Below are 116,562 nucleotides of genomic sequence, written 5' to 3' on the forward strand. Positions count from 1 at the left end.
AGGAGCCTGGTAAAGAGGAGAACAGTGTTGGCAGGAGCCTGGTAAAGAGGAGAACAGTTGACAGGAGCATGTTAATGAGGAGAACAGTGTTGGCAGGAGCCTGGTAAAGAGGAGAACAGTGTTGACCGGACCCTGGTAAGGAGGAGAACAGTGTTTTGGCAGGAGCCTGGTAAAGAGGAGAACAGTGTTGACAGGACCCTGGTAAGGAGGTGAACAGTGTTGGCAGGACCCTGGTAAAGAGGAGAACAGTGTTGGCAGGACCCTGGTAAGGAGGAGAACAGTGTTGGCAGGAGCCTGGTAAGGAGGAGAACAGTGTTGACAGGAGCATATTAATGAGGAGAACAGTGTTGGCAGGAGCCTGGTAAAGAGAAGAACAGTGTTGACCGGACCCTGGTAAAGAGGAGAACAGTCCTGACAGGACCCTGGTAAGGAGGAGAACAGTGTTGACAGGACCCTGGTAAAGAGGAGAACAGTCCTGACAGGACCCTGGTAAGGAGGAGAACAGTGTTGACAGGACCCTGGTAAAGAGGAGAACAGTGTTGGCAGGAGCCTGGTAAAGAGGAGAACAGTGTTGACCGGACCCTGGTAAGGAGGAGAACAGTGTTGGCAGGAGCCTGGTAAGGAGGAGAACAGTGTTTTGGCAGGAGCCTGGTAAAGAGGAGAACAGTGTTGACAGGAGCCTGGTAAGGAGGAGAACAGTGTTGGCATGACCCTGGTAAGGAGGAGAACAGTGTTGGCAGGACCCTGGTAAAGAGGAGAACAGTGTTGGCAGGAGCCTGGTAAAGAGGAGAACAGTGTTGACCGGACCCTGGTAAGGAGGAGAACAGTGTTGGCAGGAGCCTGGTAAAGAGGAGAACAGTGTTGACCGGACCCTGGTAAGGAGGAGAACAGTGTTTTGGCAGGAGCCTGGTAAAGAGGAGAACAGTGTTGACAGGACCCTGGTAAGGAGGTGAACAGTTTTGGCAGGACCCTGGTAAAGAGGAGAACAGTGTTGGCAGGACCCTGGTAAGGAGGAGAACAGTGTTGGCAGGAGCCTGGTAAGGAGGAGAACAGTGTTGACAGGAGCATGTTAATGAGGAGAACAGTGTTGGCAGGAGCCTGGTAAAGAGAAGAACAGTGTTGACCAGACCCTGGTAAAGAGGAGAACAGTCCTGACAGGACCCTGGTAAGGAGGAGAACAGTGTTGACAGGACCCTGGTAAAGAGGAGAACAGTCCTGACAGGACCCTGGTAAGGAGGAGAACAGTGTTGACAGGACCCTGGTAAAGAGGAGAACAGTGTTGGAAGGAGAACAGTGTTAGTAAGGAGGAGAACAGTGTTGGAAGGAGCCTGGTAGGAGGAGAACAGTGTTTTGCCAGGAGCCTTGTAAGGAGGAGAACAGTGTTGGCAGGACCCTGGTAAAGAGGAGAACAGTCCTGACAGGACCCTGGTAAGGAGGAGAACAGTGTTGACAGGACCCTGGTAAAGAGGAGAACAGTGTTGGCAGGAGAACAGTGTTAGTAAGGAGGAGAACAGTGTTGGCAGGAGCCTGGTAAAGAGGAGAACAGTGTTGACAGGAGCCTGGTAAAGAGGAGAACAGTGTTGACAGGAGCATGTTAATGAGGAGAACAGTGTTGGCAGGAGCCTAGTAAGGAGGAGAACAGTGTTGGCAGGACCCTGGTAAAGAGGAGAACAGTGTTGGCAGGACCCTGGTAAGGAGGAGAACAGTGTTGGCAGGAGCCTGGTAAGGAGGAGAACAGTGTTGGCAGGACCCTGGTAAAGAGGAGAACAGTGTTGGCAGGACCCTGGTAAAGAGTAGAACAGTGTTGGCAGGAGAACAGTATTAGTAAGGAGGAGAACAGTGTTGGCAGGAGCCTGTTAAAGAGGAGAACAGTGTTGGCAGGACCCTGGTAAAGAGGAGAACAGTGTTGGCAGGAGCCTGGTAAAGAGGAGAACAGTGTTGGCAGGAGAACAGTGTTAGTAAGGAGGAGAACAGTGTTGGCAGGAGCCTGGTAAAGAGGAGAACAGTGTTGGCAGGAGCCTGGTAAAGAGGAGAACATTGTTGGCAGGAGAACAGTGTTGGCAGGAGCCTGGTAAAGAGGAGAACAGTGTTGGCAGGACCCTGGTAAAGAGGAGAACAGTGTTGGCAGGAGCCTGGTAAAGAGGAGAACAGTGTTGGCAGGACCCTGGTAAAGAGGAGAACAGTGTTGGCAGGAGAACAGTGTTAGTAAGGAGGAGAACAGTGTTGGCAGGAGCCTGGTAAAGAGGAGAACAGTGTTGGCAGGAGCCTGGTAAAGAGGAGAACAGTGTTGGCAGGAGAACAGTGTTAGTAAGGAGGAGAACAGTGTTGGCAGGACCCTGGTAAAGAGGAGAACAGTGTTGGCAGGACTCTGGTAAAGAGGAGAACAGTGTTGGCAGGAGAACAGTGTTAGTAAGGAGGAGAACGGTGTTGCCAGGAGCCTGGTAAAGAGGAGAACAGTGTTGGCAGGAGCCTGGTAAAGAGGAGAACAGTGTTGGCAGGACCCTGGTAAAGAGGAGAACAGTGTTGGCAGGAGAACAGTGTTAGTAAGGAGGAGAACAGTGTTGGCAGGAGCCTGGTAAAGAGGAGAACAGTGTTGGCAGGAGCCTGGTAAAGAGGAGAACAGTGTTGGCAGGAGAACAGTGTTAGTAAGGAGGAGAACAGTGTTGGCAGGACCCTGGTAAAGAGGAGAACAGTGTTGGCAGGACTCTGGTAAAGAGGAGAACAGTGTTGGCAGGAGAACAGTGTTAGTAAGGAGGAGAACGGTGTTGCCAGGAGCCTGGTAAAGAGGAGAACAGTTTTGGCAGGACCCTGGTAAAGAGGAGAACAGTGTTGGCAGGACCCTGGTAAAGAGGAGAACAGTGTTGGCAGGAGAACAGTGTTAGTAAGGAGGAGAACAGTGTTGGCAGGAGCCTGGTAAAGAGGAGAACAGTGTTGGCAGGACCCTGGTAAAGAGGAGAACAGTGTTGGCAGGAGCCTGGTAAAGAGGAGAACAGTGTTGGCAGGAGAACAGTGTTAGTAAGGAGGAGAACAGTGTTGGCAGGAGCCTGGTAAAGAGGAGAACAGTGTTGGCAGGACCCTGGTAAAGAGGAGAACAGTGTTGGCAGGAGCCTGGTAAAGAGGAGAACATTGTTGGCAGGAGCCTGGTAAAGAGGAGAACAGTGTTGGCAGGACCGTGGTAAAGAGGAGAACAGTGTTGGCTGGAGAACAGTGTTAGTAAGGAGGAGAACAGTGTTGGCAGGAGCCTGGTAAAGAGGAGAACAGTGTTGGCAGGAGAACAGTGTTAGTAAAGAGGAGAACAGTGTTGGCAGGTAAGCCTGGTAAGGCGGACAGTGTATCTAAGCGTGTAGTAGTTAACCGTAAGTCGCTGTGGATAAGACCATTTGCCAAATGCCACAGTATGTAGTATTGATTTCCTCCACTAGAGGGCAGCGGTGTGCTTTCAGCGCCCCAGCCGTACCCAGCTCTCCTCTTCCGGGTGCGTCTGAAGGCAGTTTTTTGTCCGCTGAACTGAAGTGCAGTGAAGTGTGGGGGGCGAAGCGGCGCTGGATGACGCGGAGCAACAATTTCACTGAACTGACCTTTAAATGACCACCGCAGAGCGACCACATTACCCGGAGGATATCTAGGCCCCCTTTTCTCGCAGGTAAGGACGGCGGCGTTAGCCGGAGCGCTGCGGACGCTCATCTGTTGCTCGGCGGGCTAAAGCAGCAGCAGCAGCAGCAGCGCGATAATGGCTTCGGCTTCAGCGCAGCCCTGCAGCTCATCTGTGTGTCTGACGATCGAACAGCGTCGGGAAAGTTTAGAAAGTAACTCTGGACAGCTCAGACGACCCTGTGGTGCGAGGAGTTTGAAGCAGGACCGTTGTAAACACTAAACACGACGCTGGTGTCAGCTTCTTATTTCAGTCTTTCCGTTCCACCTTAAATGGTGCAGCATTTAAGGTGGAACGGAATAAATCGATGTAAGGCTGGCGAATAGGAAGCCTCGTAGCTATACTTGGTGTAAAACTTTAGCTAGGAGGTGAAGGAGCTGCTGGACTCTGAGGTGGAGTGTTTTTGCAGTTTGAAAACGGATAAACAGACTAGCTAACAAGTGCTTGCGGATAACCGAGCACTAAGTGGGCTTTCGAGCCGTTGGGTGGGTAAGAACCGCCCAAGCTCACTTCAACGCGTTGGCTGTCGTTTGTTTTCATTGTCTTTGCTGGATGTTAATATGAATTATAGCGCTTTGGTCACTGCCCTCTTCTGTCTCATCGCTGTGTAAACACCGTAGCGCTTGTAATGTCCGATATAGGTAGTAAACCGATAAAGGAAGAGGGGGAAACTTGACAGTCGTGTCCGTGTTTCGTGGCATTTAACACACGTTTCCTTATTTCTTCTTAAAGGAGCCGCTCTCGCAGAACTCTATAGCGTTCACTTTTTTTAAAGGGGAACGCCACCGTTTTCGGAAAGGTTCTCCTCAAATCCGTGATAGGAACCAGACGTCCACCTCTAAAATCTCCCTCACAGAATATATTCAGGTTTTACACGAAATGGTTAGATATATGCAATGCAGCATGTATGCACTTTTTTTTTATCAGAGATGGCACAACACCACCTTTTCCTTTCTAAGACTAGTATTAAAAGTGTTTTAAACACTGTCCACTCACTGTCCTTCATCAGTGGTCACAGGACGCTGCCCACAGGACTCTGTTGGTTGGATATTCTTGGTTCTCAGTCCAGCAGTTACACTGAGGTGTTTTAAAAACTCCACCAGCTCTGCTGTGTCTGATCCACTCACACCAGCACAACACACTAACATGCCATCACCACGTCAGTGTCGGTGCAATGCTGAGAATGATCCATCTCAGAAATATTACTTGCTCTGTGTTGGTCCTGTCTCTGCGGGGGTCCTGACCGTTAAAGAACAGGGTGAAAGGGGGTAACAAAGCATGCAGAGAAACAGATGGACTACAGTCTGTAATTGTAGAAGTACAGAGTGCTCCTATATGGTCAGTGGGGCTGAATAAATGGCCAATGAGTGTGATTACATCTGCTAGCTAGCTTTATTGATATAGCACTGACCACGCTTATTGTCGGACTATTTTCTCTGTTATAGGAATAGCAGAGTTGGTCTTACTGTCTCAAAACGTGCTGTCACCTTCAAGATGCATCATCACTAGAGCGGATTCCCAGTCTGTAAACCAGGAAGTCTGCTCTCACTTTCCGTCCCATAGGAAGAAACAGACAGCTAACACTATCATGTATACATACACATATACATCAGCCGGTGTGAGTATGTGCCGTTTCAGGCTAGATTTGTTACAGGACCGAACTGGGTTTCTTTCTACCTCCTCCCATTTTCAATTCAGCCTTTTCTGATATCAGCCAAATACAAACACCCAACAATACCAGTGTGCCATCTCTAATATTAACTATAATGTGATGCTGTGTGGGTCACTGCTAAGACATGAGGGCCTCAGTTTGTGTTCCATTATGTTTCATTGTTTAAATTAAAACAGAGGGGTATTGTTATCATCTGAAAACGTTCCTGCTGTCCACCAAACATACGACACAACCTGCTGTTTTGCACAATGTGACGGTTTTTAAACATATGCCTTTTGAAAGAACTGAAGCACAGTTTCCTTCCCGTAACTGGAGCATATGTCTAATTGCATCCGATTTCTTCTTATGATTAGAGGTTCAGGATTTCTTTGGTTTTCCTTCTTCTTCCATGACTCCAGGAAAATAGGGCTGCAGAATATATCGTATGGTAATTGTATTGGGACAGTGGTCAGTATCGTGAAGTTGCCAAATCTCAGAGGTTCTCATGTTTCTGCTTCTTTTTATTTATAAAAGAAAAAAAAACAGTATTCATTTGGTCAAATGTGTCTCGTGAAGTGTTTGTTGTTAAATACATTAAATGTATCTACCTTTTCCCAGTAAAACGAGGTACCAAGACAGTGTGGTATGTTGTGCAGCCCTCCTGGTTAGTTGTTAGCAGGCTGTTGAAACGTCTTGTTGCTTGCAGTAACAATGAAATTTGCTGCTCTTCTAGGTCCACCTGTCCGACAAGTTCTACTTGATATGTTGGGTAATGGGCTTTTATACTCGTCTGTGGAGATTCAACCTGTCATATAGTGATCAATTAGCCTATGTAGTCATAATGAGAGTATATATCAGCACTTATGCTAGTGTAGCAAATTTGCTTAGTATAGTTCTCTGTCATTGAGGTACATTTTTGAGTAGTAAGCTTTTGGTGGCACAAATTCTTTTGTATTACAGTTAGCTCATGTTTGCTGTTCTTGGGTAACATGATGTCCCAGTTCGTGAAAACTGGCTGGAATAATAACTTCATTTTTCCCCCCAGAATGCAGTGTTCAGTGTGTGCTACATAATGCAAAAAGGGAGCACTCTATATGGCTTTGTGTTAAACACTGCCTCTGGATTGGATGATGTAATAACACCCTTGAAAAAGCTTGCTCTCTTTTCTCATTGGACATGTGAAAGCATTGGGTTTGCCAAGCTATTCATCCTTAATCCTTGGAGAAGACTTGCTCTCGGAAACTGTCCTATTAGCCAAGGCCGTAGTGGCATAATCAACCCTAACCGTAAAAGGTGAAACAACTTGACCAGTCCCACATCAGAAAAAGAAAAAGAAGTAGAATTACAGCTTTGCTTACTGTGTCTGCATTTGCTTGCAGGAATGTCAGAGGCTAGTTTTGAGTCGCAGGAGAAGCGGTCCGACCCCGAGGAGGACGCTCCAGATAATGGCACCCAGTCTCAGGGCCAATCAGAGGACACCCCAGGCAGCTTCTCTGATGACACACACATGACAGAGATTGATATAAACGACAGTAGTGAAAGTAGAACCTTTGACCGTAGCCTTAATGATGAGGATGCTGAAGATGGTGCTGCTGGGCAGTCCAAGAGCAACAATAACGGAGTTCATAAGGACCCTGAGAAGACCAATACTGCTAGTACCGATGCCGTGCCTTCCCAGAGTGCTGCAAAGGTGACGTTAACGGCCGCCGCGGCTTATAGTCCGGTCCATTTCTGCAGTCTCTGCTCTGTCATGCTGCTGCACTCTTAAAAGTAAGGGTTCATGAATGGTTCCCGTCTAAGAGAAACCTTTGTATTTTCAAAAATGAGTGTTTCTGAGCCTTTTTTTAAGAGTGTATGTTTTCAGGCAGGAAGCTTTTCCAACTTCTTGTTAAACGATTCCAGCACTGCCTGAACTCGGAGCAGCATTTTGCCTGGCCATGCGCTGTAACAGTGTGCTCAATCAAGCAAGGCTGTCCTAGGGCTGTGCAATTAATTGTTAACAATCAAAACCCTTATTTTGGTCCCTGCTGTTAATGAATTGTGAAGGGCTTTGGTTAATGGAATTCATTTAGCAGTGTGTCTGCCATCACCACAATGGCACTTCTCACCAAACGAATGCTCCAGTGTATCTCGGACGTATGATGTGTGCTGAGAGTGCATTCACCAGTTAAAATCTCAAGTGTTCACACACTTCATACTTAAAGATTTCAAATCAAGTGCAATGTAGGGCTGAACGATTTGGGGTAAATATCAAAACTATTGATATTTTATCTCTATAATCTGATCTGTATTTTTGACAAGAAGACTTTTTCTGACATTCTGGAGTTTCTGGGCTGGGCTGTGCCAAGTTAGGGATGTGCTTAGTGACTCTGTTTAATCATTCAAGTATCCAAATACTGAAATTGATGCTGGTCAGTACATATCACATATATCAGTAGTACTTGTGGAACACTGGCCATGTTTCATTATGAAGAGAGCAAAATTAACTGGATTTAATGTAGAACAGCATGCAAAGTATTTAATAAAAATCATCGTATTCTCCTTTTTTTGTTAGTATGTGATAGCATCTGATCTGCTGGATTTTTTTTTCTGCGTTCCAACTGATCTGTCTTAAAAAATAGATGTTGTGACGTACCGTGCAGAGGAAAGTCTCAGTACTGTATTAACTGAAATCAATATTTAAGTGTTTAAGTTTCATCACAGGAAGAGTAAATACAGGCCAGCAGTTCAGTGAAATGCGATTTTTACAAGTAAGCGTGTTCTGTTACTCCGAAACTGCCTCAACATGTCCATGTTGTTAAGGTCATGATTGAAAAAACAGGGATGAGCTCTGTCTCACTAACAGGGCTAACTACTTTAGCTGGTCTTGGCCAAGTCCAGAAACAATAGACATATTATTCTCTAGCAAATAACATAATAATCGTCCACTGGGGAGAAAATACCTTGTGTAGAAGAAAAACGAGTGCTCATCAACATCCAGAGTGACAGTGGTTAGCCCTGTTCGCTCATTAGCCAAAGTACTTTTTATTGTTTTTGTAGTTTTTCCTTCCCTGTGCTTAACTGGACATCCATTAATGAACTCTTATAGGTGCCAGAATATCAAAATTAGTCAGAATGCACATACCTAATTGCGTTATTTATGCCTCATGTGGGTGTTTGGATGCTTCTGATTGGTCTAGTTCAGTTCACATGCTCTGTTATTGAGGCTACAATAAAAAAACAATACTTGAAATTGCAGCTCCGATATAAAACCAATGAATCGTTCAGCCCTAGAATAATCACCATGCTGCTCCAATGATTGCTGTTCAAATCGCACAGCTCTATTCTCTCTGCCTCTGGTATTTTTTTCTTTGCCTTCTTGTGGGTACTTTCGGGTTTGCTTGCGGTTTGGGCTGTGGTGGTAGTTGGGTGTTAGACGTTGGTGTGATGTGACTATTATTCAGTCGTTATTTACTTATTCTCTTTCATTGGTACTGTAATTTGTAAATTACTAAAATATTCTTTCCATCGGTTCATGGGTTCAGGGCACTTCTTGGGACCAGGTTTGTGTTTTTATGTTAGATTCTCTCCCCCATGTGTTCTTATCGAATGGTTTAACAATGATGTCCACGGATGTATGAGTGCTTGTGTGTGCGTATGAGCCTGTATTTGTGTGTCTTGCCAAATGCCTCCCCTAGTTATTCTCATCATTATCCAGGCCTTGCACTTCAGTTGCAATGTACACCATTGCAGGGTCTCTCTTGACAATAGCTACCACGCCCGTGTCCTCACGCATAGAGAACAGCCTCACATGTTTCCTGGTCTGCAGGATGCTCTTACACCATTGGCTGGCACAAAGCATTGTAAACACATTTATGGTGATGTTTCAGGTTCGTCAAAGTTCTGGTAACCTTTAAGATAAGACTTATAACTGGAAGTAGCTTTTAGTGGGTCACATGAAGGCTATGACAAACTGTTAGTCCAATCACTAGTTTTGTGACTAGATTTGCTCAAGCGGAAGGATTTTGCAAGAGTTAATTGCTTTAAATCTTTCCCTTAGTCACGGCAAGCAAAGAGTGCTTCGGTTTCGCAACCGTGGATGTTCTGTGAAGCAGTGTCTCAGTGCAGAAGCAGTGTGATGTAATGCATTTTAAAGGAAGACTATTTTCAATCTGCCCATTGACTTCTTTTATAAGTGCCTTTTAAATCAACAGGTCTTTCATTCTTATACTAAGTGCTGGGAAGCACATCAGAATTTTTGTCAATAGTAATTCACCATGTGAGGCTGAAAAACTCTGTACTGAGCATTTTTGCAATTACACTTTTCAATGTATAGAAAGTTCACCGTCTTGCCCATTGCCTCAGTGTCAGTCTTAGCTAATAACTGAGCACATAATCAGTCTAATAGGCCTGTTTTTATATTGCAATTTTATCATGTTACATCAAGTTTTCATTGATTTCTTAGTATTTTGATCATCGTGTAATGTAAGTACTTGAACTCTTTGGCTTGGCAGTTGAGAGAGAAGACAATGGGCTCCTCTTCAGCCTGGCTGATCGGATTGCCTTCATGTCTCTTCCCTCTCCCTTCTTTCATGCGTATCCAAGCAACTGAACTCCAGGGGTTTCTTGGAGTTGTGCTACAGTATTCACATATCCAGTACTGCTCACAAACTTCTTCGCCTATTGGTCACCACCACTGTGGGCGTTCAGTATGGCTGCTTTTTGGGTCAGTAGTTCTAAAAGTCTGTAAAAGGATACTTAAAAAAATGGGAGACATGTCTGGAGCGGTCAGTTAGGTCCTGAATCTCTTTTATAAAACACCAGCAAGGATGTTTATGATTGATTCATCTCTCCGAACAATTAGTGAGACTGACCTCCTGCCATAAAGGCATTAGGTGGCTTTAAAAGATTCATATACTGCGTCACTGGATACTGTGCGCTGCTTTCACCTGCCAGACACACGAGCAGCTCAGGAGATTCAAATCTCAGACCCATTTAAATGAACACAAACTGTACAGTTGCGTTCTTTGCATAGAATGTTGCAATAGCTGCCTGTGGGGATTTTGATTATGATGTCAGAATGATATTAAACTTGATATAAAGACTTCATTTTATACGTGAAGTCCAAGCATAAATACGGCCACTCGTAGTATTTGATTACGTCATTAAGTAACCCTCCACCATTTTGCTAGGCAAGCTGTATGTCTCACAATGCGATGATGAAGCTCATCTGGTCACCACTGCTGCGGCTAAAACCCTGCAACAGACAAAAACAGACCAGAATGACCATAAAAATGATGGAAAGATATGTGGACACTTTCATTGCAGTCACCAGAAAACGTTATGATGAGAAGATTGGTGGACTGAATCTGCATAACCTGCGAAGAGAGTATATAAAAAACAGATGATGATGGCTGCCCAAGCTGCCAAAGCTCCAAAACATTACACTATTAAGCTATAGATGGCATCTGATTGCTAGCTTCTTATTTAAAATTTTCCGTTCCACCTTAAGTGGTGCAGCAGTTGCCAGCTTTTTTAACATACAGCTTGGAATGCAGCAGAAGTATCTGTATCTCTACAGCAACACAAAAATCAAGACAATACACTCAAATACGTGGGTTAATACACTTTAAAAATAGGTATAGTTTCACTGCCTTTACTGCCTGTATCAGTTACAGCTTTATCTCATAAGCAGCCACTGCGCTGCTGAATGACCTTGTAGTTGCCTTACCAAGATAATAGTAAACATAAAAACCTTTTGATTGTTTTCAGGTTTCACCTGTAGTGAAGTCCCAAGCTTGAATTTGACTGCAGAAAACACAAAAGCCTTGTGAGCTCCATATTATTTCCTGGCTTTTTTCTAGCTGTTTTGAAGCGAGCTGAACTTCTTTTTTTGTCTTTTCCGATTACTCGTCAAGTGACAGTTATAAGCTGTAGAAGCAACTGTCCAGTGACAGATCCGCTGTCTGTGTGCGTGTACATGAGGTTGCTTGTTCAAACTGTCGGCCTGCGTTTGCATGGAGGTAGAGATGGTAGTTAAATTTAGACCCTGGCCGGCTAGTGCCCGCCTTTGGGCTGTGTCTAGTGACGTGCTGTCTGAGCTGTTGCCAAGTTCTTTATTCTTCAGCTTCAACTCCAAGCCGTTTGGTTCTCAGGAAACTCCTTACTGCGCTATTTGTGGTCCTCTTAGCCTTTTGGGACACCTTCTGGATGGAACGTCACGGTCGTGCTGCTTGATCTCGTTACTGTAGCCAGTATCGCTGTCTTTATCCTGTTTGACTGCTTCTCTACACGAACATTTACGTTAGCTGTTCTGTTGTCTTGGTTCAGGTGAGGTAGTGGGTCATTACTCCTCAGCGGCATCTGGTTTGACTTTGAAGCTGAAAAGAATTCAACGTGGCTGAAGGTGACTGAGGTAGCAGGTGTTGGGCCTACACTGCCTTGCAGATATCCTCGTCTCATATCAGTCTAGTGCTGTTTATCAGACTGGTGTTGTTGGGACAAAAGGATAGTTTGTATGTAGGACTACAGGGGTAGATTTTACATTTTGATTGGGCATTGAAAGCAAATATCCAAGACAACAGTTCAATATCAAATGCCATTAGAACATTGAACTGTGAGACTAGCGTTAGTCTCAAAGTGTCCAACAGTGTGGTCATAATTCCAGAGTTTGGATTTTGATAGCAATACCAAGTGTAGTATTGCAATGCTTGATAAACACTCATCAGTGTCTGAATACCAGATGTTTATATAACACAATTGTTTAAATTACAGAATATTTATTATCAGTCTTTTTATTAGTACAAAACTTTTCCAGCATAGCCCAGGGCTGAATGATTTGGGGAATAGGTTTAATTTCTGGAATGTAAATGCAGCAGTTTTCTATAAATTAATTTCCAGGCCTGTTTTTTGGCCAAGAAGAGCCAAGTATGCACTTTTTCTGGCAGTGAACGCTGAATGCGTCAAACCAATTAGTTGTGTTGGTTGTGATGTCACATGTATAGGACTTGGGTGTTTTGTGGCTTCTGTTTGGTGCAGCTCATCTATAGGCAGTTCACAGTCTCTGTGATATTAGTTTAATTTTTCTCCATTCAAACTTTTGAAGACAACATTGTTGAAAGTGCATTATACAATAAAACATTGCAGGTCTTGTGATTTGAAAATTGCACTGTTAGATTGCAATTTCGATATAAAACCAATTCATCTTTCAGCCCTAGCATAGACCAAATTCTGTGTCAGCCATGTCCGAGCTCCGACACTAGAGGATGGAATTGTTACCGTATTAAAAACTTTTGATAAATTGTGTGAGTTTAATATACAACACTAATATTGTGTCAGTAATTTGCTTTCTTTTACAGATTGTGTAAAAACAACTTATTTAGTCATAATCCCACAGTTTGCACATTCATAGGTCTGTCACAATCCTGTAATTTTGGATTATAGTCATAAAAATTGGGAGAATTTAATTGTCTTTTCCAATAAAGACAGGCATCTTGTTCCATTAACTTCTATTCAAAATAATGTTTTCCCTTCTTCTGTAACTTTACTGTTTTGTGACGGCAGCAGTGATATATTTGTATGCAAGCTCACAGCAAGTATTCACCGTATCGGATAAAAATGAATTTAGAAAAATGCCAGTTTTCTTATCTAAATGAACAAATGTACAGTTAAAATAAAAAAGAAGCCAAAAATTAACTGGATTTCACCATGACAACAAGCCTCTTTGCATACAGCCTCATTCAGAGCCTTACGAGTGAAGCTTTGGCCCCAGCTAGAAAACGGCTGCTAAGTTAGCCTAGTTAATTGTGGTATTTTGCACAGAACGCTGTCATGAACGATTCAGTACACTGTATTGACCTTGACACGGATGTTTTCCAGCTGGTAGCTTCATTGAGCATTAGCCTGTGATTGAAGAGCACGGTTGCTGCATAGAACCACATTAATGGGTATGTGTGTGAACTCTCAAGTTACAGTGATCTTATTTGGATTACTGTGCTATAGTACTTTTTTGTATTAGTTTGAATGTTTCTATAAAAAAATCTCAGATTACATTATCATCTTTTCTAGGTCACGTTGCCCATTTCAACCTCCGGGTGTTAAAGATTAAGCAAGACTTCAGTATGGGGCTTTATGGAGTCAAAGGGTAATAGCTCAGAGGTAGACTTCTAATGTCAGGGTGTCATAAGGATCTTGCAATGTGCAAACATGAGGTGGACTTCCTTGTCATTATCATTCACGACCAGTTGTAAACTTATCTACATGAGACTACTTGCAAGCAGTGTAATATAAAATACTGTACATAGTCCTGTCAGTGATACTGTACGTTCAGAAATATTTAGTCACTCCTTCTAATTACTGAAGTGATTACAACATTCCAGTGCAGACAAACAGTTTGTATTATCTCCAATGAAGAGCATCAAGCAATAGAATGCGACACTCTGGAGCAGCCATGAGCCTAAGATCACTGTGCCCAATGTCAAGTGTCCGCTAGAGGGGTATAAAGCCCCTCTGGGGTGATGGAGCTCCATCCAGTACCTTTGGGATAAGTTGGTCATCCAACAACAGATCTCACTAATGCTATTGCGGCTGAATGCAACTATGATCCAGCATCTGGTATAAAGCCTTCCCTGAAGAGCAGAGGCCGATAATGCAGCAAAGTGGGACAAACTCCCCATCGGTACCCTTGATTCCAGAAGAAATGTTGGATAAGCAGGTGTCCACAAAAAAAAAGAAAATGAATGGTTTTAACTAAGAAAAGAGCGAGTTTGGACTTTAAAGGGGCACAAGCATTTTTATTGTAGTCACAGTCAGTTAGTGAGCTCTGGAAAGTTGTGAAACAGCATCTTGTTAGCTGAAGGAATTGAAACATAGGTTGCAGAAAACATTGCACAAAAGACTGCAGCAGTTTCCATTTTTAGGTCCTTCAGGCAGGTCCATTATTAATGTGCAAACTGAATGTGTCGTTGGTATCTGGGATGCGAGACAGAAGTGCAACTTTATTGCAGTGGAATTTCTTTCTAAGAAATCTTATTAATGTTTCTCTTAAATATTAAGAAGACTTTTGAGTTTAGGAGTGTCGCATCATTTTCGTCACGTGTTGAACATTTTGTTCCTGGTTTTGCTAAAGTACGTCATCTACGTGATCTGAAAACAGATTCTACTCACTGTTCAAAATGAGGAAATAAACATGAAGGTCGTTAGAAAGTAGGCATCAGGTAAGAGCACTTCCTCTCAGTGTGTCAGAGAGTTGAGTCATATGTTGAAGTCAACTCTCAGCGGGAACTTGAAAAAGCTGCTGAAGAACAGGCAGGTGACGGGATGAAATGATCAGTGAACTGTACCGCACGTTTATTCAATGTAAATTTAACACTTGACCAAAAAAAGAGTCTGATCCAGGTCTATAACAAAGCTAGAATTTATTTATTTATTTATTTACTTCCTTCCATACATTATTGACCATAATTGATCCCTGAAAACTGTTGGAAATGCCAGGGGTAAATGGCTGAACTTGTTAGTACCTGGAACTTAGGCCACGCCCACAGTTATCCAGATATTTTTCTCTTTTTTTAGGTTTCCTGTCCACAATAACAAGCTGTTTTTGGTCAAAATGGAGCTTATTGAAAGTGGCCTCTAGGTTCAGTATTTTTGTGTAGATGGGCAACAGGCCGCTTTTGGTATTGCTGCAGGTAACTTGCCGTGGCTGTTCATGTGGAATTTGGTGATTAACGTGTTTCCAAGTGAATTTCGCTTTATGTTTTATTAGACTGTAATGCAGTGGTGTAGGAATCTATGAACAGATCTTTTACAGGGGTGTTAACTTGATCACCAATATTACATTTTGATTTTTAAGACAACATTTTAGCAACTTTTTTTAGAGCCATTTTTTTCTGGCAAGAAGATAATCTAACTTTGTTTCTTGGTGGAATGTTGAATTGTAATGATGCTTATGATATTGTGCAAGTCAAACAAACTTATTGTGTTTGTAACACACCACAGACGTTTTTCTAGAGCTTCACACTCTATATTCTACTTAATATGTTTGCTCACAATGGGCCTCATTCACCAAAATTTAGGCCACATAAATCTCTCAAGTTTTTACCTTAAATTTCTTCCTGGAAAAGGTCCTAAGAAAAAGTCTAAAACCACAGAATGTTTCACAACTTTGTGCTCTTGAGTAGATTTTGTTCTTACCTAAAACATACCAAAAACAGAAAAATATCTCACAAAGAAGTTTCTTCTTAAGAATGGTTGGTGCATGAGGCCCATGTTTGTGAGGCATTGGAGCCCAATCCCATTTCTTATTCTCACTCCTACCCCTTGTTTTCTAGTGTCACCTTGCCACCTTGGAACTGAGTTACAATGATTAGTGTAATTTTCTAACGAGAAAAAATCCTTAGATTTGTGGGTTTCTTTGGTCATTTGTGCAGCCATCTTGCTGTTTTTTCTTTTTTTCTATTAACGCTTCAAAAAAAAAAAAAAAGCTCTGTTTGGAGGGTCGTGTAGCCCTGACACTTTGTCCTACCCCTCCATCACAACTAAAATTAGGACACCCCAGGACACCCCCTGGAGGGGTAAGGACTGAATGGAGTGAAATTGGTCCTTGATGTAAAAACTTCAGGTAATGTTGCCACCCCATAGGTTGTCATGCTCATTTAAGTGTTTTTAAAATGTTTTTGTGTTCATGTGTAGAAAGAGAGATTTTTGCAAGCGATTTTTTTAAAGAAGCATGTGTTTTCAGAGGATCCGGTTAGATGTGAATGTGGCCTTTGATGCCTCATTTGAAAGTAGCTAATTTAAAGGTTTAGTAGTATTTGAAAGGAAACAATATTCGTATCGGTCAGTGCTGAATGTTTCAGGGTAGTGATAAGTGTCTTTGGGGTGCCAAATTTTGATCAGTAAGACCGTAGAGAAACAGAGGAGTCTGACAGGAGAGGCAATGCCTTTCGCCGAAGGCATTGCCATGGAAACAAGTGATCGCTTGTAGTGTTTCCATGGTTTGATTACATGGTTTATTTTTATCCAGTTAAGAGAGTAACAGGTCATTAGTTTTTCTGATGCTAATTTTTTTTCCTTTTATTCATGGGCATGATTTGAATATGAGCCTAGCCTGTTAGTGCCATCAGATACACAAAGTGCATGTGTGTATGTGTGTTCAATGATGGGTAAAGCAGCAATGAAGATGAAATCACTGTTCTCTGCAGCATCTATCGGTTGTAGAAACTGAGTCTAATACTCTGAACCCACATTTATGTAATGTTCTTGAATGTGTAGGTCAGAAGGTAAATTTGCTTGAATGCCAGGCTGCCCGAAAGCCATATTTGTGTGACCTCTCAGTACAAGTGTGTCCATGTGTAGGTGGCTATGGCAGAGGAGGCCCACAGAAGCCCAGCTGCTGAACTCTCAGTCACCAGCAACGGAGACGCAGACACGGGTCACGAAGAAGTGTTTCAGCGGGTAAGAAACGGATCGCTAGATGCTGTGCTATCATGCGCACTCTTTAGGTTTGCATTCAGTGGAATCAAAAGCAGATGCTCCATGTCACAGACTTGAAAAAATGTAAACACGGATCTGTTACCACTAAACCTCAAACCAGTCCTCAGTTTCGCCACTTACTCGCAACACAAGGGATAGAATAAAAACGTAGGCCATCTGCATGTCAAGTTTGGTGCTAGATATGAATTTATCTTTGACACTAATCTTTAATGTAATAGCCACTTTGTGAAGAAGTTTACTGATTACATAAGGAAACACTTATGGCAGATTTAAGATATCATAGCAAATCTTGTATTGTTGTTGACTTGCTATAAAATGGCGTTAACACTAAGCTTACACCAGTGCATTGTTCTGTAGTAATTCTGTGCATAAGGCTACATTTTTATCCATTTATAATGCACTGAAGTGTTTAAATGCTTGTGCATTTAACCTGATTACATTGAAACAGAGTGGCATTTTGAAACACAGTGTCGAATGGTCAGAATTACTTTACTAGGAACAAATAGTTGACAGTTAAATGATCAAGGCTGGAGGGTGACAGCTTTGCCGTGATAATTAGGCTCTATTTTAAGGCTCCTTATCTGTCAGACAGGATGCATGCTGTAGCTATTGACCCCCTACTGTGCGGCCTTCTGCCTCTCATCCGATGAGCCAGACATTGGCCTTTTTGTTTAGCAGTTTTGTTACACACTGAAAGCTCAAGGCCAAACCTAAGTCCCCAGTCTTAAGGTGGATCACAGATCAGTTTAGGAATGCATAAATCATTACGTCAGCCTGATTGGAGGGCATCCTGGGTTGATCTCCAGAGTGCTTGGGTAGTACGCATTTGTCGGAGTTCACTCTGCTTTAGTTAGTTCATTCACTGTTCCCATGCCAGATTGTCGGCGACAATGGACCGGCACGACCTAAAGCTGGGGGATTATGAGGACAGAGAAAGCAGAAAAAAGTGTTTCTATAATCCACATTTATTCACACTGACAGATGGTCAATGGGATTTCTCACACTATCTGTTATTACACTGTGAAACTGTGACATTGCTAGAACTTGGTAGGCATGAGCTTCCATGCTCTGTATCGAGGCAACATCGCCCTCTAGGTTTGTGGAGGCCCACATAAAAGTGAAGTGCTGTGGTCAGCAGGTTGTATATTTTACCTTGGACTGCAGTTTGTACACTTTGTCTTGAGATCATAATGTTGTATGCAAAGATTTCACCCCCCTCTGTAAACTTAAATGTTTTTGATTTTCCAAGTGAGAATAAGTTAACACTTCCTCTGCAGAGTACACATTTAAATATGCAGTTTTTACAGATTTTAGTGCACAGTTTCTGTTTATTTGCTGAAATTGGAAAAAATAAAACCTATAATGATGTTTGCATGGGCTAAATTTTAGGTTGTAATTTTTTTCAATGTGCTGAATTCAGCAAATAAACAGTAATTGCATTAAAATGTAGAGTGTGTTCACTTATTTACACTTACAAAAACAGCAAAATGTAATTGGTGCCAAAACGTGGCTGTAACTCAGACTATAAATGTTGAAGTTTGGAGAATGTAAAATCCTTTAAGACTCTGGTTTTATACTGTCATATCTACTGCTTGTGACTGCAATATCTTGGCATAGTGTTATAAAGTGTTCCTATTTTGTCACTTAAAAAAAAAAAGTATTATTATTTAACTAAAAAAAACCTCTGTGATTAAAAACCATGAAGATGTGTCCAAAGCAAGCAATAGACCTTAATTTAAAGTGATAAAGAGATAAACAGTAGTATTACTGTAATACTAGAGGCGCTCAAGTACAGTAGTACTGTAAAAACATTTTTACTGTAAAAACTTTTTTAAATGATGGGTAACAAACCAAGCATATGATGGAAAATGTAAGGACTGACCATGAGAGTGGGTTGCATTGTCTTTTTAATCCTGGTTTTGTTGTTTTTGAAGGACTTGTCACATGGCGTCTCCTCCGGACCAATCACGTCGCACACCCACAATGCACCAGACAGCTATGGAATGATGACGGAGGGTGTTGTTGAAGTGGGACCATACACAGGTGTGTGATCGGATTCCTCAGTACATTTATTTCAGAACATGCAACATGCGTTCCTGAAACATGTTACCAAATCTGCTTTATTTGCTGTGTCAATGGAGGGATGTGACTCCTTGAGGTGACTGTGAATCAGTTTCACTGTTCATTGGTTTTTGTTTTTTTTTGTGAAAGAGCAGTTTGCTTAACGACACTGTGCAGTGATTAATAGCGAGTTGTGAGACAATTTGTGGGGAGTTGGGGGGGGGGGTGCGAAGGCATTTATAAGGGGGAGCTTATATTTTACATAAAATATTTCAGTATTTTGTGTTTCCTGTAGGAGGAAAAAAATATATTAACATGGGTGTCATGATACCCCTAGTTTCCTTCATTCATGTTTGTGGTTAGCTTGTGAACTTTGCCTCAGAAGAACGTCTCACGTATTTATTTAAAACAAGTTTGTTTTTTGAATAAATCACTATATTTAATTGGTAGCATTTACAAATAGTTTTTTGACATACATGCCGTTCTGTGTTATTTTTCCCTTTTACAATCAATGCAGTTGCTCAAATACTGAGAAATTAATAAATCATTGTTTATGTTCACTGTTCAGTGGAGTGCGACAGTATGCAAATTTTACAATATGTATCGTCATTTTTGCATCACGATACATTTTCGACACAGAATTAGACAAGAAATGGCAACATAACTTAGTATGTATTTTTAGATTTTTCTGCGACTGAATATAGTGGTGGGGCAGCACAGTGGTGCGGTGGGTATTGCTGTCGCCTCACAGCGAGAAGGGCCTGGGTTCGATTCCCCGGCCGGGTGACCAGGGCCCTTTCTGTGTGGAGTTTTCATGTTCTCCCCGTGTCTCTGTGGTTTTCCTCTGGGTACTCAGATTTCTCCCCACAGTCCAAAGATATGCAGTCAGGCCAGTTGGACATGCAACATTGCTCCTAGGTGTGAGTGTGTGTGTGTGTGTGTGTGTGTGTGTGTGTGTGTGATTGTGTATGTCAGTCTGTCTGCCCTGCAATGGACTGGCAACCTGTCCAGGGTTTCCTGCCTTCCGCCCGATGACCACTGGGATAGGCTCCAGTAGCCCCCCCCCCAATGCGATCCTGAGGGAGAGGCGGCTTAGAAAGTGTGTGTGTGTGTGTGTGTGCGCGCGCGACTGAATAGAGGTGCAAATTGGTAGTTATAAACATCCCTGCAGAGAGAGTTATTCATTTTGCCCATTTAAAATCGGTACTTAGCAGCTGCTTGACCCTTAAGGCTTCCAGTTCACCAGTTTCTTAATAGAATTTTTCCCTTCAAGCTTAAATGAGGCAAAAGTTACATGTGACTATGTTAAGTGTCAATACCTCAAATATATGTGTGTGTATTCTGTCATTAAGGACACAACAGTACACGGTGTGTTGTCGAACCATTCGCTACACCCCTGTGGCTCAATATGTACCTGTAAACTGTGGTATTATGATATGCCTGTTATTTTCCTGTAATTTCCAGAACTTTGAAGACCACACACGTTGTACATCAGATCCACAGGACATCTCTAGAGCCTGTGAGAATTTCCCTGCAACCTATCAGCACTTTGTTTGCGAGTACAAGCTGGAAAACTAAAGACAGATAATCCCTCAGCTCCAGTGCATCAACGATGAGCTTTAGCGAGACATAGAGAAGTTAAGGCCACTGTACACCAGCCACATCAATTCGCTTTGCGCAGTGTCCAAAAATTCGAAACCTTTATTTTTACTGAAGGTCCACACTTCGCCACTGGCCTCCGGCAGTGCTCATGACATCAGCAGCCGCACTTTAGATAAACAGACAAATGCTATTGGTAAGTTATCTCAGCTAACCGTACTATTCTAGCCTTTCTCAGCTCTTATCTTTCACCTCCAAAACAGGCTGTGAAAAGGCCACTGACACCAAGGGTGATAAGTAATGCTGAAAGCTTTATTTCATTAGTTTATATGAGTAGAGTGTGAAAATTAACATTAACCCTTTTATTAGCTCTCCCTGAGTTCTATAGCAGCGCTCTGCTACATGACGCTGCACTACGTGACATGCAATTGTGCGGTGGCCTTTATGATGTCCGCTCCTTCCCACATTTCAGTAGCAAACTCTATGAAACATCATGGGAAGAAATTAAAAACTAATTGCCAGGCACCCTAACTAGCTCTCTTTAATTCTTTAGAATAGAGAAGGCAAATGACCTTCAGGTTGTCAAAGCTAATAGCAGTTGTACTTTTAATGTTCTGTTGCATCTTTACCCTTTTTCATTGTTCTCAACTGAGAAGCCTCACCATGTCAGACAAGTTGGCTAGTCAGCATTCCCAGGTAGACTAACCAAACTATTTTTTTGCTGTTTGTATTGTTTTGCTGTGGTGGCTGCGCAGGGTTTTTTTTCTTGTAGTTAGGAATATAGTTTTAATTAGAACTATTACTCTTCTCAGTATCTCACATAGCATGAAATCTCACTCTATTCGATTCACTGTGCAGATTGTCTTTTGACACCAATATAGAGGAAAAAAATGTATTAACATGCGTGTCATGATACCCCTAGTTTCCTTCATTCATGTTTGTGGTTAGCTTGTGAACACTGCCTCGGAAGAATATCTCGCATATTCATGTAATGTTGCCTTTATTTTCTTAATAAATCACTATTTAATTGGTAGCGTTTACAAATAGTTTTTCGACAGGTGCTTGCAGTTCTGTGTTATTTTTTCCTTTTGCAATTAATGTGAAAATGAGTAAGTGAAAATGAATAAGTAATTGTGTTTATTTTCACTGTTTCAATGATGTGGCTAGTGAATTAATGCAGCTATTAGTTTACCACTGAACAGAAAAGTCATTTAAGTGCAATAAAAGTAGATTAATTTGCTTTTCTTTTTGACTAGCCTAAGAGCCTGGAGGTGGTTTCAGTATCCTCTTCCCGAGGGTCCATTCAGTGTGAATCTAGAACAACTTCATTTGTATGGCTCCACGTCATGCATCTGCACGAGCAAGCTGCAGAAAGAGGAGGGAATTTGAATTTGAAAAGCAAGATGTCCTCGTGCCTCTAATGAGTTGTGTGTGATCTTTATTCATGCGCCGTCCCCTTTCATTAGCGTCCCCTTGTACCGAGTGTGTGAATAAATTAGCTGGCCCCAACCTTGGCAACCTGTCCACTCTTGTGCATAATGGCTGACCACCCACTCTTTTGTCACTTGTCGTTCTCGCCACATGTAGGTTGAGATTATAGGAAAACACTGATGTGGTCCACGTGTACATTTTTATTAATACTGACAATTACAGTGATTTTATTTTGTGTTTGACATTCAATTATTTCTAACATCAGTGGCACAGAGAGATCTGACTGTTTTTATTTGTAGGAGGATTGGAACACATGAAATATTTCTGCTGATACCAACCCAGTGCTGAACCCAGTGTTAGATCAGTGCCATCTGTTTGTTTGTTTGTTTATTTATTTATTTGCAGTGTTAAGATAAGATAATCCTTTATTAGTCCCACAGCGGGGAAATTCACAAATTTTTACCTGTTAACAACCATCCCTGCTTGTTCCAGAAGGAGGATACAAGCTGAGGCCCAGATGTTTTTGAGCATTCCATTTTTCTTACATTTCTGTATCATTTAGTGAGTGATGTCACGGGACAGAAACCATTTTTTAAACAGAATTTGCTTTGCGTTAGTGGTCCCCAACTAAAGATTAATAGTTGACTAGAAATACTGTGTTTAAAAACACCGGACTATAGAGCTTAAATCTAGTTTTCACCTTAAACATCAGCTTTCATGCTTGCTGTCTAAGTCATTGAGAATAGTTTTTAGAGCCGCTTTGTAGCATTTGGTTTCTTATACTCACTCGGTCACTCACACATGTAGCAGTATGATGGTTCTCCACAAGTGGGCACTATTAACACTAGTAAGACAGATTCTTAAACTCGTTCACTACATGACCCAAACTTTTTTGTTTTACAGTAATATCTTCAGTGTAAGCTGTGATTTACAAACAAATAAGTAAAGAAACCAATAAACAGTTCTGTCAGAACTGCCAGAAAGCCTCAACTGTAGTTGAGATCAAGAACTCTGTCTAATAAATGGTCGACCCACAATAGCCCTACATTGCATGCTAAAAAGTGCTCACAGGCTCATCTAAATACACCTTCTAGTCTATTTCAAAACCAGGAAACTGTTATTTTCTTGTCTTCCAGAAAATTTGTTGTCCTCCCGCATATCAATGACTGACAGTCAAAACCAGTTAAGAAATTAATTTCGGGTGCAGTCCTCCATTAACCATGCTTGCCTTGACTCTCCACTACTGACCATTTCCAGGGTCGAAGAGCCAGCCCACCTCACCCACCATAGCACCCAGTCCTGTGGCAGCTAGCCGGCTAGCTCGCACGGCCAGCGATAGTCAGGTGGAGACAGAAAAAGGTACCACAGCTATAACGCAGCAGCAGCAGCCTTCCTGCTGTGATGCCTCTTCTACACTAACCAGGCATTCGCTATTCTGCTTCCTGCTTTGCCATCATAAGGCCTTACAGTTCACACAAAAAATCGCAGTGGCATCTGTTTTAAAAACCATTATATTCTTTTGTTTTGACCCATAACACAAGGAATCGGGCGAATTAACTAAATTCGTAGCATAGTAATATTAGTGTAGGGGCTGCTCTGTTTCCTATCACAGTAAGGCTTCTACCCTAGCTAGCATAGTAATGTTATCTAGTTATCTTTCAGAAAATCTGGCCTGTACAAAGTGCTCTCTGTAAACTCTGTAAATAAATACAATTTGTACATTAAAGTGTTAGAACAGTGTTATTTAAGAATGAGTTAATTTTTTGTTCAATTAGTTGGAACATTTATATAGGACTTTATAGGAAGGCCATCATTAATGGAGAGATTGAACTATGATAAAGTCCTTATTAGCATATTTGTTACATTTGACTGACCGCCTCAGTGAGCCCTATAATTTAGCTAGATAATTTTAAGCATAACTTTGTTTTGTTACACACAGATCTATAAATAGAGTATATAGACTGGAACTTTGTGTTAAAGTATCTTCAGCCAAGGTGTATAGATAGCAAAATATCAAATCTGAACCATTTTTTTTTAAAGAATCTTCAGTGGCAAATTAGAATTTTCAAGCCTATGAATTATTCGTCCCGGATTCTTTGAAGGTTGTGACAGATGTTTTATTGCACTAATGATTGTTTCATTGCTTTATGGTGCTCTAACTCCGCTTTTTGTGCCTGAGATATGGATCTCAGTTTTGTCTCGAGCCAAACGCTCTTTGGCACTTTTGGATTCTGCTTTGTCAGCTTTTAGTTTCTCTCTCCCCTCTGAATTTGAAGAAGCATCATCTCTTAAAACAGCTAACCTCCTGCGGAAAGCATGTCAAATCACCTTGCTTCTGTCTCTCTCCCAGGACTGATTTAATACTGTGCACTGCTTTGGTTGGCTGCCATTATCTTGGGGTTTCTAAAGTGCCTTCTTTCTTGGGTGCCAAACTTCTCAGAACTAGTCTGACTGTTTACAGCTAGGGGAAATATTTGTCAAAAAGCTTTGCTCAGTATAAACACTTTGTACATGTTGCATGTCTGTCAGTCATTCAGTCACATCACTGACCCAGAATGCATCAACTAACTATGGAGTTCCTCAGACATGTGTTACTTGTACTGTAACATCAATCATCACTTCAAAATTTGTTTGGTGTGAAATGACTTGCTTTAACATGTAGACGTATGTTTGTTTATATGTTTCACATATAAACCTGTAAGCATATTTTAAAGGGATTCCATTATTTATTCGTAGCGGTAGTGATGGGAACCAGACAACCAAAGCATGTAGTGTTTGCAAAAGCTACATCACAGGACGTTATTACATGAAATGATTAAGATTAATGTCTGATGCATTGTTTTATGATGCATTTGAAGCCAAAAGCTTCTCAAAATTAATTTTTAAGATGTTTCATAAAATGACTATTATTGTTGTAGACCTCGTGACCCCTGGTTCCGGTCACTACCACTGTGAAGAAAGTCCGAGTCAGCATGTCTCTCTACAGTGAACCATGTCATATCAAACCACTTCAAATGAAGCATCTCACTACATAAATCATGCAGTTATTTTGCCAAAGATTTGTGAAATTCACCTTCAGGTTTTATGCTTGAAACATTGAGCAGCCGTCCTTCAAAGGGTATATTTTTATAGGTTATAGGTTATTTTATTTATGTGCTGATATGTGATTTAAAGAAAATCTGCAGAAGTGTAATTATCTGAATGTGAAATTTTGTCATTTGATACCTTTTCAAGTACAACCATGACACCAGCTATCAAAGTTGATGCATATTGTCCGGCTTTCCTTTTGTGTAATGCATAGCCACCCCTTAAGAGTCAGTGGATAACTTCCAACCAGAGCTGGAAGCATGGCAGCGCAGAGGGCTCTCAGGCTAAAGCAATTATCAGATTAAAGTGATGTCTGTTATGACAGAGGAAGAGTAAAAATCCTGGAAGAATTGACATAGATTGTCTAATCAAGGGTGTGCCCAGGCCTGCTCTTTGGAGAGCTGCCACCCTGCATAGTTGTGTTTGCACCCAGTCCAGCTAATCAAGAGGCATCCAGATGTGCCAGGTATGTTAGATTAGAGTTGTAGATTCCCATAAGCATGCTGGGACATTACTCGTCAGAATGAGTTTTCAATTCTTCACTCACTCATCTTTCACTACATATCGCTGTTGTTGAAAAAAGAAAAACCTTGTATGCCCAAAATGATAACTTTACAGGAAAATGAAAAAAAGCTACTTTACATTTAATATCAATGGAAGTCATTGGAACCAGATTTTCTTTCCAAGTTGTTTTGGGTTATTTCTTTTGGTCCATTTTGGACCATGTAAAGGGCAACAGGCATTTTCAAATTTTGATTAAGAACATAAAAACAGCAAAAATGGAGATGAAGTTTTCTTGTGAGAGCAGCGATATGCCAGTTCAAAGGTATAGTAAGGTATCAGCATTGTCATTTGAGTAGTTTAATATAAATACTATTGTTGGGGCTGTTAGAAAACTTTGGAATGCCAAGTTCCTCTTAATTTTGTGTTTTTACACAATTTGGAAAAAAAATATTTCAACTGGAGATTTCATCTAGTAGGATATTTTGTAAATAGATATGAAGTTAAAAAGCTACCCCAAGTGACACAACCACAGTTCTCTCTGTGTGTGTTGGATGGCTCAGAATTGACAGTTAGCGCTGTCCATTGATCATGTTTTTCAGTAGCTTTGAAAAGTGCATGCTAGCCTTCATCCTCCCAGCTCGGTAGCATCGAGTCTGGGAAGGACTTAACTTGGAGGAACTGGTTATGACCAAACTGGAGAGAAAATTGTGTGAAGAATTCCTCTACAAGGTTTTTGTAGAACAGAAACAGGATAACATTTTCATAGTAAACTGTTTACACTTTTGCCTACTTGGTGTAGCAAGGTGTTAATCTTTAAAAAGGGGGAGGAACAGTAACTGTTCTACATTCTCTCATGTAGAAACTCATTTTGTTTATAAATGGATGTTGTTTTGAGCAGGCAGCATGAGAGGGCAGCAGCAGAGTGGGTCGGTGGTCCTGGCAGATGATTTGAAAAACCCTGCCATGGAAAAACTGGAGCTGGTCAGGAAGTGGAGCATTAACACTTACAAAGTGAGTAGCATGCAGCCGATTACCACACGCAGGTTTTTTTATTTATTTATTTATTTTGCTTTTTCCTGTATATAGAAAAGATTAGAAACCCAGTTGACTTGAAATTTACTTATAATACAAACTTGGGCAGTTGCTGAATTCCATGAATAAATTGCTGTAATATTTGACTGTATAATGTGAATTTACAGTATGCAGTGAGAGTCTTGGGCTTAGTCGTCAAGAGACGAGAGAATGCTAAATAAAATGTTTTGTTTTTCACTTGCTGTAAGCTGAACACCCAGTCATATGCAAAGGTTTTAGTATTACTGGTCATTATTAAATTAAATGAAATAATTTATTATCATTAAATTATTGTGATTAATTAATGGTCAAAATCCCAGTTTGATGCATTTTAAGGTCCCAAAAAGAAGACGTACTGGAAAAAGATGACATGTTGTCAACTTACCAAAATGTAACTAAATGCTACTGGTCATACCTCTAATTACAGATTTTGTTGATTTCCTAAGTGAAAATAAGTTAACACTTTCTCTACAGAGAGCGCACAATTAGTTTTTAATTGCTGAGTTTAGCATATTGGAGAGGAAAAACATGAACTAGAGCCTGTACAAAAGTTATGGCACATTTTAAAAATTTTGCCTAATGTTAATCTCAGCAAATAACTAGAAACTGTGCCATATGTAGAAAAATGTCATGTTGCCAAGCTTGTTTCCTGAAAAAGGAAATCAACAAAACATGTAAATTGACTGGACATGTTGAAACATTTGCATGCGACTGTTTTTACAAGGCGCGGTTCTGTTGTCTTCTGCTGAAACTGTCCCATGTTTACACACTGCTGACATTTTCACATCAGTGTTCACAACAGCAAAAATCGGGTGGCAAGTAATTTTCTGTTAGTCAGCGAATAACATGTTGATGTTACATACACTCACCGGCCACTTTATTAGGTACACTTCACTTGCTTGTTAACACAAATAGCTAATCAGCCAATCACATGGCGGCAGCTCAGTGCATTTAGGCATGTAGAGGTGGTTGAAACAACTCACTGAAGTGCAGACTGAGCATCAGAACGGGGAAGAAAGGGGATTTAAGTGACTTTGAACGTGCCGTGGTTGTTGGTGCCAGACGGGCTGGTCTGAGTATTTCAGAAACTGCTGATCTGCTGGTATTTTCACGCACAACCATCTCTAGGGTTTACAGAGAACGGTCAGAAAAAGAGAAAATATCCAGTCAGCGGCAGTTGTGTGGACGAAAACGCCTTGTTGATGTGAGAGGTCAGAGGAGAATGGGCAGACTAGTTTGAGATGATAGAAAGGCAACAGTATCTCAAATAACCAACCAAAATCTCTGAGGAACGTTGAAAGTATGCCATTAAGAATTAAGGCAGTTCTGAGGGCAACCTTTTACTAGCAAGGTGTACCTAATAAAGTGGCTGGTGAGTGTAACTTTGTGTTTGCCTCATCATACATAAAAGCAGACTCAGTGCTGTTTTAAGAAAGAAAGTGTGAAAACTGCTTTGATGCAGAAGTGCCAGAAACTGTGATGTTTTTTACAAATGTATATTTTTATGTTTATTTTCCTATGAGTAAATTCATTAATTCTAAATTAATTGCATTACAGTAATTCTAAATTAAAGTTAGGTAAAGCTAAACTACTCAGACCTAATGTACCTGAACACACTCTGCACATCATCTCTTAGTGTTTACAAACGTAGTCTATGACTGTATCTAAAGTCTGAAAATACATTAAGTTTGGTGAATATCTGTTCATTGTAATTGTGATGTTATTTTCTGAGGTGATCAGTTAGATCAGTTAGGGCGATTTTATCATTATCGTGATCATTCTTGTTATTGTGAAAACACTTATTTTTTTAATTCAGAATCACGTTTTTTAAAATATATCAGTGTCTTGCTATCAGGTGCTATTTAATTTAGCATTAATAAAGGCGTTGAACCCATGCTTCCTGAGTACTGCTACCCAGTGTAAAAAAAAAAAAAAAAGATATCACACTATAGTAGAACAGACAATATTTCACCCAGCTTTAGTTCTAGGCCATTTCCACCACTGATATTGGCCTTTGACTTTTCTGTTTACTTGTCGGAGCTGTTCCCTGTCCTTTCAGTGTGTCCACTCCTTCCCTTTCTTTGTGTTTAAGTTGAACTATGTTTCCCATAGTGCACTAAACAGATCCTATCAGAGAAGCTGGGCCGTGGCTCGCGTACTGTGGATTTGGAACTGGAGGCGCAGATCGAGGTCCTCCGCGACAACAAGCGCAAGTACGAGCATGTGGTCAAACTAGCGCAGACACTGGCTAATCAGCTGGCACAGATGATGCAGACGCAGCGGCAGCTGGGCGACGCCTTCGCCGACCTCAGCCTCAAATCGCCCGAGCTTCATGTGAGTATGAGCAGTGATCTGATGTTGCTGAATCAGCGTTAAAGCCTGTATTGTGGTCACATTATTAAACCGGGGGTGTCTCATATCAGGCTTTCAAGTTGTACAATCCTCAGCAGTCATCAGTCACTGCAGCACTAACAAAAAGCTGAGCGATTTGGAAAAAAAATACCTTATAGTGATTTTTCGGGCTGTTATTGCGACTGTCATTTAAATTGCAGTTTTATTTGTTTTTTAAAGTTAAGAGTGTTTTGCTGCACATGATAGCCAGGCTACCAATTAGTTGTGTTGCCACGTTTTTTTGCTTCGCTTTGGTCTAAATCTGGGGTGTCCAGTCTTATCTGCAAAGGGCCAGTGTGGCTGCAGGTTTTCACTCCAAACAGGCTGAAGCACACCTGGTTCAGTCAGTTGGTCTTCGTCTTCAAACATGTCATTAGGTGATCTCCTGCTTTGTTGCAGTGAAAACCTGCAGCCACACCAGCCCTTTGTGGATGAGTTTGGACACCCATGGTCTAAATAATCTACACCGAGTTCAGAAGTGTTATTGAGTTAAATTTTATTCCTTTGAAACTTTCTGCAGGCTATAAATAAAATCCCAGCTCTTGCTGTTTGAAAATTGTACTTTTCAAAAATAAATAAAAATGGTGAATCTGAGGGATTCCCAAGTGGCGCAACCGTCTAAGCATTGGCCCTATCGTCAGGAGACTGCGAGTTCCATCCCTGGTGATGCTACAGCCATCTGTGGCCAAGAGTCCTAGAGAACACAGTTTGCCTCGCTCTCTCTGGGTGGGTAGGATGGGCCCCCTCCTTCTCCCCATCACTCAGTGCTATGCTAGTCAGCACAGGCGTCTGTTAGCTGACGTATCAGATCTGGCAGTTGGCACTTTCCTCAGAACGCGTTCAGCTGTCAGTGAGCAGCAGTTCGAAAAGATGCGGCGGTACTTCACAGGTCTCGGAGGAAGCCTGTGGTAGTCTTCACCGTCCTAGCGTTGATAGCATCATGTGATTGTGGGAGTCCTAACTAGCAGGTGGAACTGGAGACGACTAAATTGGGGAGATAATTGGGTAAAAATTGGTGAATCTTGAATGATGAATAAATTTTTTAATATTCCATCTGAGATTACAGCTCATGGTTTACTAAACTAACAGTAGCCTGTCTAAGTGTATAATTATACAAAACAAACTCTAGCCTGTGGGCAAAGCCACAAGTAATTCAGCATCTTTCCATGTTGTTAGTGCTCTCTTTGAAATTTTGACAAAGGATAACAAACAAATAAACAACATTAATGCATAATAATGTGTTCAATTGTCCAAATGTGTCCAGTTTTATCTGCAAAGGGCTCATATAGGTGTAGGTTGTTATTACAATAAAGCAGATGCCCAAATAATCAATTGTTTGAAGACTGAGACAGACTGATTTAACAAGTGGAATCAGGTGAGCTCATGCTTGCTGCAGCCACACCGGCTCTTTGAAGATGAGATTGAATACCCCTGCTGTAGACCCAGGGTGTCAAACTCAGAGCCTTGCTCTGTACCACGTTTCCAACACTGCTCTCAGCGTATTCCTGCTCTAACCAACTTGATACTTGTAATCAGCTAATTGGCAAGAGTCGAAGTGGAAAATGTTCATTTGTGCTGGGAAGTGGTTTTCCAGGACTAACGTTGAGAAGCACTGATCTGTACTTTTATGTTCAGTTCATGCCACTAAGTCTAATGAAATCAAGTGTCTGATACCCATGCTTGAAGCCCTGTTTTGTGGGTCTTGAAGTTGAAGTTAGGTTTTAGACTTAATACAGTAGGCACTGTTTACTCCCAAGTCTTTTCTTTTATGGCCTCTGTCAGGCCTTTTTAATTTAACGGGTTTGGGAAGGCCTTGCAAATTAATGGTATTAAAGATGATCTGTTCTTCACTGTCTCTGTACAGGTACATTTTTTTGCTTCCCAGACTTTAATAAACAATAAGAAAGGAGAAGTCAGAGTTTATAAGCGTAATTCATCTCCCATCAGAATTTGCACAGGGAAGAATGTCTAATCCTTTTCAAGAACAAAGGAATAATGACCGATGTTTATGATTATAGTTGTAAAATCTGGATGGAAACATATACAAAGTCATGAGGAATTCATCCATGCAAGTTTTAATCAAGAACGCTCTGGTCCGCTTCATTATTGATACAGGAGGCAGCGATTGTGGCAATCACCTTTTTATTTATGCATGGTTTATGGACCATTGCATTATTGATGAATACAGAACAGCAGCAAATATTGAATACTTTATGCTTTGTTTTCCATGGTAGGGCACCTTGAGTGGTGAGTGTGTGAAGATGAAACAGTTTTTAGTATCTTCTCTGTTAAGGCTGTTGTTGCTGGTTTTGGTTTTAAGAGGCTAAAAAATAGACTTCCAATGTTGGCTGTTGGTCACATAACATCTGACCAAATTTATGTGGTAAAAAAAAAATCAGTTAAACTCGAGTAAACAGCAAAGTCCTTCTTTGCGAAAGTTTGTTACTTGAAAAAAAATCTAATAAAGAAAACTGTTTATATAGGCAGCATGCATTAATTTTGCTCAGAGAAATACTAATATTAGAATAAAGACAAACACAGTAAGTGGGGATTCTACATATGTCAAAGTGTTTGTTTTAACTATGTTTAAAAAAAAAAAAGTTTAAGTGTAGCAAAACTTGCCACATCCATTATTATATGCAGATATCTCATAGATTTCGTTTGTTACTCACATCGCCTACATTTAGCAGACTGAAGATTTTCCACAAAGGGGTGCTATTAGCACTCCTGTAGCTTTTAGCAGTTCATAAGAGCTGTACCTTTGCTTTGTAACTTTCTTAGACCTTGGAGAGATTCTGGTCTGGCCTTGTTGTTTATTGTCTTGAATGTGTATACAAATACAGTCTAAATTTAAATGCAATTGCTTAACAATTAACAAACTAAATGTCAGATGCTTTTTGGTCTCTTGGCAAATGTATTAAATGAACCAAACACAATGCTTTAGGTAAGAAGAGTAACTGGGCTAATGAATGCGATTTATTTTTTTTCCCCTCTTTATTAGGAGGAGTTTGGCTACAATGCTGAGACCCAAAAACTCCTGTCCAAAAACGGGGAGACCCTTTTAGGCGCCATCCAATTCTTCATCGCCAGCGTGAACACACTGGTGGACAAAACCATTGAGGACACCATGATCAACATCAAACAGTACGAGGCAGCAAGGTATGATTTTTTTTTTTTTTTTTTTTTTTTTTTTTTTTTGGGGGGGGGGGAAATCCTTTAATTAGGTGTGTTGCATAAAAATAATAATGATGAGTTGCTTCATAATTGTTTCATATCTATCATAATGGCCATTGGAAAATAACATGGTGTTTTGATTAACCTAATCTTATTATTAAGCAGATTGTCATGGTAAGCTTCAGCCTAATCACTGTGTTCTGATGAGAGCTGACAAAAGGCAAACAAAACCGTTCTGGCTTACTTAAAAATCCTGTAAGTAAAATGCACCAAAGAGTGATCCTCATTTCAAAATCTTCTGTAGGATCGAATACGATGCGTATCGTACAGATCTAGAGGAGCTGAACTTGGGCCCACGTGATGCCACCACCCTACCCAAAATCGAGCAGTCTCAGATGCACTTCCAAATCCACCGTGAGAAATATGAGAAGATGCGCAATGATGTCTCTGTCAAACTTAAATTTCTGGAGGAGAATAAGGTAATTTTTGGGTGTGACTTGTATGTAGTGAAGCTGTCTCTAACTCAGAACTTTCCTTGTTGACCAAGAGGCTGAGTTTTGAGCTAAAAACAGTCGACTTTTACATTTTTTTTCACTACAATTTAGCATGTTATTATTCAACAAAGTCTAATCTGTAGTGCATTTGCTAAACTATCTACAGTTTTTCTCTATAATATCTTGTGAACATGTTACAAATAATTAAGTAAATGAATAAATAAATGGACTTGAAGAATTTTTGGCAACAATGTTAGGATTAGCCCCAGCAGGGGCTATAGTGAATTATAGTGAATATTCTATAATGAATCACACTGTAAGGGTTTTATGAGATTTTATATGACACTAATAAAGGAAAAGCCTATATAAAGGGTCACCATGAGCTCCACAAACAGCTTTAATCAGTGACTTTACTTGAAAGGTCCAAATGGAGTTAACCATGCCTATAAATGCCCCCCACAGCATAGCGGAGTCATCAGATCTCCTCACTGTAGGGGTCAAGCATTTAGGGCTGTACCATTTTCTTACTTTTTTCCTGTGCAGTGAAGCACATGCTATCACCCACTTGCAGAGAGTATGAATATTGACTCATTTTTACCACATTGCTGTTTTCTATGCCTGGTTTAATGCACTTTTTGTTTCCATGCATCATTTTCAGGTTTTCTTTATATAATATCACATTTTAATTATTTTGTTCAAATCAATCAGCTGCCAGTTAATGTATTCATAATAATATTGTGTTAGCACATTCATGCTTAATTTCTTTTTTTGTGCTCAGGTGAAAGTTTTGCACAATCAGCTGATCCTTTTCCACAACGCCATTGCTGCCTACTTCGCTGGCAACCAGCAGCATCTGGAGCAGACGCTCAAACAGTTCCACATCAAACTGAAAATGCCTGGGGGGGACATCCCGTCCTGGCTAGAGGAGCACTGATCCATTTAAACCCCTCTATAATCAAGGCAGGTGGTATGATCCAGGAAGGAGAGGGAGGCGTTCAAGCACTCCTTAGATACAAAAACTGAAAAAGTAAAAAAAAAAAAAAACCTAAACAAACAAGAAAACGAGCCTCTCTTCTTGCCCTGTCTCTTTTTTCACTTCAGGACACTAAACCTGTCAGGAAATGTAAAGAAAGTTGAGTATGGGGGTAGGAGGAAAAGTTAGAAATAAGCCTAACACAGAAATATTTATCTTTCTCCGTATACTTCTCTTTGAACTTCCTTGGTTTTTAAACGGATGCTTCTCTCCTTTTGTCTGGGAGAAGGGATTTTTTTACTCTGGTTGGGGGTGAAGAGTGGTCTGGAGATATTCTTTTTAAATCAAGAGACATGCACTTTGTGGTATATGACAAATCTAATAGCAAATTATCTAAAAAATAAAAAACTCCTTGAATGTAATCCAGTGTCTAAGGAGAAAAAAAAATCCATGACCACCTCTTGGAGGTCCTCAATGCCCATCTCCATCTCATTGCTGTTCTACTTTACTTTATCTACCAAAATGGGTGAAAGTGATAGACCTGCCCATGTGCCACCCACAAATATATATTTTTTTTGTAGTGACTGTTGCAAGGTTGGAAAAGAGTTAAAGTACAAAAATCTCATTCAGCTTGATGAGGTTCCAGTTTCAATATGCTAGGCTATTGAAACTTGGCAGTTTGGAAAAAACAATAAATTTGTCACCATGTTAATGTTAACTTTTCACATGCCAACAAAACAAGTATCATTTGGATTTAATAACTCCATCAGTGCATTTTGACATAACATAAAAGTGAGAGTTGTTGGGTTGAATGGGATTTTTGCTAACATTCTCAGAAGCTACAGAAGAACATATTGGTGGGTTTAGCTTTTGGACAAGTCAATTGCTGTGTTACTTTCATCACTGTCGTTAATCTGGGAGCCCAAAGTCATGTCCCACACCAAACTTGGCTGAGATTCTGGGAGCAAACCACTACTAACTCCACCCCCTTCACCTCCTCTGAAAATCCGCCCTTTCTGTTAAGTGTGGTACAGGTATCCATGATATTCCCAGACTTCAGGAAACTCTCTACATTTTTGGAAATGTCTTTTTTGGGGCTCTGAAATGGACACGTGTTACAGTGAGGAAGCCAAGGTGTTCATATTGGAATATTAGAAACATGGATGGGATAAACAGCGAGGAGGACAAGTCTTTCATCATTGGCTTTAAAACTTTCCACATTCGATACTAATTATTCAAGTGAACTTTTGTAGTTTTTCTGGGTGAGGGAGAAGAAACTGGGCCTTATCTTCGTAACTTTAACGTGCCTTTCTCTGTCAATCATGCTTGGTTTTGTCAGATCTTGCACAAGAACGAGGCTTGCACTGCCGTGGACCAACACACGTTAACATGTATATGCATATAGTATATCTGTACACATATATTTCATAGCAAAAGACCAGCAGCTTGTTCACTCCTCTGTTGACTTGACTTTACACATTTTCCACTAAGCCACTCGTCCTCAATTTGCATTCCAGTCAGTAGACAGTTGCTAAACCAGGAAAAGGTTTTTGTATGAGATGTAAACCAAATGAACTTGACATGGAATACTGTGTTTGCACAAATGGAAGTCCAGGTCCCTTCTGTTTGAAATGAGCTTTTTTGTTGTTGTTGTCGTGCTTCTTTTATTTGATGTGCTGAACAGTAGATGTTTTTCAAACTATTTTCTGCATTGATTATATCAGTAACATTTCCTTCTGCTTGACCCAGTGCACCAATTCTATATTCACCTTTTCTTCCAAATTTGTCTTAAAATAACTTTAATAACCCTGAAAAACAAAGACACGGCTGTCATTATATTGTTTTTTTTGTTTGTTTTTTTTTAACTGTAAACTGCATACAGTACAGTCAGAGACAGTCATTCATTTCTAGTCAAAATGTCTGTTAAATGAAAGTTCTTCATTTTTCATGGGGAGAAACTCCCCAACAAATTCTAAAATAAAATTCAGTCTTTAGTGTATCCACACTTAATTTTTTGGGAGGCTCACTTTCAAAGTTCAGTCTTAGGAGTTGGTTTTGAGTTGTCAGATTATAATTCAGATAATCCCAAACACATTTAGTGATGTTGAGGTCTGGACTTCTCTGGACTGTCGGTGGCCAGTCCATTAAACTGAGAACACCAGCAGCTTCATTTGATTTGCAAAACTTTGTTCACAGCTACACATCCTTTCAGACCCATATTTGAGCTGTTCTCTCAAAGTGGAAGGATGGACCAGAAACACCTGTGGATTTTCTCCTCTCTCACGAAGATGAGAGCTTTATGTGCTGTTTATCTGATGGGGACAGTTTTGGTGGTCTACCAGGTCTTGCAGGTGGTTGTTAGGAGTCTCATTTTCTCTGTATCTTTTAATCACTACCTTGTGTTTTAATGGCTGTTTTGACTGGAAATGAAACTAAATGAGGCTGGTCTCTGATTGTCAATACTAGGTTAAATATGTAGGCTGTCCTGTGCTTAAAGACCCATCACCAAGACCCATCTGCAGTGCTTGGGCCCCTGCCGCAGTGGGTCCTTCATAGGGCCTTATAAAATGGGTCCACTTCCTCAGTTAAATTGCTCCTAGTTATGTTATAACCTCATTTGTATTTTACCTAACTTCAGTTCTCTATTCTCAACATGGAGGCACCCTTGTAGAGTGACCCTATGTGAACTGACACAAATGTGGCCACATAGGCATATAATAATCTATATTTGTAATTTCCTATATTTTACTTTGGATATAAAAGAAATTGTGCTGTGGGCATTTTTTCCAATGGTGGTAATTATCAGGTATTTGCGTGCAAAACAAAGAAAGTTTCCGAATGTTGTGTAAGATTTTGGGAGGAAAATAAAGTTTTTTTTCCTTCATAATTCTTGTTTGTCTTGAATTTTGTGTCATGATATTTTTTCCCTTTGTATTAAGTCATAAGCAAAAGTTGGTTAAATTTCTATGTGAAAATAAGCTGGTTCTAGACTTAAATGTCTGATTTTATGCTGATTTTAGTGGCTATATTAGGGGAAAAAATAAAACATGCCAAAACTTTTGCACAGCCAACATTTTATGTTGTTGTTCTCCTCTCAAAAGAAAATTGCATGCATAATTTGACCGTCCAGACTTTTGCTTACAACTGTATGGCTAAATCTGATGCAACACCAATTATGCACAGTGTTCCTACAGAGGGCGCTCTGCCTCCACATTACTCAGTGGTTATGTTCTCCTGTATTGTGAACATAAATAAACAGTAACTACAGCGTTTCATTCTTTTGTCAGGTCAACATGCGCATTTGGTCTTTTAGCACAATAGCAGGCTGTGCTGTTGAGGGAGTGTTCAGTGTGGTGGAGGATTAAGTGCGTTTCCTCATAATTTAAACATGGATTTGAGGTGGAGAGGGAAGCTCATGGACTCCTTAACAAAACAGGTTTGAGTCTCACTGTTGGTAATTTAATAAGCATCTAAAGGACAAAGTTCCACTGCCATTCAGTTTCAGTCTGATAGAACATACTGTCTCGTACTTTTACTGCGCTTTCTTTAACCAGCTTGGTAGTTTTCTCTGTGCTTCAATGCAAACTGCATTCAAATCATTCCAGTCCAGAGTTTCTGACATAAGATTAATCAGCCACTTTTGATCTCATTCACAACTATATCTGCACTCTGCTTTGCCCCACAGACCAAACCCACCTATGTTATACATGTCAGAGCAGCTATAATGCCACCAAGACTTGCATATCGCTGTTGTTGGAGCAAACCCTCATATCTCCAAAAGAGTAGCTTTAGGAAGGAAGGGAAAAAACATTGACTTTTAAAGCTAGTCAACAGAGCCAGGCTTTTTAAATTATTGTCTGCAGACAGTTGAGAAAGGTAACTGTGAAGCTGTCATAGCAATGAAGTCACCTCCTTGAAAAGACCAGTACTACTGATTTTTCTACATAATTAAACTGTTTAGATGAAAACATTGAGAACATTGCGCTGTGACAAGCTCTATTCTGGAGAAACTTACAGAATGGGTCAGAGTAGTGGTGATAGGAACCAAACGTCCAAAGTGGCATGCCTTTAAAAGCTCCCTCACCGAAGGTTATCACTCAAAATGTTATTAAATGTATCTGAATTTGTTCTGTGAGTCTTTCACCAGGGGTGTTGCCAGATTCCAGGGGCGTTGTTTGATGGTTCTGGCCTAAATCTGCCCTTTTTTCTAATATGTAATTTTAAACCCATTGGGGTGAACAGGTACATACAGGGTGTATGCAAAATTGTCATTTTATGCTACCTTTAAACAACATAAAAGAAAACTCCTACATAATTCAATAGTTGAGATGTAAACAGTCATTCAGAATAGTTTAAAGTGAAGTGGTTAATTGTAGAGAACTCAAACATCTTTGCAGTGGTAGTGAATGGAACCAGGGGTGACAGTGTCTACAACACACTTAAGATGCAAATATAAACCTTGTTACCAACTGAAAAACAAAACGTTTTAAAAATTGTCCACTTTTCCTACAATGACCTGAAAGGTTTAACAGAGATCCAGGTCAAGACGAGCACTGTTGTAATGTAGCGGATGTTTAGTAGGGGAGAACAGGCATGTTATTTTGTTATCTCGTAGCAACATCATTTGCAATTGTTTGTGTTTTCATAACATAAAAGTTTTTTAACTCATAAGCACTTTTTGATCGCAGAGTTTGTGTGTCTTAGTCTCAGAACTAACACTAATATTTTTATCGTTCATCACTGTGTGCACGTGTGTAATATAATATCACTTTATCTCGTTATCACATTAAAGTGCAGCCTCCCCATCGCAGGGTTAGTTTTAACATAGAGGGTTTTTTGGTAGGTTTTTATACACAGTTTCAGCAGAACGTACAATAAATGTCATGTAATAAAAGGTTTTGTTTTTGTTATGCTAAAAATGACCTATCATCGGTTGTGTCACTCGCTTCAGAAGTCCAAACTGTGACTATGCTTAGGGTCTTCTATGAGTCTGTGGTGTCGAGTGCTATCCTCTATGCTGTTGCATGCTGGGGAAGCAGGCTGGGGGTGGCAGATGCCAACAGACTCAACAAACTGATCACCAAGGCCGGTGACGTTGTGGGTGTGGAGCTGGACTCGCTGACGGCTGTGTCAGAGAGGCGGATGCTGTCTAAGCTGCAGGCCATTAGGGACAATGGCTCCCACCCACTCTACGACACAGTGATTAGACACAGGAGCTCATTCAGTGCAAGACTCATTCTACCAAAATGACCACAGAGCGCCACAGGATGTCATTGCACTATGTGCAATGCCAAGCATCAGCTGGAGTGGTGTAAAGCCCGCCACCATTGGACTCTGGAGCAGTGGAAATGTGTTCTCTGGTGTGGAGAACACTTTCGCGTCCAACATCAGTGTCGGACCGCCCAAATGCTCTTTTGACTGACCGGGCACAAATTCCCACAGACACACTCTAGGGGGGGTGCAACTCCATATTAATGCGCATGGCTTGGTCCAACATGTTCATACAGGTAGACCAGTGTCCACATACTTTTGGCCATATAGTGTATATTGATATAGATTTCATATACGGAGCCCTTATTTTGACTATGACAGACGAGGTCAAAGTACAATATGAATCTGGATATGATTGAAGTTGTCAGTATTTTGTTATAAATACCATCTGTAATCTTCCGACTCTAATGTGATGTAGTTGTTTTTTATCATGTAACCTGCATTTTGTTTGTATTACCAATTGCCTTTAGTGCTAAGAAATGAATTACATAAATTACATAAATCTTAAAACATCCTCCAGGACAGGAGTAGATGTAGAGCTGCTGTTCATGCTTTTAACCACTAGGTGTCATTCATTTGCCCTGATTTTAAAAGCTATGGTGACATGGTGAGATAGACTGTATATGTATTTACACTATATTACCAAAAGTATTCACTCGCCCATCCAATTAATTGAATTCAGGTGTTCCAATCACTTCCATGGCCACAGGTGTATAAAACGAAGCCCCTAGGCCTGCAGACTGCTTCTACAAACCTTAGTGAAAGAATGGGTCGCTCTCAGGAGCTCAGTGAATTCCAGCACGGTACCGTGATAGGGTGTAACCTGTGCAACAAGTCCAGTCATGAAATTTCCTCACTACTAAATATTTCACAGTCAACTGTCTGTGGGATTATAACAAAGTGGAAGCGATTGGGAACGACAGCAACTCAGCCATGAAGTGGTCAGCCACATAAAATGACAGTGTGGGGTCAGCGGATGCTGAGGCGCATAGTTCACATAGGTCGCCAACTTTCTGCAGAGTCAATCACTACAGACCTCCAAACTTCATGTGGCCTTCAGATCAGCTCAAGAACAGCGTAGAGAGCTTCATGGAATGGGTTTCCATGGCCGGGTAGCTGCATCCAAGCCTTACATCACCAAGCACAATGCAAACTGTTGAATGCAGTGGTGTAAAGCGCTGCCTCTGGACTCTAGAGCAGTGGAGACATTTTCTCTGGAGTGACAAATCATGCTTCTCCATCTGGCAATCCGATGAACAAGTCTAGGTTTACCGGTTGCCCCGAAAACGGTACTTGTCTGACTGCATTGTGCCAAGTGTAAAGTTTGGTGGAGGGGGGATTATAGAGTGTGGTTGTTTTTCAGGAGTTGGGTTCCGCCTCTTAGTTCCAGTGAAAGGAACTCTTAATGCTTCAGCACCAAGAGATTTTGGGCAAATTCATGCTCCCAACTTTGTGGGAACAGTTTGGGGACGGCCCCTTCCTGTTCCAACATGACTGCGCACCAGTGCATAAAGCTCGGTCCCTAAAGACATGGTTGAGCAAGTTTGGTGTGGAAGAACATGACTGGCCTGCACAGAATCCTGACCTCAACCTAACAGAACACCTTTGGGATTAATTAGATCGGAGACTGCGAGCCAGGCCTTCTCGTCCAACATCAGTGTCTGACCCCACAAATGCGCTTCTGGAAGAACGATCAAAGATTCCCATAAACACAATCCTAACCCTTGTGGAAAGCCTTCCCAGAAGAGTTAAAGCTGTTATAGCTGCAAAGGGTGGACCGATATATTAAACTGTATGGATTAAGAATGGGATGCCACCCAAGTTCATATGCGTGTGAAGGCAGATGGGCAAATACTTTTGGAAATATAATATATATACGTGTGTGTGTGTGTGTGTGTGTATTTCTAAACACATACATATGTATGAGAAACGTAATCAAGAGTTTTCAAACTCTTCTTATAAAAAAAAATGTAAGAAAAAAGCAAAGAGAAAACGTGGCTTTATTAAGTGGGAGTATAAATCTTTAATACATCATTTAGAAAATAAACTACCACTGATGACACGACAGTAAGTCTCACAGCTTTTCTCAGACGCGCCCATCGTGGAAAACGTCCACGCTGTCTTTGCGCATGCGCCGGCGCTTCTTATGGGCGGCGATGTTCACCTGAGCCACACTGCAGAAGGCGCATGCGCAGAGCGTGCAGCCTGTTCTCACAGGGCGACGAGCACCAAGACGCGCTCGCGCACTCACACACCTCCGGGTGGACGCGCGCCGTACGGAGCGCCGAGCCCGTGTGAAGAGAAGGGATTATGCTGGAATCCACATTTGCCTCCGTTTAGACTCAGTAAGTCCTGCGTCGCCTTCTCCGGCGCTTCTTGTGTTTTTATTTCTTACTGCCTGTGACTGTGTTCACGTGTTTTCTGTCAATGTCACTCACAACGCTGCTGTGATGAAAAGAGAGACGCTCTCCGGTTCATTTCCACGAGTGTCACAGGAGTGTCATTTATCCGAGCTGCAGTCTCCCAGAGTACAGCTGGTTTCAGGTCTGTATTTATTTAGGGTTTATGAGGCTCGCACCTTGTTCGAATTTTCCCGTTCCACCTTAAATGGTGCTGCGGTTACGTTCTGGCGCTTTGGGCACCAGAATGTAACTGCTGCACATTTTAAGGTGGAACGGGAAAATTTGAAACGAAGCATCGCTGTGGGAAACGTTGTGTTCTTAGCTTTTGCTGTTTTGGCTTATATTTCGCCTTTATTCTGTCGTTCTGCTCTTATAATGCAGTTAAGCCGATGTTTAACCGTTGTAATGGGGGTCTGTCCTTGTGCTCCAGCGGTTGTTGGTCAATGCAGGTGTTGCATTGAGCGCATCACATCAGTCAGAGCTAACTCCTCATTTAAATCAGACGGGAGAGAGAGAGAGAGAGAGGGAGAGAGGGAGATGGAGAGAGACAGGGAGGGAGAGATGGAGAGAGAGAGGGAGGGAGAGATAGGGAGGGAGAGATGGAGAGAGAGAGGGAGATGGAGAGAGGGAGGGAGAGGTTGAGGTTATTAAGGAAGTGGCTCTGAAGATGGTCAGTGACTGTAGTGTCCATGTGAATGTATGTGTGGTGATCTGCGTCAAAGCGGTGGCCTCACGGGACGCGTCCAGAAGATAAGGCAGGGCTGTACTCTGGCACAGTTTTAAACCTATTCTAGAGCATCACTGAAAGGCCTAGATAGTCATTATGCTCTGCATTGTCTGAATTCAGTCACTGATGGTGGTTCTGCATGCTTGTATTTCTAGTGCAGTCCGTAAGTCTTTGGACTGTTTTCACTGTTTCGGGTCCGAAGCTCCTCCAGCACACTGGAGCCTTATTTTCAAGGGAGTTACATCACCTTTACATCTGGCCACATCTGTGGTTCTTTGTGGGTTCGTCAGTAAAGGCAATGGACATATTTGTGAATACTCGGACCATGAAGTGCTTTGCATGGTTAAATGTTCTTCTCTATGATATAAAACCCACTGTATATGGTTGTTTAAAGAACCTTATTTGGTATAAAAAGATGGTTCTTCAAGGGTTCTTTTTTTTAAGTAAAGGCAGCAGTTCTATTTAGAACCAGGAGTTAAATGGTTAAATGGTTCTTTGCATGGTGAAATGGTTGTTCAGATTGATTGAGAATGTGTTGTATATTTTTTCTGTAAAGGACTTATTTGAAAATTGTTCTATATAATGCCAAAAAGGGATCTTCTATTGTTACAAGTGTCATAACAATCATAGCGTCATAACAACTGCAGAACCCTTTTTTGGTACTATGTAGAGCCATTTTCAAAAAGGCTCTATATAGAACGATATACAACAGTATATCCTATATATATATATATATATATATATATATATATATATATATATATATATATATATATATATATATAGGCAGTCTGAAGAACTGTTGCACCATGCAGAGAAGCATTTAAGCATGGTGTGGTTCTAAATGGAACTCAACTAGGTTCCATATAGACCCATCGCTTTTATTAATACCCCTTGAAGAACCGTCATTTTAAGAGTGTACTGTATACATGACTTTTTAAGAGTTTGAACCATGGAATTATAGGATCTGCTGTATATGATCTTTAAAACGTCTTTCAAAAAATGGTTCTGTCTAACACCAGAAACAGATCCACAACTGATACAAGGCATAGAACCTTTTAACTTGAGTATTCTGCCTTTAAAAAGTGTTTCTTTGAAGTTTAGTTAAGGCAATGGTTGTAGAACTGTGAACCATGGTTCTTTGCACAATTGATTAGTTCCAATCTGTGATGGAAAACATGTATATGGTTCTTCAAAGAACCTTTGAAAATGGTTCCATGGCTCAATATAGAACACTTTTTGCTAGGATTGTTCATCCCCAAACCCCCGCTAGCGACAATGAGGGAGAAGCGGCTTAGAAAATGTGTGTGTGTGTGTGTTCACCCCTAAAAAGCGGTTCTTCAGAGGTTTTTTAGGAAAGACAACAGTTAAAGAACCATAAACACTCAGAGAACCATTAATGGATCTTTGCATGGTTGAATGGTTCTTCTAATGGTTGAAAGCCTGCTGTTTAAAGTTAATGGTTCTGTATAGCACCCAAAGGGGCTCCACTATTGCTAAAGGTCATAGAACCCTATATAGAACCCTTTTTGCCAAACCATGCAGGAATCACACACCCTTTTAGTCTCCCAGGATGTAAGAACACACACTTTCAGTTTTCATACACGTTTTGAATCTGAGGTCAAGATTTGGTTTGATTTTTGATATTTATGTCATTCAACACAAGACCACAAAATAGCATGGGCTGCACAACAGTGGTCTCAATGAGCTATAAAAGAACTATAAACAACACAATGCCTCATATAAAACCTTACATAGCTACATTATATTATTAGTTTACTACATATCCCAGAACAGGCTAGCGAACTGTACACACTGACTTTTCAAGTTGGCAAAAAATGTCCAATTACTTTCAGATTCAACTGTATATCCCCTTATTTATACCCTGTCTGTTTGGAAGGCTGCTAACCTCTAACTACACTAATGCGCTTGGGTGTTCCTTTTGACCTCCAGGGCTTTTGTAGGGCTTAACTGCAGGCTCTATTGTTTCTCTGGGTCACAGCTTGTATTGGTTTTGATTGTAATCCCCCCCAAAGGCAGCCCCCTCGACAGCCCAGGCCATTTTTCATGCTGGGAAGAAACGGAGACAATCTTATTCAAGAGTTCCGGAACAAAGCCCGGGAAAAAGTTTCTCCAGGTCAGGTCAAAAAGGGGGTGTAGGGTGATGGTCCTGTTGCTACGTCACCATGGTAACTTGGACTTTATTGAACTGAGCCTGTTGGTGAACACTGGTCTCAGAGCTTTGGGTCCACCAGCTGATATGTGTTTTTGAGCTTCAAAGGTCTAATTGTAAAGGACTGGCCAATAGTTTTGGTGAAGGGGGATTTCACAAAGCAGGCTTTCTCAGTTAGCCAGATAACTTAAATCCAAAGTTGAATATCGACCAGTAGTGAGGTCCTTTTCTTACTGGACAGGTTTAACTTTGGGATTATGTTATCTGGCTAAAGTGAGAAGTCTTTCGTTGTAAAATAACCCTATGACTGGTCAGAGATTTTTGAGGTGGTGAAGTTGTTGCTGGAGCTCAAGATTCTTTGCAGGTAGGCCAGGCTTTTCAATAACAACAGTTTAAAGTGCGTAACTCACACCACTCTCTCTTAGTGAGGTTAGCGCATGTACAGGGACGGCTATGATGCTGCCTTGGCAATTCTAGATTGGGCCATTAAACAGTAATATGTTCTTCCTCTACACCTCTTTTTTCTTCTAGGGTTTCATCCAACCAGTGAACTGAGGTGTAAAAAAAAAAAAAAGGTCTGTCTTCTTGCCTTCTTTTCTACTTGCCATTCCTCATCTTAGTCCTCAGAGTAAGGCTATCACGAATACTCAATTAAAGTTTATTAATTGGTTAAAAATAATAATCTATAATTAGGAATTCCCTCAAGAAACAGCATAAATGGTGCACCCACTTCTATGCAGTTTTATTGTTATTATGTTTAGTGCTGTGCCAAATTTATAGATAATGATTTATTTATTTAATTTTCAGGAGATATTTCTGAAGATTAGATCTGAGGATTCTGATAAGGTATAAAATAATCCGCTCTCATGATTGAGAAAGTCAACTGAGAATAAGTGTGAAAAAGGAGTTTCCAATACTGCAGTTCAAAAAATTATTAAAAGCTACAAAGACAATGGGACTCTTAACAAATGTGCAAGACCTGGTAGACCCCCAAAAGTGTCCCCATCAGATAATCAGCACAGTTCTTTCCACTCTTTCACTGTGAGAAGACGACTTAATGGTGTTGCCAGCTACTTTCAGTGGATAGTAGCTAAAGCCAGCTCAAAGAGAGTATAAACGTCACTAGATGACATCATCCGCTAATTAGCATATGTGTGGGGTCTTTGCCTCGTATTCGCATTGGTGTCAGATCTTTACATCTGGTTGATTCTCTCTTACTCTCTGTGCTCATATACTGTGTTTGAATACAGCTGAATTCCAAATACAGCAGACAGACAGCAGAACAAGTATGAAGAGTAGTGGCTGAAATGCAGCCAATTAGACTACATATTAACCAGCAGTCACTTCCAAGCCATAACCACAACATCATGTGAGAAAATCACCATACACATCACTTAACGACAACAGCCGTGCCGTGGTTTTGCCTGTATTCATATGTAAATGGATCACTCAGAGAGAAAGTTAGAAGCGACAGAATGTCTTTAGAATTTTTTTCCTCTCACACAGCCCTCAGCCTCCATGTGGGAAACATAGTGATAGTGAGTAATAAGACAGTGCTACCGGTCAAAACAATCAAATTAAATTGTTTAAATCAAAACGAAGGGGGGTCAAAGAATGCAGATTAGTGATTGGTCCTTGGCAACACTTTTGCACATGTGCAGCTCATTTGCTTCTGCATCAGCGGCAGCGTGGACTGAATGTGCTGCTCCGCCTCTCTGACGCTCACTGAACAGAGCAGACGCAGAGAGAGGTGTGGATCAGCATGTGGATCATGAGAAGCAGAAAATGCAAGCAACTTCTAGGACTGAACTTTGGAGGGGTGGAAAAATATCCCTGCAGATTTCTTTGAAAAACTGAGAGCAGATTTTCAGAAAAGAATGAAAGCTGTATTAGAGGTACAAAGTGAACATATTAAATAGTTTAAAAGATGTATTTGTTGAGGTTTCTTCTTATTTATATATTTTCTGATTATTTTTTCTGCTTTTTTCCTTACACTGGAACAAATGAATGATTTGTTCCTAAAAGCCATTTGGACTGGAAACGAAATGAAGGGTGGTCTCCCGTCTTTTTTTAATGCCTTCTCGTTCCTTTCTCCAATATAGGTATACATGGTTTGCTACTGTTTACTTAAGTCCATTTGTATTGTTTGACCCTTTTATAAAACTGTCTATTTGATTAATCATCAAAACGATTGGTTCTTAAATACGAATATGATGAATAGTGACAGGCAGAGTCCTCAGTGATGTAATTCAGCACAAAGCACTGTGGGAAGCACTCGAAAGGATTATGTGAAGGTCACGTCGTCAGTATGCACTGACTAATAGGAGAGAATGGTCATTTAGGAATAACAGCAGTAATGACGAGAAGGTTCAGTTTGTGATCAAACCACTGAGCGTGAGTCTCCCTGCTAGCACTAACATCTAACTAGCGTTCGCACTGAGCCTGGAGTTCCCCCTCTCCCCCAGCACAGGCTAATAACCCTCCATGGGACTGAAGTGACCAATCAGGCACTGACTCCGCCAACAAGTAAACATCAGGTGTCTCCAGCTTTCCACCTGCTACAGCAACCCAACGTATTCTCTACTCCTATGGCTAACATTTGGTGTCATGGGAGATTTATGAGGTTTTCTTGTGTGATGCCATACCAGAACGGCTTTTTTTCTCCTCGCCTGACAATGCAAAAATAATATCCACCTTGCGTTGCAGCTTGTAATTCAATCTGTTTGCCATTGCTTAGCACAGTGATGTGCCCTATTCATTAGCATCAGTTCAGTTGGTTTGGAACTGAGGCCATTTATGGAGATATATCTGTTGTCCTGTTGTTTAATCTGAACAAGCTGCCACTAAATCCTATTTTAAGCCCTCTGGAACAGTGTGCATGATATTTACCACTTTATATACAAAGCACTATGTTTATCATTCATATTTTATAACAGCTATTAGGTGGTACAGTATGACTTCATTCCTCTAAGCAGACAAAACCAACCATGAATTTTATTGAGGGGGTTGAGTGGCTGTTTATATGTTCATTGACTTACATTAGCAGACCACAAATGTTAGACTTCGTAAATAAAGGCCTGCATTAATAAATATATATAAACATAACATAAAATTAGTGTGAATTAATTAAAAATACCAATACCTTATTCTTCATTGAAATTTTGTCAACTGTAAATTTTCCGTTTGTAGTACCATCTAGGGGTGGGCGATATGGAAAAAAAAATCACAATACTTTAAAAGTCATTTTCATGATATTTTGTTTTTTTGTCTAGTTTGTCTAGTTTTAACTAGACAAATAGTGACACATTTATAAACTGAAGATGAACAATGATTCAATAAAAATTTTCATATACTACACTGTATGGAAGTACATGTCAAAATATTGACTCAATATCGCGAAATAAAGATGTTTTTTTCTTTTAGTATTGATTTTATATCTCAGAATAATTACTTATTATCACAGAATATTGACTTACTATGTCAATATAATGACAACTAATAATAATGACTTAATATTGTGAAATAATCACTTTCTTGAAGTTTAATAACTCAACATTATGATATAGTACCTCAAGAAAATGAGTCATTGTTTTGACATTTTATTTTGATATTTGTTCTTCTGTTTCTGGCAGCTGTATGCCAAATATATTGATTTAAAATCATTAATATGTTAGCATTAGGCAATTTGTGGCTGACATTTTTATCACATGACCTACTTTTTGTTGCTTTTTTGATATGCTCTGCTAGGACTGAATGATTAATTGTGCTTACATCAAAATCACAATTTAAAAGAGATGCAATTTTAAGTGTATCCTACATAGTTTGCCATTATTTTAGTAAGTTTTCAACAGGAAAATGTAACCTTAGAATAAAGATTCTGTAAACTGGCAGTCTGACACACTACAGCTAGTGTCCCAGCCTCAAATAATGTATGTGCTAGTGCATAATGTAGTGTTCTAGAAAGTGATGGCATTTAAAACACTCTTGCAATATTGGTCAATTTAGGTATTTTCCCCAAATTGTTCAACCCTGTGCCACAATACAAGCATTCTGTCATATTTCAGGCTAGACCCAACAGAACCACATCTTCTTTCCTCAGATGTCAGAAACAGCATTTCCTGGATTAGATACTAGTGCCAGACATGCATATAATTTTGGTGGAACTGTCACACCTTCTAGTAGTTTTCACATCATAGGACTCCTATGTCCTTAATTTAAGAACACACTGGATCACATTTTTGACATTATTTTTGGTGGGAAGCTGACTAGATGATTTGTTTGCTGGCAGAAGTGAATGCTGTTGTTATAAGTTCTTCTTGCTTGACTGTGTTTGATTTCCTTGGTTTACTTCTTGCAGTTAGTTTGATGTCCATACGCCCTCATCCTCCCCCATGAGTTTATGCAGGCCAGAACAGAACACAGTCTTAGTTAAAATTGTAGCATGTTTAAAAGCTTATCTCTCCAAGTCACAAACTGTAATTATGGACTAGCTCTTAAATCACTGAACATTTAGTGAGCTTTGCTAGTTGTCAAAAAAAGGATTAGTGCAGATGGAGCACCTCCTCTAGCCTGTATTTGGTTTGGCTCGTCTTTTAATTTTGCCAACCTTTGGAACGGTCCATCACAATACGCAGAGGTGCCTATCAGTCTTGTTGCGTGACATTTCTGATGACATTGTGTCTTTGATCCACCCAGCTCGATTGTTCATTTTAAGCCTAGATATACAGACAGGTCCTTGATCCAGAATGCAGGTTTAGCTGGCCTTATTGTGCTTTAGTGCCCTAAAACTTTATTTTCCCATTTACTTTTACAATTCCAAAGTACGCAAATCCATTTCCTTCTCCAAACTCCTTAAACATCTGATTTACTTTTATTGTTGTCATTATTGATGACAGGCTAAAATGTCTGTTTACTTATATAAATGAAGGCAAAAAGTGTAAGTTGTTTCCAAACGTATATAACACCACCAGTTTTATCTTTCAACTGATTTACTTTTGGCCAGTAATTCTGTTGCTGTAAGATATTATATTTATGTAGAAATGGCAAATATACCCGAATTGAGTGTAAATTAAATTTAGATTTAGTTACATTTTTCACTGTGGCTGCTTTTATATGTGCTATATGTGCTTTTTCAGGTTATGTAGTGTTTTGTAGTGCAGTTCATATGAAATTCATAAAAATCATCTTGTTTACATTCATCAATCATCCGCTTGATATACAACACCTAGAAAACTCTTCATACAGCCACTGGGAATCCCTGTGGTGCCAACCAATCCTGACTGCAAGCTTAGCCGCGTCTAAGGCCTAAAAAATGATATCCCTGCTAACAGAAGAGTAAATCTTACCTCAGTTGTACAACAAGCTTTATTTCTTCAGTAAAGACACAGTTCAGTTGAAGGATGCCAGTGAAGTGTACTATGCCTGGAGGTGTAAAAGACGAGAATGCTATTAGTAGCATTAGCTATCTGGCGTGCTTCTGCATTAGTCAGCTAGCAGAAAGGAAAAAAAAACACTTTAAACAGCTCTGTCCCCCAAAATCCCCCCCAAAGCAGCTGTAGTCTTTCAGATGTTCCTCCCACCTTCAGGATACATTTTCAGAAGGGCGTTTTGCTGGTTTAAAAATCTCACTAGAGATTAGAGACTACTGAAGCATATAGGATACAAGTAGGCATGTTTACAACATATAGAAGTAGGCAAGCCTTTTCGTGTTGACTGGAGTGCTCCTCAAAAAGTTACTCCAAGTAATGATGGGCCATTTTTATTGGTCCACTCATCATGCAGTTTTCACACAGTGTAATTATGTAAAAATGGTTAAATAGAAGACAGAAATGGAGTCAGAAGAGTGATGTGACATTTATTTTACATACATAATGAATGGGACAGGTTCTTAGCTGCGCTACCACCGCTGATCTAAGCAGCTTCATCAGAAGTTTTCTCACACCTGCAGCCTCTGAGGACGTGGCGAAGTCGATATGAAAAGTCAATGGCTGACACATGGGAAAAGAACATTTGCATTAGCGTAATCTTCCAAACTGTCTGTATCAGCACAGTGCGGCATCCGTGCTGTATCACAGTGCTGTGGACTGTGTAATGAACCTGACAGTCCTGCAGGTTTATAATGGAACACTTCTGTAATCACTGTAGGTTTGTTTAAAGACTTGTGATTCAAAAGATTTTTTTTCTTAATCAGTTTGTTACACTGTAGGGTTAGATTGATTACTTTGAAGACAATCAATCAAATCTATTGTACATAGAACTCATTCAAAGCTTTACTGCAGGGCTGCACAATGTGATTAATAAGATATGATAACTATGAGTACAATTAGCCAATCATTATTGCTGTTGTGATCAGTTATGTCAGTGTATGTCACAGTATGCTTCTCTGAGTGTGGTGAGGGTTTCGTCAATACTTCAACACTTCCCAACTGCATATTTGATCACAAATATCACATAATTAGTCTTGTTAACTTGGATTTAGTGCAGCACAGTGTGTAAAATGGTAAATTCAGCTGATCAGATTCATCTTTTTTTATCATATTTTTAAATGTGGCACCACTTTGTCTGATAGATAAAGATAAAAAAGATTAAAAGTAAAATTAGGCTCAAACAATTTAAAATAATGAAACACGGTTCATTGTTTTAGTTTCTGAATTTAATCAGTCATAACACTACTAAAGCTTTATCAAATGTTTCAGTTGTGTCAGTTTTAGATAGTTTTGAGCAGAACTCAAAAACTCAAGCCAGATCATGACTAGCAAACGGATCTGTACACATATAAAATCATAATATTTTTGTTAAAAGTTACGTAAATGCAGAAAATCTGTGTTTCGTTAGTGACAATTCTTAATGTTTCACACTGCTCACAGTGTGGCCATGAGGGACAGGGATGCACTCTCCTTGCACAATATGTTAACTTTGACAGTTTGTAAATATTAAAAGTTAACTATAAAGCTAAATAATTTAAAACCACTGAACAACTATCAAATGTTAACAAAGAAGTGAAGAAAGGTTTGCAAAATGCAATAAGCCCCAATAGGCCACACATTACAGTGATTTTACAGTGTTACAGTGTAAAGTGTTATTAGGCAGCAACAAAATGCAACGTGATAAACACTAATATTTAATAAATCCTTTTATTTAATTGTCATAATAATTGCGATAAACAATTCCTCCGCAAATGAATGTAGTTTGTTAACAGTAGACTATGACTGTGGTTGTCAAGCAATTTAATGGCAAGCAATTTCACAACACAATGGTTTTTAATATCTTGGCTGGTTAATGCAGAATTTAACTAGCGAGCCCAGTCATGTTTATATCAGCAGTTTCAAATGTGGCCAGTCAGTGTTTAGAATAGGAACAGTCTGTTTCATTATAAATGAATAATATAATAAGCAGAGTTGTGTAATAGAAAAGTAGGTAGAAAAAAGATCAAATAATACATTCTGATGTAAAAGTACGGCTAAAAAGTAGCAAGTATTTCAAATGTAACCTACTGTATCCCATCTTGTGTGCAGACAGATGTGGAACTCGTCATATTGTCCTTCACCACAAATTATAGAGGAGAGGCAGATGGCTGAGATTCTATATCAGCATGTAAGAGCTATGATACAGTATGTGGTTGGTGTGATGTGTTTCTTGGCTTGATGCCTTTTCCTGCACTTACGCCATATTGATTCTGACCTCCAGGAACTTGGAGCCCTTTGAGAATTCTGCCCTCATGTCATAGAAGAGCCACCTTTGGTTCCCTGAGGAATTTGTCCATAGGTGGTTCTTTAAAGAAATCCTTTTTAGAGCTGTCACAATTAAAAATAACATGTAGCAAGCTTTATTTTTGTGTAGACACATGGAATTCTCAAAGGCTTGATAATTCTCAGAACTACAGTATTGAAGATTTTTCCTCATTTTTCACTACCAAATCGGAGATTTACCCTCATGAGATTAGCTGATATCAAAATTACCATGGCTTTTGAAATGATCCTCATATTGTTTTTATTGCACATGTTTAAAAAGCAGTCATACTCAATGAAGTATACGATGAAATGTGTTTAATAATGGTGTGTGTTCAGCATTGTGCAAAAGTCAGAGAGCAGCATTCAATTATCTAAGTTATTTATTTCTCAATGTCAGGAAATTTAGTACAAAACATATATTTCATGCCTTTATTACAGCTTTCATTCTTTTCAGTAGACCTGCTTTCAGTTTTTTGTTTTTTCCACACCTCCAAAGGTCTGGGTTACATTTGGAAGCTGAGCACTCAAAATCAAATACATCTTTAAAACTAGTAACCGTTCAACCCATATTACCACAACTCTCGAAGGACTTGATAGTTAGCTACTTGACTGAACTGAACACTTTGCTGCTTTAGTTCCTTAATACTTAAGTTTCAAATGCTCCTCCTTGAACCTCTCTGGGCCGCAGATAATCTACTGTCCAGTCACACATGCCTGTGGTCGGGCCATTGGCTGCTCTTTTTTGCTGTTAGATTTACTTCCTCTAATGATCATGAAGGATCGATGTGGAACACCAGGCTGTGATAAACTAGCAGTCATGTGCTGGCAGTCGTCCACTACCCAGCAGCACTGATTCAGCTGAAATGCCTTTCTGTTACCCTCAAGCAGCCATAAGGGGCAAATATGTAGCCACAGTGCTGAAAGGATTCCAAGTAAAGGACAAAGGAGAGGAGCCAACTTTATTGTAAAGGCCCTGGTGAGCAACTGCAGCAAGAACGTTCGTCAGGCTTTGGTACCACACACTGTCAGAAGAGAAGGTACTGTGCTGGTATGTTTTCATTCATCAAGGTACAGACAGTGTAAATGTGCCCTCAAAGGTCCAACTGTGTACCTTAAATAAGTTTTTCTGAGTGTAAAGGTACTCAATACATACGGTAAAATATATGGTCCTAGAATATTTATGATCTTTACACTGTATCTGCAAACTCAAGAGTCTTTGGCAGCTGTGGCACTGTTTGGTTGTTTTTTGATCGGAACTTTAACCATTAAAAGTTGCAGCTATGCAGTTGTCAATAAAAGCATGGTGTTATTCAGAAAATTATTTCTCACTTATAGTTCACAGAAACAAGAAGAAAAGTTCTAGCTAGAACCAAAAATGATCATAGCGCCTAAACCATGGGGACAGTGTGCTTGTGCTTTTGTGAGCATTGAAAACACATACTGTCTTGCTTTTTTCCAGAAAGAAAAATCGCTTTACATTATGGCTACACTCATCGTGCATTATGATATCTATTTTAATAATAACAGTATATGACATCTGCCATGACATGGTTATGTCAGTGTTATGTAGTTAAAGGATTCAAGTTCAAGAAAAATGATGTCAATATATATATTTTTTTTTTATTTTATTTTTTTTATTGTTGGCAATGAAATAAATGGGAAAGTTCACCCTCAGATGTATTAACAGATGTGCAGAATGTACAGAATCAAACCTATTTGAATATAAATATAATTGTTGACTCACTGTGTACTTAAAAATGTAATTATGTAATAACACTTGGACAGTATAGCAGTATAAATGTAAAAGACAAATGACTGATGTGAATTCACTGCTTCTACCGGGCAACAGTGAATAGTTAAATAACTTGATTAGAGGCCAACAGTAATGATAATGAAAAGACATCAGCACACAGTTTAGTTAATAAAGCAGTCTGTAACACTCCGTAATTATACAATAGCACAACCAGACTGACCCTGTTGTCAGGAGTTTGCGAGTTTGATCCAGGGTGATGCCCCAGCCATCCTTCCCTCTGTGTAGATAGGATGGTCCTCCCTCCCCCATCACTCAATGTGATGCTAGCCAATTCAGGCATGTGTTAGCTGATGCAGCTAAATTGTCAGTTAGCACTCTCCTCCAAGCGTGTCGATGATGCGTTAGCAGTAGTTGGAAAACAAAAAAAGGTGTCTGGCTTCATGTGTCTTGGAGTAAGCACATGCTAGATTTGCCCTCCCAGATTGGTAGCATCATCTGATAGCAGACCTAGCAAGTGGATAGTGGATGGTTTGGTGCTGGGATGGTGCAAAAGTGAATGGCAGAAGCAGCCGATTGACTAAACAGTTGATAGGTTAACAGAAACAATAGTTGCAGCACCCTACTTTATTCTTGCTCATTCTCTCTGTCTCTCTCTGGCTCATTAAGAGCCATATTTGGGTCAAGGAAGCTGTCCCACAGCTGCTGAAACAGATCCTTTACAACCATCTGAGAAAGAAGCTTGCCGACACTCCACCATGCAATCAGTAATGTGCAAAAGCAGTGCTCTTCCACAGTGATTCATTCAATTTCACATTATTTACTCATGAATTCAACATATTATCACAACTCCTGCCAAATATGGCAAGTAAACTGAAAGATAAAATTGTGTGGATGTAATAAATTCCAGTCAAGTGGGACAATGTACACATTTGAATAAAATAATAATAAAAAAATTTCAATGCACCACCTTTTTCCATCTTTGCTAGCAAGAGCAGGCATAAAATAACTTCATATTAAAAAAATAAAGTGTTTCACTTGCAGTGTCATCACCTTGGATGGGTGTGAACGGTGGTGAGATGTTGTGGAGCTGAGAAGCTGCAGATACGGCTTGAGTTAATTGGTAACGACTGTTCCAGTTCCGTACAAACACAGGGCACTGTATTCACCTTCCCATCTCCATATCTTTTGTTCGCTTAGAACACTTTGATGTGGCCAAACTGTTGCTTGTGCAGCAACAGGGCAACTCCCATTAGGCAACCCCCCCCAGCATGTCATCAGCACCTGGCTGAGTAGAGCTGAAGGTTTGTAGCTGCCTTGCAAAGCAGCTGTGTGATGGTAACCGTAATATCCGCACATTAGGGGTATAACAATGCACGGATGCATTATGATGATGCTGTGAAGGTGATAATTCATCTGCTTTGATTTTGGAATGTTATAATTAGTTAGATTATAGCAATAGCAATAAATCATTCAAAATCAGTAGATTATGTGCTTGTGTGTTGCTTTTGTTTTTCACCCAAAATAATATTTTCTAGCTAATTTCATATAAAATGTTAGTTCCAGTACTTCATGATTAACTTTTTTTTCACATTTGTGTATTCAGAGTATTGGCAAAAATAGTTCTGAATCATACTAAAACACCGCTCATGCCTCAACTTCACTGCCGCTGTGAAAATTGTCCCAGCTCACAGCCCAGTCAAACTCCACTCCCACCATGAAAAGTGTCCTGGCTCATGGCCCAGTACAACTTCACTGCCACTGTGAAAAGTGTCCTGGTTCATGGCCCAGTCAAAAAGCATTCCCATCATTAAAAAAGGCCCAGCTCATGGCCCAGACAGACTTCAGTGCCACTGTGGAAAGTGTCCCAGCTCAAGGCCGAGTGAAAAAGCATTCCCACCACAAAAAGTGGCCCAGCTCGTGGCCTAGTCAAACTCCACTACCACTGTGAAAAGTGCCCTGTCTCACAGCCCAGGGAAAATGCACTCCTACCATGAAAAGTGTCCCAGTTCATGGTCCAGTCAGAATCCACTGTCACAAATATAGCCATCCAAAACAATAAGTGTATAAAAATGAGTATTAAATTGTAATGTTGATAAAGGTAAAATAGTGGTAAATCTGAAATAAGGGTTTATTAAATGGCCATTTTGCCTTACAACACCTAGTAACAATTTCATGTGTAAACGTTCTTTGAGGGAGCATTGAACTTCAGATTTCTGGTTGCTATCACCACCACTCTGAATAATTCTGACTCTGTATCATATTAACATATTAATCATGTATAGATTGTGAACATAAAATGGAATTCCCTTGTAATAAACCCAACTTGCACTCATTTCTGGTTTAAGCCACAACCAATTTCAGCCAAAGTATCACTTCGGAATAATTATCATATTAGTCACGATATCAGTATTGAGAAATTTTGAATGATACCCTGTCATAATTATGACTACTTTCTTTTCTCTTCTGGTGGTCCTGATATTATTACCTGTACTTTTACAGTGGATCCTTACAGCAGACAGCAAAGCTGAAAATGTTTGGCCAGCGTTAACGTATAAACAAGAGGAGAAACAAGGCTGTATCCTTGAAAGGAAACAAATTGTGACAGATGGTGGATCAGAATAGACACATTTGTGTCGTGTTGTTGGCTCAGTAAAATGGAGGCGGCTGGGCTATAGTGTCTTCTGGGGAATGGAGCAGTTTTGATCTAATTTAGCATGTATCACTACTCTTAAAACAGTGAATGGAGTTAAGGTTCTTGCAACAGCATAATCTGTGTAACATACCATACTGTGCAAGAGACCATCCAGTCAAAACAGCCATAATGTATTTTTTTTCATTGATTATTATCAGCAAAAACATATTTAACAAAAATTGCACAGAATCCTCAACAGCGTTATTAGAATATCAGATACCTGTGAATATTTTCAGATCTGAAGCAGAAGTGGAGCTTGATTTTCTCCTCTCTGGCAAAGATGAAGGCGTTGATAGTGACAGTTTTGGTGGTCTTCCAGGTCTTACAGGATTTTCTCATTTTCTGTATATCTTTTTTTATATTTTAACTACAGTTTTTTGAGACTGTCGAAAACCGCTTGACTGTGTTGGCTGGTATTTTGGCCAGGCCCTAGTATGAAGGTTCCTGTGCTGATTTCATAACTTTAACAAAGAACCAAATCTGATTTGATCATTGCTTTGAGAGCAGCTGACCTGCAGAGCTATACAGAGAGAAATCCAAGTCTAGAGAAATCCAGTTCTTTGCACTTTTGGTTACACTGTGTTACGTCTATGCTGTTATACAAAGCATCTTTAACGAAAGATTGCTCTTTTCCCCCTTGCTGTCCCCAGTCGACTCTTGCCGTGTGTTTTGTGTCCCTATTTTTGTCTTTAGTGTAGCAGCATCTTGTAACCAGATTTTGTTATTTAAACTACCTAGTACTAACCTACTGTCCAGGAATGGGCGCATTCATTATGCATTTGCATTGCTCGGAACATGTTGCGCTTCGGGTATTGAATATTGCATGGGTCGGAAGAAACTTACATAAGCCTGGTCTCAAATATTCTGAATTTACCCCCAAACGACACCGGGGTTTCATGTCGAACTTCCTTCTTCTCCAGGGCTTTAAATTATGTCTAGGTAAGAAACACAACTGGTTTCAAATCAATCATAAGAGGCTTTTTCATTTTTAGCCCAGGAGTGTCTTGTGAAGGCTAGTTAAGGACGTTTATTGAACCTGTTCAGAATTAACCTCCTGTCCAGAAACATAAATAATGGATCTGCATTGCTTGGAATGTCTTGTGCTTTGGGCACAACATATTACATTGATTGGAAGGAACTTACATAACGTGGTCCCAAATCTGTTGACCTTATTCACAAAAAACAACATATCCCAAGGTTTTCTGTATAAGGTCATTTCTGTATAAGGAACACCATTCTTCACTCAAAGGCCCTCAAATCTTGCCTAGGTAAGAATTAGAACTAAGAATTAGAAGCAAGGACATTCATTTAACCTCCTAACTAACCTAATGATTGTACACACCAAGGTTCTTTAGTGGTTCTTGGCTTGGAATTCGAGATCCTAAGAATAGCCTTTTACTGACGTCAAACCTTCATGTAGTGTTGATGTTTTTTAAACTTTAAAAACGTTTTTGAACAAAAGGGGGTTCATAAAGACATTGCATTGGAAGGTTCTTCAAGCATCCAGAAGTGTTTTTTCAGAAGTGTATCTCAACCCTTTTTGGCACCTTTTTTGGAGAGTGTACTTATCCATAATTCATCTGCATTGCTCGCAGCATATTATGCTTTGCAGACTGATGGTTAAGTTTCTTCTAATTTGGACTGAAAATGAAAGAAAATTTAATGAGCCCGTTTTGAGCTCCTGAACACCCGAATGACGTGATCCAAGGTTGGCTTAATATTGTTGTGTTGCTGCTCTAGGAACACCTTTCTTCACCAGGAGGCCTTCAAATCTTGTGTAGGTAAGAAATAGAGCTCGTCTCAGGTCAGTAAAGAGAAGCAGTTATCCCTAACATCCCCCTTTGGGTCACTCACCTGGCCCGTCTTTCATTTGGGTCACAAAAACAGATTGACTGATTAAAGAACTTGCATTTCTCTGTGCTCGACAAAGTGTGCTAGTGTTGAATGTGAAGTGTAAGCAGTACTGAGACATTTATGCCAATCTCCTTAAGCATTTCCTAATCTTTTTGTGTTTCCTCAAGTCTAACAGGATCTCACTAATAAAGCCCTTTTGTTTTGGTTGTGTTCGACATTGGTCACACTGAGCGTTCAGCAGCAGAGGATTACTTGTCTACTGTGTCAGGTTTAGTGCCTTTGGCTGTGCCTACCAGACATATTATATATCAAGCTTCGAGGCAGGCGGAGGTGGCAAATGGATACCACAGGAGGTGATTTTGGTTTGAAGTGTGAGGATAGAGTTGCACAAGTCTCGACCCATGACAGATGGCAATATATTTTGTGAGCGTTTGCATATTAGTCCATATGTTTTCATGAACATTTAAGATGTCCTGCCTTTGTGGGAGAATTAGAGAATATAAATGTCCACACAAGTCAGGCCCAACCAATATGAAACCAATATGATCGAGATTTTACAGGTTGGTCAACGAAATGGCCCTGAAAAGGTAAAGTACTTTGTTACAAAAGCTTTTTTGGTTACTGTGGTTAGAGTTAGGTTTAGAGTTAGACTTAAAAACTTTTAATTATTATATTTTCATACATACAAGCCCTGACAAGTAAGGCTTGACCAGTATGAAAAAAAATTGTCATTGATCCCAGTTTTAATGACCTGAACTTTCTAGCACCTGATATCAGGGGTGAGCAATGAGATATTTTGTCGTTATCATAATAAGTGACATCACACTAGGATTTACTCAGCATATCATGGATATCATCAGTGCTTAAAGAAAACTGACCATCTGCATGTTTCATTACAAAGAGAGCGTAATTTAATCCTGCTTACTGAATTTAGCCACACTATGGATGACAGTTCTTTCCTGAAATGTAATAACTAATTATATCGCATCTTAAAAATAGCATCTTAAAATCTCGAGAAAATTAGTCATTATTTTGATATGCTAAGTCAATATGTTTCATATGGCAGTACTTCTACAACATGTGTGTCCTTTAAGATATATTAAGATAATATTTTTAAAAAATCATTTGAGATATTAAGTCAATATTTTGACATACTATTGCCAGGAACAAAACGAGAAAAAAATGACTTGTTACTCTTTTTTTAGTTTCTGTCAGCAGTATGTCAAACTTCTTCTTCTTCTTCTTCTTCTTCTTTCGGCTGCTCCCTTTAGGGGTCGCCACAGCGGATCATCTGCCTCCATCTTGCCCTATCCACTGCCTCCTCTACTTTTATACCAACCATCTCCATGTCCACCTTCACTACATCCATAAACCTTCTCTGAGGTCTAAATTGACTTAATGTCTTGAAATAATTTTGAGCTACTATGTCAATATAAAGAAAGTAAGTAATTATTTCAGAATAGTGTCTCATTATAATGACATGACGTTTTTGAAAAGTCATTACTCATCTACAATGCCAGAGTGGCTATATTAAAACTAGCTTTAGAAGCTGTGTCTAATATGAGAGCAGTGGTTTGGTTAGTCAGTTCTCAAAACACAGCGTGCTGCATGGGGAATGAGTGAGTTAACCACTCTGCTATAAAGCTGAGGACAAGGCATACATATGCACAGCTTGAAAACTGCTCTGTCTTCACTCGTAGCCTTTAAAATGCTTTAAATGTGGCAATGTCACAACAAACTTGCATGAGGAATATTTTATGGAAATATAGATGTTCATTTCTTTTTGTAGACGTATATTGAAAAAGGCTCCTGCCTTCCGCCCGATGACCACTGGGATCGGCTCCAGCACCCTTGCGCGACCCAGAAGTATAAGTGGCTTAGAAAGTGTGTGTGTGTGTGTGTGTGTGTGTGTGTGTGTGTGTGTAGAAAAAGGCTGTTCACATATTGCTCACATAATAAAGTGGATACAAATGTGCTTGCAATTGCAAAGTATTTTTGTATCTTTATTTTTGCCGTATACAGGGTGCGTTTGTAAATGTGTGTTATTTGCTAATAATCCTACATACAATGCATACACACATTAGTTAGCCCACTAATAAAGTAAAAAGACAATACAAATACTCATACGTAAATCATGGCTAAAAAACTGATGTGTTCATTTGTGAGAGTTGCGTGCAAGAGCGATCCTGCCACTATGTCAACTGAAAATGGATGTGCTGTATTACCATCTGTCACCCTGTAGCCATCTTTTGTATCCTCTATCTGTGTCCTCTGCTCTGTTTGCTTCAATCCCTAAAGGTCTCAATTTCAGATTGCAGTTTATCAGAGATATTGCTGCCCATTGTATCCCCAGCGTTTGGTTGCCACAGGAGCCGAGAGGCAGCTGTGTCTTGACAGCTACACTTGATAAAGCATGATGTGAGTTGAACCGACTCCAACCTTATTTACGCAGAGGTTTTTTTACATGGAGGTCGAGCACTTAGCAGAATGAGTGCAGTTGAAGTTTTTTGAGGATTAATCGATTATTCTAAGCCAAACCTGCAGACGCTGGACGATTCATTGAGGTAAACAAAGGTGACCTCAGTCCAAGGAGATTTGATGCAGGCCACTTGGAGTTTAATTTCAGCCAGTTGTTTTGTTCTACTGAAATTCAGCAAAGAAACTCTTAAGAGGCAAATAAACACAAGGGTTTTTATGAGATTGTCTTAAGGAAGTGTAATTAATTTGTTGGAATCTCGGCCGAAAAACGTGAGCAGGTCACCAGTGGCTAAGCAGACGTGTGTGTGAGTGCGTATGCATGTGTTTGTGAACCCTTTGCTTGGCCTCTCTGAACGTGGTAGTCTTAGTACAAAATAAACCATAGCAATCACACTGTATTGGCGCTGTAGAAGTAGAGCTGATGTAAAGAAGCTAATTTACAGTTTACCTAGCCAATCAGTCAAGACATGTTTGGAATCCAAATTGTGCTTCTTTAGTTTTGAACTGGAGTGGTGAGGCTAATGTCGCTAACACACTACAACTATAACTCAATAGTCACCCAAATGGCCGAAGCTGTTTCTGTAAAAATACATCACCAATATTCAAACCACCTCCAGTCTGTAATCACAAAGCGCCTCAGCAGCAAGAGTGCTGATCAAGAATCGGTCTTTGTGACAGTGACTGTTAAATTCTGAGGAATCTGATCCAAGATCAGTCAGGCTTTGTCAATAGCAGCCCAGGTGTTGTGTGAAGTGGCTGCTCGTGGTGCTAAAGTTTTGCTCATTTTTATAATTGACAGTAAGTCATACTGTCGGTATGCAAGTCTGCATGAGTATGCACTGGTTTTCATGGTAAGCTGATACACTAATTTTCTAGTTAATAAATGAGACGTTTAGATTAAAAGAGATAAACATGTATGTGGTTTGGTGACTTCTTTCCATCGCTGAAATTCCAGATCTGTGCTTTATAAAACAACAGCATGTAAAATGCAGTAATACAGACACAAGATGGAAAGTACATTTACATTTTACAGCTCCAACACCTTTTAGATTCACTTTAATTATAGCATGTAACAGTGCCTGTACACCACACTGCGCCTCCCTTAAAGACAGAACAGGTAAGAAGCCAAATAGAAGAGAATAAATTAGCATTTTACAGCAATAATGCTGATAGTTTTAGCAGAGCTTCATGCTTTTGAGGGGTGATTTGTTGAATAGGAAGGTATGCTGTAAGAGCTGAATGTAACTGCAGCATATCTTCTGGTCTGTAGCATACAGTCGATTACAACAGACAGTCATTTCTTTTGTAAGTACCAGGAAATGCACCTAAGTTAGATTCATTTGTTTAAATGCAGGCCAGGTACTGCCAGCAACTGGCTTAACAGTAGGAGATTCAGCCTCCTCTCAGCTTCTCTCACATGATTTATTCAGCTCAGTCACATGACTCTGATTCTAGCTCTTTGTTATAGAGCAGAAGCACCCTCACCCCAGTCCTATTGTTTTTTGACAGTGTGCCAGTCCTAAAAACCCAAAGCCTAATCCATTGTGTGGGAGAGGGGCAGACAGCACTAACTTTTTCCCCTTAAGGCGGCAAATGATACACTGCTGCTGTTTTTGGGGGTTGGGGGCCGTCAGCCAAGTCTTGCCAAGTTTCTCAAGGCACAAATTACGGCCGCGGTACTTGAGGTCCGGGCCTGACCGATAGGAAAATTCTGTCACAGATGATGATGTAAGGGGTTGAAATTTTTAACAACTATTAAATATGTGGTGAAAAATGAAACAGACTCCAGTAGTTTTAGTTAACCATGCTTTACGGACTGATATGATTATCAGCAGTGAGTTCTCAATTATCACATTTTTTTCATCTTCAGAAAGTCATAAATAGTACAAATCTTGCTGAACAGTTTTTTTCAATCTTTTATTGTGCTTATTGTTTCAGTTCCCTTAGCATAAAGCCCTGTCTTCAAGCTAAATTGTGTTTTTTTTGTGATTCTGACCATAATCAAGTTTTGTGTTCCTGTTCAGTCTGTATTGCTGTAATAAGGGTCAGCAACCATTGTTGTTAGCTTAGCATTCTCTGTGGTTTCATAAGAGCATGAAGCAAACGAAATATTCAAAAATGAGTGATTCTCATTATATTTGAGGTATGGGTTCTTCATAATGTCATATAAATGCTTGTTTATGGATATCATGAACACATTGAACCTTTAATATTGACCAAATATTATCTGTTAGGCCTTGCTGGGATCATGAGATGGATTCCCTCCATAAATGGGTGGTTATGTGTAGGTAAGACAGAATGGCAGCAGGGAGATGGCAAAATGGTCAGGAACACCTGTCATTTAAACTAACGGTGTGTGGAACAATGGCCTTTGTACAGAAGATGGACTTCTTGATGGATGTCTCACTGAATTCACTGCTCATTACTTTTAGCTTCATTCACACAAGTCTGTTTCCTCAGGCTACGTCTCAGCCCTCCCACCTGTAGACCCTGCCAACTTACCATAATTTATGGGGTTATAGTTTCATTCACGAAATCTAATATACATATTATTACGTAGACATAGTGCTATTCCATATTACATGTCTTCGAGATACAACAGTCCTGAGGACAGACTAAGACCAGGATTTCAACTTAAAGTTGGAAAAAAAAACAACACAAACCTAAAAGGAGTTAACAAGTAAACAGCTATGATTGTCCTGAGCTATTTTTTTTTGCCTCGATCTGATTTGAGTAATGTATGTTTTTCGTCAATGCTGTTCCCGTCCAGTTCAGTTGTTTTGTTTCCTTAGTTGATATAGCCACATTGTTTAGGTAAGGCTCTTAATTATTAAGGGCATAATGTGACACAAATGTATTTAATATTGGTTTATGATCTGATTTGATTGGCCTCCTGGAGGATATGGGTGCATATCTCTCAAACATTCTGCAGTAAATCAGTTGTGACCATAGAAGTGCTCATTTAGTTAAGGGAAATGATCATTTCTTTTTAAAAATCCACATAAAAAATTGTTAGGATGTAAACAAAGTCTGAATCGTTCACAGTGGTGATGATGGTAACCAGACATCTCATGCCTCTAAAAGCTCCATCAGAGAAAGTTATGACACAAAGTTTGCTAATATGGTGCCTGACGTCTGAGGCTTTGTTTTCCAATAGTTTTGAAATATCTTAACCATATATACAAGCCTTTGTAAGGCTAGAACAAATGAATATTTTTTCACATTTTTACATCATCAGGGTGACATTTAACTCAGAAGATGTATATGTTGGTGGTTTTGTGTAGCATTTGTATTTGTATTGAAGACATTGCAGCTCCTAGTTCGCATCACCACCACTGTAAAGAAATGTGAGTCTATAGGTTTCTCTACAGTGAACCACTTCACATCAAACCGCTATGAATAGCTTTTTTTACATCTCAAATATTGAATAATGAAGACTATGAACCATAAATAATGTAGTATCATACAGCACACCCAAAAACTAGTTTTCATATCTTTATTGGAAACTTTCATTCCACCATATGTGTCCTCTAGAATGCACATTTTAAGCCTGGCTGGCTTCAAAATAGCATCAAAACACCACTTTTTTTACATCATATTTAATATGTACAAAAAGTAAAACTGGCCACCCTTCGAGATTTTTTACAGCATTTCTTCCCTGTTCCACCTGCTTTGCTCTTCAATACTCAGTGTGTTAACTAACTCACAGAAAGAACAATTTCAGTTGAAAGTAACAGTGCTTAAACATATACATAGCTACATGGCCTGACGTTGCAGTAGATTGGTTTGTATGTGGCTAATGATTATAGTTTTAAATTTACTTGCTTTGAGCTGCATTTTAAACTTTCATTTGAAATCCGCTTTTGCTGTCGAAGTGGCTTCATAATGTGAGCTAATTTAATCAGGCTGGGCTCAGTAATGGTGGGCTGCTGTTTAGTGAGACAGCGATAAGGAGTGTGTCTCCAAGGAGCATGTGACATTGCAGCGAAGATGATGCTGAGGGGCTGTGGAGTGTGTCTTAATATTAACTCTTTCCTGTCTCAATCTGAAGCCTTTTATTTGCCAAGTACAAGATGTACAATGACCTTCTCTTGGTGCAGGTGTCAGCAACAATTCCAGTAGGGTGAAAATGCACCATGGGGCAGATTTACTAAGAGAAGCGCTAATTACAGTCTGTTGTAATTTTGTGCCGCCGGGGGTGGCCAATTTAGCGGCCATGTTGTTTACTAGGAAGTGCCATGCAGATGAACACAAGCATAACTTCTTATTTAAAATATAAGCACATTTGGCTCCCATGCTTTTAGTATGAAAGGAAAACTTTTATCCCTCTGTTTCAGGTTTAAACTATGGCTCATTAAGTCAAAATAAAGACCCTTTAGTAACACTTTACTTGAATCCTGCTATATAGAATTGTCATAAACATGCCATAAACATGTTATGAAGATGTCACGTCATGAGTTGTCATGAAAGATTATGTCCAGAAAAATAAAAGTGACATGTTACTATTACAGTTAGTTGTTATGACCAGTGTTTTAATGTTAATGACCAATGACGATTGAAGTCATGACGATTATATTACTGAACAAAATATATGCATAAAACATCCACCATGGGTCAGCTCCATCAGACAACTTTCTTTAGGTTTGTGTGTGCAACAAGCTGTAGACCAACTAGTACTGATGCAATGTGCGATGGTCAGAGTCGAATGACTTGAGAAGCTGAAGCTCGGCTTCTTGTTCGAATTTCCTATTCCACCTTAAAAAGTGATTACATTCAGGTGCCTGTACAGGTGGCAGGATGTAGCTGCTGCTCCATTTGTTTAATGGAACATTTAAACAAAAATCTCCCAAATAAGTAGCCAACTTCAGCCTTCTAGAATTGAAGATTAATGAAACATTAAGCACTGTTTTGCCAGGTCAAAGGCACACTTGTTAGAAAGCAATATTGACGTAGTTTTATCTGTATACATGTTTTGTGTCTACCATTTTGCACAATAAACCTTCCAGATTTATTTAAGTTATTGAAAGTGGTTGTAATTGGACTGTTAAGAAAAATAGGTTTACTCAAGCATCTTAAACACCCCAGAAGTTTAAGTTTAAATTTTGTTTTGATAGTGCTCACTATGACAGGACATGTTTATGGCATGGTTATGGCACGTATGTTATGTAGCAGGGTTTAAGTAAAGTGATATCGACGTATTTTTTGACTTAAGAAGTTTTTGATTTAAGAAGTCAAAAAAGCATTTCTTTTTAGAAATTCTTATTAGTATTTTAACCTAGGTTGTTCTTTTGAGAAAATAATATGTCAGAAACGGGAGAAAATAAGAGATTATTTTAACTTTAACTTTCTGTTTTGAAACATAGTCATTTTCAGCTGGTAGGTTGAGCTGAACTGAGTGCATTTGCAAGCCATGTAAAACTGTAAAAACCCTATTTAATTTCACTGAATGTGCTCAGGTCTTTGGGGAATTATATGATGTGAGCATAACCTCTTAGCTACGTGCAGTAAAACAATGGCTGTAGCATTTCTGCCGTGTTCACATATAAACCACAGCACATAGAGAAGAAATAAGAAGTGAGGAGTAGTTTTAGTAAAGCAGACAGTGCAAAGCCGAAGATTTTTAATATATGTTTAACAGTTGTTTAGCAAACTGTCAAATCAGCATTATTGGTGAATGATTACAATTATTTAGGTAAAACCTGCTCTTTGTGTTTCTCTTATCAAATATACCCAAAGTCTTAGAAAATAGCAGTCGTTTTTCTAAAAAATATTTGGTTCTAGTTTTTCTTTCCATTCACATTAAATAAATGTGTTTGAAGAACTGCCTCATTTCACTCTGAGCACAAGCAGTGGCAACTGTGCTAGAGCCAAAAACAATACAGGCTTTCACAGGTTGAACTGTCAGTATTTACTGTCTCCTCCCAGTATTTTGTACTTTGAAAGGAAACCTCTAGAAACTTCTATGAGTATATATGCAGGCAAAATCACAAGAGAACAGTACCCACACCTTTGCTTTTATTATGGAAGCTGTCAGAGTGTTGCGCCTATTTAGCAAATAACAACAGCCACTTTTTAAAACCAAATGAAGCTTGTAATGGCATACAACGTTAGTAAATCTGCCCCTGTGTGTTTGGACGCCCGCTCAGGTAGTGTTTCTTCTGAATTTAAGGGCATTCATAGGGAATGTGTCCCCCTTGCTGCAGTAACAGCCTCTACTCTTCTGGCAAGGCTTCACAGTAGATGTTGGAACATTGTTGTGAGGATTTGATTATATTCAGCCACGAGAGCATTAGTGAGATCAGGTACTGATGATGAACGATCAGCTCTGGATCACATTCACTCATTGCAGTGGTTTTAAATGGTGTGCCATTACTCCAGAGTTCCACTGCTCCACAGCTCATGTGTGGAGATGTCAAGCAGTTATATAGTTATACATGGAAGCTCTACCTCTAATGAAATATTAGCCCGTCTTTACTTAATGTTCTTTAATTCTTGACAAGGCAGCGGAGGAATGTCATATCTTGAATATGAAACTACATTCTGTTTTCATTCTTGTGTATATATACACCCATCATTGCTCAAATGAATCATTATAATCCATAATCAGAAACCAGGCATAACACCTGTATAGTTTAACTTGGTCTAAGGACAGATTCGTGCCAAAAGGTGAGATTCATCCTCGCCCGTCTATAAATTAATTATTATGGCCGACAGCAAACTCATCACAGGTGATATGGAACCGGAGGCTCCTCGTGACATCAGAGGCTTTAATAAGTAAAAACCTGTTGGATCAAATGAGCTGCCTGGTCACGGAGTACAAAGCAATTTTTCTGGAGTCTAGCTAACAGATGCTTATCCCTCACCGGGGAAGTTCCTGAACAATCCTATATTTTCTCATGAACCTCAAGAAGATCTAATTCATCATGACCTGCTGTAACATACATTCTGCTGTCTGTAAAACAGTCAAAAGTGCAGGCAGAACTCATGCTGAAAGGAGTGGCTACTGTTCTTAGCTTTGCAACTTTTTTGTCCAATTTTGTAGACAACGTATAGTCAAACATTGTTGAACACATAAGCAAGTCTGTATGATATTGCTCAACAGCTTTAAGTGGTTTGAGGCAGTCACAATACTTGTATACAGTGCTAACCTGTTCGGTAAAAGCCTCCATTACTTGTTAGCTACATTAGCTTCATAGTTACTGCGCATAAGTAAAGAAGTTTGGCAGCGTTGAGCCATTTTGCTTAAATAAAGCTCCTGTTTGGTTTAAGTTCATCTAATTGACATTTATTGCCTATCAAAATGCCTGTGTTTTATAACAAATGTAGAACTGTATGCTGAAGGAATGTAGCCACTAGCTAGGCTGTAGTGATAACCAGGGCTAGTTAGCTTGTAGGCCTTTGTTCAAGCAGTGCATGTTGGTGTTGCCAGTTGCCTCAGTCTGTCGCATTACTCTGTTCTGCTTAACTGACTAGTTAGGTAGTTATGTCCCTGTCCATTACCAGCATTGTTGTGTAACTAGCTTAATTTCTCATAGCTGGTTCATTAACTCAGCTAGCTTTGCATTAGTTACATTTAACTCCAGTCATAATGATTTAGACATGAACAGTCGACTTGATGGGCAGAGGGGACCATTTTAATTTCATGTTGCCTATAGCGTCATATATGAATAATTCAATAAATACATATAGACTTATAACATTAAATATATGTCACAGTTAATCACTTTAGGTTTACTATTGTTTATTTATTGTCTTATTTATTTATTTATTCAATTATTTTAGTCCAAATTTTTTTAAAAATTATTCATATAACGGTATTGTAATTTCTGGAACGCTGAAAGAGTATAACACATTCTCCCTTTTTTGTGATGGCTGCTTTTCTTTTCAGTTTGGAAGTGTTAATGTGAGTCAGCGCAGTGTCAGTTTGGGCGGGACGTGAGTGCTATCTTGTCTTTTCTACTATGGTTGATAACGCAGGAGAGGAGGGCTAACTACCAGAAAAGAGCATATATCAGCGGTGACAGCTCTGTGTAAGATGAAACCCAGTGCCTTACTACTGGAGCCTTTGCTCACTCATTGTCACTGACACAAAGGCTTCTGCATCAAAAGGAGCTGAGTGGACGAGGGCCAGCCTTCACAGTGGAAATGCATGTGGGTTGGTTAGAGGATTGCGGCTTTGTTTCTTTCAGTTGTGCTGTGGACGTTTAGGCCAGCTCATTAGTTACAATCCTAGTTATGACTGTATCTACAGTTGAAGGGAATAGAAAAGTGAAAGCATGAAAGCACCAAAACCAGTGCGATGTTATAGGCCTAGTAACATCACTTGGCACTAGTTACTTAGTTTAGCCATTTATCTCTGTGTTGAATGTAGTGCTGTTCAGAAAGTTGAACTTCACTTGAGCTTAGAAAGGAACACAGATGGGTTTACACTGCAGAATGATAGCTATAACCTCATTTCCAAAAAAGTTGGGACTCAGAATGTAAATAAAATGGGGTGCAGAATGTAAATAAAATGGGGTGCAGAATGTAAATAAAAATGAATGCAATGATATGCAAATCATGTAAACCATATTTGTAAAAGAAAATACTACAAAGACAGCATGTCAAATGTTGACAATGAGAAATATTGTTTTTTGAAAAATATATGCCCATTTTGAATTTGATGCCAACAACAAGTTCCAAAAAATGGGATGGGGGCATGTTTTTGAGTTTTTGAGTAGTTTTGAAAGTGAAATGTTTTCTCGTTCTTGTTTGATACAGAATTTCAGCTGCTCAACAGTTCAGGGTCTCCTTTGTTGTATTTTATACTTCATAATGTGCCAAATGTTACCAGTGGGTGACAGTCTAGACTGCAGGCATGTCAGTTTAATGCCTGGGCTCTTTTAAAACGTAGTAGTGCTGTTGTAATACACATAGAATGTGATTTGGCATCGTCTTACTGATATAATTAAGGCCTTCCCTGAAAAAGATGCCGTGTGGATGGCAGCATATGCTGTCAAAACATGTATATATCATTCAGCATTAGTGGAGCCTTTACAGAGTGTCACCCATACCATGTGCACTAATGCTGGCTTTTGAACTGTACACTGATAACAAGCTGAGTGGTCTCTAGTCTGGAGAATACCGTGTCCATGATTTCCAAAAAAAATTCAAATGTTGATTAATTGGAACAAAGGACACTTTTCCACTTTACCTCAGTCCATTTAAAATGAGCTTGGGCCCAGAGAAGGTGGCAGCATTTTTGCCAGCAAATACTGGTTTTTGACCTTGTCCTTAGTGTACAGAGATTTTTTTCAGGTTCTCTGAATCTTTTAATGTTATTATGTACTGTTGATGATGATAAGCAAAAGTTCTTTGCTATTTGAGAAATGTTTCATGTCTTGAATTGTTGCACTATTTGCTCGCGCGGTCTTTCACAGAGTGGTGAACCTCTCTTCTTCTTTACTTCTGAAAGACTCAGCTTATCTGTGATGCTCGTTTTATACCCAATCATATTACTGACCTGTTGCCAATTAACCACCAGGTGTCTTAGCATTACACAACTTTGCCAACTTACCCTTTGTTGCCATCCCAACTTTTTTGGAATGTGTTGGCATCAAATTGAAAACAGGCAAATATTTTTCAAAAAACAATAAAATTTCTCAGTTTCAACATATGATTTGTTCTCTTTATACTATTTTCAATGAAATATAGGGTTTCAATGCACTTTGGTTACGTTCTGCACAGCGTCCCAACTTTTTGGGAAATGGGATTATAATCTAGTCAGTATATCTAATATTTCACATTATGAAATGGTTGTATAAATGTATGTCTATGTGTCTTATTCTATTTGTAGATCATTGTACTTCTTAAAACAAGGTTATCAGGTTAAACAATATTACAGTATTCTTACAACAATCTCAAAATCTCAGCTAGATTTAAGATGTTTGCTTAGATATCATTTGTACAGTGTTTTGATATAAGTGGCTTAAGTGAATATGATAAGGCTGTACAAAATAGGATGTCAATAAGAAAAATACAGCAAAGCAAATAGAGCACAGTTTTAGATACAATCTTATTGCTTTCCTTCTGAATGGCTTGGGCTGATATTGCTAGATTACAAAGGTATTATGAGATCAGTGGGCCCTACTTTAGTCTCTGAAGGTCTTAGATACATAAAGTACAGAAAAGACACAGTGTCCAGTCATTATGTCTTTGTTTTGTCACTTTTGTGTCATACAGTCTTTGTTGGAGCTGAACATGTGTGGAGCTCTGAATGTGCATCGGCTGCACTGATTGGTCCGTGTCATATCTCCCTGACAACGTCGCTATAGCCCAAGAATGGTGTGAGGCAACACATTTGCATATTCAAATGAGGACTGTGGGCATAGGTTACGGATGTCCCATGTGCAAAGTACCTAGATGATGATGTTAGCTTGTCAAAAATACTGCCTTTGTGTTATACATTTGTCAGTATCAAGGAAAAAAGGAGAAAATTTATCATTATAATAAACAAATAATTACAGAAACCTCAGCAGCTAAATGTGGTATTGAATTGATTAATGTTTAATGTGTCCACTGTCTGCCTTTATTACAGCTTCCATTCTTTTCAGGAGACTCACTTTCAGTTGTTTTAAAGAAGTCTGCAGGAATTTTTTTCCACACCTCCAAAGTTCAGTCTTAAATATTGGTTGCAATTCCTGCTTCTCACCATCCAACTAATCCCACATGTTTTGACTTGGCACTCCATTAAACCTTACTCCACCCCTCAGATGTCCACTTTTGGTGTTTTTATGCAAATGTTTTCCTTCTTTATTTTTTCTTTGTCTTTTTTGCTTTTCCTCAGTGAGAATTTCTTGGCAGCTGCACATCCTTTCAGACCCATAGTGCTGAGCTGTCTTCTTACAGTGGAAGGATGGTTGTTGACTTTTTTCAGATCTGAAGCAAGAATAGACCTGATCTTCTCCTCTTTCTCACTGATAAAAGTGATGTTTATCTGATGGCACCAGTTTTCGTGGTCCACCAGGCGCTCCAGGGCTGCAAGGAGCCCCATTTTCTGTATATCTTCAAATTTCTTTCACTCAGGTTTTGAAGACCATTTGAAAACTGTCAGTTGACCCTGTTGGCCAGTACATTAGCCAGGCCCTAGTATGAAGGTTTCTATGCTGATTTCATAACTTTAACAAAGAGGCAAATCTGATTTGATCATTGTTTTGAGAGCAGCTGACCAGCAGCTGAGTCTGCAGAAAAGCATTAAAAACATTCCAAATAGTGGTCTGGTCTACCAGGTCCTGCATAGTTGTCAGAAGTATTTTCATTTGAGTTTTCCCTTTAATATGCATTTTCTTCTACTTAAAGTACTTTTCAAAAAATCCTCATGCTCATTTTTGGGCAAGACAGGAAAGATTACTAGAAAACGATCAGTTATGTAAATGTATTTGAGCTTAAATTAATAGCTGCCTTTCTTTTATGCTGCCCTTGGTCATTTGACAGGATTTAACCAGACATTATGTAATGTGTAATTAATGTTCTGTGAAAGAAAATACTGATAATTTCTGACATCAAATTGTGGTGTTTGCGACAAGCAGAATCCCTGGGAGCTTAGTACATTTTGATGAGAAGAGATCCGACTTATCTGTCGGTGGCGTTCTTTTACACGTTGCAGTTTAACTTGAATGACTTCAGCTAAACAATGGCACTCTGCCTTCTCCTACTGTGGCCTTTTCCTTGACTGCACAGCCAGGTCTCTTTTGATGTCTTTTCCCTCCTTTCTTTCCCCTAATTTTGATCATACTGGGATTTCTCGCATGATTGCACTGGAATAATACAATTTTCTACTTGTGCTTTCGTCCCTCCTGCAGCTCCAGAGCACTGGCCTTTCACCTCTCTATGGTTGGCGGAAGCCGGGAAGAAGCATCAGAGCATTGTGGGTCGAGCCAGCAGAAGTGGTGGCAGATGGGCTGAAGTGTGAGGGGAATTTAGAATACCTGTGGCTAATTCCTGAGCCAGTTGACAGGAAAGGGCACAACCCCATACCTCAATGCATTAATGGCTGTGTGGTCCAGTGTATATTCAGATTAAGAAACTACCTTATGACCTGAGTGAATAACAGAGTAGTCTTCAGTTAAGCTATTGTTTTACCTTTGTGTTTTGGGCTTACAAAATTCAATACATTACAGAGAAAATGACAACTCGGAACCACACAACTTGTACAGATCTGTTATAATTTTGTTAAAAAAATGTTGTGATATCTGCCGCTTAATTCTTGACATATTCTGACTTTCTCCGTCTTGTACTTGGTCAAAAATACTGTTTAAAACTTACATGGTATTTTTTTTTTAATTTCTTAATTGGAACTGTACAGGCCTTATTCAGATGCACAGTTAAGTAAATGAATACTATGATGAGTTTGAATAGCCGTACGTTGAAATAAACCTGCCCCTCCCTGCCTAAGACTTCTTCTAAGTAGAATAAAATGTTACCCTCAATCAGATAGTTTGTCAGTCCACTTCTTCACGAGGCTCTTAAAGCCCACCTTAAACCCTGGCCACCCCAGACCAGCTCCACCCGTGCCACCCTCTGTGGCTTCTGTGACACTCACCATGGCCAGTGGGACGACTGCTGTGGACACAGCAAGAGAGACTCCCACTCCTCCTCTACCCAACCCTCCACCCTTTCCAGATCCTCCTAGATCCCAAGACCCAGACGCTAACCATGCCCACCGTTCTCATTCAGACCCTGCACTTGGACCTCCACCTGCCCCTCCACCTCCCCCACCACCTCCTCCACCTCCACCTCAAGCCCCAAGCCAGGTTGGACAACCACACGCCTCCCGAAAGAAGCGAAGGGTCCGCAGCTTCTACTGGAAGCCCATACCAGAGGAGAAGGTCCGTGGCAAGCCCAACATATGGACTCTGGCGGTCAGGCAGCAGCAATACCAGATCGATGTGAGGACTGTAGAAGAGCTGTTTGGCCAGCAGGAGGAAGTGCGGACACACATGCCCACCGGGCATCCCAGGTCTGGGAGATCCAGAGGCTCCTTCAAGGAAAGCAAAGATGAGGTGAGTCCCTGTGAGGTTGATTGAATTTAATGAGCTTGTAGGAAAGTCTTAATGAGGCGAATCTGCCATGATTTGTGTCCAAAATTAGCAAGAGGCCCGAGGCTGTTGTGGCAAATAGGCAATAGCAGCATATACACATTAGAACTGTGCAGAAATAGATAATAGTGTATGATCTAGCAAAAACAGTAGCAGCCATTCATAAGAGCTTGTCTTTAACTTTTGTCCAAGCCTATATAAGATTGCTGAACAACTCAAAGTGGTTTAAGGCAAGTGTGTGGTCATTTAACCATGATTGAATGATGTTAGTTGACAGGCTATAAGCATCTATTTCTTGTTAGTACATTAGCCTTATAGTTAGTGCAAAAACCCGATACCAAATGGCTGATTGACCACTTTTGGGGTTAGGGGAGCATTTTCACCTATTCCTTTAAGGTGGTCTTTATAAAGAATTCTTTATAGAATAGCATATTATTTGTGATAGATTCTCAAAAGCATTTCATGTACAAGCTTGGGATATTTTGCTCAAATACTTCTAGACGAGTATGAATGAACAATGATGAACAAATTCATTATTGTTTAGAATAGAACTAGGACAGTTATTTAGAGCTCAAAAGAAAGATGAAAAATCAAACACCCTCTGTCCAAATATTCCCATAGATAATGACATTTTAAGATGTAAACCCAAAAAGACACATATCTTAGACCATTAACGCCCAAGTTACAGCCAAGGTCAGCGCTGGGAACACTTTGACACTGATTGTTAGTTTGTAGGTAATCCAAAGGGGCTTTGGTACTCTGGGGTCTCAGAAGCCTAGCAGGTCTATTAGTTATTTCTGGGCCATAACAATTATTATCTCTGTCTCACGGGTTTGAGGATACATTCATAAATAGTAGTGCTGATATGTGATAGATAGATAGATAGATAGATAGATAGATAGATAGATAGATAGATAGATAGATAGATAGATAGAGTCAACTTTGTCATTACTCAGTACAAGTACATGGCAACGAAATACAATCGTTTAATAGCGTAGATTGACCAGATACATATCAGCTATACAATATTGGTCATGAAAACATCTTAAATGGCTGTATTTCGCAAACCTGGTAGCCCAACAGAGCAGTTATTCCAGCCAGTGAGACACCTCTGCCAAAATGCCCCAGCTAATGTTAACATATAAATGTGTAATGATAAAGACTTTTTATCTATTTAAATCATTTATTTAAAAGCTATAATAATCACTATTTTGGTGTCTTTACTTTATGACTCACCATGTGATAATCATACTTCCGTATTGTGCAATGTGTTGCGTATTAATGTGATAGTTATAGTTGGCGCATAAAGTTTAATCAGCTACTCAAGTATAAATGATCACATAACTGGCAGGATGAAACTCAGCTCAGATATTTTTAATTATTATAATCAATTAATCCCCCCATTGTAGATTAATTAGGACATTGCTGGCTCTCTGTGTTGTTGAGCTGCTACCAAGCAATGAGAGGGGAAAGGGGGGGTGAGACCCCGTGCTGTGAAATCTCTTCACACCTCTCCACAAAGATTCTGCTGAGATAAAAAAGACAGCACAACTGTCAAAATCGACAAAATTGTGCACAACTGTGACAACAGCACAATAAAAATAAACGTGGAAAGGGTTGCTTACCTATGAGCAGAGGTGGGAACAAGTCACCAGTCACCAAGTCTCAAGTCTTCACGCTCAAATCCCAAGTCAAGACAAGTTTTTTTACGGTTCCAACACATGTACTAAATCCATGGTACACAGATAACCATGATGGCTATACTGTATAAACAAAGAGTAGTGCACTACACATGCAACTACTACTGAACAACAACAAAGTCAGCCAACTAAAAACAACGACTAGTTTAAATTACATTTAGACAACAACAGAAACCAAAACAACCAACCTGAACATTTTACAGAAAAGACAGCAAAATGATGGTGAATGTATGAAGGTGAAATTGACTTTTTTTCGCCAGCAGCTTCTTATTTGAATTTTCCAAGCCACCTTGAATGGGGCAGCAGTTACGTTCTGATGGGTTGAGACAAATTCTTGTATAAAGCTGACAAATAACAAGATGGCTTCAGCCTCGTGGTGAATATTGTGCTTGTTTTACCTGCAGAAGCTGTTAAAATCAGTCGAACAGAGAGCACTGTGTTTCTTTTGTTTAGCTATCATGAGGAAAATGGTCAGTTCACCTGGTGAGTTTCTCCAGTAAGAGTGTAAGTGCTGAGTGAGGGTGCATTGATGCTTCGCTTATGTCTAGCTTATGGAGGCAAACTTGAACTCTAACAGTTCTCTTGTTGTCCAAAATAAAAGAAGCCAAGCATGAGCACAGTGACAGACATTTGACGACGTTGCTTTTTATTCACTTTATGTCATATAACAAATTAATTCACATGGAAAAATAATCGACTGTAGAGTCCCATCTTCATTATCATTGTAATATCAATATTTATATTAAATAATTCTTATGAATATAAACTCACACTACAAATGACAAACTCATAGCTGCAATACCTTTTGCACATGTAACAATGTAATGTGTCCTAAAAACTGCCAGCTGCTAGCCTGTATATGGCATTATATAAAGAATGGAATTTTTTATAGTTCACTTATGTACTATGTGTGCACTATTTACAGGAAGTGCTAGCAGGATCTTTTGGTTTTAATTAAAAATTTTTAAATAATACATTTCTCATGTCTGTATTTTGATGTACAAGCTGTGTACTAATTTGCACAAAACATGAAACTTATCTACGCAAAATACAATCACTGAAAGTCGTCAAAAGAGACTTGAATGCAATGTTATGGTAAGGTTATTACTCTTCCTCGACTACAGTACATTTCACTTGTTTCCTTCGAATGCGTTTTCATATTTGGTTATTACTATATCTCAATGTCTATGTGTGTATTATATCAGTACAGACATACAGTATTGTGCAAATGTCAGGGGCCAACCTTCATTTATTAATTTCCCATTTAAACCAAAATGAAAATATACAAAAAAAGAAGAAAATACATTCACAGTACTTTATTTATTGCAGATATAAATGGAGCCACAACTGAAAGCTTATGCAGATTTTATAGAAGCGTGCCATATGCTTCTGTTTTTCCAAACACAAACTCATCAGCCAGCACTTTGGTGACCTGTTGTGTTTTTTTGCCTGTCATGGTTTCTGTGGTTGCTATAGCACCCTCAGGTTTATTTAGCTTAGTAATCATCTGGGACTGAAAGTACTGCTCAGCTCAACAAAGCTTCCAGCATTATTTCCTATGTGGCAGCGCATGTGGACTCAGTTGTAATGCCAGACACCACCACAGTGTCTCACGTGAGCCACGGGTTACGTCAGCGGCACGGATCACACACACATGAGTCATCCAGGTGTGTGGAAGCCAAACAAAGCGTCATATTTGTTAATGATTTTCTAAGTCAGGGAGAGCTGAATCATCTGAACTTTCACTGTTAGCCCACATACCAGTGATACTTTGACAGCGTCCCCTAGTTGTGATGCTCCGTAACTGCCATGTTAATGTAATACTTTTGTTTTTCTGAGGAAATAAATTCTTGCTGCCCAGATGAATAGTAAACTTTTGCACAGTACTGTGTAGTTGTGGGCAATATGTAATATTACAATTTTTTAAAGAGATCTTTACACAATATCAAAATAAAGATTGGCATATTTCCTGGCCATAGTGCCTCATGTAAATGATACAAGACTATTTTAATCACAATACTACTACTACTACTAATAATAATAATAACATACCCTATAAATTATAGGTCAGTGCCTATATGTATAGAGAACATTCTAAATCTAATATCAACCTCCGAAAGTAATCATTTTCTCCTTTTCGTTATGCAAAATGAAAGAATAAATGCAGATTTTGTAATAAAATGCATGGTACAAGGTCCCAAAATTATAAAAAACACACAGTCTGTAAAAATAGCTCTGCATTTACTTGTATGATCTCTTTTCTTAGATCAGCATCTTGGATTCTAAGAGAGGGATGAATGTGGGGATTTTCCTCAAACAGTTCAAGAAGTAAGTACCTTTTCTCATGTGAAATGTGTGTGTGTGCATGTGTGTGTCAAGGTTGTAGCAATAGAGGTTTCAGTGTGCTTAAAATAAATGTAAAAATACATGGAATAGAAACCCACTGCTTCATTGTATTTCGCTGCTGTCGAAACAAAACCTTGTATCTCCAAAATGGTAACGTTACAGGAAAAGGAAAAAATGACTTTAATTTTAAAGTAAGTTAATGGAACCAGACTTTTTTCCAAGTCATTTTGGGCCGTTTCATTTGGTCCATCCTTCATGAAATTTACCCTCAGTATAAAGGGCAGCAGGCATTTTCAAATCACAACATAAACTGAAAAACAACAAAAATGGAGATGCAGACAGAATCGATAATGGCATTGAATTGCCCGTGAAAATGTTGCAGAATGTAAGATTGTCATTTAAGTGCTCTGATTGGTAACATTTGATTTCGTCTCTCACATGCTGTAGCTGCTTAAATAGGGGAGATATGTCATCTGCACCTTTTTTGAATTATTAAACAATGTGTTTTTTAAGAAAGCAGAACAAAACAAAAAGTAAAACAAAAATGTCAGTTTTGTAAGCCATAAAGTTGCAGTACTTTGTTTGGGCTCATTAACTTTATTAATGCTAAATATAATCTGATACTGTGATATTAGGGCTGCAGCACATTTTCAGTCATATATGACAAATTTGATGATATTCAAACATGTACAGGTTCAAATAACTGACACATCAGTTTTATCATTTTGTTTTTATTGCTGTGTTAATAAGTGTGTATCAGTGATGTTTTTCATTACCTTGTGATATTTCAGTTGAACTTCTTTAATAATAATACATTAGATTTGTAATAATCTGTTAAATAATAATGAATAACAGTTATAATATAACAATTTAATAATATAACAATACTTTTTTTTTCCATTCAGTTCTTAAAATGTAACATGCTTTTCATTTTCTTCAAACCTTAGAGGTGATAATTGATTTATTATTTTAAAAAGTGAAAATATTTGGTAGTTGCAGCCTGATATATTTGAAAAATATTGTGATATTTAATTTTATATATACCTCCAAGCACTACTTGCTATCTAGCGTAGTAGTTGACCATAATAATGACCATAATAATAACCACTAGATCTGATGTCTTTGGAGCATATTGCTGGCTGTTCTAGTCCAATTCTGGCTATGCTACTGTGCATGTTGGTCTCGTTCTCCTGAGTGCCATAGTGGAGAAACGTGATATGCGCTTGCTGTGGTTGTAACCCAACGCGGTCGTGTAACGTTCAGTAACTCCGATTGTTACCATGTGGTTTAAGTTCGTGTTGTTTTCTTCCTGAGGTTCAGCCTGTCCATCCAGCTGGGCTTATTCAGGTGAAATGTGTTTGTGAGTAAGCTAGTGGAACAGATGAGTTCGTAGCCACTGTCATGACAAACAGAAGAGTGTGTGTGTGTGTGTGTGTGTGTGTGTGTGTGTGTGTGTGTGTGTGTGTGTAGGCAGGTGTTAAATGGACAGTGTATCAGTCAGAACCCATGAGTAATCAGAGCAGGTTTAGGTCTCGCTTTCTCACATGTTGAAGAGGCAGAGATGTGCTAATTAGTTCCCAAGGTGACTCACATGCCTCCAGAGTTCATCCAAGTTTAAAAACAGAAAATTAGCAGAGTGGGAAAACTATAGAGACTCTTGCTAACTAAGGCTTAAAGGAATAAAATATTATGAAATATTAAAATAACACAATTTACACAGTTTTACCTAAAATGTAGTTAGTTTAGAAGTGGACAGATGTTTAGACAGGCTTTAAAATGCCCACTATTTTAGCTATGCTTTATACTTTTGTCCATTTTCAGTAGGGAACTCTCAGGACCTTCTGTGCTTTCAGAGAAGGTCTAATGATTTCTGTGAAATTTCACATGTATGTATGTAATTTTTGGTTCATTTTTATTTAAAGATACTGTTTTCTTAAATGCTTAAATGTGCTATTACAGTGGGGTTTAGAAACAATGCAGCAAGGGGACATTTGCATGCATTTATTTGCATAACCATGCATATTCATAGATCATTTCATTCTTAATGAGTATTATGATTTTAGGATGCCCATATGCTAGTTTGGTTCCCTGGGCAAAACAATAATAAATAAAAACATTCATTAGTGTAACATAAATGATTTTATGTCTTAAGAGGTTTTCAACCGTCATTGATAAATGGGGTCTTTCAAATAAAAAGACTGTGAGACTGAGCCGTCTATAAGTGGAGTAGCCACTGAGAAAACTGTTAGAACCAAGAAAAACAATCATAAACTGAAGTGAAGAAAATACACCAGTGCATGCACTGGGCTCTACGCCCATGACAGCTAAAAACAAGTAACTACCATTCTGTGCTGTTTGCTACGGGATCTTTTTAAATAAAGACAACACTTTACACTGTATAAACATAACATACAAAACATTTAAGCAATGGAACACGAGAGGGAGTGTGTCATTGGAAAATAACATCACAGCTGTGATTTGGTCACATGCACCAGCTGAAAGTGAACAGCCTACAATTTGTTCTCCAGCTACTTAAATTAAATTCCGAAACTGTCTTTACCACTAAGCAACTGTTCCGTCGGCAGCTGTGGAAGAAGAAAACCCAAACAACCTGGAATTAGCCAGAAATTGATTGAATAACATTCACCAAACGTGTAGTCTCGTCTTCAGAGTCTGACCAAATCGGACTGAGCCATAAAATATCAATATCAAGTTCAGCTCTGTTTTGTCCTTTTTTGGCAGATCAGTATTAATGTTGTTTTGTTCCAGCCAGTCTGTAAAGCATCTTGCAGCCCATTTTGTTTGGCAAATGGTATTCGGTTAATTTCTGGCTGATTCCAGTTGTTTAGCTGTTCTTCTGTCACAGCTGCTGACTGAAAAGCTGCTCAGTGGTGATGAAAGTTTGGGAATTTAGTGTAGTCTCATCTTCAGAGTCGGACCAAATCGGCTGTGGGTCAAATGTGATTGTAAAAGCATCCATTTTGTATTTGTGTAAGGAGTTTGTGTAAGAGTAAGAAGTAAAAACAGTCTCAGCAGTGATACAGAAAATTATGTTGAAACAGCACATTTAGAACGCTTCTCAGTCAGTCAGCTTGTGTGACCAGAACTGTTGTATAAGCACTGAGTAAACATAGCAAATATGCATCTAATAATGGAATTGAGCCAGAACTATGTTTGCAGCTTTCCTCTCTTCAGCCCTCGGTAGCTGCTATAATCAGCTATCTCATTAGGTGAGTCAGCAAAAAAATGACCTAGATCAGTTGAAACTTCTTGTGGGCCGTGGAAGCTTTTGTGGTCACTTGTGAGGAACACAACTTGCCAAATGTTGTGCTAACATCAGTCGTGGACGAAGTACATAAATTGTGTGCTTGAGTTAAAGAAGAGATACCCAAGGTAAAATATTACTCCAGTAACAGTTGAAGTTCCTCCCTTTAGACCTCCACTTGACTAAAAGTGCAAAAGTATTTGTCTTCAAATTTACTTAAGTATCCAAAGCAAAAGCACTAAAAGATTATTATGGCTCTGATGTCCTGTTATCATTTTTGTAACAAGCTCTTTCTTCATGAACTCATTTTAGGTGAAAATCCTCCAGTGTCTCTCTTGGTAAACCAGTCTTTTAATAGAATGTCATTAATTAGTGACGCTGACGTCTATTAAAATGATCATAAGCACAAAACACTGAAGGCCAACAGTTTTCATCAGGTAGAACCAAAAACAAGCAAAGTTTCTGTTTAAGATTTATTTGTAACTTAGATACAAGTTTAAGTTTAATAAAAACTTGCTTTAAACTCAGGACCACAAATGAGTTTCCTTTACTATATTGATCTGTAGGTCTCTGTTCATAAACATAAACAAGCCAAATCTAATTTACTATAACATGAAAGTGTTTGTATAAATTCTGAAAAAAGACGCGTCAGTCACGACTGCACATGTGGACATATTTCTATATTGTGGTCTATTTACACAAAGTTAGGTTAGTTCCATCATTTATGCCTGCACTGGGTCTGCATGTCCAACAGGTCAAAACAAGCTCAAAGCAAAGTTTACGCTGTGCCCTGATTGGTGCTCTGGCTTTACGCTTCTTTCATTTTTGACATGTTCATTTTTATACACACAGAAACCAAAAGGAACCACAAATTTCACAAAATATAGTGGAGGAAAAAGTGAGATATTTGACTTTGAAATGTAGTGGAGTGAAAGTAAAAAGTCGCCCAAAATGGAAAAACTACAGTAAAGTACAGTTACACAAAAACTACTTAAGTACAGTAACTAATTACATTTAATTAGTTACTGTCCACCATTGGCTAACATACTACTAATATTTCATAGGGATGCAACCAGAATTTAGCACTATGTTATGAATGCTAGGTATGTTTTTACTTCTTGTTTTTGAAAGGCCGAGCTCTTACAGTCGTGGTTAGCCACTACCATTTTTAAAGTATATGCCAGAAGCCACACAGGCAAGCCTTAAAGCTACAGACATGCTTTGGATGATCAACTACATTTTGGACAAAGGTAAAACTGTAAAAATAGATTCGTCTTTGAACTATTCCGCTAAATGAAAGGCTACGCTGAACATGGGTGATTAAGGCAGTAGTTCGCCAGGTGACTGCAGATGGTATTACCACATATTTGCATTTTTATGCACCAAATTGTCATTCCCATTCATTCAAGTATAATATTATACCACTCCAACAGCCCATCTGGCACATTAAATTACATATTAACTTCTCATTAAACTGCTCTGCCCATAACAGAGTCATAACAGGGTAAAGGCCAACCCTTTTAAGTACCTCTTAAAATGTATTAGTGATGCATTGAAATTAATACGAGCCACAGAATCCTAGAATGCTAGGGGTCAGGTTTTAGACTGGCTTTACATGGTGAAACCTTCAAGCAGCTATTTGTAGGTTGCATGAAACAGTTTCTGTGTAACACATTCAGTTATTCCACATTAAACAAGATTAGTGACGAGTACAGCTAGGATGGCTAGTATCCTATATTAAATCAATCTGGCTTCATAAAGTCATTCGTGATGTATAATTTATCTTATGTTACATCTTTGTTTCATTTTATGTGAAGACAAAAGAACATTGATAACCTAGCAATGTACATCTTGATAGCACATTAAAACAAAAATGGTAAAAAATGCTTGCACCAACAGCTGGCATGTTAATGTTAGCTAATATGCCACTTAAGCTAAATGGTTAAACAACAAACAAGTCGCATCCTGTTCTATTTTCTTTGTCTTGGTGTGTCGACTGAAATTATCTGGTTGGAATTTTATCACTTGATCTAATTCGCTGTTTCAAGAAAGCTGATTTACAAAGTTGAGATGGTTGCAACAAGTTACAGGAGACCTTACATCATGCACTGTACACTGCAATGAAATTTAGTTTAATGTAAGATTCAGTTGCATGCAGATCTCAAGTTGCATGAAACTTTTTTCACCAGCCTTAGAAAACTATTCAAGTGCATGGACCCTCTGGCATATGTAAGCTTTCCTCATTACTCTCCATCTCAGGGTTGATCATCTATATTGCCTGAGCTAATTGTCTGCTGTTTACCAAGCAGAACTTTCTGTCCCCCAGGTCTAACGACACCATTGTGGAAGATATACAGCTTGGCAACAGTAAACAGTACGGTGCTGAGCCTCTTAAAGAGCTGCTGAAACTTCTGCCAGAAGCAGAGGAGGTGAGACATCCTCCAAATACAGGATAAAGCAATGCCATGTATATCAGTGTATACCAATTAGTATTATTGCACTGTAGAACGGTGCAGTGTATTGTTAGTAGGTAATGTTATTGTGAAAGGCTACAATATGCAAATGAGCCTCTAACTTAGCACAGAGTGTTTTATTTTATGCTGTAAACATGTCATTGGTTCTGTGTGTTTTTTTTTAATATATACAAATATTGCAAGATGTGTCGTAATGTCAGTATATAATAATGTAATCGTGGAACAGTTTAAATCGTAGTACGATTTAAGGTCTTTCTCAAAAATGTATCAATGCATTTCGAGCCTATATAAAATTTAAAAAACTGCATAATGTTCTGGATTTATTAGTTTGTATGCATATTTACTTTATTGTTTCCTTTTCTTAAAATGTAGATAAAGAAACTGAGGGAATTTAAAGGAGACCCTGCAAAGCTGACCCTGGTAGATTCTTTCATGTTCCTGCTGATCCATGTTCCACGGTAAGAAGCATAATGACTGTGTATGACACAAACTTGCTCAAGAAAAGACACTGTACATTTAGCACATCTTTGCGACAGAGGACATTCACTGAGCTTGATCTGCTCTGTAGGTTTTGATTCACTTACAGTATTCCACTTCGGCCAAAATGCTAAATTTGCTTCCTGAAAGACAGTAACAGTACAGCGTTTAATCACTGTCCCACATTTTTCTCTTAAATAACTCTGTTGCAGTCTGTCTGCTGTAACACTCCTTATCACTGTAGTCTGAGTGGAAGGCTTGAACTGCTGTAGCCTGTATGAATTGTCATACACTAGATGTTCAGCTTCCTCCGGGTTCTCCAGTTTCCTACCACAGTCCAAAGACATGCAGTCAGGCCAATTGGACATACTAAATTGCCCCTAGGTGTGAGTGTGTGTGTGATTGTGTATTTCTGTCTGTCTGCCCTGTGATGGACTGGCAGCCTGTCCAGGGTGTATCCTGCCTTGCGCCCAATGACAGCTGGGATAGGCTCCAGCACCCCCCCGCGACCCTGAGGGAGAAGCGGCTTAGAAAATGTGTGTGTGGATGTTCGGCTGCTTTAGAGGGGACATTAATGGAAATCGGTTTGAAAATGCATTTTTCTTCCATAACATGGCGTGCTTCCGAGAGAAACTGGATATTCAGGGGGAAAATAATTTTGGTTCGACATGATTTTATCTTTGGGATCGTGAAAAGTGGGTGATCCAAAACAAACATAGCTGGACTCTGTCTGCAGTCAGTTATGGAGGATACCTCCAGCACCCACACTATAGAGACTATTACTGCAGCATAAGAAGACAAACTCTCTAATACTCATGATTTCAGAAGAAACACTGGATGAGGAGGTGTCTACAAACTTTTGGACTTGCACTATATGTGAATGTGTTCATGGTTATGACATCACAGCCCTTCCATAGCATTTAAATGCTAATGTGTTCAGCGTGCGTGTACATGGATGCATGTTTCTCTTACAGCTTTGACGTGCGGATCGAGGCCATGGTCCTGCAGGAAGAGTTTGCCCCATCATGTGCAGTGATGAGTCGGGAGATTAACGTTGTACGTCTGGCTACTGACGGTAAGACTGAGTGAACACACACTGTGATCAAACACAGGTGACCCAGATTAAGAAGTGTAAGCAGATACACACCGTAGTGCCGTGCCCCAACGGCATCTCAGAGGAATGGAAAGATCGGTGGATTGATTACAGTCCAGGAGATGTGTGGGGATGAGTGAGTGGATGGAGATAAGAAGAGAGAGGTGGTCGGATAAATAGAAAATGGTAACCTGGCATGTTACTATCATCTGTTGGTAGTCTCAGCTTCAGGCCCTCTCTGCCCACACATACATGGAGCATCTGATATACAGCACTGTGCACTAGGCTTAGGCGCCTATGCACATTTATCTTGGCAATAAGTCTATTTTTGCTTGTCAACTCGCCATTTATGATTTTAAAAAAATCCAAACAAACAAACACAGTAAAGAAGTAACACATTTTTCTTTTGTTGTTTTAAAAAAGTGGGTGATATCTTGTGAGCTACTTTGTAGAACAAAGGTTTGCTTACAGTTTCTCCTCCAGCCTTCACATTGTTAAATTCCATCAGCAGCAGACTTGATTTAACATAATTTTATGTTATAAAATGATTATTTATTAAATATTTATTAAGTGTTAAATATCCAAATCAGGTATACGATAACTACAACTGACACTCGGCTTCCTTGAGGAGAGGTTTTAAATGATACACATGAAATCAATACTTATTATGTTCATGTTATTTGTATTTATTGTTAAATAATCTCCAAACAAAATAATAAAGCTTATTGAGTATAATTGTCTCAGATATCAAAAATGTTTGCAAAGTACAGTGTATAGTAAGCTATCCTGGCCATAACTATTGGGATTTTGTCAGCTCCACTCTGTTTGGCTGGCCGCCATCCATCTGTGTGGCTAACCAATCAGAAGGAAACATACTTGTCCAATCAGTTGCCTGCTCTGCATGCTATGACAATATAAGCTGTTTGGAGACTGGTATGGATGTAGTTGCTGAATAAATGAATAAATGTTTGTGAAGTTTTTACGGTATCACAATCTAAAACACATCATGCTAAAACAACAGTATGTGGTTAGTACTTTTGTTTGTCTGTCAAACAACCCACTTCTGTCAAAGTAGATGGTTCTTAGCCATGGTAAGCAATAAAGCACACCAGACTACTCTCTAACATTAGGCAGAATGAGCTTTGTTCAGGTTGGCTGCCCTGAATTTTTCCTCATTCAAAAACACTGCTTGTAACAACTAAACTGCTGAATGGGAGGCTGAATGTAAATGCTTTGTTTTTGGTTTTTGTTTCACAAAAACAGTGAAGTCCAAAACGGCAGCTTTTGCAGTTTAAATTCCATATATGGACTGCATGGAGTTGAAAGTGAACATTTACATTTTGAAACTTAAAAAGTGTTCGCATACTACATCATCTAAACTCCTGTATTTAAAAAAAGGGAGGAAAAGTCAGCTTACCATGAAACGGCCTCTTTGTGCAATGTAAAAGTACATTTCTAAAGCTGTCTGTTATTGAGAATTTGGACTTGCCTGTTTTTTCCATATTATCTGAAATTTGCAGCTGACAAAATAATATATAGCATACTATTTATTTTTGGATGTTTTTCAGCTCTATTTTTTTTTTTTTTGCTTTGTGACAAATGACTGCAGACAGACTGCTAATTTACTTTCCACACATCAACTCCCACACACACACACACGCGCACACACACACACACACACACACACACACTTTGATACATCATTCCTCCACTCTCAGCGAATTTGAAGCTTAACAAGTGGACCAATAAATAGCAGGGTGAATTTTCCGCAGGCCTCAGTTCTGAGGCACTTGAGGTGCTTTTGCTGAGTCACCCCTTTTCCCTCCTAAAGGTCTGCCATACGGCTCTGTCTCAGAAATCCATGGCCCATGGTCTTTTCATTATGCTACACAATTAACCTTCCTCCTGAAGACTGATTTTCTTACTCCAAGAAGTTTATTTTTGCAAAACATATTTGGCTTCTTGTCCATTTCTCAATATACACTTCAGCAGTGTGGCTTTACAGTATGACTGCATACAAAGAGCTGTTCACATAAACTCAGTTCCACCTTTTATTTGTCAGTCAAGCTCAGTGCTACCTTGTGAGAAACATGTAAAACCTTTAAAAACTTTGTGTTCAATTAAAATTGTCCATCTCTTTGATATTCACTTTTTAAATTTGGTCTGTGTCTTTGTCTAATATGTCTTACATTTTTAATTAATATTCAGTTTCTTATATTACTCGTAAGCTTTATTATCTGTCTGTAAAACACTTTGAGCTGCTACCATAGTGCTCTATAAATAAAAATACATTCTGATGATACTACTACTACTACTACTACTACTACTAATAATAATAATAATAATAATAATAATACGAAAAATAAATATATTTCAATAACCATATTTATATATAAATATAGTCAGTGGTTCCTCCACAATTTTAGCTATCTTATTCTCCTACTGCTGCATTGCGTCTTGTTTTGAGGAAACCTGTTGCTTTTGTTCGTTTACTACTGGCTGATTTATCCATGGTCCTCCTGTGAGAGCTGATCAACATAGTCTGCTGAAGGTGTCCTCCAGTGTTAACGTCACAGATACTTATATAACCTGACATTCCTGATATTGTGTTTTGCCTAAGCAGGCTTGAATAAACTAATTTACCATGACTTTAAATCAACATTGGAAAGCAGTATTTGAAAGAGAGGATTAGTATTGTGGATACATGTGTAAGCAACTGGGCTTCATTCTGGAAATGCGAATGGTTCAAAGAGTAAAACTAAGAAAATGGTGTTACCAGCATTGAAAAAATGAGCAGTGTGCATGATTAAATGTGTTATAATGAGTTACTGTGATATAACTAAACGAAAGACACGTTTTCTGCAATTATCTGAGTATGACCATTTTTAGATCATGTTTTGTGGCTTTTTAGCAACTTTCTTAGTAGTAAAGTGAGAGTAGCAAGTGCAGTGTTTCAGTTACTCCACCTGTTTTTATTCAGGCTCGGTGGTAAAACCTCAGAAGTGAGCACACTATACGTGTGAAAACTGCAGGTTTTATGTTCTGAGACTGCGTACTTCCTTTACATGTCATTCCAGGCCAATGAATGATTTGGATATATTCCTATAGAAATGTATACATTTTTTAAACCAACACTGAATACTGTTTGGACTGTCAAGTCTATAAGAAAGCCCAACATAGATCTGCTTTTGATTTTTAGAGCTTGAAGAATGTTTTAGCAAATTGGTTGCTTATATCCACAAACATCCAGAAGGAAGATCTCATTAGTTTCCTCGTCAATAAAACAGCAAAGATGAAACACTTAGGTTTCACATCTTTTATTGAGTTTATATATTTGATCCATCTTCGTATAACACCATGTTTTAAGAAAAAGAACTCCAAACTCACATTTTGCAGGAAAACTTTCTCTTTTTTAAGGACCTGTAAATTCTGCGATTAAAGCCTGTGTGTACTGAAGTATCTATAGCTGGGCATTCCTCGACACTGCCACTAGCTATTATGTGATATTTAAAACAAATGCGATTGGTCTATGAGTTTCCTGGGCTGCTAAAGCACTGTAAAGACTAGAAAAGTTACGCCGATTAAAACACAACCACGCCGTCAAAATGAAATAATTCTCCATAGTTTATCAGTTACAGGTTCAGGTCCGCATAGGACAGCGTCTGGGTCCGGACCCGGACCGTGGTCCATCTATTAGTGACCTTTGTTTTAGTCATTTATCTTTAATCATGTCTGGAGTGTTCACAGTATTGTCTAAATTTGTATCTCCAAATGTTATCATAAATATATTGTATTAAATATTAAGTCCAGCCCTTATATAGTGCTGTTGTTTTTAATAGTCAATATTTTCCATAATCATCATCTTTGACACCTAATCGACTGTCGATTAATCCTGGAAGCCCCTAGTAGCTATATAAAAAGTGGTTTAAGGTGGTCACAGTGTTGTATAATAGGACAGATTATCTTTACTGATTGCATTTGTATTGACCCGCTGACAGAGCTAATGACGTGTGAAGAACTCCATGCCATCCTTCACTTGGTGCTCCAAGCTGGAAACATCATGAACGCAGTAAGAATCCTTACTTCTACATTTTCTTTCTCGTTTCTCTCTTTCCTGCTGTCTCCTTTCATCTGCCCCTCACATCTCTCACTCTCTCATCTCCGTTTCTCTCCTTATCCACTCCTCTCATCTTTCCATACCCTGCACTCTTCCTCATTCCTCTCTTCCTAATCGGTCTCTGTGGCTCCGGACAGCATTAATGGCTAAGGAGAGCTAATGGGTTTTAAAGCACTGGCGAGACGCTGACAGATGTGCGATTTCTGCAGGGCGGTTATGCAGGCAACGCCGTGGGCTTCAAGCTGTCCTCACTGTTGTCACTGGCAGACACCAAGGCCAACAAGCCAGGCATGAACCTCCTCCATTTTGTGGCTCTGGTGAGTGGAGGAGTATGGGAAGTGTTGGTAGTTGGTAGTTTTTGTTTATTTGTTTATATTATTTTAGTTTAGTGTATATTAGTTTATTTGTACTTCTCCAGTTGGGCCTAGATGTACATAGAGGGTATGTTCAAGCTATATAGACATTTATTTGTGAATATTATAGTTACCTGGAATTTTTCACTTTAGCAAAATCCAATTGTTACTTTAGCACTAAAACTGTGATTGTTGACCAAAAATCAGATTTACAATATTTAATTGCAAATTAAATGATTGCAAATGCAGTCTAATAGCCAAGGCATGTTTGGTTAATTCTGCTTGGCTGATTCAACACACAGCTGCCTCAAACCACACTGAGAAGTTAATCTGAAAGAGCTTCACTGGTGTGGATTCTGACACTGTAGAACATACTGTTATCTCCACAAATGGGCAAAAACAGGAATGAAATGAAGGCTTTAGATAAGTTATTACATTATCACCTGATCGTACTTATTTAAGCTGACTGCAGTTATTTTGCACAGTTAGTAGCTTTTACATTCATCTGTTCACATCACAACAAACAGAATGTGAATTCGGTGCATTTTCATCAGTTGACTTGAGCTAAATTTATTGAGATCATAGGTTTACATAATCAGTTGAAAGTTCAAACTGCTGATTGGTGCTATAACACAGTCAGAGGGAAGTGGTAAGGGACGTTGAGATGTTTCTGCTGTCAGTTTGGAGCTACTGAGTATCAACAACTAGGAGTTAAGACAGCCTTCAAGATTGCTGCTACCACAAATTTCATCTATTTAACATTTGTTATGTTCAAAGAAGCAAATTTTGCATGCCAAACATGTTGTGGCTGATCAAAGTCAGGAGAAAATTATGTACAGTTGAGTTCTAGAAAAGATGAGTGTAAACTTTCAGATGTGATACACATAATTACATAAGTATACAGTCTTACATCTTACTCTAGTTTCACGCCTTCTTCTGAAACAGGAAGCGCAGAAGAAGGATGAGAATCTCCTGAAGTTTCCAGAAAAGCTAACACATGTGCAGAGTGCAGCCAGGTAACACACACTTTCATGCCCAAACCTGCTACATTACTAACATAGCTTTGCAGGTAATGTTCAAGCTTTGCATATTGAATCCTACAGCCCTTAAACAGGAAGTCCTCAGCATACATGGCCAGCATCCCTGTCATTTCTGAATCATGTACAAAAATTCACTCCTGATATTTTTCTCATGCGAAAAACAAAATATGTAAATGCTCCCAGCTACCAATGAAAATATTGTAAGGTTATCCTGGGCAAAGGGGTTGTTTTCTTAAATTTTATGATTTTTTTCCACCTTAAAAAAATAAGAGCCTCATTAAGCTTCCTTAAGTCATCAGAAAGGTTTGGTAATAATTACATGGCTGCAAGACACTTTTGTTCAGCATATAAACACCACATTTGCTCCACTGTTTCTGCTGATGGTGAGAACTTACCTGAGCTGTGCTACTTTGTAATCTTCTTCTGTAGTTAGCGAGTGCAGGTACTTGAATGTGGTAAAGAAAACTAATTTCAGTACAGTTTAAAAAAAGATGAGAGAACAATCAGAATCTAGTGTTGTAAAAGGTTAATTGGCCTTTACCTGCTGTGGTATGCCGGTTGTAGTTATAGTAACTAATGTTGGCTAAGCAATCATGTGTTATGTTTCATACACAAAAATATTTTTCTCTTTGATTATGGTAATGAAGTAGGTAGTTTTCTAACAATTTAGCTGTTAAGCAGTTTAACTAGTGGTCGTCATCCTTACTTACCTCTTAATGCGTGCTAGCTGGCCCCCTCAACTTGTAACTAGGCCCCTCTCAAATGAAATTCTTACTCCACCATTGAAACAACTGAAAAACTGAAAGTTTGTCTGTAAAAACAAGGGAAGCCAATAGAGTACTCAGCTTACCCAGAAAGGTATCAGCTTCTTGGGAATTGTACTAGGTGTCCTGCAAGTACATTTCTGCATCAGGATTCTAATACTGGCTCAAGCTCACACATAACCCCGTCTTGTTTAATTATTGTTCAATTCCCTCACAAAAGGGTTGTGTAAAAGTGGCTGATGTTAGCATCCACTTTATGATAATAAATGGCACACCTTTTCAAAGTCATGAGGTTCTCTAGACAAAACAGCTTACTGTAATTGACCTTTTCTGCATTGTCATTATTTTTCTCCCTCTAACACTGCCTGGAGATTCCCACTTGTATATCCTCTGTTTCTATTGAATGCACTAATGCACAATGTCCTCTCTCTTTGTGCTTCACTTTTTGCTACACCCATTCCATTCCCTTCCTCTGTTCCCCTTATTCTTGTAGGATTTCAGTGGAAAACATTGAGGCAGAATTCTCCTCTCTTTATGTGAGAACACGTTCCCTGGAGGAGAAGATTCAGAGCGATGCTGATCTGCTCTCGCAGTTGGATCCATTTCTACAGGTCAGATTCCTCTCAAAAAATATGAATATGTCTACATGTAGATTAGATTCATATAGTGACATCTGTCTGCATTTTCTGAAATTTGTTAATTAATAATAAACAAAAACAAAGTCAGTGACCCGCATTTCTAATTTTAGCCATGAGGGGTACTGGCTGTATCTTCGTAATTCTTTAAATATTTTTAAATAACATTAATCATGTATTTGTTTATAACACCAAATTGTTATGATACATAATAATACCAGAATAATAAATGGAGCTGTAGACGATCCTAAAATGATTTAGAAAGCTGATCTGAGGGTTAACAGATCATTACAGTGCATTGTCATGCAATATCTTCTTGTTCACAGAATTCTTGAATAAGAAAGAAATTTTGAATAACACATCTAAAATTGTATATAAATTAACAAAGAAACATTGATATGATGAGTGAATTAACTGTTCAACACTAGTGTACATCATGAAGAGTTTTTGGAAATCTTTTTTATGATAAAATCATATCTCTGCTTTCTGTCTGACAGAGTTCAACACAGACTCTGCAGGACCTGAAAAGACGCAGGCTGGACCTGCGTAAAGAGGGCAATGCCCTTATTGATTTCTTCTGTGAAGACAAAGACACCTTCAAACTCGACGAGTGCTTCAGGATCTTCCAAGACTTCTGTCTCAAGTTCAAGAAAGCTGTGAAGGTACAAAGATGGTGATGCTACTGACTGACACAAGATCCTTGTTGTGGTCTCACACACTATGCAGAATTTGCATCTCACTGATTTTCACTTTTTTGTGATATTGAAGTTTATGTGCAGTGATTTCTAATGCTCATATTATGGTTGTCAAAAAAGATGGCAATGGGGGCAGGAGGGAGGCACGGGGCAGACTGTAGAAAGCAAATGTCAACATAAAGGGAAGCCAAGTCCACGAACATTTTAGGCAATTTAGAAATCCCATCTGCACTCATTTTAGGTCCCCAAAAGAGGACGTCTTGGAAAAAAAAGTGATCATCATTTTTCGATTTATTTGCCAGAAAATGGCTTCTTCTTCTGTCTTTAGCTCTGTACTGACAAATGCACTGACTGGAGATGTCATGCCATCTGCTGTGCAAAGACTCAATGCTCATAAAACTGACTTGCTTTCTAACGCATCTTGTCTCTTTCCTTCTATTATTAGGATAATCTGGAGAGGGATTTGAAAGAGGCTGCCAGGCAGCGGCGCTTACGTGAGTTAGAAGAAAGACGTTTTGCCTGGGCTGCTGCCAATGGGGGGCAAAGCAGTAATGGAGGTTTTGGTCGCAGCAGCAGCGAAAATGATGTGGACATCCTTACCAAGGAAGGCCTCCTGGACTTCTTGCTGCAGCCCCGACCTCACAGTCCCCACAGTCCACTGGGGCGGTCAGCAAGTGCCCACCGCTACCGCCACACAACCACTGATCGCAACCTCCGTGGTTACCTAGAGCTGTTTTCTGGGTCTCCCACAGCTGACAGCACCAAATTCAGTAGCCTCCCACGCTCAGGTCGCCCTCATCAGAGAAGGACCATGCCCTGGCTGGCCTCACAGGATGATAACAGAGAGCTCGGAGTGCAGAATCAGCTCTATCATGATAAGCTGGCCACTTCTCCAAAGGCAGAGACTGAACCAATTAGCCCCTTGGCTAGATACTCAATGTCAGGTTACACCATGGAGAATGATGCATACAACAATAATAATTATTCCACTGTTTCTGAAGGCATAATTTCTTCACGACTAAATCACGCTAGGAATGTGTTTCAGAAATCCCAGGGTCATGCTGTTGGACAGATGAACGTTAGCCTGGAAAGACACATGCTGGTGCCTTGTCTTCAGCCCTTTGAGTTGACAAATCCTAACAACAATAGCAGTTACAGGCCACTGGAAAACCAGGGAGATATTTTTGTGACTGATCTAGAGGAAAGAGAACTTCCTAAATCGCTTGTTTTGGATACCCCTCCATCTAGTAAGAGTTCTGAGGAGGCACCACAACCAGGTGCAGTATATGACAGCAAAATAATTTCACCTCAGAGAGAGGAAGAAGAGGACACCAGCACTGTCTCCTCAACAACATGTGACACACCTTTGCCTCTTGACCCCTCGTTATCCAACAAGAAATGTATCCCTTACGTTCTGGACTGCACTGAAACTGATTGCTCAGTCATGTTGGACTGCTCAGAGCTGGAGAGTTCACCTGTTTTTAAGGAAGGATCTCGACTTGATGCAAAAACGCAGGACAACAACTTCCGAAGTCTTCTTAGAGATCCTAGTTCCCTTTCTTCTAATTTTGAGTCTTTGTCCACTAATGACCCATCAATGTCTACATCAGCTGATGAGCCCTTTGGTGGGAAGGCAGTTGAAGAGCGCCCAGAGTCAGTCACTCCTTCTGTTACTACTGACGAGGCAGATACTGAGAGCTGCGATACTGCAGAAGGTAGGAAGGTGGGTGAGAAGGCAGTGCAGACATGCAGCTCCAAACCAGCTCACTTAAAAACCAAAACTCTGTCTAAATCTGCAGCCACTCGAATTGGCCGGCCTGCAAGAGCACTCACAGCAAATGAGACCCAGAACTTGCGCAAGGTAGTACCCATCACCAAGCTGAGTCGGTCTGTCAGCAATGCTAAGAGAGTTGAGAAGTCTTTAGGACATGAGATCACAGAACCGAGGCGTCCTCTGCGCGAACAGAGCACGCCTGCAAGACGGGGCGAAAGACAAGGAAGACCTGCTCGCCATTCAAGCCTTCCTCCAGAGCAAGCCAAGGCACAAAGAGGAACAACCCCAAGTGCTGTAGGTTCTCGATGGTCAAGAGACCCCGCTCCACACAAGCCTTCCTTCAAGAAGCCGAATGCCAAACCTATTCGCAACATACCTAAACCTCCACATGAGGAAAAGATGTGTCGCTCTACCATGAGAGCCTTGGCCCAAGCTCAGGCTCAGGCCGCTTTGGAAGGCACCATGCCTCAGACGCCAACCCATGCCTCAAAAACCCCCTCAGCCCTGCCAAGCTTTGCTCGCAACACTGTCGCTTCCTCCTCCAGAACCAAAAAAGACTTGCCCGTACAACCTGCTCCAGGAACTCCATCAAAAAGCTCCACATTGTCCAGAAGTGGGTCCCAGAAGGCACCATCTGGTGGAAAAGCAGAATCCGTATGTAGTGGACACTCAACCCGAGGCGAGGACAAACCAGTTGGGTCTTTGAGGAGGGTTCAGAGCGTCCGAGCGCCTAGTCAAAGCACTCAGCGCAGTGACACGCCCCCGCCACAGACTGGGCGGGAGCATTCCCGCAAAGGTAGCAGTTTCTCTGAGAAATCCTTTCCCATCTCCAGCAGGACCCTCAAGCCCATGTGGAAGTAGAACGCATAAAAGAGGTCAAGCAGAAAGAGAGTGCAATCCTCCCCTACAGTTAACTTTGTTTTCTCCATATAGGCCTCTTGTATTGTTTGAATGTATCTAAAGCCTTTTACATGTAGCTGAAATTCTACGTACCCAGCTAGTGTTTCTGAAAAGACACTAGCTGCTGTCAACATTTGACAACACATTTTATGAGTAGCACTTCATCCATATAAGGATGTTTTTGATGGCCTTTTCTGACACTTGATACCATTCGTCAAACGTCGCACCTTCATACACTCCAATCTCACAATAGATATTTGATTTTTTTTTTTTAACATGGTTCCCATGCCTGATTTGTTATATCATATCTACTGAGATATTGAACTTAATGTGATACTTGGTTTTGTAGATTTCACTCCCTGTACAATGTGTACATGAACACTGTATAGTATGTCACAGGTTTATATCAAAATGTCACAGATAATTGCCGAAAATATGCGGGAATTCCACAGATTTTTCAAAATTTCTGCATCGCTCAATCACAGAGATGTAAACGAAAAGACATTTAGAATGGTTTGATGTTGTCTGGTCACAGAATTGCAGGGTTGCAGAGTTTAAACAGTACAGCTTTTTTAGTTTCTTAAAACTATATATAAACAATGTCTGGCATCAGGCAGCTTATTCATAACTATTTTTATGTAATAACGTTCTGAGGAAGGTCAGCAGAAAATGAGTGAAAAACAGGTAAACGAGTTCAAAAAAATGATAAAAAGATACAAAGAAAATGGGATACGGGTGGTACAGCTGTACAAGACCTGGTCGAGCACCAATACTCCCCACATCAGATTAACAGCACTTAAAGCTTCCATCTTTGAGAGAGGAGAAAATCCAGCTCCACTCTTGATTCATATCTGAAATCATCTACATGTGTCGCTGTCCATCCTTCCACTGGGAGAAGACAACTCAACACTATGAGAAAGGCTGTGTAGCTGTCAAGAAGCCTCACTGAGAAAAGGAAGTTTTGAAAAAAGGAATGAAGAAAATGTGCACTAGAAAACTGGACATCTGAGATGTGGAGTAAGGATTTATGGACTGATTAGTGTAAATTTGTAATTGGGATTATTTAGATCATGAAAAGCAGAAAATGCAACCAACTTCTGAGACTGAACTTGAGGTGTTGAAAAAAGTTCCTGCAGATTTCTTTGAAAAACTGAAAGCAGGTTTCCTGAAAAGAATGGAAACTGTAATAAAGGCGAAGGATGGACATGCAAAGTCCAAAAAAATTATATGTAGCATTATTATTCGTCATCTTTTTTCATGCCTTTCAACTCTCAATGAAGCTGAAAGCAACTTCTTTTTGCCAGTTTTTTGTTTGAGTTTTCCTGTTCCACCTTAAATGGAGCAGTTACATTCCGGCACCTCAGCTTCTGTTCAAATTTTTCCATTCCTCCTTGATGACGCAGCAGTTACATTCAGGCACCTCTACTTCTTAACAATGTGTGGAGTTCTGCACGTATCCCCTCCTCTTCCTCCTATCCTGTGCACAGGCATGGATGTCCCCTGTCGCTAACTGGCTGGACTACTGTTGTGTCTGAGACACTTTGTTTCAACATGTACAGATCCAGGACTGTGTACGAACACCAGATTTCCCCAGCACACACAGAACGGACAGCTAGCAGACTGTAAGGAGATATTAGCTGAATTTGACAGTTTAGTGGATTGAAGTTTAAATGTGTGCCTTTTAACGGTTTGTCTGGAAATGTAGTGAAGGGTGGTCTCTGCTTTTGCACATTACCAGAGTTTTAGAGGGATTAAACCCGTTGGATGTCTCGTTCCTATCACTGCCACTGTGAACAATTCTGACTCTCTAGAATGGAGCATTTCACATCAAACCGCTCCAAAGATTGAATTATGCAAACATTTGGAAAAGTCTGTGGAATTGTTAATGTGTTCTGTGCATGATGAAAAATGACCATGGCAAACTAATAGACATGTATTCACTAGATGAAAATTCACACTAGTGTTGCTGGTGCAGTCGAAATGAAGGAGTTCAATGTTCAGTGATCGTTTAAGTTTTATCGGAAAACTCTGGACATGTCCAATAGCTGCTGAATTGCTTTATGAATATGGTTTGAACTTGCCTTTTGATTCAGGGTCTTAGCTGCTGTATAAGGCTGTTTTGCTGCTGTAACTGTTGTATTCGTGTCCTTCTCTGTGAATATATTGCTAAATTCTTCTTTGCAAAGCCATAGTTTATATCAGGAGGGGCAAAACCTGGTGCTGGAGGGCTGAACAAACTCATCTCGTCTACACTACACTTCAGACAGTCTTGTAGTATGTACTTAAAATGTTATTCTTTAGAATGACAGCAGTAATAGTTATTAAACGATTAAATTAGACGAATTGCAAAAGAAAGGCTTGTTCCTGGAAATACATTTAAAACCATACATATCAGAATATATAGCAACATGTGCAGATGCATCCCAGTGATGGGTCCCATTGGCAAAATGGGAAAGATTTTTCTCAAAGCTCTCAAACTTTCCAAATAAAATAATTTTTGATTAAGTGGTAAAATTTAAATTCTAGTATTATCGTTATGAATGGCCTAGCAACATCTTTAATTTCTACCTCTAGGATCACATTTCGCCACCTCTGATTTGTTTGTTTCGGTGGCTCACTTATAGAGAATCACAAGCTTTTTCCACAGTTTTGCAGGTGTACCTCAGTCGCAACTTACGATGCCTTTACGTTGGAATGTCTCATGTATTTATGTCTGTGTGCATTGCTTTTATGATCGGTTGACGTGCTTTAGAAAAACATCCATGGCAACATGGAGAAGACTGGCACAATGGAATTGTTTTTTCCAGCTCTAGTTTGCTTGCCTCGCTAAAGTAGGCTACTGTAGACTTGGATCCAAATAACCCTCTTATGTGTTATTTTTAGTCCAGTTAAACATGTTGGCACGATTCTGCGTCGGTGCGTTTTCCTTTTTACCGTTCTTGCTTGACTTTTCTATTTTGAATGTTGTGTCTGATTTATTTTTTTGTCTCCCCTTGGAATTGTGTAATTACAATCAATATAAGCTAATCAATTAAAATGATAGAATCTAGACACTGTGCAAATGCTTGCTTTCTTTTTCTAAGTTTAATATAAAGAAACGAATAAGACACGGTAACTATGTGCGCAAGATGTAGACTGACTGTTATTCACTCTCTGCTGAACAAAAAAAGCAGAGACTAGCTTGAATTCCATGCTGTTCTGGTGCTGGTTTAGCTAGTCACCCAGCATGATCATGCTGGTTGACCAGCATACCAGCATCCAAAAACAGAACAAACGCTGGTTTTGCTGCTACTGGTTTTTCTAGCAGGGCTGGTATCTATGATGGACATATGTTGCATAGCTAAAACAGCATCTTGAAACCTGAATTTTGTCTTCTGTGGACTAAAAACCTTCAAGGGTGCTACCCAAAAGTGGTGGGGCAAAACATACTGTTTCCAAAAATAAATAAATAAATCAAATTAAATAAAATAAAAAGCATCTGGCTGAGTGACAATTAGGCCACTGACTAAAATCGCCTTTCATGTCATACCAATGACACGTCCTTATAAACCTATTCAGCGGTGGGTCGTAACTAGTTCCATTTACTCGAGTGCATGTACTTGAGTAAAATACTGATGGATCTGTTGTTTAACGCTTTTCAATCATATTCATATTACTTTTACTTCTACTAAAGTAAGAAAATGGATCTTTTTACTTGGTTCCATTTTAGCCATGTTTCCTTTGTGTTTCTACTCAAAGTATTTTTGCTTTAATTGTAGTAGCAATGCTTTTACCTAAGGATTGGTTTAGGCTCCTCTACCCACCTCTGAGCCTGATCGTGAACAATCTCAGTAATCTTCAGTAGCTGCAGCCTCAGTTATCAGTACGTGATATTTATAGTATATTTATATACAAAAACAGCCTGATGTTCTTCGGAGATGATAGCTGTATTATCTCTGGAGAACATCAGGCTGTTTTCATACCCAGTTCATTTTCCAAAGACCACGCCATACATTGCTTTTTGCAATCATTATTCATTAGTCTCTTTTGGTTCGGATGGTGGACTGCAAGGGCTAAAGTGGGCTAAATTGCACACATAGGTGTTTGTTTATTGATTAGATGTTTTGCGGAGATGCAAGCGCTCTGTTACTCTCACATTCACCGCCATGAAGACAGAAAAAACAGAGACGCTTATCATCTTTGTGAACAATAAATGAAATTGAACTGATCAGGTTGCTGATGCTTGGCCAAAACTTTGCTGTCATTATTTCATTGCCTGTCTCTCATTCTTTACAGGCGCTCGCAGTGCAGGAACGATATGAGCGCTTGTAAAGACTGAAGTGTTAAAGCAGCAGGTTGTGCAGACAGTACAGTGAAAATGTGCTCTGGAAAAAGCACCATCTAGTCTCTGACATGTTAGCTGTATTAGCTTTGTTCTAGTGCAAGCATGTCAAACTGGGGGCCTTCCAGGCCAAAGTGCTGCAGAGATTAGTGTTTACCCTCATCTGACGCTCTGAATTCAATTCATGCAGGCCTTACTAATTAGCTGATGAGCTGAATCAGGTGTGTTTAATGAGGCAGTGCGCTGAAGTCTGCAGTGTTTTGGCCTGCGAGGACTGGAGTCTGGCACATGGTCTAGAGCAACACTAAAGTTTCTTTCCATACTCCTTGCTGAGTGATGATTGGTGGGGTATTGTGAGGTTAAACATGTTTTATTAGTTAATATAATTTTTCCCTACCTGCTTGTGCCCGGTGACATAATCAAAACTCAGAAGACAGGCAAAATTCATTACTTTTCACTTTGATTAAAGATAGGAATGCAAGAATTTCATATTTTAAATCAGTAGAATGAATATGTGTTTAATGTGGCAAGAAACTAACAAAGCTTAATGACCACAATGAATGACCACACTTGGGGTAAGGGTAAAATTGCGTGACTGATTTTGATGGCATATGAAGGTGTAGCAAGTATCCCTATTCTTCATCCCCCCCCCTCTTATCTACATGATATAAATACATTCTGTCCACTCCAGAGACCACAGAGAGGAAGCTGAGAAGTTGAAATCTGTGTTTTGTGGGTGCAGTAAGGCAAATTATACATTCTGCTCATTCTGGTCCTACCCATGTCCTTGAGGACTCTTTAATTGATCCTGTGACCGAACGCTTTCATTTAAGTGAAGTCAGACAGTAAGACTCTGGGGACTTGCAAAGCTCTTAAACCTCTGCCTCAGCTCACTGCTAGGTGGTTGGATGAATCAGCTGAGCCGGGAAAACATTCAAGGGGACTTCATGGGGCTCTCTGGCCAAAATGAAACGTAATGCCTGCTTTATCTGTTTTCAACATGCCTTCTCACCTCCTACAGTGGTGCTGCAGCAAGATTGTCTGGTTTAAAGATGAATAAACTCCCTTCTGATGATGCATCTGGAAGGTGGGAGGAACCAAAGGTGTGCTGTGTAAATTCTGAAACTCATGAACGATACAAAATTGTAAGTTCTGTCAAACCATTGAGTGCACAGCACTGTGCTGCATTAGTCAACAAATAACATAGTTAATGCAAGTTTTAGGCCTGAACAATCAGGCATCCCTGAGTTAAGCCACCAGGTCTGCTCAGCTTATCTCTCTTTAATGGAACATACTGCACTTTATTAGCAGTTTCTAGCTCTGGTTTGAGGTCAGTTTCAGCCATTAGCCCCTCTGTCTGCCTGTAAACATGATACAAATGCAACTGTAGAGAGGAACAAAGAAGTACGCTACGGCACTTCACCCAGGCAACTGCTAAAGGCTGGATGGTATAGAAAAAAAAAACACCCTCTCCCTTCTTATTGGTTTGGACAGGAAATTTACTGTGGCGCAAAGGTCTGGCGCTTTATTCCACACACTTTTATAGCTCTGGGTGAGTGTTGACCTTAACTAAGGAGCCTATAAGAGACCATGAAAAAAAGGCAATGACGTTGCATTACCACACAATAATTTTATATTTCCCCAAACGGATCATGTATATGATCCCTTGTATGGCCACTTGATTTTGCAAGAGAACACAAAAAGTCTGTAAGGGCGTGTAAAAATACTGCAAGGGGGTGTAAAAATACTGCGAGGGAGCACAAAAAGTCTGTAAGGGGGTGTAAAAATACTGAGAGGGAGCCCAAAAGTCTGTAAGGGGGTTTAAAACTACTGCGAGTGAGCACGAAAAGTCTGTAAGGGGATGTAAAAATACTGCGAGGGAACACAAAAAGTCTGTAACGGGGTGTAAAAATACTGCGAGGGAGCACAAAAAGTCTGTAAGGGGGTGTAAAAATACTGCGAGGGAACACAAAAAGTCTGTAAGGGGTGTAAAAATACTGCGAGGGAGCACAAAAAGTCTGTAAGGGGGTGTAAAAATACTGCGAGGGAACACAAAAAGTCTGTAAGGGGGTGTAAAAATACCGCGAGGGAACACAAAAAGTCTGTAAGGGGGTGTAAAAATACCGCGAGGGAACACAAAAAGTCTGTAAGGGGGTGTAAAAATACTGCGAGTGAGCACGAAAAGTCTGTAAGGGGATGTAAAAATACTGCGAGGGAGCACAAAAAGTCTGTAAGGGGGTGTAAAAATACTGCGAGGGAACACAAAAAGTCTGTAACGGGGTGTAAAAATACTGCGAGGGAGCACGAAAAGTCTGTAAGGGGGTGTAAAAATACTGCGAGGGAGCACAAAAAGTCTGTAAGGGGGTGTAAAAATACTGCGAGGGAACACAAAAAGTCTGTAACGGGGTGTAAAAATACTGCGAGTGAGCACGAAAAGTCTGTAAGGGGATGTAAAAATACTGCGAGGGAACACAAAAAGTCTGTAACGGGGTGTAAAAATACTGCGAGGGAGCACAAAAAGTCTGTAAGGGGGTGTAAAAATACTGCGAGGGAACACAAAAAGTCTGTAAGGGGTGTAAAAATACTGCGAGGGAGCACAAAAAGTCTGTAAGGGGGTGTAAAAATACTGCGAGGGAACACAAAAAGTCTGTAAGGGGGTGTAAAAATACCGCGAGGGAACACAAAAAGTCTGTAAGGGGGTGTAAAAATACTGCGAGGGAACACAAAAAGTCTGTAAGGGGGTGTAAAAATACTGCGAGTGAGCACGAAAAGTCTGTAAGGGGATGTAAAAATACTGCGAGGGAGCACAAAAAGTCTGTAAGGGGGTGTAAAAATACTGCGAGGGAACACAAAAAGTCTGTAACGGGGTGTAAAAATACTGCGAGGGAGCACGAAAAGTCTGTAAGGGGGTGTAAAAATACTGCGAGTGAGCACAAAAAGTCTGTAAGGGGATGTAAAAATACTGCGAGGGAGCACAAAAAGTCTGTAATGGGATGTAAAAATACTGCGAGGGAGCACAAAAAGTCTGTAAGGGGTGTAAAAATACTGCGAGGGAACACAAAAAGTCTGTAACGGGGTGTAAAAATACTGAGAGTGAGCACAAAAAGTCTGTAAGGGGGTGTAAAAATACTGCGAGGGAGCACAAAAAGTCTGTAAGGGGATGTAAAAATACTGCGAGGGAGCACAAAAAGTCTGTAAGGGGATGTAAAAATACTGCGAGGGAGCACAAAAAGTCTGTAAGGGGTGTAAAAATACTGCGAGGGAGCACAAAAAGTCTGTAAGGGGATGTAAAAATACTGTGAGGGAGCACAAAAAGTCTGTAAGGGGATGTAAAAATACTGCGAGGGGACACAAAAAGTCTGTAAGGGGGTGTAAAAATACTGCGAGGGAGCACAAAATGTCTGTAAGCGGATGTAAAAATACTGAGAGGGAGCACAAAAAGTCTGTAAGGGGATGTAAAAATACTGCGAGGGAGCACAAAAAGTCTGTAAGGGGATGTAAAAATACTGAGAGGGAGCACAAAAAGTCTGTAAGGGGGTGTAAAAATACTGCAAGGGAGCACAAAAAGTCTGTAAGGGGGTGTAAAAATACCGCGAGGGAACACAAAAAGTCTGTAAGGGGGTGTAAAAGTACTGCGAGGGAGCACAAAAAGTCTGTAAGGGGTGTAAAAATACTGAGAGGGAGCACAAAAAGTCTGTAAGGGGTGTAAAAATACTGCGAGGGAGCACAAAACGTCTGTAGGGGTGTAAAAATACTGAGAGGCAGCACAAAAAGTCTGTAAGGGGTGTAAAAATACTGAGAGGCAGCACAAAAAGTCTGTAAGGGGGTGTAAAAATACTGCAAGGGAGCACAAAAAGTCTGTAAGGGGGTGTAAAAATACTGCGAGGGAGCACAAAAAGTCTGTAAGGGGGTGTAAAAATACTGCGAGGGAGCACAAAAAGTCTGTAAGGGGTGTAAAAATACTGAGAGGGAGCACAAAAAGTCTGTAAGGGGATGTAAAAATACTGCGAGGGAGCACAAAAAGTCTGTAAGGGGTGTAAAAATACTGCGAGGGAGCACAAAAAGTCTGTAAGGGGTGTAAAAATACTGCGAGGGAGCACAAAAAGTCTGTAAGGGGTGTAAAAATACTGCGAGGGAGCACAAAAAGTCTGTAAGGGGGTGTAAAAATACTGCGAGGGAGCACAAAAAGTCTGTAAGGGGTGTAAAAATACTGCGAGGGAGCACAAAAAGTCTGTAAGGGGTGTAAAAATACTGCGAGGGAGCACAAAAAGTTTGTAAGGGGTGTAAAAATACTGCGAGGGAGCACAAAAAGTCTGTAAGGGGGTGTAAAAATACTGCGAGGGAGCACAAAAAGTCTGTAAGGGGTGTAAAAATATTGAGAGGGAGCACAAAAAGTCTGTAAGGGGTGTAAAAATACTGAGAGGGAGCACAAAAAGTCTGTAAGGGGTGTAAAAATACTGAGAGGGAGCACAAAAAGTTTGTAAGGGGTGTAAAAATACTGAGAGGGAGCACAAGGTGTTACAAATGCACCTACAGTGCATCCGGAAAGTATTCACAGCGCTTCACTTTTTCCACATTTTGTTTTGTTACAGCCTTATTCCAAATTTAATTATATTAATCTTTTTCCTCAAAATTCTACACAAAATACCCCATTGTGACCATGTGAAAAAAGTTTTCTCGAGAGTTTTGAAAATGTATTAAAATTAAAAAACAAAGAAATCATATTTACATAAGTATTCACAGCCTTTGCCATGAAGCTCAAAATTGAGCTCAGGTGCATCCTGTTTCCACTGATCATCCTTGAGATGTTTCTACAGCTTAAATGGAGTCCACCTGTGGTTGATTGGACATGATTTGGAAAGGCACACACCTGTCTATATAAGGTCCCACAGTTGACTGCATGTCAGAGCGCAAACACCAAGCATGAAGTCAAAGGAATTGTCTGTAGACCTCCGAGACAAAATTGTCTCGAGGCACAAATCTGGGGAAGGATACAGAAAAATTACTGCTGCGTTGAAGGTCCCAATGAGCACAGTGGCCTCCATCATTCGTAAATGGAAGAAGTTCGGAACCACCAGGACTCTTCCTAGAGCTGGCCGGCCGTCTAAATTGAGCGATCGGGGGAGAAGGGCCTTGGTCAGGGAGGTGACCAAGAACCCAATGATCACTCTGTCAGAGCTCCAGCGTTCCTCCGTGGAGAGAGGAGAACCTTGCAGAAGGACAACCATCTCTGCAGCAATCCACCAATCAGGCCTGTATGGCAGAGTGGCCAGGCGAAAGCCACTCCTTAGTAAAAGGCACAAGGCAGCCCGTCTGGAATTTGCAAAAAGGCACCTGAAGGACTCTCAGACCATGAGAAACAAAATTCTCTGGTCTGATGAGACAAAGATTGAACTCTTTGGTGTGAATGCCAGGCGTCATGTTTGGAGGAAACCAGGCACTGCTCATCACGAGGCCAATACCATCCCTACAGTCAAGCATGGTGGTGGCAGCATCATGCTATGGGGATGTTTCTCAGCAGCAGGAACTGGCAGACTAGTCAGGATAGAGGGAAAGATGAATGCCGCAATGTACAGAGACATCCTGGATAAAAACCTGCTCCAGAGCGCTCTTGACCTCAGACTGGGGCGACGGTTCATTTTTCAGCAGGACAACGATCCGAAGCACACAGCCAAGATCTCAAAGCAGTGGCTTCAGGACCACTCTGTGAATGTCCTGGAGTGGCCCAGCCAGAGCCCAGACTTGAATCCGATTGAACATCTCTGGAGAGATCTGAAAATGGCTGTGCACAGACGTCTCCCATCCAACCTGATGGAGCTTCAGAGGTACTGCAAAGAAGAATGGGCAAAACTGCCTAAAGATAGGTGTGCCAAGCTTGTGGCATCATATTCAAAAAGACTTGAGGCTGTAGTTGCTGCCAAAGGTGGTTCTACAAAGTATTAAGCAAAGGCTGTGAATACTTATGTAAATATGATTTCTTTGTTTTTTAATTTTAATAAATTTTCAAAACTCTCGAGAAAACGTTTTTCACATGGTCACAATGGGGTATTTTGTGTAGAATTTAGAGGAAAAAGATTAATTTAATTCAATTTGGAATAAGGCTGTAACAAAACAAAATGTGGAAAAAGTGAAGCGCTGTGAATACTTTCCGGATGCACTGTAAACTGGTCTTAGATCAGCATTAGAAAAGGAGCATTTTACAAGACACTCACCAACAAAAGCTTCATGCTGGTGGCTCTGTAGTGACCGTGTTAGTGAGTGGGTGGCCATCCTTTTCAAACCATGTGACTTTTATGGACGCCTTATTTGTAGTATTGTAAAGTTGTCATGGCAACTCAAAACACAGCCGCGGCTCTGTTCTCTCATTCAGCTTTAAATATCACTGCTGGATATAGCAGCACAAAGTGAGTCAGCATTACTCTTCAGTCTTAAATGTTCAGTTTTATTTAATGTAATTTGAAGCTACTGATGCATTGGCTTACATTTGTGGATTACAACGCAGCCTTGTTCAGCTCATGATCGTATATTAGTTTGCACACTAACTGAACAGTTAGTCAAACAATGGCAAATATAAATGTAAGCTTCAGTGTGATGTGATGGTTCTGTGAACTGCGCCAGGAACCAGAGGCTCTTGGTTGTTTTCTATGAGGAAATTTTATGAATTGGTACTTGGACCACTCTTAATTTTATGTAGTTGTCTGTCAAAACAGCCATCTATCCATCTGTTTAACAGCATTAAGATTTAACAACCAAATCAATTTTTCCAGTAATTTAGTGTGTCCCCCTGGTGGGCCGACTCAGGAACATCTAGTAAACGACATGCTCATAGTGTTGATTTTGTTCATGATGTAAACAAAAACCCCTCTGAACAACACCAGCTGTACTGAACCATACATATTTAATTAATAGCACTTCTATTTATGTTGACCATCACTGTGATATTGAGTCACGCTATGCTGGCTCAGACCCTCCTTGACCAGAATCCGTAGCTGTTACATAATTTTCCCACTTTGATGTCTAGAAAAGCCAGAGCTTGTAACTTTTCCAGAACAACTCAAATGTTCAATTCACACACCGAGCATTGACTCAAACCAAAACACGACCACCTCAGAAACAGATGGTAAACCCAGTCAAAGCGGACTGACTCCTCATTTCAGCTCCAGTGGGTCGTTTGTTGAAAGCCTTCACATTCATGGTTGTTGCACATTCACAACCAGAGAGTGAAAGAACGGCTAAAACACAGCAATAAGCAGCGTTGACGTATCAGTGCTCGTCAAAAGCTACTCGAAGCTTCCACCTGATTTAGATCTTCGACAAACCCTGTTACTGCAGCTTTCCAGCACAAGATGGCGGCATTGCATCTCCAGGCAAGAGGAAGCCGAGACCAGCAACGACATCAGGTGAGCTCACAAAACTCTGATTTTATGATGAAATGACACTTGTGCTGATGTGGTTTTGCTTTATTCCAGTAGATTTGTGTCCTTTTTGAAGAAAAGATGCAGAATGCCGTCGCTGAAGCTTTCAGTTGGCCTGTTTTGACGCTAAATGTGTGCGTTTTTGAGCTTAGCGCTAGAGAATGTTTGGGTTCATTTAGAGGATTTGGTTCAGCTGTGGGACTGAAGCTCCTCTGTGAACTTAGCTGCGGTTTAAAGCCCAGTTCAGTGCAGCTGTTGTGTGTCTTTTCGTCGTTTAAGAGCGATAAACTGCTCTGTTTTACTAACGTCCACTTCATTTCATGCCATGAGCCCAAAATGAACTTTGGAGTTGTTGAAAAAGTTGAACAGTCTTATACTGCGTGACACCTGCTGGTGAGTGTTGGTATTGCAGCTGGAGTTTTGGGTTTGTGTTCTTAAAATTTGACACATTTCTTAGACCTGGCAGACTTTAGACGGCTTTGATTTCAGACTGAAGCTGCATTAAACGCAGTTCCCCCATAGAAGTGGACTTTTCTCCCTTCTGTTTAGCGAGTACAGGTTCTTTTAGCTTTTTTCCTGAAACACACTCTTTGGATATCACTAGTAGATACTTGTGATTGATGTTCCTGATGTTCTTGATGTTGCTGTTGACCAAGTGCTACAGCGAATGCTGGCTGATGTGAGTCTTTTTACAACTAATGTCACAAAGCAGCTTCAGTGAATTCCAGTAAAGACAAAGTTTTAACATGAATGTAAAAACCCGCAGGTGAGCAAGCCAGGGGCGACAGTGGCAAGGAAAAAGTCCCTCAGAGCTGAGAAAGAAACCTTGGGAGGATCCAAGGCTCACAGGGAGGGACCTATTCTCCTCTGGTCGAGCTACCTACGGAGTTATTCTACTACTTTTATTAGTAGTAGTAATAGCTACACTCTCAGAAAAAAAGGTACGACACTGTCACTGGGGCAGTACCCTTCTTGTCACAGTGATGGTACCCTCAAGGACACATCTCAGTACCCTTTAGTCATGGAACATAACTGTACCATAATCCATTGAAATGATATTTTCTAAGATGTACTGACTCCACGCACCCCGTCTCTTCCCAGGCTTTTTATTAAATGGTTCTGTTTTAAAACATTATTTTATAAAAAGATACAAATGTCTACTTTTCTACTGGGGAATTCTTATTTAAGGTGCACAGTTTGACCTTAAAACCACTGTTGTACCTTTGAGGGAACGTTTACACTGTTTGTACCTTGATGAACGAATCATATACCTACGTGGTACCTTTATTTCTAACAGTGTAGGAGTCCATGAAAAGTTCAACGTAGGATGGGCAGCTAGTCCAGGGTAAGTGGCGGGTAGCTGGGGCATGGGCAGCTGTAATAACGTTTAAAATGTTTTGTCTCTTGATCTTTTCAGACCTTCACCTTGTGCTGATGTCAAGAAAACCACACTATCCTTCCTTGAAATGACTGAAAACGTCCAGTGCAATCGGTGTTAGAAAGAACAAGCCAAGTTTTCAAGAGTTTTAAGACGGAGTTTCAGGCTTCTGGATTTCACTGGTTTTTGGAATCTATGTGTGTGAGTGACAAACTGCTCCACTAACAGGTCAATGAGGGAGAGTTTGGCCTTCACCTCTACAGTCCTCCTAGACTTTTTAGTGCAGCTGTAAGTGAGCTTTCTGCTCTCAGTCTGTGAGTCCTCCACTCGGTAAAGTCTCCAGTGCAGTTACTGGGATGAAGTGCTGAGTCTCAGCTCAACTCCAACTCCCTCTCCTCTAAGAGCACTTTTTGGAAGAGAGAGAGGGCGAGAGACATTAGCAATACATTGAGAGGGAGAATGTGTTATAATGGGGCTCCATGAGGAAACTCAGAAAATAAAGTGTGAGAGTGCTGATTTGCATATTCATAGCTAATTAACCAATCATGTGCAGCGAAAGGGCCCAAAAATCCATGAGCCATTTATAAACCTTGTGATATGACTAGGATTCTCCATCACGGTGAATTCAAAAAATAACTTTATATACAAGTTTTTCTTCACCGCGGATGAGAACACTAGCACAACAGAATAAATATAGAGAGTGCAGCACACCATCCTGGTGAAAAATTGTTGCAAAAAAAATTCATTAAAAAAAAAAAATCTGCCTGTGCAGACCTCACCAGCTGACCTTCACTCTTCAACTTAGTGTTGATTCTCTCTTACTCTAGCAGCATCAGCAGCCATCCTGCAGGTGCTTGCTGCTAAAGCACTCTTGCTTTCAGTGAGGCTTAGAACATCATAAGATCTTGTGTTACATGATCAGTGATGTCCTCAGCCTCTACCCATGTTGGGTTGAGAGCAAGGAAAGGTAAATTTTGGACTGTGGGCCCAAATTTGTCTGAGTATGTTGTCATGAAGCTGTAAGTATGTCGGGACTACTTTTCTCATTAATGGTATGTTCATCACTAGACCCATTGCTCCACCTCAGATGGTAAAACGAGCACAACAGAATGAATAAATAAACGCTGGTAGCACCAAAATTTCTTCATAACAACATGACTTCACCCTCATGTTAATCTGGAAGTAGGACTCAGCAACTCTGACAACTGAAGCAGTCTTCACTCAGTCCAGACTTTAAACAAGAAGCTATAAAACAGCTATGCATTTACTTTCAGTGCAGTTTATTGGGAAGCTTAAGGTACATCATGACTACTTTCCTAATTTATGGTAAACTCACTACAAGAGCTTCACTTGGGCGTCAGGGCTACATGTACGGTGACTACCAGGCTAGCATGAATGTGAAATCTGGGTTATTGTACTAAGCAGAGTCAATAAATGATGGCTATATTTCGCAGTTTATTGTATGAGCAGTTAAAGCTTGAAGGCAACGCTACTACCTCTGTTATTGCTCTTGAAAAAACACGTTAACCAGCTTCTTTGACTGGCTTATAAAGCGGCACATATTATCAGCACAGGCTGCATATGCAGGCTTAAAGAAAGATACATCTTTCAGCACTCAGAGACACAGCTGTGAGATCACATTAGCACTCCATCACTAGTCTTCACCTTTATGGTAACAGCTCTGATCTATCAGACAGCTTCTATTTTTTCAGGAGACTCAGGAGTTTTTCCAAGAAATGTGCCAGGATATTTTTACACACCTCCAACGTTCAGTCTTATAAGTTGGTTGCATTTTCTGATTCTCACCATCCCAGAAATGCCAATTACAATGTAGACCCTTTGGTCCATAATCTCTCCATCTCAGATGTCCAGTTTGTCCATGATGGAATAGCTACTTCCACTGCAGTATTGGTTATGAGACAAACCTTCTCAGCTGGAGAACAAGTGGACTTTAGAGTTTTTTCAAGCATGCATCTTTGTTATTCCTTTAATCCAACATGATAAAGCCTTCATACTCAAAACTTTGCAACTTTGCTCATGGGGGTGAGCCAGGCCTTTGAGCTAAGTAGACTGTTGGTTTGAACCCTGGTCCAGATTAAGTGTTGTGGTTCAGCTCTTAAAAGCGTTCAATAGTGATGTTTTTATTTTGATGTCGCGCTCAAAAAACTTTCTTTACTTTGAAGCACTGTATCGATGCTTGGCTCATTTTCCAAAAACACTGTGATGCCCAAAGTTTTTTCCACCCTCAACTGCTGACCGCTTTGGTAATTGATTGACCAGAAAATAACAGGCACAGGCTACCACGGTTTTAAGTCAATAACTAACACTTATATCCTAATTTAGGTTTTACGTTCATATGGACTATGAAGGCGTTTTATATCAACAAGGTGATGCCTGAGTCGGTCTGAGATTTGCTATGAATACCAGCTATAAAAATAATCCCCGCTTAAACGACCAGTAGGCTTAAAACCTGGTTTTGCTTTCTAATGGCAACTGGCTTAATACTTAACATTAGAGACTACTAATTTCCTGTAGAACACCTTTAGATCCCATTAGAAAATGATCAGTAGCATCAGGAATCAGAACACCTATTTTAGCTGCAGTTCATGCTTGTAACCACCAGGTGTCACTAACGCACTTCTGAGTACTGAACCCTTTCTCGAAACAATAGAATGTTAGGAATAGTAAGTAGGACAGAGTGATATGTGGATAAAGTGATGCGAGTTTTGTCAGGAGATTTGCTTTAAATACCAGCTGCGCATGTGGCCTCTAAGGTGGTGCCGTGGTTTGTCACGTAACCTGCATCATCCGTGTGTAAGTAAGTGCATTTAGTGCTTTAGAAACGAATTATATGCTTTTAAATCACTAAAAGATAAAAGATTTGAACTTTTATACTATAGCCTCCTGCTACTGGCTGGCGCTGCACCGAAAGATTCTGGAGGTGTGTCTAGGCAGATAGCCACACGCAAAGGCTCATGGTATGCGCGCGTCCTCCAACAAAGGGAGTTATTTAGTTGTTTTATGTTAGTTTAAGTTGTACATTTGTGTTGTGTCAAAGGGGTGTGGTTTTTGTGTTTGACTTCAGTCACCATCAGGGTGGGGCTGGTCACCACCTCCTCTGAGACTTAACAGGTGTAGTTTTTTTTTTTTTTTTTGCTGGGTTTTGGGGGGGTTATTGAAGCTGGAAACAAAGGAACAGCAACACTTTTAAAGCCTTTTCTGCCCCCTCTCTCCCCTTCATCTCTTCTCAGTCTGCTGCTGCTCCTCCTTCTGCTCTCATCTACTCTCACTTTCCAACCTTCCTCACCATCACTCTTTAGCTGCCTTCAAACTCTCTACAACACAACAAGGCCAGGATTTGAACCTGCAACCTCCCGATTAGGAGGCATAGCTTTTCCCACAAAGCCACCATTCTTTTTTTTTGGGGGGGGTCGGGGGTCTTGTCTTCTGTTTCTGTGACCCATGGAATGCATTAAGCATTGGTCACCAACTCTCTGCCTGGAGAACCACTTTCCTTTATAGTACCAGTCAGCATCTAACATACTGTGCCCTCTCCACACCGACATGCACCTGATGCAGCCCATCGAGGACTGCTGAAGTTGTTCATCAGCTGGAGCAAGAGTAGCAGACTGTGGTTTGAACTACAGTCCACAGGAAGGTAGAGCTCCAGGACCAGGGTTGGTGGCCTCTGAAATGAGGGAGTCCGCCTCAGGCACCTGTGGTGGGTTCTAATCAAGAACAAAGCACTCAGTGGTGCTATTAAACCTGAGCATCTTTCTCAAGGGCAAGCGAGCCTTTGATTTGTTTGTGTGTCCCCATCTGTGACTCTAGGATTCGGTGCAGAGTTAGCCGCTTGGAACCTCGTGTAGACTGAGTGACACTGATTATGACCATGTGTTATGACGGTGTGTGATTTCACAGCGGTGAGGACGCACATTGTCAACTGTGGGTGATTAAAGACTGCTAGCCGAAGGATAGTCTGTCCAGGTATTAGTGGTTCTAACAAGTGTACCATCAATTCTGTTTACTCACACAGCAGCCATTCTGCTGCCAGGTAAGCATTTACATTTACATTTATGGCATTTTGCTGACGCTCTTATCCAGAGCGACTTACAACTTGATCATTTTACACAGGGGGGGCCAAGGTGGTGTTAGGAGTCTTGCCCAAGGACCCTTATTGGTATAGTGTCCTTGGGCAAGACTCCTAACACCACCTTGGCCCCCTCTGTGTAAAATGATCAAGTGGTAAGCAGCTATGGGAAGTGGACAGGTGAGCATAAATGGGCATATGCCAGCACAAATGGATCTGCAAAGATATTGTCCCGTTTCCACCGAGTGACATCACTGCAAGATCATTTCAGTTTCTTCAGTACAGCCTCTTGAAATGTAGTCTTGTTCCTCTTGAGTAATCAGTAACCATCTCATCAGTAATCTCTGGGAAACTTCATATTTGGCATGCACCCAAGCTAGTTTGTACTCCACAAGTTCATGCAAAAGCCTTTGATGAGTAGATCAGAGCCACCCGGGAGTCGTCTGAAGACGGGCTTCAGTGGAAGAGATCAGACTAAAATCTGACCTTTTTGTACAAAGGCTTTAACGCGGTCAGTAGTGACCTACAAATAGTGCAGAATCTTCAGTATTTCTTCCTTTAACTGGGTAGAACTTTCCTTTGTTTCAAAATTGTCTAAATTCTAAAATGCTCTCTTAATTTGCAGGTTTAAATGAGACATTCCCAGATTTTTGGACCACGTTGTAAACTGGTCCAGCAGAGCTCACCAGTTATCAGTGTTGGTGTCCGTTACCAGTAAAACACTTCTCTGCTCATCAGTCTACTCCTCTGGCACGTAAACTGTAAGGCCATCGGGTAGTAACTAGACACAGTAGCAGATACGTACTTCTACATTTCAGCTAGCAACTTAATAATAATTAATAGATTAATAACTGGGGTTTAACATATTAACTGCACTTCAGTAAAGGTGTGGTTACTTGGTCAAAATCTTAGTTAAAAATGGAAGTACGGAGACAAAACTACACTTAAGTGAAAGCCAAAAATGTCTACATTAAAAAACACAAGCATATTAAAAGGCACCAAGGCAATGTTTTAACATACAGCACTAAGAGAATTCTGAACCTTTGGTGGTATTGGGTATAATGAGTAGTGGGCATGCACAAATACGAGCTCAGTTGTATGCGAAGGTTTGGGCACTCCTGGTCAAATGATAAGTTTCGTTGCTTTTCGAAGTGAAAATAAATGAAACGACCCTCCTCCTGGAGCTCGATTGTCCTGCTAAGTTTGCTACCAGTCTGCCTCTAACATGCTGCCCGCTGCCTTCTTCAGAAGTGCTTGATTGGCTGGATCAGGTGCATTAATCAGTGGGAGCAGGTGAGGCAAATTGTGGTTTGAACTAACATCCGCTGGAAAGCAGATCTTCAGGAAGCAGTGTTGGTGACCAGTTCACTACATTTTCATGGACAGTGACCGTTTATGTGCTTGATTTAATATGCTGAAAAAGTAAAACAGAAAATGTGGCCTGTGCAGAGGTTATGGCATGGCTGTGAACTGAAATGTGCTGTATTTACGTTTGTCCGGTTATTTTTCTCTTAGAAACTCAAAAATACAAAGAATCTAAAGTTTGCATATAACTGTACATAAGTAGTTGTGCAGAAACAGGGCGGTTTTATTGCATATTGATATGAATGTAGTTCAAGTGCAGTTTTCTGAGTAAAAGTATGAGTATTCAAGTATAGTAGCTTATATAGTGAATTAAGTATTTTCCACTACTAATGTTTAATACTACTTGCCAAATGAGTGGAAACATCATTTCTGAACAACAGAAGAACCTTATGGTGCTGAACATTGCAGATCTTGGCTCTCTGTGATGGATATGTGTCTGATTGTTACTGGAGCTTGGCTTGTTTCAGTGTAGCATGCATGAAGACGCTGGTCACATAGTTTAAACCAAACTGCTCTGCAACCACCACAAAAGCTTCATTGTTTGTCTGGATGGTATTTAAATTACAGTGTGCTCCATTTAAGTATATGGAGCAAATTTGTAATAACTCCATTCGTTTTGTTTACACTTAATTGTGACTCATGGGACTTATGCCATGGTAACTTAAATTCACTGCCTTTACACCAGTAACTAGTACACCAGAAACTAGCTCCGTTTCTTCCAAAGACAACTATATACAATAAATATATACTTTAATAAAATATACTATAATTGTAACACATTCATATCGCATGGAAAAAACATCTTAAACAAGCTTAGTACTAGTGATGTCTTTCTGAAGCAGTGAATATTTGCTTAAACTGTATTTGGAAAGGGTTCAGTACTCAAAGCTTTAAAAACCAGTGCACATTGATGACACCTGGTGGTTACAAGCACGAACAGTTGCTCTACATCTACAGTACTATGTCATGGGAGATTTCTAGGATAGAAAAATCTATTGATTTAAAAGTAATTCATTTCTTAAGCAACAGAAGTAATGAGTAAGAAAACTGCCACAGAGGTGTGTGATAATCCTTGAAGAAAAAAAAAAACACAAACTATTAAAAGCATTGGTTCCTGCTGGTGCCCTGTAGTCATTAATGAATGTGTTTTCCTGATAGCACAGTGTAAATGACTAACAGGTGTTCCCTGACTTATTCCAGATGCAAGTAATGGTTTCCTAATGGGGATCTAAAGATCCAGTTCCCATTAGAAAGCCAAATAGACAGGTTGAAATCCTAATGGTTCTGATGGCCTTTAAGTAAGGATGATAAGATGATGGCATCACCTTAGAGCTGATATTTACAGCTGGTATTCATAGTAAATCTAGTGACTCTTGCATCACCTTATTCACGTCTAGTTTTGCTCTACATAGTCTTTGAAGGTCATACAACACATGCTGGTTCATTTATGCTGAATCTGTTTTCGAAGCAGTGAGCGATTGTGGACAGAAAAAAAAATAGTCACTCATCACGAGTGTTTTTGGAAAATGGACCTAAATGTCCATGTAGCACAGTTCAAAACAAAGCAAACTAGTTTCCTGATATGTAATATCAGAGTAATAAAACCACGAACGGTTTGTAACGAATCAACTACAGATATCAATGAGCCAAAATTAAGGTTCTATGAGGGGAGGTAAGCTGGGGTGGATGACAACACACAGGCGGTATGGTAAACAAGGTGGAAAGACACACCCAATATGCAAATTCATGGCACGAAGAGTCAATGGTAAGGATGTGTCTAACTCAAGAAAACTGTGCTGACCAAACATTCAAATAAGGCTGAGAAGCCTTAACTCACTTCTACTGACTGTCAGTAGAAGATGGTTCCCCTCTGTCTGTGAGGAGAAGAGACCCCTGAGCAGGAAGTGCTCTAAGTTCTCCACCTCAATAAGAGTGAATCTGTCATAACTGCGCAACGGCATTGAACCTCCAACAGCTCAGAGCGTTCGCTTGGTTCCACAGCACTGGATGATCTCCGAAATCACACTGAAAGAGCCGTGAGTGCCGCGAGTGCAGGGGTTGATGTTGTCAGTACTGCTGGAGGACGGTCATATTGAGCATTTGTAAAATGACATAATAAACTTTATGCTCACACCATTTACAATGTACTGCACTGTTCTGTAATGATTTACAAGTGAAAATCGGATGAGTCTTCTTCACCCTGTATATTGTCAGTTTGCCAGATAGGGATTATGCCTAGTCTTCCACTGTGAAAGTCTGCATTGAAAGGAAAATGTACTAGGTTTAATCCCAGTCTGGGAAACTGTGCCTTGATGACCCACCACATGCAGGGACACACTGTAGTAATAAGTACGTATTCAAATACAGGCATTTTTAAAAACACATTTTTCAGTTTAGTGGTGCATCATAGAGAACATTTGCCAAGGTCATGTCCTTTTATCACAGTTTGCATGATAAACTGGTCGTTGCCAAAGTAAATCACCATTAAAATCTATGCAGAACAATATTGAAATGTTTTTTGAAGAAAAAAAGTACAACATTAAACAGTTAATGCAGCTACTAGACCAACTGCAAACAAGCTAGAAGTAGATCCTTACCTGCTTTTATTATGTGATAGACCACTGACTGCTGTCAACTGGCTGTC

The 116,562-nt window shown here is 39.9% G+C and overlaps 2 protein-coding genes and 1 long non-coding RNA gene across 8 annotated transcripts; all 3 read left to right on the top strand.

Annotated features, from left to right (window-relative positions):
* Window positions 1–3,466: 3,466 nt before the first annotated feature.
* Window positions 3,467–33,654, top strand: arfip1 (ADP-ribosylation factor interacting protein 1 (arfaptin 1)). Of its 4 annotated transcripts, none has more exons than XM_017709365.2 (10): window positions 3,467–3,643; window positions 6,683–6,993; window positions 16,638–16,736; window positions 18,710–18,818; window positions 23,124–23,225; window positions 26,356–26,468; window positions 28,641–28,862; window positions 31,921–32,078; window positions 32,398–32,572; window positions 33,366–33,654. In XM_017709365.2, exons 2-10 carry the CDS (start codon window positions 6,685–6,687, stop codon window positions 33,519–33,521), a joined length of 1,443 nt encoding a protein of 480 aa, XP_017564854.1. In that variant the 5' UTR covers window positions 3,467–3,643; window positions 6,683–6,684; the 3' UTR covers window positions 33,522–33,654. The 4 variants fall into 4 exon arrangements, with proteins under 4 accessions (XP_017564854.1, XP_037388736.1, XP_017564856.1 ...); XM_017709366.2 differs by lacking the exon at window positions 3,467–3,643 and adding an exon at window positions 6,486–6,596; XM_037532839.1 differs by lacking the exon at window positions 6,683–6,993 and having other exon boundaries at window positions 3,470–3,643.
* A 7,377-nt stretch (window positions 33,655–41,031) lies between these two features.
* On the top strand, window positions 41,032–96,346 carry fhdc1 (FH2 domain containing 1). 3 transcript variants are annotated; one of them, XM_017709368.2, is made up of 12 exons: window positions 41,032–41,176; window positions 72,481–73,680; window positions 77,683–77,744; window positions 83,354–83,456; window positions 83,874–83,959; window positions 84,953–85,053; window positions 89,070–89,140; window positions 89,398–89,505; window positions 90,487–90,557; window positions 91,839–91,956; window positions 92,478–92,642; window positions 93,121–96,346. In XM_017709368.2, exons 2-12 carry the CDS (start codon window positions 73,222–73,224, stop codon window positions 95,308–95,310), a joined length of 3,534 nt encoding a protein of 1,177 aa, XP_017564857.1. In that variant the 5' UTR covers window positions 41,032–41,176; window positions 72,481–73,221; the 3' UTR covers window positions 95,311–96,346. The 3 variants fall into 3 exon arrangements, with proteins under 3 accessions (XP_017564857.1, XP_037388477.1, XP_037388478.1); XM_037532580.1 differs by lacking the exon at window positions 41,032–41,176 and adding an exon at window positions 41,358–41,375; XM_037532581.1 differs by lacking the exon at window positions 41,032–41,176 and adding an exon at window positions 70,945–70,963.
* Window positions 96,347–106,547: 10,201 nt separating this feature from the next.
* Window positions 106,548–110,072, top strand: LOC108434302. Its single transcript, XR_005129413.1, has 3 exons — window positions 106,548–107,070; window positions 107,852–108,026; window positions 108,503–110,072. It is a non-coding gene; the product is annotated as an uncharacterized LOC108434302 (long non-coding RNA).
* Window positions 110,073–116,562: the final 6,490 nt, after the last annotated feature.

The sequence above is a fragment of the Pygocentrus nattereri genome, chromosome 22 (assembly GCF_015220715.1).
Source record: "Pygocentrus nattereri isolate fPygNat1 chromosome 22, fPygNat1.pri, whole genome shotgun sequence".
Classification (NCBI taxonomy): Eukaryota; Metazoa; Chordata; class Actinopteri; order Characiformes; family Serrasalmidae; genus Pygocentrus; species Pygocentrus nattereri.

Bases quoted from the DNA above. Each gene is read 5' to 3' on its own strand.
- arfip1 (XM_017709365.2), top strand. From the start codon at position 6,685: ATGTCAGAGGCTAGTTTTGAGTCGCAGGAGAAGCGGTCCGACCCCGAG. The intron at 23,226-26,355 runs GTACCACAGCTA...TGTTTTGAGCAG, and splicing joins TCAGGTGGAGACAGAAAAAG to GCAGCATGAGAGGGCAGCAG. The intron at 32,079-32,397 runs GTATGATTTTTT...AATCTTCTGTAG, and splicing joins AAACAGTACGAGGCAGCAAG to GATCGAATACGATGCGTATC.
- fhdc1 (XM_017709368.2), top strand. From the start codon at position 73,222: ATGGCCAGTGGGACGACTGCTGTGGACACAGCAAGAGAGACTCCCACT. The intron at 83,457-83,873 runs GTGAGACATCCT...CTTAAAATGTAG, and splicing joins TTCTGCCAGAAGCAGAGGAG to ATAAAGAAACTGAGGGAATT. The intron at 85,054-89,069 runs GTAAGACTGAGT...ACCCGCTGACAG, and splicing joins TGTACGTCTGGCTACTGACG to AGCTAATGACGTGTGAAGAA.